The following is a 144179-nucleotide window of genomic DNA, read 5'->3' on the forward strand; positions in this document are numbered from 1 at the left end:
ATGCCTGCTTCTGCTCTTGCTTTCTTTCTTCAGTTCTTCATTTAATAACTATTTCAGTGTTCCAGCAGTAAGCAAGACAGACATGGACCCTGGTTATGTTGTTCCAACTTTTCAGCTGCTTTTAGTATTTTCTCTTTGTTTGAACTGTAGAATTCTCAGGAGTAAAAACGTCCACAGAGCCAGGCAGGTAATGAAAACGGGTAAAGCAGGCCATAGACCTGGTAGAGACTGAGCAAGAAGGTCGAGACGGCTTGTTTGCTAGATGAACTAGAACTCTAGATTTTAAAGTGAACTCTGATTTACTGATTTTTGCAAAGAAGGCTAAACATTTCTTTTATGAATACTCCACATCATATACCTGTACCAATATTCCTAATACATGGGTACCCATGAAACATTTTCTCCAGTTCTCCATGCCTAGTTTCTTTACACTCTCACTTCATTCAATGCTTTATTAATATTTATGCCGCTTAACTTTTTCAGTCAGTGTCCTTTATTTACTCTAATCTTCTATTTCTAGTCAATGCAAGACATAAAGGTAAGGCGGCTCAAGATTAAAAATTGAGATTTTTGGCCGAGTGCAGTGGCTCACGCCTGTAATCCCAGCACTTTGGGAGGCTGAGGTGGGTGGATCACGAGGTCAGGAGTTCGAGACCAGCCTGACCAACATGGTGAAACCCCCTCTCTACTAAAAATAGAAAAATTAGCAGGGCATGGTGGCACGCCCATAATCCCAGCTACTCAGGAGCCTGAGGCAGGAGAATCGCTTCAACCCAGGAGGCGGAGGTTGCAGTGAGCTGAGATTGCACCACTGCACTCCAGCCTGGGCGACAGAGCAAGACTCTGTCTCAAAAAAAAAAAAAAAAAAAAAAAAAAAAAAAAAAAAAAAATTGAGATTTTTGACTGGGTGCGGCGGCTCACGCCTGTAATCCTAACACTTTGGGAGCCCAAGGCGGGTGGATCACCTGAGGTCGGCAGTTCGAGACCAGCTGACCAACGTGGAGAAACTACTAAAATTACAAAATGAGCCGGGCATGGTGACGCATGCCTGTAATCCCAGCTACTTGGGAGGCTGAGGCAGGAGAATCGCTGAACCCGGGAGGTAGTGGTTGCAGTGGGCCGAGATCGCGCCATTGCACTCCAGCCTGGGCATGAGCGAAACTCGGTCTCAAAAAAAAAAAAATTGAAATTTTTGAGTGAAAATGACTTATGTCCATGTTAACATATGACTGAAAACAATTCGGTGCTCCAAAGGCCGACCCTGAGTCTATCTAGCTGTAAAAGATGACTCCTAGTTTGGGCCAGGACGAACAGAATAAAAATACGCTCGTGCTGAAAAGTGAAAAAGTAGCTGTGCTGGGAGGACAGATACAGAAAAAGCCAGCAGCAAAGTTAACTGAGAAACTTCTTTCTCCCACAGCCGTGCAGTAGCTATGACACGCCAAATCCACCCCTCTTTAAGTGACTGGTGCTCTCTTACTAGTGTCGCTACTTTATTACTGAAGGTACCTAATTACTAAATTGCTGTATCCTCAAGACAGCATCCAATCCCTCGTAAATCCCAGCTTTTCTTCATCCCGCCACAGAAACCGCGTCCCATGCAGAACTGATTCCGGCTCTCCTTAGACCCTCCTCAGACTCCTTTGGCGGGAAACTAATCTTACAAAGGAGGCTTCCTCCTCCCTTTTCCAGTGGCATTTCAAGCTTCCTTTGGAGTGTCCTCCCTCCTGATTTACAAATTAACCTGATGTTATCGGAGTACAGGCTTTTTCCCGGTGGTTTCTGGCCTAACAGGAGACAGATTAGTAAGTACCAGGATCTGTAATAGGTCAACTTTCATGATCTCTGCTAAATTCTGAGCTGTTTAGACAGCTGAGCTGTTTTAACAGCTAAAAAGAAAGACAAATGCTTTCTAAAATTGTCCCATCAGCCCATTTACAGGGAGCACCTCCCCGATACCACCCTAAAATCCTTTAAAAAATGGCTTTAGTCATTTTATCTGCTTTGCATTTAAGCGAATTCAGTTTAAGTGGCTTCAGTTCTGAATTCCTGGATTATATCGAAATGTTGCAGATGGCGGTGTGTGGGCTTTGAGCTCGTAAATTTTTTGTGTGGTACTAATTCAAGACGATTGAGAGCACGTTGGGATCATTTTTAAAAGGGTTCTCGGCAGGGTGTGGTGGCTCAAGCCTGTAATCCCAGCACTTTGCGAGGCCGAGGCGGGCGGATCGCTTGAGGTCAGGAGTTCGAGACTAGCCTGGCCAACATGGTGAAACACCGTCTCTACTGAAAATACAAAAATGAGCCGGGCGTGGTGGCGGGCGCCTGTAATCCCAGCTATTCGGGAGGCTGGGGCAGGAGAATCGCTTGAACCCGGGAGGCGGAGGTTGCAGTCAGCTGAGATCGCGCCATTGCACTCCGGCCTGGGGGACAAGAGCAAAACTCCATCTCAAAAAAAAAAAGGGGGGGTTCTCTAGGAGGAAGCCCTGAGTTGTATCCATGTTTTTCCGGGCGTCCCCCGGAGGCACAGGTTGCGGGTGACCTTTTCAAGTGTGGAGGAAAGGGGAGCTGCTTTTGTCTTCAGGAGTGATGCAGGTCTCAACTCAAGCCTGACGGCCCCAAACCTCCCTGCAGTTAGCTGATGGCTCTGCCCGAGTTGCTGAAGAGGGGTCCTCGGGGTCCCGGAGCGGAAGTGGGAGCGCGTGGGGTGGGCCGCCTCGACTGCCTGGGGCTCCAGACTTGTGCTGCGTGAGGCTCCGGAGCTCTGTTCTCGCTCCTGAGCCGCTGTTAGGTTTCCCAAGCGACTGTCTCAACCGCCCGGCCGCCTCCCCCGGGCAGCCAGAGCTGCACGTCTGCCTCTGGCCGAGACCCGCCCCCGAGCCGCGGCGCCCACGCCCAGAGCCCTCCGCCGTCCCCAGCGCAGTGCAGCAGAGCGCGCTCCAGTCCGGGGCCGGGCCGCGCTTTCGCGCACGCGCGGAGAAACCCGCGCCCTCCGAGGGGGGAGGGGACAGAGGGGGCGTCACGGGGGCAGGAGAAAGAGGAGGAGGCCCGCGTCGCCTCCGGCGGGGCTCGCGCTCGCCCCGCGCTCGCCCTCCGCCTCGCCCGAGCACCGGGAGGGTGAAACGCTCTCTCCCGGCATGCAGCGGGAGGAGGGATTTAACACCAAGATGGCGGACGGCCCGGATGAGTACGATACCGAAGCGGGCTGTGTGCCCCTTCTCCACCCAGAGGTGAGGAATGGTGCTGAGTGCATTCCTTGCTCTGCGGCCCTCCAGCCTTTCTTCCCCGGCCTCGCCGAGGGCGGCGGCCGATGTGTGTGGGGTAGTGGGACGTGCCGAAGTTGGGGAGGGTGGGGAGGCGAATCCAGGCCCGAGCGCGGCTGCGAGCGGATAACGGGGGAGGAGATAGCGGGGCGGGCCCGACCGGGGCGGGCTCTGGGACGCAGTCCCTGGCTGTGCCTGGAGGACAGAGGTGGGGATGTTGATGGTTCTGCTATGTCGCCGCGCTGCGTTTGAGGGCAGAGGCGGAGGGGCCTGGTGCTGTTTTTGAACCGCAGCTTAGCCCCTAGTCTTGCTCCAAGCCTCTTGGGGCCAGGTGGAAGCGCGTCTGGTTTTGATTTCTTTTTCCTTCGCCAGGGTGAATGACGGTATCTATTGCTTCCCTTTAGCCCACTGTGAGGGGACAGTTTCATGGTCATAGTGATGTCCTTCCAGATAATGCCATGGGCAGCACCTCAGGCACCTTGTGTCGGGCGTCCTTTTTTGAGCATTTGTCCTTAAGCGATTAAGAAGAGAGGTCAAAACTTTTGGGAATAGACCCACAGTCACATTAGCTTGTCAAAGTACCGTTTTTCTAGGAGCTAGGGGTGAACAGTGCAACACGTTTCCCATCACAACATGAGTGTCCTCTCATGTAAGTAAACAGTGCCCCGCTCCACAGTCAGTCACAGTCTGTGCTTGTTTACCTCCGAGTTTGTAGCTGAGCTAGTGCTAGTTAAGGCTTGGAAGCAGTTCTTGATGCATTCTGACTTTTAATGATCCACAGTGATGTGGGTACGGGGCAGCGGCACAGTTTCCTGAAGAACTCGGGTAGTTTTCATGAGGTTGAAGGATGACAGTCGTGTTGTAGGATGAACAAACATGGAAGTCTCTACCTGGTTACTTTGCAATAGAGTGATTCTGTTTTCTTCCGGATTTGGGTTTGTACCGTACCACTAGTTTTATTAAAAAGTGAATAATGACAACCATACATGTTAACACAACCACCCTCTCATTCGTCACTTTGGTTTATCAAAAACACATGGGACAGTTCCTTCGGAATATATACCTGTGGCAGTCTCAGTAGAAAAGGCTACTCTGGGTTTCTGACAAACAGAACTGTACAGTAAGACTAAACATTTGTTTCACCAAAGTGGTAACATTTTCAGAACTGGCATTGTAGACATTTCTTTTGGTTCACTTAGGCCCTAACATACGTCAAGAAATAGACAAAGTAGTTTTCAGATGTTGCCTTAAAAATTAAGTGATTTCTATTCATCTCTTCCTGTGAAAGTATTTCAAACATTTATGTGTTTATCCAGTTTATGTTTTTGAGACGGGGTTTCTCCCTGTCCCCCAGCCGGGAGTGCACTGACAGGATGACAACTCACTGTAGCGTCTACCTCCAGGGGTCAAGTGATCCTCCCACCTCAGCCTCCCGAGTAGCTGTGATCACAGGCTCGCACCACCATGCCCGGCTGATTTTTTTGTTATTTGTAGAGGAAGAGGTCTCCCTGTGTTGTCTAGGCTAGTCTTGAACTCTTGAACTCAAGTGGTCCTCTCACCTTAGCTATTTAAAGTGCTGGGCTTACAGGTATGAGCCACCATGCCTGGTCTATCTTATGTATTTTAGCATACTGTTCTTAATATACCTTTGCTTTGTAATATAGCACTGTTGTTTGCTACTTCAGGAATAATTTTAACTGGCAACAAATCCAGATTATTTTGGTGTAGTAGAAGGCCAGTGTAGGCTTGAAATTTAGATATCAATCTTCAGGTGGCCATTTGATAGATAGGATATTACTAGAAAGTCAACCTCCTCATTGACAGTGCGAATTGGCATACAGAATATATACCGTTCCTTTTTACCCAAGAAGCACAAGGTCTGATTATTTTAATACTTTGTATGGACCTTAAGTGTGTACTACATGGCTGAGGTCTTTCTGCATTTTCTGTGGTTAGTGTGTGCACCTGGTGCAGACCTGGGGTAGTTCTGCTGCCTCCTAGCAGTGTGTTCTTGGGCCAGCTATTAATAAATCTCTGAGTTCTAGTTTCATCATTTATAATGGATAAAAATCGATAACTATTATAATGGATAATAGTTAATAAGCTGTAGCGAGGATTAACTGAGATAACATATTTTTGTTGTTAAAATAAGCAGTGTTTTCAGTCTCTTTTGGAAAGAAACCCATTCTCTGTCGTGGTAAGTAATGAAATAATAGTACTTTTAACCTCTTTTTGGAGAGAACATAGACTTTGCGTCAGACAGACTTGGATTCTAATTCTGAAATTCAGTAACTAGGTAAATGACCTGAGACAAGTGCTTAATTTCTTTAAGCTTCAGTTGTAATCAGAAAATGGAGATCCTGGCTGGGCATAGAGGCTCACACCTGTAGTCCCAGCACTTTGGGAAGCCGAGGTGGGAGAATCACTTGAGCCCAGGAGTTCAAGACCATCCTGGGCAACATGGCAAAACTCTGTCACTACAGAAAATACAAAAATTAGCTGAGCATGGTGGTACACACCTGTAGTCCCAGCTAATTGGAGGCTGAGGTGGGAGGATCGCTTGAACCTGGAAGGTTGAGGCTGCAGTGAGCCATGATCGAGCAGCTGTACTCCATCCTGGGTGACAGAGCAAGGTTCTGTCTCAAAAACAAAAAAACAAAAAAAAAAAAAAAAAAGAAGAAAAGAAAATGGAGATGCTGCCTAGTTTACTTGGCTGTAAGGGATTAGGTGAGGCTGTATGTTGAGGGTCAAGAACTGGCACATTGTCGGTGCTCAGTTAATGTTAACTTCTTTTTTCTCTACCAGAAGACAGGGAAGTGTTACACATTTATTTTGGTTTTGGTGACTGATTTAAAACTTATGTGGGTTTTAATTTAGTGGAATAGGATCTTGCAGGAACAAATTTCATTTCACTTTTTATCTTCAGATTTAACACTCTGACACAAAAACAGTTTTTCACCTATTTGTTAAGCAGATGAATTATTTGTAAAGAAATGAGCATTGCTTAAATCTCTTATTAGTATGCAAACTGCCCACGGTTAAAACCTTTCTTAGAGGATTATACAATTAGATGAACGCCTTTTTAGAGGTATTTTAGGTAAGATCATCTTAGTTTTTAATGAATTAAATCATCCACTCATTTAATTGGTCATTTAAATGTCTGTTTATCATGTTTGGGTAAGACATTGTGCTGGAGTCTGTGTGAGACTTAAGGATATTTTTGGTATTCAGTGAGAGGCAGTATAGAATACTGGTTAAGAGCCAAAACTGGCCGGGCGTGGTGGCTCACACCTGTAATCCCAGGACTTAGGGAGGCCCAGGCGGGCGGATCACCTGAGGTTGGGAGTTGACCAGCCTGACCAACATGGAGAAAGCCCGTCTCTATTAAAAATACAAAATTAGCCATGTGTGGTGGCATATGCCTGGAATCCCAGTTCCTTGGGAGGCTGAGGCTGGAGAATTGCTTGAACTCGGGAGGTGGAGGTTGCAGTGAGCCGAGATTGCACTCCAGCCTGGGCAACAAGAGCGAAACTCTGTCTTAAAAAAAAAAAAAAAGAGCTAAAGCTATGGTGACAAACTGAAAATGTAACTTCTGCAACTTACTGTTACCATGGTCAAAGTACATTTTTCTCGTTTGTAAAGTTGGGTTAATAGTGCCACCTTTTACAGTTATTGTGAATATTAACTAGGATAATGTTTATAAAGCAGTTACCATAGACCTAGGCATATAGGCTGCCAAGTGAATTGTACCTTCTAAAGGCTCTGGCATATCCTGAATACTGAAAGGGAAGCTGCTGTTACTTTGTTTTCTTTTGAAATAGGTGATTATTTGTTTTATCGAAATGAAAGAAATTAAAGGCTGTTTTGGATAAAGATGAACTGATTATCAAGGGATTAGGGTGCTAGTTCTAGCTCAGTGACCTTGAGCTAGTAGATACTTAACTAGTCTTAGTTTTGTTGCTTTTAAGGTAAAGTAGCTAGACAAGATGACCTCTAAGATTTCCTCAAACTCAAATGTTCTGGTTTTAAGTTGTGATTTTTCAAGATAATCAACTTGAGCATTTGTCTACTAGGTACATAGCATTGTTTAGGTTATATGGGTTAAAATAACATAAAAAGAATAGCATATGTTTTCCAAAAGGTAAATAACTAGTTGGGATGTTGTATGCATGTGAAACACTTAACGATTCAAATAAGTACTGAATTAAGTAATGTAGCTTGTAAGTGGTATCAGATTCCTGTCATTTAGAATGCTTAGAAGAAAGGCTTCGGTAGAGGGACGGAGACCGTATGTTGGTCTACTGGTCCAGCAGACTAGCTATGACCAGCTTCCATTTTACCTACTAGTACATCCTCAGTAAGTCATCTCAGCTCTTTCATAGAATGAGATCACAGTATCCCCTTCTGCCAGAATATCATAGGGGCTATTTCAGAATCATCTGACTCAGAGCTTTGAACTGGATTGCCTAGATTATCTAGGGCTTTCATCTCTTTCTTTCTTCCTTTTTTCTCGATTTCAAAACTTCTGCTGTTGCCTTTTTTCTCATTTTCCTCTCTCTTTTTATGGTAACGTTTTTTATTTCACATTCATTTTATTTCTCATGATTTTTTGTTTGAATATTAAATCGAACCATTGCTGTTATCTACTGTCCTCACAGATTTCATAAAATCTACTTTTTGAAGTTTTTTTTTTCTTTTGTTTGAGATGGAGTTGCGCTCTTGTTGCCCCGGCTGAAGTGCAATGACGTGATGTTGGCTCGCTGCAACCTCCGCCTGCCGGGTTCAAGCAATTCTCCTGCGTCAGCCTCCTGAGTATCTGGGATAACAGGTGCCTGCCACCACACCCGGCTAATTTTTTGTATTTTTAGTAGAGACAGGGTTTCACCATGTTGGCCAGGTGGGTCTGGAACGCCTGACCTCAGGTGAGCCACCTGCCTCGGCCTTCCAAACTGCTGGGGTTACAGGCATGAGCCACCACACCTGGCCATGAAGCTTTTCTTTAATAAAAATGATTTTGCCTTTTTCTATTACTTTTTGCCCTATTATGTGTATATATTATGTGTATATATATGTGTGTGTGTGTGTATATATATGTATATGTATTTGTACACATCTGCTTTCAGAAAGCAGATACAAAATTACTTTGAAAGTTGTTTTTCTTCTGATAGGTTACCTGCAACTCTTTTCCTTCAAAGCACTTCTTTACGAAGTCACTAGGATTTGATGCCTTTTTAAAAAATTCAGCAAAAATGCTACAGATCGTGTAATAATCATCTAGATTTTAAAATAATGTATATTTTAAAATACTTTGTATTAAGCATAGTAACTACTATGCTTAGTATAGTAACCATTGTTAAGCATAGTAACCACTGAGCATTACTATTAAGCTTAGTAATCACTGAGTCAATAGATATAAAATTAAAATGTGATTAATTGATGAAACTTCGTGGATTGTGCTCAAAGCCAAAGTTGAAAATTACTGACGTATAGGACCAAAAAATTGTTCTGGTTTTGAGAAATGCCATCCTGCGTCGGCTTCTTTGTTTTATTTTTCTCATTATTTTTATTTAATTTGGGTGAATCTCAAAAGTATTTATTAAGAGTGGACTGTGGAGTCGATGGATATAAGAGTATATAGGTTAAAAGTGAGCAATGGTGTTAGGATTCAAATCTCAATTCTGCTCCTTACTAGCTTGTGATCCTGGGCACGTTACTGAACTCTGCGTCCCAATTTTCCAAACTAAAATGGGGATATAATAACACCTACTTTATGAGGCTGTTGTGAGGATTAAGTGAGATAATACGTGTGAAGTTCTGTGTTGGGCACTTAGTAAACACAACAAATGTTGGCTGTTAATATTGTAGTAAATAGTAGTATCTCAAATTGATAAACAATTGTAGTATGCATGTATTAGAGTGGCTAAAATAATTAGTATTGGTTGTCTCTGGGGATTGAGGAGAGGATGGGCAGAGGACTTCTTATTATAAGCCCTTTTACCCTATTTGATGTTTTTAAAGGTGTGTGCTTTGCTACAGGGAGTGTTTATTGGGAATCCAAATATGGTCCTGACCCTTCCTAGGTCCCAAAGTAATAAGGTGTACAAAACAACACATTGGAAAGTAATGTAAGATTAACTGTAGACCTTCAGATACCTCAGGATAGATGAGGGAGAGTGTGTCTGTGTGTATTTTTTAAAATTAGAAGTAATTTGTGGTCCTCCTTTCCTCTAGAGAGGGTTGTAAGGGTATGTTAAGGTAGTCAGCATTGAACAGTTAAGGTGTCTTAAAATGCAGTGTGCTGGCCGGGCTCTGTGGCTCATGCCTGTAATTCTGGCACTTTGGGAGGCTGAGACTGGCAGATTACCTGAGGTCGGGAGTTCGAGACCAGCCTGACCAACATGGAGAAACTCCGTCTCTACTAAAAATAAAAAATTAACTGGGTGTAGGGGTGCATGCCTGTAATCCCAGCTACTCGGGAGGCTGAGGCAGGAGAATCGCTTGAACCTGGGAGGCAGAGGTTGCAGTGAGCTGAGATCGTGCCATCCAGCCTGGGCAACAAGAGCAAAACTCCATCTCAAAAAAAAAAAAAAATGCAGTGTACTTTTAACAGAACCCACAACAATTACATAATCCAAAAAGACGTTTCACTGTTAAGGTTATGTAAAATTCTCTTTCAGTGCATTATCTGATTATAGTATTATTTTATGAATAGATTTTATTACAGATGGATAATTTAAGAGTAAAATCAAATATTTTAAATTTGGAATTTGAAAAATAATGATTCAAGACAATATTATATTTGTAAAATCCATAAATAAAATTTGACCCAGTGGAATAATTTGACCTAGGATAAAATATCTTCTTTTAAAATTTTCTTAAAGTAGAGCTACAGGCAGCTAATTTGAAAGTACAGTGAAACTTCAGCCTTCTGTGAATGAGATACTATAAACTTAATATCCTGAGTTACAGAGAGTTAAACAGAATACTTTTTTGTTTTTGTTTCAATTCTTGTTGCAAATTTGCCAAATTATTTTCTAGGGTTAATACATACTAAACATAATAGAATCTTTCTTTGATAAATCAGAACATTATAGTGTCTTAGGATCATCTTTCTGATTATCAGTGATACTGTTAAGGATATGAAGATGAAACATTAACTGTACCTAAGACATTTTTTGTGTATATATGTCAAATGGCTTACATTTTTATCAGTTGTTGTATTCTAGGAAAAATCAAGTGAAAAATTGCTTCTGATTGAGATATTAGTATACCCTACCCTTGTTTAGTTTTTAAGAATAATTTTTGAATTATGAATACTCATTAATTTATGAAGGATTTAATGAAGTTTGAACAAAACTGATGAACAAAATTGGTAGTTACCAAAACTGTCCCTATTCTCGTGGGAAAAAAAAAAAAAAGTTCTTTGAGTTGAAGACAGAAGTTTTTTGTTGTGTAAGGATCCTCTTGTTGCGATGTCAGCAACCTTGTTGAAACGTAGTTGGACAAAAAAGGGAATTTACTGTCTCAGATAACCTAAACTCAGGATGCAGGGATGCAGTTGAAATCAAGGACAACTGGAACCTGAGCTGAGAATGCCACCAAAACTCTCTTATCTCTCCTCCCTGTCTCCCTTTCAGCTTCATTTTCTCCAAATGCAGAGCAGCTGCTGTCTTCCGTGTAGCAAGGACAGAGATGCCAGCAAATTGTAAATGTGAGCCAGGCACTGTCCTAAAAATTTTGCATATATATTCATTCATTTAATCCTCACAGCTTTTTATACCTATTTTACAAATGAGGAAACAGAGGTATATAGAAAGGTTAAGTAGTACTCCAGGTTGTATTGTGTGATAGAGATGATAGAGTTGGATTTTCTAGGCACTAGCTAGCTGTGGTTACAAATGGTCTTATTTGTGTTTTGTTTTTAAATTTTTTGAACAGACTTAATTTTTTTGTTTTAGACAGAGTCTTGCTCTGTTGCCCAGGCTGGAGTGCAATGGCGCAATCTCGGGTCACCACAAGCTCCGCCTCCCGGGTTCGGGCCATTCTCCTGCCCCAACCTCCTGCGTAGCTGGGACTACCGGTGCCCACCACTGTGCCCCTCTAATTTTTTTTTTTTTGTATTTTTTGTAGAGACGGGGTTTCACCGTGTTAGCCAGGATGGTCTCGGTCTCCTAACCTTGTGATCCTCCTGCCTTGGCCTCCCAAAGTACTGGGATTACAGGCGTGAGCCACTGCGCCCGGCTGAACAGACTTAATTTTTTAAGAGCAGTTTTTACGTTGGTAGCCAAATTGGGCAGAAAATACAGAGAGTTCCCATATGCTCCCTGCCTGTACACATGTGTAACCTCCCCCAGTATGGACATTCTGCACCAGTGTGGTACACCTGTTGTGGGAGATGAACCTACATTGATGCATCGTTATCACCCAAAGGCCATAGTTTACATTAGGGCTCACTCTTTATGTTATATAGTCTATGGTTCTTAACACTTGTTTTTTTGAGATGGAGTCTAGCTTCGTCGCCAGGCTGGAGTGCAGTGACACAATCTCAGCTCACTGCAACCTCTGCCTCCCGAGTTCAAGCGATTCTCCTGCCTCAGCCTCCCGAGTAGCTGGGATTACAGGCACGCGCCACCACACCCAGCTAATTTTTGTATTTTTTTTGTTTTTAAGTAGAGATGGGGTTTCACTATGTGTTACCCAGGATGGTCTTGATCTCCTGACCTCGTGATCCGCCTGTCTCATGATCCACCTGTCTCGGCCTCCCAAAGTGCTGGGATTACAGGCGTGCCACTGCGCCCAGCCTTAACACTTGTTTTTGTTTCTTTGGGAGGGGGATGGAGTATTGCTCTTGTTGCCCAGGCTGGAGTGCGATGGCGTGATTCTTGGCTCACTGCAACCTCTGCCTCCTAGGTTCAGTCAGTTCTCCTGCCTCAGCCTCCCGAGTAGCTGGGACTACGGGCACGTGCCACCACACCCAGCTAATTTTTTGTATTTTTAGTAGAGGTGGGATTTCACCGTGTTGACCAGGCTGGTCTCCAACTCCTGACCTCAGGTGATCTGCCTGCCTCGATGTCCCAAAGTGCTGGGCTTACAGGTGTGAGCCACTGCACCCGGCCAGTTCTTAACACTTTAAGAGTAATGTGTGTCTGCCATTATGTTGCCATATAGAATGGTTCCATGGCCTTAAAAATCTGTGTTCTGCCTATTCATATGTCCTTCCCACCTATCCCTGATTTTTTTTTTACTGTCTCCTTAGTTTTGTTTTTTTCCAGAATATCATATAGTTGCAATCATGCAGTATGTACCCTTTTGGATTGGCTTCTTTGGCTTAGTAATATTCATTTAAAGTTCCTCCATGTCTTTTCATGGCTTCATAGTTCGTTTCTTTTTAGTGCTGAATAATATTTCATTTTCTGGATGTATCAGATCCATTCACCCACCGAAGGATGTCTTAATTGCTTCCAAGTTTTGCTCGTTTACTTTTCACAGTAGTTCTGCAAAGTGTATATGTTGAGCTGTTTACAGATTAGGAAACAGACTCAAGAGAGGTGAAGTAGTTTACTCAGGTTCACATCATTAGAAAGTTGTCATAGTTTATATTAGAACCTAAACTCTTACTTCCAAGCCCATAATCCTTATATGTACTTTGCCATATACATGAATAGGTCAAAACACAATTTATTTTTTACTTATTTTTTACAATATAGTAGGAAAACTTTATTAGAGTTAACTATCAGTTCTTCCTTGTTATTAAAGGAACTAGGGGAGGATTCATTTTTAGCAGTTGCTCTAAGGCCACTTCTTTTAGTAACCTTTTTACTTGAAATAATAAAACTACATTTCCGTAAAAGTCCTTCTCTTTGAAATTTTTTTATTCAGTCTATTGTTTTGCTTAGTATAAATTAATAAGGTAAAATATACTTTTGGCTGAGTGATGGCTCGTACCTGTAAATCCCAGCACTTTCGGAGGCGGAGGTGGGAGGATCGCTTGAGCCTAGCAATTCCAGACCAGCCTGGGAAACATAGTGGGATCCCTGTCTCTACAAAAAATAAAAGAATTAGCTGGGTGTGGTGATGCATGCCTGTAGTCCCAGCTACTTAGGAGGCTGAGGCAGGAGGATTGCCTGAACCCAGGAGGTTGAGGCTGCAGTGAGCAGTGATCATGCCACTGCACTTCAGCCGGGATGACAGAGTGAGTCCCTGTCTCAAAAAAAGGAATATGTACACACACACACACGTGGCCCCCCTCCACCCCTAACAGCCTTTGACAGCGGGTGTCTCTTGTTGAAATAACCCTAGGTGTAAATAAGGATGGAGATGAGTAGTCTCAGTATTAAATCTGTGGCAGAGCTGATGAGAGGACAGGTGGTGCTGATTGAATTATAGGTGTCTCAAGTTTAAACATTTTTGAAGAGTCGTACTGTCATTTGTATTATCTGTAAATCTCTTCTAAAGATTTGTTACTGGACCACATTCTCCTACTTAGTACAGCTGTTTTGGAATACATTTCAGGGAGAATAATGTACCTCAAATGCCTCATCCAGCAGTTAGTAACTCTATGATCTTGGGCAAGTTACTTAATCTTCTGGGTACCTCAGTTTTATTATCTGAAAAGTGGGGTTAATAATACCTACTTCTTAGGGTCCTTATGAGATTAAACGAGTTAATATACCTTTTGTAGATTTTAATTTGTATACGTTTTACATTTTAATATCTCTGAAATTGGGATTTGTGACTTATAGTTAATGGTGTCTGTTGCTTTAGCCAAACTGCAATAGTGACTGTCAGTGCCTGTGCATGTGGCATCTTTGTGGTTATTCCTTTTCTTTTTCTTTTCTGAGACGGGATCTTACTGTGGCTGGGACTGCGGGTGTGCACCACCATGCCTGATTAATTTTTTGTATTTTTAGTAGAGACAGGGTTTTGCCATGTTGACCAGGCTAGTCTTGAACTCCTGTGCTCAAGCAATCCACCTGCCTTGGCCTCTCAAAGTGCTGGGACCACCATGCCCGACCTCTTTGTGGTTATTCCTGATAGCACAATTGTATACCTGCTGCCCCCATTTCATTAGCAATCCATTTAAAGAGAATTTTAGAAAGGAGTTTGATTACTGATTGTTTTCTGAAAACTGTTGATAACTTCCAGAAGATCAAGAAAATCATCAAAACTTGTGGAATATGTGTCAGTGGCTTGGAGAAAGAAATCCCAGAGATAATAGTGACATTCTTTTAAGAAATGCTGTATTTCAGTGTTCTTGGTGGCTGGTAAACAATATTGTGATGAATTAACAACTCTAAGTTGTTATAGTATTAACAACTCTAAGTTGAACAGTGATTCCAAAGAGGCTAACCTTGAGCATGAACAAGTTTTAGCAATACAATAACTGATTTGTTTATCTCCTTTTGATATAGCCAAAAGAGTGATGTTTTAAAAATCCAAGTAAGTCTGTAAAATGTTTTTCAATTAGTGTAAATAATCCTTTAATTAGTAGAAGTAAAAATTTGAAGTGATAAAAAAGCATTCAGTTCAGTTGGCAGTATTTTCTTTCTTAGTGGTACATACAGTAATGGTGCATATTATAATCAATATCATTTTTTGATTTTATGAAATTCTGTCTCTAAGTAAAATTTAGAACAATACCTGGCAGATAGAGTTAGCTATTGTTTTATAATCTTTACTTTCTTTCTGCAGTTCCAAGATTTTAAGAGAGCATGTACACTGCTGTTAATCCTGTTTTTAACCCTAGAATTTTACCTCCCTATATTCTTTCACTGAAATTATAAATATTCATTAATCTTTATTTTTAATTCTGTGAATATAATCATGAATAAATTCTAGACAGTGTTTTCTTTAGAAATTTTGCTTTCTCTTTGACCACTCATAATATAAATAGCCAGAATCTTCCATCTGTTTGTGAGAGGTTAATTAGCTTGATTTCAGAAATTCCCATTATTTAAACTTTTTTTCCCTTATTTGTGTCCTTTTTCCATTGAATAATTGATGTAATCAAGTCCCAAAAAAGGGTACAGTTGGAAAAAAAAAGTTCTTGACAAACTAGAATCTAGTCTTCTAGCATTGCAGACCATATATAAACTTAAACTTTCTGAACATTATTATCCTAACATCTGATTCATTCTATACTGTTGAATAATGTATAGATAATGTTAAAGGTATCAGAAATTTAAGTTTCAGCATGGGTTTTTTTAAGCCTTAAAGGTGACACATGATTATTGTAAAAAATTTAAGTAGTACAGAAGGATATATAGTTCAAGGTGAAAGTCCCACAGTTCCCTGTCCCAGCAAGCACAAACTTCTCTCACTCCTCACGGGTAAATATTACTTTTGAGTACACTCAGAATTTTCTGTGCTTATACATTTAAATATATATTTTACATACATGTTCATGTATATTTATTTCCTTGTTTTTATTACATAAATGTTATAAAATCTGTATTTTTCTGAATGCGGTTTGGACATAGCTCTATTTTAGCACATAACGATCTTCCCTGTTATTTGTAGTGTCTGGACCTGCATTGTTCGATGGTGACCACCACTGACATGTGGCAGTTTAAATTTAATTAAAATGAATAAAATTTAAAATTCAGTTTTTCAGTTATACAAGTCACATTTCAAGTGTTTATTAGCTATGTGTGGCTAGTGGCTGTTGTTTTAGGTAGCACAGAATTATAGAACATGTCGATAATCTATATACAGAAAGTTCAATTGGACAGCATTGTTCTGGACAGTTTTTAAAAAAACATGTATGTATTAAAATTTTTTTTACTGTATAACTTTTTATTGAGGCATATTTTGTGATAAATTGTGCACATTTTAAATGTTCAAGTTGATAACTTTTCCTTAACTTTTAATTTTAAGATAATTGTAGATTCACATGCAGTTATAGGAAATAACACGGAGATATCTCATGTACCCTTTACCTTGGTTCTCCCAGTGGTAATACCTTGCAAAATTATAGGACACTGTAGTATAGGATAGGACAGGATAGGATAAGACAGGATAGGAGAGTATATAATAGCACAACCAGGAAAGTAACATTGGTACAGTAAAGATACAGCACATTTCCTTCCCCATAAGGATTCTTGATATTGCCCTTTTATACCCACGTGGTCTTCCTTCTAGCCCCTAGCCTCTCCTTAACTCTTGGCAATCACTAACCTGTTCTCCATTTCCATTAGTTTGTAATTTTAAGAATGTTATATAAGTGGAATCATGTAGTATGTAACCTTATGGGATTGGGTTTTCTCATTCAGCATAATTCTCTGGAGAGTCATCAGGTTGTTGTATCAGTACCTTGTTCCTTTTTGTTACTGAATAGTATCCCACGGTATGGATGTGTTAACCATTCACCCATTGAAGATTATCTGGGTTGTTTCCAGGTTTGGGTTATTAGAAATTAAACTGCTTTAAACATTTGTGTACAAGTATTCACGTAAGCATAAATTTTCCTTCCTCTGGGAGTGCAATTACTGGGTCATATGGTAGTTGTATCTTAATGTTTGTAAGAAACTGACAAGCTGTTTTCCTAAGTAGCTGTACATTTTACATTCCAATCAGCAGTACATGAGTGAGGGTGAGGGAGAGCTGCATCCTCACCAGCATTTGGTATTGTTACTTTGTTATGATTTTTATTGTTGTATTTACTTTCTAATTGGTCTTGGGGTCTCTATTTTGAAAGGGCCACAAGGCAAGTAGCCTCACTCTCTAGGAGAGCCCTCGCAGGGATTGGGGAGATGAGTTAGGTTTGTGCGTGTGTGTCAGGTGAGACACATGAGGAAATGAAACCAGAATGAAATGAGATTTACTCATAGGGCCCAGAGAGGTTAAGCTTAAGGAAGGATGCCGGGAGCTTAGGTTAGGGGGGAGAGAGAGAAAGAGTGAGAGGGAAAGGAGGCTATCAGTGGGGCTCTGCCTTTTTTAAAGTACATGGGCATTATCCTGTAGGCTTTCTTGTGGGGGTTGTGGATTGGCTAGTTTAAAGCAAACACTCGTGAAGGGAGATCTTATTTACATGACTCTGGTGTTGATCATTAGGTTTTCATTGTGGTCAGCAGCTGTGGGGAATATTGAGTTTTTGGTCAGTGAGATGAACAAGTCTATATTGCAGACAATCACACAGGCAAGGGAAGCTTTTTTTTTTTTTTTTTGAGACAGAGTGTTACTCCCACCCAGGGTGGAATAGAGTGGTGCGATCTCTGCTCACTGCAACCTCTGCCTGCCGGGTGGGTTCAAGCGATTCTCCTACTCTCCTGCCTTAGCTTCCCAAGTAGCTGGGACTATAGGCATGCACTACCACACCCAGCTAATTTTTTGTATTTTTTCCTAGAGACAGGGTTTGATGATATGTTGGCCAGGCTGGTCTCATACTCCTGACCTCAGGTGATCTGCCTGCTTCGGCCTCCCAGAGTGCTGGGATTACAGGCGTGAGCCACTGCGCCTGACCGGGAAGTTTTAACTAGGCCAAACATGGTGGGCTATAGCTGGGTTTCAGATAACTCATGTTAGATCTAAAAAATGGATGCTGAGTCAGCAACCATAATAAAGAAATTTTTGACACTTTTTAATTTTAGCCCGGTCTTATAGGTAAGTGATAAGTCATTGTCATGTTAACTTGCATTTCCTTAATGGCAGATGATGTTAAATATTTTTTCATGTGCATATTTGCCATTTGTATATCTTGTTTATCGAAGTGTCTCTTCATGTCTGTATGACTTTGCCAGGGCTCCCATAACAGAATGCTACAAACTGGGTGACTTAAACAATGGAAAATTTTTTTCTCCACAATTTTGGAGGCTAGAAGTCCAAGATCAAGTTTCTTCTGAGGTCTCTCTCCTTAGCTTGCAGATGGCTGCGTTCTCATACTCTTACATGATCTCTTTATGTATCCAAATTTTCTCCTTTTTAAAAAGACAGTAATCACATTGGATTAGGGCCCACCCAATGGCCTCATGTTAATTTAATCACCTCTTTAAAGGCCCTAGCTCCAAATACAGTCTGTTCTGAGGTACAGGGGTTAGAGCTTCAACATATGAGTTTTGGGGGTATACGTTTCAGCCGATAATAGTGTCTTTTGCCTATTTCCTAGTTGATTATTTATTTTACTGTCAAGTTATGAGAGCTGTTTATGTATCTTAGGCACTAGTACTTTGTTGTGATTTGCAATTATTTTCTCCCAGTCTGTAGCTTGTCTTTTCAGCCTTTGTATTAGTCTGTTCTCACACTGCTAATAAAAACATACCCAAGACCAGGTAATTTATAAAGGAAGGAGGTTAAATTGACTCTCAGTTACACATGGCTGGGGAGGCCTCACAATCATGGCAGAAGGCAAGGAGGAGCAAAGTCACGTCTTACATGGTGATAGGCAAAAAAGTGTGTGCAGGGGAACTCACATTTATAAAACTATCAGGTCTTGTGAGATTACTCACTATCTCACTAGAATAGCATGAGAAAGACCCACTTCCATGATTCAATTACGTCCTACCGGTTCTCTCCCATGACAGGTGGGAATTATGGGAACTACAATTCGAGATGAGATTTGGGTGGGGACACAGCCAAACCACATCAGCCTCATAACAGAGTCTTTCTCAGAGCAAGAGTTTTAATTTTGATGAAGTCTATTTGACCAATTTTTCTTTTTATGAATTGTGCTTTTCGTGTCAAGTCTGAGTTTTCTTTGCCTAGCCTGAGATCCCAAAGATTGTCTTCTATTTTTTTAAGTTTATAATTTTGCTTTTAACATTCAAGTTCATGATTAATTTTGAGTTATTTTTTGTATAAAGTGTGAAAATTAAGGTTGAGCTTCTTTTTTCTTTTTTTTGCCTATGGATATCCAGCTGCTCTAGTAACATTTCTTCCATTGAATTGCTTTTACATTGTTGTAAAAAATCAGTTGAGCATATTTGTCGTTTTTATTTCTGGGTCTTCTGTTTCATTGATTTATGTATCTATCCCTCAGCCAATACTACACAGTCTTGATTACTATAGCTATATAATAGGTCTTGAAGTTTAGTAGTTTGCTGCTTCTCACTTTATTCATCTCTTTCAAAATAGTTTTAGCTATTTGTTTTCTTTTACTAACTATGTAAATTTTAGGTTTAACTTGTCTATTGTCTACTTGCTGGGATTCTGATATTAAATTTATATGTCAGTTGGAGAATTGACAGTTTTTACCATGTTAAAATTTCCAGTCCGTCATTATGGCATGCCTCCTTATTTATTTAGATATTCTTTGACTTCTTTTATTGGTGTTTTGTAGTTTCCAGCATAAAAGATACTGTACATGTTTGGTTACACTAATTTCTGTCTCCTCATGCCCACTTAAGGATACCTCTCCAGCAGTTCTCTACACTTAACATCATTAGTTTTGGCTCTACCAGATCATTTCTGTTAGTGATAATTTCTCTCATCTTAGAAAACAAAAGCAAAATAAAAAACTTTATTTTTCTTTGATTCCATGTCACTTCTGGCTACTAGCCCAACTTCTTTGTAGTAAAATTCTTAAAAAGTTTTCTGTACTTGCTGTTCCCAGTTCCTTTTCTCCCATCTTTTCTTAAGTCAACTGCAGTCTAACATGTGCTCCACTTTCAAAGTAATGTGACCTCTGTATTGTTAAATCTAATGATTACTTGCAGTCTTCATTCTTCCTGACTTTTCAATAGCATTGATGTAGTTGATCTCTCTTTGATCAACTTCTTCACTTTTCTTCAGGGAAATACAAATCAAACAAGATAAAATTTGGTAGCCATTGGATCTCCCCAAATTAAGAAGTCTGATAAATCCAAGTATAGTGAAAGAGAACTCACACATTGCTAGTGAGAGCGTAAATTGTTACTACTACCTTGAAAGATAGTTGAAGATACTCATAAGTTCTATTAATACTAATATGTACTTACTCTAGAGAAACTTTCACAGATGAGACCCGTATAAGATTGTTCATTGCAATATGGTTTGTAGTAGCAAAAAGTGTAAGTGACTTGTATTTCATTTATTTATTTGTTTGTTTGTTTGTTGACTCTTTTATTATACTTTAAGTTCTAGGGTACATGTGCACAACGTGCAGGTTTGTTACATACGTATACATGTGCCATGTTGATGTGCTGCACCCATTAACTCGTCATTTACATTAGGTATATCTCCTAATGCTATCCCTCTCCACTCCCCCCACGACTTGTATTTTAATAGGTGCTTTGTTTTGAATGTCTCCCCTAAAACTCATGTTGAAATTTAATTGCCATTGTGATGGTATTAAGATGTGGGACTGCTGAGAGGTGATTAGGCTAAGAGGGCTCTGCCTTCATGAATGGATTAATGTCCTTATCAAGAGAGTGAGTTTGTTATTCGAGAGTGGGTTGTTCTAAAAGCGAGTTTAGTCCTCTCTTGTTTGCTCTCTCATGCTCTCTTGCCCTTGCACCTTCCACCATGGGATGATGCAGCAAGAAGGGCCTTGCCAGATGTGGGCCCCTTCACCTTGGACTGCTCAGCCTTCAGAACTGTAAGAAATACTTTATTTTCTTTACAAATTACCCAGTCCGTAGTATTCTATTATAGCAACACAAAGTGGACTAAGACAGTAGGAGAATATATCTGACTTATTCATGTAATGTAATACCATTTAGCAATGACATTGAATAAAGTAGAGCTACATGTATCAGCACAGATAAATCTCAAAAATGTAATGTTAACTGAAAAATTCTAGGTGTGATAGGATAAGTACTGTATGATGTATTTGTATAACTGAGTGTTAAGTGGGTCTTTTTTTGTCACCTTAGCATTTTTCCTGGAGCCTAAAGCTAAGGATAGTAACTGATAAAGGTTCCCTGCGTTATAAAGAGATGGTGTTGAATTTGTTGGCAAGTGGCCATGATTTGTTCTGGAACTTTAGCACCTCCAGCCTATACAAGATAAAAAAAGAATTTAATGTGAGGAAGGATTCTTTGAAGAGATATCAGCTCAAAATGGAGTGCTGTAGTTTTTATATTATCTTCCCAGTGGGTGAAAAACAATTTCTCTGAGAGATTTGGGGACTTTTCAGGAAGGAAGATGGTCCTTTAGCTGGATGCCTGCTGGGTTGCAGAAAATAGTTAGGCCTCCTCTCTGGAATGTTACCTGAGTAAAGTGTTAGAGAATTCTTGGGAAAAGTGTGATTTGGGTCTCCTGGAATTATGGAAGACCCAGAGACTGGGGCCTGCTGCTGCATTCCTGGAGAAGAATAAATGTAACAGATATATAAAATAGCTTCACAGTGGAGAAGCTGGAAGAGAGGACTTTCGCTATGTGTCTGGTGATGTTGAATCAAGAGCGTTTCCTTTGGGCCAGGCAAACACTTCAGAGGCTGTTCAGTCTAGTGCCATCTTGAAAGAAACTTAACAAAGAAAGTTGCCTCCTCAGCAGACACAACCTCAGGTATGTGCCACTGGAGTAGGAGCTGAGGAAGAGTTTTAAGAATTGTGCTGGAGAATGTTTCGTTTGTACCAGAGAATGTTACAGAGGGAAGTCTTGTCAGAGAAAGTCAGAACTGGACAGTGACTGAAGTGGTAAACAGCAGATTTCATTCAGGAACCTTGCAATAGTGGAAAAGATACCTCAGTATAGAACTGGACTGAATTCCAAATACAGCAAGGACAGGTGGGGATTTATAGTCAACAAGCAGAATGAGGGGTGTTAGCAGATGGAAAATTACCAAGAGAAGACATCAAGGGCAGGGTATTCTTGCTAAAACAACTTAACAGAATTCCCCACCCTCAGTATCTGATGACCTTGGCCTGCCTGGTCAAGCAGGCCAAGGTCATCAGATACTGAGGGTGGGGAATTCTCTCTAATTGACTTAGCAGAATTCTTACAAAAATTGGGATATGCAGGCCCCCAAATGGCAAGGGCCAACATTGAGGCCTAGTTGAGAAGAGGGCTCAGAGGAGCCTGACTAAAGTTTGGTCAAGTAGAAAGTTAGTCCCCACAGGGTGAATTTCAGATCTCTCAAAATGTCCTACAAGAGAGACCCCAAGGTTAGGCGTCTCCCATGATTGAGGGTATTTGATAGCTAAGAGAAAACTACAAAGCTCCAGCCATGTGTGTGAGTCTGTTGTCACACCGCTATAAAGAAATACCCGAGACTGGGTGATTTATAAAGGAAAGATATTTAATTGAGTCACAGTGCCACATGGCTGGGGAGGCCTCAGGAAACTTGCAATCATAGTGGAAGGGGAAGCAGGCATGTCTTATGTGGTGGCAGGAAAGAGGAGAGGGGTACATGAAGGAGGAACTGTCGAACGCTTATGAAACCATCAGATCTCATGAGAACTCATTATCATGAGAACAACATGGTGGAAACTGCCCCCATAATCCAGTCACCTCCCGTCAGGTGCTTCCCTCAATACCTGGGGAATACAATTCAAGATGAGATTTGGATGGGGACACGGAGCCAAACCGTATCACCATGGAATACAGATTTTATCTCTTCTCACTTCTCCACTCTTATTTTCATCCGTTAGTAGGCACAATAATGGTTTCCCAAAGATATCAGGTCCTAATCTCTGGAACCTATAAATGTTACCTTATCAGGAAAAAGAGTTTTTACAGAGATAATTAAGTATCTTGAGATGGAGGGATTATTTTGGTTAGCTGAGCCCTAAATGTAATCACATATATCCATGTAAGAAGGAGGTGGAGGGAGATTTGAACATATACACAGAGGAGAAGGCAATGTAAAAACAGTGGAGAGAGATTTGAAAATGTTGGCCTTAATTATGCCAGTACGCAAGAGGGGTAGAAGAGGCAAGGAACAGATTCTCCCTTAGAGCCTCTGGAGGGAGCAGAGTGTGTGGCCCTGCTGACATTTTGACATTAGCCTAGTGATGATTTTGGACTTCTGATCTCCAGAACTGTAAGATAATGAATTCGTGTTGTTTTAAACCACTAAGTTTGTGGTAATTTATTAGAGCAATACTAAACTAGCACATATACCACCATACAATATATACAGGTTTCAAAAAGTTCATGGAAAATGTGTATTATGAAAAATCTGTATGTGGATTTCAAATTTTTTTTGCAGCAAAATAAACTTTTAACTAACTTGTTGTAACATGTCTAAACCAGATCTAGTTTGAGGCATTAAGAAGGATAAGACATCAGTTTGAAAAGAGCCCTTGTCAGAGCAACATGAATTCTACTAAAATCGAAACAAGAACAAACATCATATTTATGGTGAAGCTCGGGTAGAAGATGGTGAAATCATTGATGCTTTGTGAAAGTTTATGAGGACAATGCCCCAAACAAATCAGCAGTATATAAATGGATAACTTGTTTTAAGAAAGGATAAGATGATGTTGAAGATGAAGCCAGCAGCAGCAGACCATCGACGTCAATTTGTGAGGAAAAAATTCATCTTGTTCATGCCCTAATTGAACAGGGTGGAGGATTAACAGCAGAAACAAGAAGCAACACCAGAGACATCTCAACTGGTTCAGCTTATACGATTCTGACTGAAGAGGTTGAGCCAACTTTCCACAAGATGGGTGCCAAAACCCTTGCATACATACTGGCTGCAGACAAGAGCAGAGTTTTTAATCAAGATCCTGAAGCATTTATTTGAAGAATTGTAACAGGAGATGAACATGTCTTTACCAGTATGATCCTGAAGACAAAGCACAATCAAAGCAGTGGCTACCAGTGGTCTACTCAAAGCAAAAGCAAAAAGTCAGGAGTAAAGGTTGTGGTAACAGAATTTTGGATGCTCAAGGCATTTTGCTTGTTTATTTTCTGGAGTGCCAAAGAATGACAACATCTGCTTCTTATGAGAAGGCTAGCCAAAGCTTTAGCAGAGAAAATGCCTGGGAAAGCTTTACCAGAGAGTCCTTCTCTACTGTGACAATGCTCCTACTAATTTCTGTCATCAAAAAGGACAATTTTGGGAGTTTCAATGAGAAATCATCAGACATCCACCTTATAGTTCTGAATTAGCTCCTTCTAACTTCTTTTTGTTCCCTAATCTTAAAAAATCTTTAAAGGGCACCCATTTTTTTCAGGTAATAATGTGAAAAATATTGCATTGACGTGGTTAAATTCTCAGGACCTTCAGTTTTTTAGGGATAGACTAAATGTCTGATATCATTTACAAAAGTGTTTTGAACTTGATGGGGCTTTATTATGTTGAGAAGTGAAGTTTATATTTTTAATCTTTTGATTCCATTTTTTTCTACAAACTTTTTGAGGTCCCCTCATACGCCTCACCTTACGATGGGACCACATCCCCCTAAACTCATCATAAGTCAGAAATGCATTTAATACTCTGTTAAATCCATCATAAAGTTAAAAATTATAAGTTGAACCATTGTGAGTCCAGATACTTCTCTACTTATGATGGTGGTTATGTCCTGATAAACCCATTGTAAACTTGAAAAAATTATTGTCCACCATCCTTTGTCCTCTGTAATAATTTATTTGCATAGCACAGGGGAACACAAAATAGGTCATTTAACTGCCTGGGACAAAGAAGGCTATGGTGACTCTTGAATTGTTAATTGAATTGTAATTTGTAAAGGTTTGCCTGAGCCTGAGATGGGGTGTGTCTTTTAAGTAGAATAGCTAACATGAGCACAGAGATACTGAGGTTTTTAAAAGTACATGACTTCTTGGAATGACTGGTGTACGTAAATGTGTAGGATGTGTAGAAGGGAACGCTGGGTACTAAAGCTGGAAAAAGCAAATTGGGACCACTTCATGAAGGATTTTGTATGATTGCTGAAATGTACTCTGTTTACCCTATATGTATGATTTTAAGGATTTTAAATAAGGGAGTGATAGGGACAGTAATATGGGTAGACCATTTGTGAGAATATTAATACAGAGGAAGGGATGGATTTGTTTTGAGAAAAGAAGGATTGTGACTTGGTGAATATTTGAAGCTGTGGGATAAAGAATCAAGGGGGAATAAATTTTCTTTTTTTTTTTCTTTTTTGAAGAGCTGGGGTCTTGCTCTGTTGCCCAGGAGTGCAGTGGTGTGATCACAGTTTACTGTAGGCTCAAGTGATCCTCCCATCACAGCCTCCTGAGTCGCTGGGATTACAGGTGCATGCCATCAAGCCCAGCTAATTTTTTTATTTTTATTTTTATTTATTTATTTTTGAGACAGAGTCTTGCTCTGTCATCCAGTCTGTGTTGCAGTGGCACGATCTTGGCTCACTACAACCTCTTCTGGGTTGAAGTGAATCACTTGCCTCAGCCCACTGAGTAGCTGGGATTACAGGCACACCTGCCACCACGCCTGGCTAAATTTTTGTATTTTTAGCTGAGATGTGGTTTTACCATGTTGGTCACATTGGTCTTGAACTCCTAAACTCAAGCAATCCACCCACCATGGCCTCCCAAAGTGCTGGGATTACAGGCGTGAACCACTGTGCCTGGCCTTTTAAATTTTTATTTTTAGAGACAGAGTCTCACTATGTTCCTCAGACTGGTCTCAAACTCCTGGCTCATGTGATCCTTCCTCATCAGCCTCATGAGTTGTGGGGATTATAAGTATGTACCACTGCACCAAGCTGAATGTTTCTGGCTTGGACATTTTGATAGTTAGAAATGCCTTCTAGTAAATAGCACAGGAAAGACAGAAGTATAAATTGTGGAAATGGTGGAAAGGAAAAAAAAATCTTTAGATGATCTATTAAAATTGTATATCTAATTCTGTTACTTCCTTCCTCAAAACTCCCTGATTGGTCTCGGTTGCCTGCTGAACTAGATGCCTAAATGTCTTTGTTTATTCTCAAAGATGGGGTTTTTGCACTTCTCTTCTAAGAGATAGTTTACACTACTTTTTAGGATTTTCAGCTATGTTTCTTTGCCATTCAAATTACATTTTGGTAATTACATTTAAATAATTTACACATGCACTTGATGCAAACATTTAAAAAACCAAAATAAAACAACTTAAATTAAAATACTTAGAAGGTGCTTTTTCCTTGGAATTTTCCAGAGTCATTTTATGTCTGCCCTAGTTTTCTGGGACCTAGTGAAAATGTGGCCACGATTTGAGTGTAGGCTGCTGATAAGAACAGTTGGCTTGTGGTGGAGAAGGGAGGTCAAGGGGAAGAGTAAAGGTCACTTTCATAATATTATCAACTAGGAGATACATAAAAATAATACTAGTCGTAATCTTTACAGGATGAAATTGATAATCTCAAATGAAATATTAAATTGGCCATATTCTATAATGTAAGAGCCTGTTGGCATTTTTATGCCCAATCAAGTGGGCATATTAATCCATATACAGTGTTATGTATTCCCTGGAATATATTTGAATAAGGATGATTGAACAACTTTATAATGAAGAAACACTAAATACATTGAGTATTAAAAATGGAGGAAAAATAATATGGAAATAAGGAAGTATTCTCATTTTACTTTTCCAATATTGCATTTGATGTTTTTGCCAATGGCATCGGCCATGGAGTGAAAACACACACACACACTCTCTCTCTCGCGCGCGCGCATGCAGGAGAGTTGATAGTACTTGTATTCTTACAATATTCAAAGATATCTAAAATCAGAGATGATAGTTTAACATCGTGGCTGCATATAAGATAAATCTGTGAACATTAGTAGTAAAACCGTATACTAGTTATAACCAGCTTCAAAATACAATGAAAATGATTTATATAGATCCATTTCCCAAATTTATATAGATTCATTTATCCATTTAGTTGTTTATCAAACTAAATGACTCTCAGAATCATGTTAGTCTGGATAAGCTATGTTTTGCTGCAGTAACAACCTTAAATTTCAGTGGCTTAGCTGAGCGTGGTGGTGTGCACCTGTAGTACCAGCTACTCAGGAGGCTGAGACAGGAGGATTGCTTGAGCCCAGGAGTTCGAGGCTGTAGTGGGTGATGATCACGTCTGTGCATAGCCACCATACTCTAGCCTGGACAACATGGTGAGACCCTGTCCCTTAAAAAAATGTTAGTAGTTTATGCTACACATACATTGTGGGTTGGATAGTAGCTATTCTATCCAGTGATTATCTCTACTCTCGAGAAGATTGCCAGTCTCCTTGGCAGTTGGAGAGAAAGACTGGGGAATTGCATATTGGCTCTTAAACTTGTTCTCTGAAAGCAATAGACCCTTTTTATTCATATTCCATTGGTTAAGATCACATGGTCCATCACTTGGGCACACTTACCTTTCAAAGGGCCAAGGGTGTACAGTTCGACCTTGTGCCTGAGAAGAGAAATGAAAATATTTCATGAATAGCACTAATAATTGTAGCAGTATTGAAATATAAAAATGAAAACCAAAAAAGCACAAGGAAAAGATTAATACATGTGGCTATAAAGGGTATAATCTCTGAATTATATTGAAAGCATAAATGAACAGTTCTAAACATGGAACAGACGTCTTTAGATCAGTATGAAAAAGATTAATATTTAATCTTATATATATATATAAAAGTCTAATTCAAATATATTAAGCAAATTTCAGGAGTCAAGTACAATAAAATGACCAAAAGATATGAACAGGTAATTCCCAAAAGATGAAATAGGATAGGAAAATATATTTAAAGTTGCATTTGCAAGTCCTTTTTTTTTTTTTTTTTGAGACCGAGTTTCGGTCTTGTTGTCCAGGCTAGAGTGCAGTGGCACAATCTCTGCTCACCGCAACCTCCGCCTCCTGGGTTCAAGTGATTCTCCTGCCTCAGCCTCCTGAGTAGCTGGGATTACAGACATGAGCCACTACGCCCAGCTAATTTTGTATTTTTAGTAGAGATGGTATTTCTCCATGTTGGTCAGGCTGGTCTCAAGCTCCTGACCTCAGGTGATCTGCCCACCTTGGCCTCCCAAAGTGCTGGGATTACAGGCATGAGCCACTGCGCCCAGCAAGTCTTTCTTACTCTATTTAAGTAGTGGAGAATTTAAAAATAATACCCAGTACTAGTGAGTTTATGGAGAAATAGTTAATCATGTATTGCTGTTCAGATTATAATTCTTTTGCAAAACAATTTAGATACCATGTTAAGAACCATAAAAATATTCATACCCTTTAATTTAAGAATCCGTCTCTAGGAGTTTACCCCAGTTAAAATGAAGAAATATTAAATGAGTTAAAGTATTTTTCAGTAGTGAGGAAAAATTCATCCATTTATTCTTTCATTTAAGGAGACCAGTATTATTTGTGCTAGGCTCTGTCCTAAGCACTGGGCATACACAAATGATTAAGATAGGATTCCCACCCTGCATAGCTTAAAGTTTAATGGTGAAGAGAATGTTAGGGGAAGACAGAGAAGAAGAATGCCTAAAATACACAATCTCAGCTCAGTTAGGACATGTAAGAATAACCTAAAAATGTTCAGCAATTGGGAAATGTTTCAGAACATTTTGATACATTGGTATATGCAGTGGTATATATTGGTATATGCAGAGTGACTAACGGTTCAAAGCAGTACTTATAAAAACTATATGTAATGGCATAAAGAAACATAAAAGGGGAGAATATTACGGGTGTGAGTACTATGATTACAGACTATGTAAAAATACATAAACATTTGGGGAAATAAAGATTGTAAAGGAGTGTCGAAAGAAATCTGAAACAAATAAGGTTAGATTAAAAACAATAGTTCCCCCTTAAAACACATAACTTCAGTCTAGTAATGAGAAAAAAAAAAATCAAGGAAATCCAGTTGAGGGTCGTTCTACAAAATACCTGACTAGTTATTCTCAAAACTGTCAAGGTCATCAAAAACAAGGAAAGTCTGAGAGGCGTCACAGCCAAGAGTAACCTAGGGAGCCATGAGAACTGCGTGTAAGGTGGTATCCTGGATGGGATCCTGGAACAAAAGGGACATTAGACAAAAACTAATGAACTCTGCTCGAAGTATGGACTTAGTTAATAATAGTGTATCAATATTGGTTCTTTAAAGGTAATGTATCATACTGTTAGCTGTTGATAATAGGGGAAACAGCGTGGGGAATATGAGAACTACTCTCGACATTGTTTTTGTAAATCTAGAACTCTTATACAAAATGAAGCTTATTTGTAAAGAGATAGGAAGAGGAGAGAAACACATGCATATAGGCATGTGCTTAAGTGTTCGTCAGGCTGGGTGCGGCGGAGCACACCTGTAATCCCATTGGGAGACCGAGGTGGGTGGATCACTTGAGGTCAGGAGTTTGAGACCAGCCTGGCCAACATGGTGAAACCCCGTCTCTACTAAAAATACAAAAATTAGCTGAGCTTGGTGGCACTCATCTGTAGTCCCAGCTACTCTGGAGACTGAGGCAGGAGAGTCAGTTGAACCCAGGAGGTGGAGGTTGCAGCGAGCCAAGATAATACCACTGCACTTCAGCCTGGGTGACAGAGCGAGACTCTATCTATCTCTAAATAAATGAATAAATAAATATTCATCAGATGTCCGTGGAAAGACATTACAATACACTACATACAATACAATACATATATTGTTACACATACATGTATAGATAAGGATTAATGTTAGAAGGAAATGAAGTGAAAACCATTATTTAAGGAAGCTAAGATTGATGAATATTTTCCCAAATGTTTTCCTAAATCAGTTTTGTTCAGTCTTTCGTGAAAGACAGTTCATCACAAAGATAAATACCTTATGTTCTCACCCATACATGAAAGCTAAAGAAGTTAATCTCAGAAGTAGAGAGTAGAATAGTGGTTACTAGAGGCAGGAAAGAGGAGGAGGGGGATAAAGGTTGGTTAATGGATATAAAAGTACAGCTAGTTAGGAGGAATAAGTCCTAGTGTTCTATAGTACTACAGAGTGACTAATTAACAATTTATTGTATATTTTCAAATTTAGAAGCACAGATTTTGAATGTTCCCAACACAAAGAAATGATCAATTTTGAGGTGATGGATATGCTGATTATCCTGTTTTGGTCATTGTACATTGTATACATATTTTGAAATATCACACTGTATCCCATAAATATGTACAATTATTATGTGTCAATTAAAAGTAATAAAAGCCGAGAAAACATGGTGTTTCAGGTAGGTTGTAAGAGTCTGTCTTGAGTATAGTGCCATCTGCTGGTACTGTTAACTAATTACATTTTAGAAGAGTTATTTTACGATTTTGTAGGGGAAACTGGTTTTTCTTGCCATTTGTTGTTCACTTGGTTATGTATTTTTATGCTTACGCCCTCTTTTTATTATAAACAATAAGCATTCCTTTAAAAATCCTTATGATATCCCTATAATTTAGAAGAAATCACTACCTTAGGTTTTCCTATGTTGCCAATTTCCCACCCCCCCCCCATTTCTATGGCTGTAGCAAAATGCCTTTATTTTGCAAATGTAATTTGGGGTGAAATAATTTTCTTAAAAGGAGCTTTATATGTTTGCTTTTGTTTGTTTTATTGTTTGTTTATTTATTTTTTGAGACGGAGTCTCGCTCTGTCGCTCAGGTTGGAGTGCAGTGCAGTGGCGCGATCTCGGCTGACTGCAAGCTCCGTCTCCCGGGTTCACACCATTCTCCTGCCTTAGCCTCCAGAGTAGCTGGGACTACAGGCACGAGCCACCACGCCTGGCTAATTTTTTTGTATTTTTAGTAGAGACGGGGTTTCACCATGTTAGCCAGGATGGTCTCAATCTCTTGACCTCGTGATCCGCCCGCCTCGGCCTCCCAGAGTGCTGGGAGTACCGGCGTGAGCCACCGCGCCTGAGAAAGCCTAGAGATCGAGTCTCGTCATGTTGATTTCTCTTAGCCGCAGTGTTTTATCACAGCTCAGCTTGTCCCAGTGCTTCCCATTCCTGTCTACTATTCCTGTCTATTGTCTGCTACCTATAGTAGCAGATTTTGGAGGTAATTTCTCTTCTTCCAGTTCTCTTCAAAGCCATGGCTATTAAAACAAACAAACAAAAAGCCTATGACTATCAAGTAGATAATGTTAAGAATCTTCCAAGTGGCTATAATTTTTTAAAATATATGAAATCATTGTATGTTCCCCTTAGAACTTGGAGAGTGTCTAATCTAGAAGTTTCAGAACTTTTTTTTTTTTAGAAAGCAGCTAAACCTTTAATTGAATAAATCTTGTATAAAGCTGCATGTCCTGGGGTCGTACATAAGCAAACCCAAACCCAATTCAATGAAAACAGTGACATGAAACTTAAGTCTCTCTAGAGACTTTATCAGTTGGAAATCCTCAACTAACCTCTAACTTAGGACCTTCTACTGAATCATGATCCAATAAGGCAAATGCATAGCTAGTATGGCTAATCAAGTAATTGCTTTGCTTCCAGGTTCAGCCTGTAGAAACCCTGTGCTCATGCTCTGAAGCTGAGCTCTCTGAACCTCTTCTGGTTTAGTGTTGTCAGATTCATGAGTTGTCCTTTGCTCAGATAAACTATGCTAAATTTAATTTGCTTAAAGTTTTTAATACCCAGTATCTAAAAACAAATAACGAAGTGCTTTGTTTAAGATGGGAATGAGGCTGAGTGCAGTGGCTCACGTCTGTAATTCCAGCACTTTGGGAGGCCAAAGTGGCGGATCACATGAGGCCAGGAGTTTGAGACCAGCCTGGCCAACATGGTGAAACCCTGTCTCTACTAAAAATACAAAAATTAGCCAGGCATGGTGGTGTACGCCTGTAGTCTCAGCTACTCAGGAGGCTGAGGCAGGAGAATCGATTGTACCTGGGAGGCGGAGGTTGCAGTGAGCTGACATCATGCCACTGCACTCCAGCCTGGGTGACAGAGTGAAGCTCTGCCTCAAAAGAAGGGAATGAATGTGTGGAGTGTGAAATCTCTGAGCTCTTCCACTCTTACCTTGAGGCACCTTAGAGGAACTTTTTGCTTATTTTATTCATCCCTTTTTACAAAGGAGAGATCTGTACCCTATAGCAGTTAATTGACTTGCTAGGTGTACCCTAGGTAGGGGAGTGGCAGACTTTCAGTTCATTAGCCTCTCAGTCAAGGATTTTTTTTCTGTTATACGAAGCTGCTTCTGATGGAATTACTGTATTCTTAAAAGTTACAATGACCCATATATATATTTTAAAATTAATCTTGCTTTTCTTGGTAGAGATAGCAATTAAACTGCTTCTTGGTTTCCATTAACATTGAGGAAAAAGTACAGGATTTTAAAGAATTGAATTAACTAAATATTTGTATGTTGAAAATATATTTAATATATAATAGCAAATTTTTAACTTAAAATTATTATCTACATTTGTTAGATAAGCTTATTTATATGAACATGTTAAAAATATGTTTTTAAATTAGAACTGTTACTCCTAGGCCTATTGATAGTTGTGGTTATCTTGATAGAGTGTTGTCATTTGTCACATTGACAAGGTACTAGTCCTAGAGATAAACCAGTATCCAGTCTGTTTAAAAGTGAGAAACAAAGTTCTTTATTACAAAATTTGGTAATACAGCAGGTTGGAGATTTTCTTATACACCTTTTCTTTAGTGAGTATAGCTCTGCCGCTCTAGAATTATTCGAGATATGTTTAGTTAAAGGCATCTTTTAAAAAATCAGATACCTTTTACTAAAGAAATAAAAACAACCTTATAGGTGGCACAAAGCAGATACTGATATTGGTTAATTTTAATATGTTACTGGAAAAAAAGTCTAATTTCCAGTAACATTTGTAAGCTCACATTTGGCAATGTCAGTGAAACAAACTGAGAATACAATTTAATCATTATGTACAGTAAGTGAGGTCTCTGGGCATGATAATAAAATTAAAGTTAACTTGAAAACTTTATGATAGTAATTCTCAGAAAGATACTTATTTTTATTCTATTAATATTATTTGTATGTCAAAGCAATGCATTTGTCCATAGTAAAAAAGAATAGCATTTTGCCGTAGCACATTTTCAAATTCAAAGTTGTTTCAAGTTATGTTATTACCTTTTGGATATTATGTTGTCCTCATCTGTGTTTTTACTTATTATTGGAAGGCTCTTGCTTATAATATTTGACTTATTTTTCTTCCCTACTTTGTCTTTCCATTCTGGATTGGAAGTCCTTCAGGATGACAGGCTATATTCTGTATACATGCACAGTGATGCTCTGAGCCATAGTGGAGCCTGGTGCAAAAGGAAGAGTTAGTGATTCTGATGCTGTCTCTGTTTTAAAATGTTGATGTTTGGTTCGTGTGTGTGTGTTGCATTGGTTTTGTTTTAAAAATATTCCATTAAAATGTTGTTGTTTTTGTTGTTGATCTTGATTACTGAGTTTTTTGACACTCTCTTTAACATTGCACATGTCTTACCCTGTCCTTGGTGGGGTCCCGGTGTTCACTGTAGAGAGCTTTATGTATAACAGGCTCTCAATACATGTTTTGTTGGTTATATTATTCCATTCTCCCTGAAAGCTGTGATAAAGTTTTTATTCTTTTTCAGGTATCTTACAGCCATATAGATGTCAAAGTAGAAGGTTAAAAAAATTATTTTCCCTGTGGTTGGAGAGACTAGAATCAGAAAAGAAAATTTAGAAATAAGAAAGTCTTACTGGCTTAGAAGTATTTTTCTTTACTCCACTGAATATAGAGCATAGACAGATTGAAAACTGGAATTCTGTGGATAAATTAAATAGAAAAGATTTAAAGAAATTAAATGGATAGGTCTTATGTATTGGCTTGCTTTGTTAGTTATTCAGAACATTGTATGTACTCAAAATACTAAGCCTACTTAAGCTATTCTATTTTAATGGAGTTTGAGAATAACCTCTTAAAAAATCATCTAGTGAACTATCTGCAGTATATTGTGAATCTTGGCTTAAGAATGATGTATATTTCCTTTCTTCTACTAATGTGGATATATAATTATTCCTGAGGTATTTTAACATTGGCTATAGCATTTTGATAAGGAACTAAGCATTTACTTGCTGAAAGATTATATGCTAAGCAGAATTTGTTTGTGTGAAACTTTTAAATTCCTTTTCATTGAAAATATTCAGATTGATAGTCTTCTAAATTTATGGTTCAAACGAATGAGTTTTAGAACTTCCCACACTATTTGAATGGCTAGAGTAAGCTAAATAGCTTTTTCCTCTAGTAAAATACTCTTAACTTTGTATGATTAAGTATCAGTGGAAGGTGGTTTATCAGAGGCGAGAGAGCATGTAGTGTTCTAAGGATTTCTTTCCAAATATTTTATGATTTTTCCTTTTATTTATATTTACACATATGTTTGTGAAAAATATCAGAAACACAGCAGTTTCAACAGATGTTATTGGAGCTGAACAAACTCGTTTTTCTGTTTTTATATAAAAGAAACAATTGTATTTTTGTGCTATGTTATATTGGGGAAATTGACTGTATATAGCAAATTTTGTATTTTTGATAGAAAATTACAGCATGTAAGCTTTGAATGGATGTAATATTCTTTGAAACTGTCATACATTTTTATGTAAATTAAATCTTACATGTATAGATTTTTATATAAAACCTTTTTAAAAGGATATTGACATTTTTAGGCCTATTCAAGCAGATTTACTTTTATCAGCACTGCTCCGTTCCTTAATCATTTAATGGTAGCTGGGCGCATGAAAGAGTTTTAGGAAAGGTGGTATCTGAGAATAATAGAAAAACAATATCCATAGGTTCCTTCCTTTAGGTCCTTAGAGTTTATTTGAGGAATAGAGTAGTGCATGTGATGAAGGTTTTAAAAGTAGAGTGTTAGAGCTGTGGGTCATACTAGAATAATAGAAAAATTGGTCAGAGAGAATGAGTTGATTTGATGATGAGGTAAGAGAGTTCTATGGAGCTAAAGATTAACCTCAGTTGCTAAGTTGTTACTTGTTTCTGATCTTACAGATTTTTTTTAGCTTGAGAATGTGTAAAATGGGTAGATCTCTTTGAACAAGCTTTTTCCCCAAAGAGCGTAGACTTGGCCACACACACACGGTGGCTCCTACCTGTAATCTCAGCACTTTGGGAGGCTGAGACGGGCGGATCACGAGGTCAGGAGATCCACACCATCCTGGCTAACATGGTGAAACCCTGTCTCAACTAAAAATACAAAAATTTAGCCGGGTGTGGTGGCACACGCCTGTAGTCTCAGCTACTGAGGAGGCTGAGGCAGGAGAATCGCTTGAACCCGGGAGGCGGAGGTTGTAGTGAACTGAGATTGCATTACTGCACTCCAGCCTGGGCGACAGAGTGAGACTCCATCTCAAAAAAAAAAAATAAATAAGTAAATAAAAGAGTATAGACTTTAGAATAAGGTAAACTTAATTATTTCAGTAATTAGCATTTCTCAAACAACAAAAAGCACTACTATAACATATATAAATATTTTCTGTACCTCATTTTTCAATTCTTGCCTGTGTGTGATTTTCTTTTTAACAGGAAATCAAACCCCAAAGCCATTATAACCATGGATATGGTGAACCTCTTGGACGGAAAACTCATATTGATGATTACAGCACATGGGACATAGTCAAGGCTACACAGTAAGGTTTTTGTTGTAGTTGTTTTCTTTGGCATGTATATTTCAAGTGAAATATGAATCTGAATAACAGTCCTATTACCTTGGGAAAAACATCCGTATATCTCAATTAAAAAATTAGTTTATGGGCCGGGTGTGGTGGCTCACACCTGTAATCTCAGCACTCTGGGAGGACAAGGAGGGTGGATCACCTGAGGTCAGGAGTTTGAGACCACCCTGACCAACATGGTGAAACCCCATTTCTACTAAAAATATAAAAATTGGCCGGGCATGGTGGCGGATGCCCTATAATCCCAGCTACTTGGGAGGGTGAGGCAGGAGAATCGCTTGAACTCAGGAGGTAGAGGTTGCAGTGAGCTGAGATTGTGCATTCCAGCCTGGGCAACAAGAGTGAAACTCTGTCTCACAAAAAAAACAAAAAGAAAAGAAAATTTAGTTTATTTCCCATTGGTTAATTGAATGTGTCTGTTTGCTTTTGGTACTTGCTGATCTTTCCAGAAGTATGTTATTAGGCCCTAAGAATATTAAGGTTAGTTATGGTGAATTGGAAAATTTTGTTAGAATTAAAGCACTTTAAATGGAAAACATTAGTGTGCATCCAATATTCTGCCCCCGCAACCAGGTACACAGATTAGAAATAAGACGTAGTTAATGTCATATTTACTTATTTATTTAACCTAGGAAAATATCACAGAGTTTTCTAAAATATCATCAAAATACCGTATTATCAGTCTTTGAGGAAGGGAAAGGAAAAGGATAAATCTGACTTTTTATAATGCAAATTATATGGAAGTTGAAATAACAACAGTTATTTTCATCTGCAAAGAGGAGAAACTAGTTCATAGGTTCTTGAGCTTTAAGAATTGTCTGAAATTGGACAGATGTGGAAGTTCATGCCTATAATCCTAACACTTTGGGAGGCCAGTGTGGGAAGATCACTTGAGATCAGGAGTTTGAGACCAGCTTGGGCAACAGAATGAGACCCTGTCTCTAAAAAAAAAAAAAAAAAAAAAAAAAAAAAAAAAAAAAAATAGGGCATTGTATTAGTCCGTTCTCTCACTCCTATAAAGAAATACTGAGACTGGATAATTTATGAAGAAAAGAGATTTAATTGGCTCATGACTCTGCAGGCTGTACAGGAAGCATAGTGGCTTCTGCTTCTGAGGCGTCTTCAGGAAACTTTACAATCATGGCGGGAGGTGAAGGGGAAGCGGGTACATCTTACATGGCTGGAGCAGGAGGAAGAGAGAGTGGGGAGAGAGTGGGGAGGAGGTATTGCACATTTCCGAACAGCCAGATCTCATGAGAACTCTCACAAGAACAGTACCAAAGGGATGGTGCCAAACCATCCATGAAGGATCCACCCCTGTGATCCAATCACCTCTCACCAGGCCCCATCTCCAACATTGGGGATTACAATTGAACATAAGATTTGGGTGGGGACATAGATCCAAACCATGTCAGGCATGATGGCGTACTCCTGTGGTCCCAGCTACTCAGAAGGCTGAGGTGGGAAGACTGCTTGTGCCTGGGAGTTTGAGGCTACAGTGAGATATGGTCATGCCAGTACACTCCAGCCTGGGCGAAAGAGTGAGACCCCCATCTCAAAAAAAAAAAAACAAAACAAAACAAGCAAAAAAAGAATTGTCTGAAGTTCATTGCATCCCACAGAATTATTAGTCATATTTGCTTAGGGTGTGTATTTTTCTTGGTCTTTCTGATCATCTGCATATTTTCCTCAAGAAGAAACCTTTTTTTTTTTTTTTGAGACGGAGTCTCACTCTGTCGCCCGGGCTGGAGTGCAGTGGCCGGATCTCAGCTCACTGCAAGCTCTGCCTCCCGGGTTTACGCCATTCTCCTGCCTCAGCCTCCCGAGTAGCTGGGACTACAGGCGCCCGCCACCTCGCCCGTCTAGTTTTTTGTATTTTTTAGTAGAGACGGAGTTTCACTCAAGAAGAAATCTTAAACTGGGATCTGTTATGCCAGTAGGTCAACTAAGACAGACAATATTTTTTATTTGTATTGTGAAATTATGAAATAACTCTTTCCTAGTATAAAGACTTGGTGTGCTTTTGGTCTTTAATATTCATTCTGTATAGTGCTGGAAACCTTAACACTACTCAGTGCAAACCAAATCTCAGAATAATGTGACCTTTATTACAACTTGCTAAGAAAGTGTGAATTACTTAACATTCTTACCTGGGCTCTGGGAGGAGCTTCAGACTTCCCTGAATGCCTTGGAATTATGTACAGAATTTTGTGTGTTGGAGCATGTTTCTGGGTAGAGTCCGTGACTTTCATTACATTTTTAAAGAGGTCTGTGATCCCCAAAAAGATTAAAAATGATTGATCTGAACAATTTGATTCTAAGGTGATCTCATCCTTTGCGTGGGTTTTGAGTGCAACAACATAGAGAAATCCAGTGACAGCTGTAAAGATTGTGTTTCTGTTTTCTTTTGTAGGTTTGTTTGTTTTTAGGTTTAAATAGATTATCTTATCTAAATACAGGTTGAGTATCCCTTATTCAAAGTACTTGGTACCAGAAGTGTTTTGGATTTTGGATTTTTTAGGATTTCGGAATATTTGCACATACACAATGAAAAATCTTTGGGGTGGGACTCAAGTCTAAACTTGTTTATTTATTTTTCATATACACATAGCCTGAAGGTGCTTTTATAGAATGTTTTTTATGTTTTATGCACCTGTCACATGAGGTCATCTGTGGTATCATGTGCTCAAAAAGTTAAGGATTTTGGAATATTTCATGTTTTGGATTTTTGAATTAGAGATGCCCAACCTGTGGGTTTTTATTAGAATGACACATGTAATCTTGATTTTTCTACACAGAAAGCAACAACAAAAACTAGACAAACAAAACCCCAAAATTTGTGTCTTTAGAATGTAGTTTATTTTGTTCGTAGTCTTCCCTTTTCCACTTGATATTTGCTTAGAAATTGTTAATTATTTACAGTGGGAGGAAGAGGCACAGTACTACATTTTGATACATAAGTTGAATTCAGTTTTAAAAATATGTGAGTCCAGGCCGGGCACGGTTTCCTTAAGTTCTGTGTTTCCTTACTTGTGTCTACTTGTTGCATCCATTTTTGAGAGTTGGGGTATTAAAGCCTCTAGCTCTTGCTGTGAAACTGTCTGTTTCTCTCTTCAGTTCTGTCAATTTTTGCTTCATATATTTTAATGATGTTATTAGGGTAAATGTTCAATGCTTTTAATTTATAATTGTTGTATCTTCTTGCTGAATGGAACCTTTTATTGATATGTAATGTTTTTGTTTGTCTTTTGTAACCATTCTTGATTTAAAGTTTATTTTCTGATATTAGTGTAGCCACTCTTGCTCTGGTAACTATTTGCATGGAATTTCTTTTTTCATACTTTCATTTCCAACTCATTTGCCTTTGGATCTAAAGTGTGTCTGTTGCAGATAGCATATAGTTGGGTCTGTTTTACCCGTCTATTCTGCCAAACTGTCTTTGGGTTGGAGAGTTTAATCCATTTACATTTAAAGTAATTACTAATAAAGAGGGACTTCTGTCATTTTGCCATTTGTTTTCTTTCTTTTTTTTTTTTTTGAGACAGAGTCTTGCTTTGTCGCCCAGGCTGGCGTGCTGTGGCGCAGTCTTGGCTCACTGCAATCTCCACCTTCTGAGTTCAAGCAATTCTCCTGCCTCAGCCTCCTAAGTAGCTGGAATTACAGGCATGCACCACCATGCCCAGCTAATTTTTGTATTTTTAGTAGAGACGGGGTTTCACCATGTTGATCAGGCTGGTCTCAAACTCCTGACCTTGTGATCCGCCTGCCTCAGCCTCCCAAAGGGCTGGGATTACAGGCGCGAACCTCTGCGCCTGGCCGCCATTTGTTTTCTATATGCCATATAGCTTTTTTCCTTCTCATTTCCTACATTACTGAATGTTTTGTGTTTAGTTCAATTTTTGTAGTGAAATGTTTAAGTTTCTTTCTCATTCCTTTTGTGTATATCCTGTAGTTACTTTTCTTTGCAGATACTATGGATATTACACTTAACATCCTAAAGTTATAACACTCATTTGAATTTATGTTATTGAATTTATACAGATTAATTCCAATAACCTAATAAACTGTGCTCCTTTACAGCCTCATCTATATGCTTTTTAGTTGTTGATGTCACAGAACTACATATGTATACGTTGTATTTCGAAAAGACATAAAGTAATAATTATTTTAAATGCATTGGTCTCTAAAATTATATAGAAACAATATGTAGACACACAGACCAAAATTACAATAATACTAGTGTTTAATAGTTTTTAAATTAATAGTCTCTTAAATCATGTAGAAAACAAAAAAGTAGAGTTACAAATTATTGTTATGTCTTGCTAGGTTTTATAATTGTCCATGTATTGACTTGTATTGAGATCTTTATTTTTTTGTATGGCTTAGAGTTGCTGTCTTAGTGTCCCTTAATTTCACCCAGCAGGTCTCCTTTGATCATTTCTTGCAGGGCAGGTCCAGTGGTAACAGATTCTCTCAGTCATTATTTGGGAATGTCTTAGTTTCTCCCCCACTTTTGAAGGACAGTTTTGCTGAATACAGGACTTTTGATTGGCATTGATTTTCTTTTAGCGCTTTAGATATGTCAGCCTGTTACCTTCTGGCCTCCAAAGTTTCTGATGAGAAATCTGCTGATAATCTTATTGAGGATCCTTGTATGTGACCAGTTGCTTCTCTCTTGTTCCTTTCAAGATTCTCTCTTTGTCTTTGTCTTTCAAAAGTTTGATTATAATATGTTTCAGTGTGGGTGTCTTGGAGTTCCTTTTACATTGACTTCATTGATGTTTATATTCAAATTTAGGAAGTTTTCAGCTATTATTTTTTTGAAGTATTCTCTCTGTCCCTTTCTCTCTGTCTGTCTCTCTTTTTCTGGAACTTCCACAATGTGTGTGGTGTTCTACTTGATGGTGTCCCACAGGTCCCTTAGACTATCTTCACTTTCCTTCGGTCTTTTTTCTTTCAGCTCCTCACACTTGATAGTAATTGCTATTGCTCTGTCTTCATGTTTGCTGACTCTTTCTTCTGTCTTTGAAGACATTTCTGTCTCATTTCTGTCTTTGAATCCATATAATGACTTCAGTTATTGTATGTTTTAGTTCTAGAATTTTTTCTGGTTTCTTTTTAGGTATTTTATCTTTTTATGAATACAGGTTCTACCAGCTTACATTGATTTGACTTTTCAGCTATACAATGGTGCAAAAGTGGTACACATTCAGTAGAAATCACGCTTCAAGTATGACCCATACAGCCATTCTTTTTTTTTTTTTCCACTTTCAGTGCAGTATTCAATAAATTACATGAGGCCAGGCACGGTGGGGCTCACACCTGTAATCCCAGCTCTTGGGAAGGCTGAGGTGGGCAGATGGGTTGAGCCCAGGAGTTCAAGACCAGCCTGAGCAACATAGTGAAACCGCATCTCTACTAAAAATACAAAAAAAGAGCCGAGTGTGGTGGTGCACACCTGTGGTCCCAGCTACTTGGGAGGCTGAAGTGGGAGGATTGCTTGAGCCCTGGGAGTGGAGATTACAGGGAGCCATGATTGCACCACTGCACTCCAGCCTCAGTGACAGAGTGAGACCCTGTCTCAATAAAAAAATTACATGAGATATTTATTATAAAACAGGCTTTGTCTTAGATGATTTTGTTCAAGTGTCATTGTCCTTTCCTGCATTGCAGAGGTCAGATCCCAGAGCTATCCCCTTGCTCTTTATAGGCAATATGAACCACTCGTCTTCCCTCTCTAGGGAAGGGGCAGAGTTCAGTAAGCCTGTGGGAGAATTCTCGACTTATACCCACATCATAAACGTCACTGATGAGGCAATGGTAATTATTCAGCTCTCCATATAGCCTGGGCTGATGTCTGGTGGTATGGTGGGAAAAGGAACCTCTGTAACTTGTTACCTTCCAGTTGGACCGGGACTTGTGCTTTAATCCAATTGGCCATTCCCTTCACCCTGGCATTCCATAAGATACCCAGAAATACAGATGGCCACCAGAACTGGAGAGATTTGAGAAATTCTTTTAAATCCCACTATATGTATGTCGACTTGATAGGAGTCCTTAGGGGTTGCATAATGAATTTAAGGCCCGAAACCAAATAGCTGCTGGGTTTGAATCAGCACTCTTCTGGTGGTCAGCTATAGGTAAGAATGTGAATTGGATTAACTCCATCTATTATAATCAACAGATTCATCAATTATACTTGGGATGCCCTCAAAGGGGTGACTAGCTAGTTAGATACCACCAGCCGAATGGCCTGGAAAAACCGGCTTGCACTAGTCATGATACTAGCAGAAAAAAGAGTATATGTGTGATGCTGGGTGGGAAATGTACTTTTATTCCCAACAATAATGCCCCAGATGGGATCATCACAAAAGCTTTACAAGGTTTAATATCTCTAGCCAACGAGCTGGCAGAGAATGCTGGAATTGATGACCCATTTACAAGTTGGCTAGAAGATTGGTGTGGAAAATGGAAAGGCATGGTAGCTTCAGTCGTTACCTCTCTCAATTGTGACAGAAGTCTTAACAGCAGTGGGATGTTGTGTTATCCTTTGTGTGAGGGGACTAGCATAGAGATTAATTGAAACAGCTATTAATAAATGCCCGTGACTTACCAGCAAAATAACCTGCTACTATTAAAAACCAAATTAGACACTCTCTCCTATGAGGAAGATAGTAAATGACTTCTAGAGTGATTCACGGACCAGAAGGGTTCAAATGAAAATTAAACCAAAAGAATTAAGTAGAAAAGAGAAGGGACTTTGGGAGAAAACATTTTAAATGGTCCATTTTCAAGGCATGATAAATCTGAGCACTGGCCCCCAGCCTGCGAAGTAACAAATTACATGGCTCATGCACCTAGTAGGTCACAATAAGTTAACAGAATGTAGAGGAGGGGTCAGCCCATAAAAGGGAAGAAAGCTTCATTATTGTGAAATCAAAACTTAAGCATGGAAAATGACGGGGTAAGGGGGATAATAGAACTTAGGCAACATCCGGGAGGATTTTAACCCCATAGTACTCGACCAGTGAGGAACTAGGGGAAAGACTTGTGTGCTAGGAGATAAATTGCCTGCTGTAGCTGCCCTGGGTGTGCCTGCCTGCCAGACACCTGTTATTGTAAGACTGCTGTTAAGTCTCGCTTTCGCCGTTCTTCGTGCCTCTTAGGCCATTCTTTGGGTTTGGACGGTTGTGCGTGTTTCTCACACTGGGGCTTGTATAACATCCTTTCTTCTTGATATTCTTCTGAATCATTTATATGCATCTTGTTACTGATTTTTATATATTTAATATTTTTTAATTTGTGTGTATTTTTTACAGTCTGCCTTAAGAGTTTGGTGGGATAAATGGTAATAAAATAATAAAAAAAAAGCTACCGATTGAAATTTTATTTCTGGTGTACTTTTTTCTTCTGTATAGTGAGATTTTACAGTCTTGTAAGTGAGACATTTTAGAACTGTAAAATGGATTAGTAAAAGCTTTTGGAATATTGACATTTTAAAAGTAATATTCTATGTTGAGAAATACATTTTAATTCCTAGTATCAAAATGAGGAATTATTTTTGTCTCAAAATGTTATTTTTAGCTTTACATTTCTTGTTAAATAATAATGCCATGTTTTCTTTCTTTTCTAGATATGGAATATATGAACGCTGTCGAGAATTGGTGGAAGCAGGTTATGATGTACGGCAACCGGACAAAGAAAATGTTACACTCCTCCATTGGGCTGCCATCAATAACAGAATAGATTTAGTCAAGTATGTATTTTCTCTGTTTTTAATTATTAAAACAACTTTTTATGGTTATAAAATTAATGGAAGTAATTGTTGTAAAAACTAATAACTTTCTAAAATTCATGGCTTTTAGAATATAGATTCTGTGTACCTTGTTTTTCTGAAAAAGAAAAATTGCTTTTAACTTATATTGAATGCTTATATTAACCAAGTACTGTACTGAGTACTTTTCCATATGTGTTTTCTTTAGTTCTTAATTCTTAATATAACCCCATATGAAATTTAACAATTGTTACTGTCCTACTGCTGGCGAAACTGAAGCACAGACAGTTTAAATATACTACCCAGTGACCCAAGCTAATAAAGATTGGAGTCAGGACCTGAACTCAGGCAGTCCTAGCTTGGTGTTCACATTCCGAATGTGGATTCCGTGGAGAAAACAGCAAAAGGAAAGAAAGTTGAAATGATAATAGGTAATAATAATCTGATTAAACTGTTCAAAACAGCATAAGTGATGAATACTTGCATAGCAAGTGTAAAATGATTTTTATCTATTACTGTTAATGCTTGTTTTGTATTAATAAGAAGTAGTTAGATCTAAGAGTCAAGATGATAGGAAATCTTAGCAAATCTTGTTTAGTAGTCTTTTGACTCTATGGACACAACATATTTACAGAAAGACATGAATTTTTGTTGTTATTGTTGAGATGGGTGCTTACTCTCTCACTCAGGTTGGAGTGTAGTGGTACAATCTTGGCACACTGCAACCTCACCTCCCATGCTCCAAGCGATCCTCCCACTTCATACTCCCGAGTAGGTTGGACCACAGGCGAACACCACCACGCCCAAGTCATTTTTTTTTTTTTTGAGATGGGGTTTTGTTCTTGCTGCCCAGGCTGGAGTGCAATGGCTTGATCTTGGCTCACCGCAGCCTCTGCATCCCAGGTTCAAGCAATTCTCCTGCCTCAGCCTCCCAAGTAGTTAGGATTATAGGCATGTGCCAATAGTAAATGACTTCTAGAGTGATTCAAGGACCAGAGGGTTGAAATGAAAATGAAATATAGGCATGCACCTGTATAAATATAGGCATGTGCCACCACACCCAGCTAATTATTTTTGGATTTTTAGTAGAGATGGGGTTTCTCCATGTTCGTCAGGCTGGTCTCGAACTCCCACCCTCAGGTGATCCACCCGCCTTGGCCTCCCAAAGTGCTGGGATTACAGGCGTGAGCCACTGTGCCTGGCCCTAATTTTTTGTATTTTTGGTAGATATGGGGTTTTGCCATGTTGCCCAGGCTGGTCTCAAACTCCTGCGCACAGGCAGTTCAACTACCCTGGCCTCCCAAAATGCTGAAATTACAGGCATGAGCTTCCGTGCCCAGATAACACAAGTCTAAAATGAACTAAATGAACTACTTGAGATGTTCAGTTAAGTGCAACACACAGAGTGTAGAGACAAATAGAATATTAATGCCAGGTAAAAGAATTCACCTTGAATTGCTGCATTTTCAGTGCAGTGTCTTGCTGTTCTCTAATTTACTTCTTGAGTGTCAAAGTTTGATGGTAAAGGTGCACTAAACATACCTCTTGGCAAATGCTGAATGGTTGCATGTTAAAATCAACATGGGACTGACACTGAAGTCAGAAATTGCCATCATATAATGAAGTTTAGGGACACAAGAATGAATCTGGACTCGAAGAGTTTGAATTTTAACTAATTCTAAACTTGAGTAGCAACATCTTAAGATTTAACATTATGGTGTACAAAGAGCGTTCGAGCACTGTCAGCTGCATGATTGCTTCCATGTCAGTAAAACACTTATTTGTGATGCTGAGTAACTACTGACTTTCAGTGGGAATATATGCTAGAAAACACAATTTTTCTGCAGTGTATTTATTGACTTTCAACCGTTATTTCTGTTTACAGCCCAGGTACTTACTGCTTTCTTTGGAGGTAACAATTGTGTCTGATTCCTTTGCCTGTCCAGGTTTTGTAATATTCTGGCTTGCTTTTCATCAGTGTCCCCTCTAGAGATGTTTGAGGTTTAAGCTATTTGGGTTTTATCTTTCAAATATTTGTTGGTATCAGTTCATTGATGGTCCCTTCTGAAAACCTAGGATCATTAGTACCCGTCAGAACATTGTTTGATAAAACCTTCTTAATATATTGAGCAAAGAGGCTCAAGATTAAAATTAAGAGTTGTGCAATCTCAGAATTTTATAGTGTTGAGCTAGGGTCTTATAGCTACAAGAAATAACATGTTATATAAATATAATACTGAGAAGTTTACAATGAAAAGTAATAGAAATTGTTCTTTTTTTAGGATGCAGAAAAGTTCCCTCTTGTGGAAAAAAAAATTGTGCTTTAGAATCAGTTTGGAAATTGCTTATTGACGTAGACCTAGTGATGATTTAAATTCTGCCATATATCAGTAAAAATGAATCTCATGAACAGTTGACTATAGAGAAGGGGATGAAATTGCTTTAGAAAAATTCCAGTTATTATTTTTAATAAAATATCATTTCCTATGAGAGTGGTTATTTTGGCTGAGCTTTACTTCTCTTTGGGTTCTAGCCTACCCATTCTCAAAGAACATTTTCAGCATTATATAATGTACCAAGTACCTTAAAAATGGATTCAGGAATAATTAAATGTTTGCATTATTAATAGTTTAATATTCTGGAAATACTTTGTTAGGTTACTTTGAACCATTTTGCATGATAGAGTGGAATTGGGCCCTTCATTGCATAATGCTTTAAAAGCACCAATTAAACAAATATTTATTTGCAGCCACAAATTTCTGAATTAAACACATGAATAATGTGTTGCATGAATAATCACAGGTTAAAAGCTATGTACATTAAGAGTAAATGCATTACTGATCTAGAGCAATAATCACTTAGAACAGTTTAAGAGTATACATATGTCAAGTATTTGATATCATATGCCTTAGAATCATTTATATTCAGGATTTATTCCATTGATTATTCCCAAAGAAAGCATTGTAATGAACAGCTAGATCTTGTTCACTTCAGAAGTTATCAAGATGTTATGACAGCAGGGTGCGGCTGCTCACTCCTGTAATCCCAGCACTTTGGGAGTCCAAAGTAGGAGGATTGTTAGAGTCCAGGAGTTTGAGACCTGCCTGGGCAACATAATGAGATGCTATCTCTCTTTCTCTCTCAAAAAAAAGATATTATGCTGTTAATATTAAGCTTACTAATCTAATTTTAAAGTTGCTATTTCTTTTTCAAGCAACATGGCTTTAAAGGCACAAGAAATAAGGCATAGTAAAGAACCTTTATGTTATATGTATATTGTTTGATTTAATTTACAGTAATCTTAAGGGAGGTTAGGCTTAAAAAGCTGAGCTACCCAAGGTAGACCATGTCTTGCCTATTCTGCAACTATTCTAATTTCAATTTTCTATATGCTACTAGTCAAATCTTTGTAGTTCTTTGAGTACCTTCTTTTTTATGTGATTTTTTTTTTTGGCATTTTTTTTCTTTTTTTTTTTTTATAACTTAAAAGTTATTTTTCTTTTCCTTATTCTGGAACAAAATAAAATGATGTATTTGACATAAAATTCTGCTAAATATGTTTTTTACACAACCACAAAAGATTATTTATTTTCAAAGGTTCAAACTAGCATGATATCTGAAATGGAAAACATATATTTACTTATTTTTCACATAATTTCTTAAAATTGAAAATGAAAGTTATTTAAATTATTATAAATTTTGTCTTATAGATACTATATTTCGAAAGGTGCTATTGTGGATCAACTTGGAGGAGACCTGAATTCAACTCCATTGCACTGGGCCACAAGGTTTAAAGTTGCTTCTGGATTTTTTTCCTTTGGTTCTTTTATTAATATACAAATGAACAACTTTAAAAAAATGATATAGGAGAGCTTATTATGCCATTAGTTAATATCATTTATATGCTAATGTTTTATTGTGAAATATTACCTATAAAGAAGCAAAAGTTTATTGTCCAAAGTTTCCCTGGCCATGGTGATATTAATTCAGTTAGTTATAAGATCGGGTTAAACTTTGGCTTTCTAAATGTAATAGTTTTGCAGCATATATATATTTACAATGAAAGAATTAGCTCATTTCTTGGAATGATTGAGATACTATTAGAATGAACATAATAGAATATAGTAATTATTTACTATATGTTAAATAAGTTATGAGTACCTCCATGCATTTCCAGACTGTTAATCTAGTTAAGACTTTTAAGAACCATAAAATCCTAAATGTGTTTTGACATGTATCTATTTTAAAATAACTTTTCAAAATACATATGTAATCTTCCCACCATACCTTATTTAAAAAAGCTCTTTCCAGAGGATCCTGTTTTAAATAACTTTATATATCTAAGTATTTATTCTTTTATGTTTTAGACAAGGCCATCTATCCATGGTTGTGCAACTAATGAAATATGGTGCAGATCCTTCATTAATTGATGGAGAAGGATGTAGCTGTATTCATCTGGCTGCTCAGTTCGGACATACCTCAATTGTTGCTTATCTCATAGCAAAAGGACAGGTAAAAAAAATCTCGGTATGGATTTTAATCAGATATTCTTCATAGTTTAAATGCCTAATATTATTGGTGTTGCATATGTAACAACCTGTTGATATTTAAATAGCACTTTCTGATGAATGAAGAACATAAATATAGTTAGTTTGATATGGAGATATTTAATGTACCTAACATAAAAGTCAGCATTAAAATCATGAACCAGATAATGATTAAGTTGGGTTTTTTATTTCCAAGAGTGATGGAAATAAAGCTCAGAAATTAAGAGAGAAAATATAAGTATCTATTTTTTCTTTATGTATTTTGAATATATCATCTGAATTCATCTAAACTTTTTTGAACTTATTTATTGGTTATTTTCTATATTAAATATCTTTTGAGAGGGATACATTTTTAAAAATCAGTTTCTGTTGTATAAGATAATGCTGCTGCTTGTCAGAAAAACATCATATTTTAAGTGGTTGTTCCTGATTTTTCTTGAATGTGCAGTGACCATAATCACATTAAATATTACCAGTTTATATAATCATGTTTTTGTAATAAATGTATTTTGTTAAAAGTAATGTCACTCAGTTTTTCTTTCATGTGTTTTTTCTGGTTATATTTGAACATTAGTTTTATAAGTAAGGATCTCATCACAAGAATTACTAAGATAGATGTATTTAATTTGTTGCTATCAACATGTATTTATTGTTAATTTAAAATTATATGCGGATTTAGAATTTGAATACTATTTCTTTTAATGAAGGCTTTATAGTATTCGTTGTTGGCAGTCTTAAGCAGTGGCAGTTGTGTTGTGCGTTATAGTTTAGGAAAAGAGGCATAGACTGATTAAGTTAATTGCTGGAAGGGGAGGGGAGTTATTGTCTATTGCTGTGTTAAAAAACTACTCCCAAAATCTAATGGCTTAAGAACCATACCAACCAATTAATACGTCTCACAATTTTGTGGGCTTGACTGAATGATTTTTCTCCTTGGCTGGTGAAATGACTGGTGGCCAGAGTTGTCTGGGGACTTGACTGAGCTGGAAGATTGACTCACATATCTTGTGACTTGATAGGAATGGCTACAAACTGCTTAACTGGGAGGCTGGGGCAGCAAGACCTTTTTCTTTCTCTATGTGGTGTCAGAACTTCTACTTTTCAATACCAGTCCATGTGGTCTTTCCAGCAGAGAAACTAGACTTCTTACATATTGGCTTAGAGCTCCCAAAAGAACAAAAGTAGAAGCTGTTTTGCCTTTTTAAGTCTTAGGTCTTGAACTGACACAGCAACGGTTTTTCTTTGTTCTGTCAGTTAAAGTGAGTTAACAGGGCCATAATCATGGCGGGAAGGGACCACACAAGGATGTGAATACCAAGAGGCCAGGTTTATGGGAGGCCATCTCTGGAGAGCAACTGCTATAGGAGGTTATTCTTGTTATTCTGCAGTTTTTTCTAGAACAAAGGTTGAAGCAGTAAATGGTGCTGTAGCACACTCACAGGGTCTTTAGTGGCCTTCCATATTGCGGAATAAATCTACACGTTCACTTTTTTCTTTCAGTTTTTAACTGGGAAAGAGAGGTAGTGTACATTTTTGTCTTCATGGTCTTTTTTTTAGCTTAGAGTTTGGATGATTTCATTAATCTGTGTAACCTCTAATATAGTAGATAGGCTATAAAATTCTCAGAGGGCAGGATTTCTACCTGTCACAGTGCTTTTGGTACAAAAAAATGCATGATGATGATAAATGTCTGAGAAATAGTTTTGTTTTCATGAGTAAATTTTTTTTATGCACACAAAGATAATACATGTTTATTATGAAATATTCAAGCATAATAGAATATGACTTAGAAAATGAAATCTCACCTCTCCCCTTGGCCATCTCTCTGAGGTTACTTCCTTTAATAATGTAGTGTATATTTTCTGAGATTTTACTCCATGTACAGATTAAACATCTGTAATCTGAAAATCCAGAATGTTTCGAAATCCAAAACGTTTTGAGTGCCAACATGATGCCACAAGTGGAAAATTCCACCCCTGACACCTTTGTTTTCTGATAGTTCATTGTACACACACCGTTTCATGTACAGTTATTTAAAATATTGAATAAAATTGCCTTCAGGCTGTGTGTATAAGGTGTATATGAAAGATGAATGAATTTCACATTTAGACTTTCGTCCCATTCTCAATATTTTAATATATATATGCAAATATTTCAACATATGAAAAAAAACACATATTCAAACACTTCTGGTACCAAGCATTTTAGATAAAGGATATTCAACATGTATACACTAATATATTGTAAAAGACACTCTTCCAGTGTGCATTGCATCATACTGTAAGGGCCCAAAGTTTTTCTCTGTGCTAGAGCACTGTGCAGTTTAGCCCCTGGATACCTCTTGAGCTCCACTTCTGCCATCTCCCTGTCATCACCGTGCTTTAACTGCACTAGTTTTTTTGCTACTTTTTCAGCAACTCTGACCTGATGTTGTCTGAGGGCCTTTTGCTTGCTGTTTCTTCTGCTGGTATATTCTTTCCTCAGATAGTCACACAGTTTCTCTCTCTCTCTTCAGTCAGATGGTTGCTCAAATTTTATTAGTTCTGATTACGTAGTTCCTAATTATAAGCAGTAATAAAATTAGCATATTTTTATTTCTTCTTCCATTTCTCTTTTACCAACTTTAGTCAATAATATTGTTTTTCTTAATGTTAACTATGTTCTGATAAATTTTTACTACATTTCTATTACTTGATTTTTCAGCTTTAGATAATTTTCTTTGATTCATGGCTACTATAGATGAGGCTCTCAGCATATTTTCATTTCAACCTTTTTCCATTTTCCCATTTTTTTGTTAATTATATCAATTTTACATTGTTAGGGTATATAACATTTTCATTCAGTTTTGTCATTCTATTCTTCACAATTGTTTTGTTTTAGTTATATTGTTAAATATATTTAGTGCTCACTACCAATTCTTTTGGATGATTTTCAGGAGAAAAAGGGGAATGCTAAGTTATGGAGCCCTGTTGATCATGGAATTCCCATAAGCTTTTGATCTGGGCTTGTTAATTCTTCCTAATAGAGAATACCCATACGTCCAGGCTGAACTTGGAAAAGAAGTACCAAGTTTTAAATCCCGACCCAAAGAGAGAAAAGGTTGAATTTCATTTTTCTTTTAGTACTCTAGAGATGTGCCATGATTTTACATTTTTTTATTTATTGATATTTTTAATACTATCAGTTTTTAAAAAGGATATGAAAAGACAACTAAGAAGAAGAAGAAACTTAAACATAAGAATTTACATGCTTGCTTTAATCAGACCTGAAATTTGGTTGAGCTTTCTTCAAACTACGGAAATTAGGAGTAAAAGAAGTCACAATAGTTACCTCTCATATAAGAAATAAGGAAGTTTGTTGTTTCTTCAGAAAACTTTTTTTTTAAGTCACAGGATTATTTTAAAAAATGAACTTGCATATTGGAAATGTTGAGTGAGGTTGCAGAAGATATTCCTGACAACACTATTAAAGTAAATCCAGAAATGGATTTGTAATGGATAAGGCATAACATTCTGTTACAGTATGCATGGTGAGTGACTAAAGCTAATGACATCCAAGGAAGTGCTTTACTTATCTAATGTAGTGGTTCTCAGATTTTTTTTTCTTCAATATGCTTGGATAATATTCACATTTGAGACATATTCCCATCGCTAACAGTGGCTCACAGAGAACTGCTGCATAGAGATAGTGTTTTACATTGTGCTTACTGTAACTGTCTCCTCTCTCTACTGATTGGTAAATTAGGTAATACAACTTGGATTAGAACTGCTTACTTAATATAATTCAGGAATGGGAGATGGGGTAGGGAAGAAGAAACTTAATATTTATTGAATATCCATTATATTCTTGGCTGTTGACTAGATACTTTGCACACATTATTTAATCTTCACAGAAATCTTATGAAGTTATTTGTATTTCACATTTTTTAATGAGGAAGCTAAGACTAAGAATTAAAGTAATTTAGCCTACAATCTCATAGCATGTGATGGAGCTAGGAATTCAAAACCATGTCTTATTCTAAAGCCAAGCCTAGAAAAGTAGATAGATAAGCATGTCTTTTCCTTTAATAAATGGTTTTTGATCATCTACTCTGCTGGACACTGAGAATATAAAGATTGATTTGAGATAATTTTTATTTTCAAAGTACTCCAGGTTAATGAGACAGATGTTTCAGGCATAGAGGATAATCAGTTCAGAATGGAGTGGGTTAGGAAAGGTAGTTTCGGAGCACTGAAACTGATAAGAGTCCCTGGTACATCAGAAAGTCTTGCACAAGGAGAATTAGATAACTAGGAAAGAGTTTTGGTTTAATGGGTGGAAGTTTTAGTTATAATTTGCTAAAGACTAAGCAAGAGTGGGGAAAAGATGGTGCCAGGGAAAGCAAAAAATTGAGTAGAAGAGGAAAAATAGTGGTTTATTACATGGTTTGACTGGGAATAGTATTTATGCATATTTATAATAATACATATCAAGTATTAAATGTTTATATTAACCAGAATTACAATAGATCTCTTGAGAGGAAAGAATAGGAAAGGCGAGTTTTTGTGATGTAGCAGAGAGGAAAGAGAAAAATTCACATTTTTTATACTAAGGAGTTTCACAATAATGCCTGAAACTGAAAAATCAAGAAGTAGCAATTCAAACGTCTTATTTCAAGATGTGGAGGTAAATACCAAAATAATGAGCCAAAAAATGGTGAAAATGGTGGGAAGGCAGGGAGATTGCTTTAGTGTTTTGCTTTTCGCCACAAACTGCAGAATCATTTAACTCTAAAAATGTACATATGTAACAATAAAAACTTTAAGTATATTAAAATGTCACTTCTTTTTATTTTTCGTTTTGAAATGCCTAGGAATAAATAGTTTTGTCATTCTCTCTTACGCATTAGTGTAAACAAGTTTTTCAGAAACTTCAATCACTTAACCTGTCTTTTGTGGTTGAAAGGTCAGAAGAGGTTAAGAATTTTAAATGTGAAACATTGAAAGTCTGATTAAAATATCTTAAAAGGGAATACTGTGAAAGCATGATATATGTTAACTAGAGTATATAGTGACAAGAGTTTTATTTTAAAGTTAAGAAAGAAAAAGTTTCATACATTATCCTTGATTGAGTAGTATTATATTTGCTTCTCCTGTTATATATAGGTTAGATTTTTCCAAGCAGATTTGATTATGAACTTATAATTTAACTGTCTTGACTTTTTTCTTTTTACTTTATCAGGATGTAGATATGATGGATCAGAATGGAATGACGCCTTTAATGTGGGCAGCATATAGAACACATAGGTATGTAATGACTATAAAAAACTTATTCAGGCCATTTCAGCATAATGCAATGTGAAGTAAGAGAGGAAAAAGCAGTTAATACTATACTCACTAATATTTACAATTTTTATTATGACTATAGTATACATAAATTACCATTTTGGATGTTTTGGTGTCTCTGCTCTCTCTCCCTCAGTGATTAGAGCTTCCTTAATCTATTTCTCTTTTAACAATTTCTAAGAAAGGAAGTTCTCTTTTTTAAAAAAGTGATTAATTTTTTCATGTGATTTACATATTGACAAATTTACTGTACTAGTAAGTTGTCTTAGATTACTTTTGGAAGACTCCAAATTTCAATTTAAAAAAATTTTATTCTTTAATTGTATACGTATTAATGACATCCATTTCTAAGTCAAAAATACAAAATGTCAGGACAAGTTGCTTATCCCCTGAAACTATTAATACATTACTTTATATAGTGTTGTACGTACTTAATACTTCATATTAGAATATTGTCTCATTATTGATTGTAAAGTTGTTGAGTAGGTTAAAATAGAAGTGTTCCAAAATGGAATGCTACTGTAAGCATAATCAGTTTAGTATTTGTAATGATTTCTATAATTGAAATTAGGGTTGTTGTTGTTGTTTGTTTGTTTTTTTTTCCTTTTCAGTGTGGATCCAACTAGATTGCTTTTAACATTCAATGTTTCAGTTAACCTTGGTGACAAGTATCACAAAAACACTGCTCTGCATTGGGCAGTACTAGCAGGGAATACCACAGTCATTAGCCTTCTTCTGGAAGCTGGAGCTAATGTTGATGCCCAGAATATCAAGGTAAAAAATATTCTGTATTGATAATACTGTATGAAATGTGGCTACTAATATATGAAGTCTGTAATAAAACAAGTTTTTCATAGACTATCAGAGTTGAAAGAAACTTCTTCAGTAAAAGTTTATAGTTAAACCACATTATGCATAATACATTTTAATAATTCTTTGGCTTGGTTATTTTATTGTCTTATTTTTTAAAAGGTCAAGAGATTTAAATTTGATAAATGCCTTTATGGTGTTTATAGGAGGACCCCCACCCCACCATGGTGGACTAATCCAGGAAAAGTTGCAATATTATTTAAGAGCCAAGCACAATTAACATTTACTCTCGAAACATTTAGAAGTCAGTAAACATTTTATTAATACATGCAATAAGATTCTATTGCTAGTCTCAAATTTTGGTTATTTCTTTTCATTTTTAAAGCTTCAGGATGCACCGTGTCTTTCAGCAACGAACTTGTTCTGTAAAATTACTTTAAACATCATCTTTTAATAATGTGCATTCATAAGTAACTGTACCCATTGACAAAGGTTCTTTAATTTTGGCTATAATTTATAGTATTTTCTGAGTTATGTTTCTTAAATTTCTAAGGGATATGTGCTAATTAAATATGAAGGGGGTTCAAGACACATACTAATCTGAAATGGCCAATCAAAAAGTAGGTTGTCTCCTGCTGGATCAGGGTATCTGTTTATGTTCCAATGAATAGTTTGTTCTTCCTTGATTCAGTTACTGACTAGTTTTATAGAGCATAATTTATTAAGCTTATCAATTTTTAGAGATAGTCTAATTACAAACATTTACTTAAAAGTAAATTAATATTAGAAACTGTAAGATATTGATAAAATCATATGTTTTTTTCTTTCTTTCCTTTTAAAAAAATTTCAAATCTTCTTGTCCCTAACAAAAGTGATCAGAATAGTTCCGTATCTGCCACTAAACATAGGGAAAGAAGAAAGTCAGCATATCATAGTGCCTGATACTCGATGGGCACTCTAGGTATTTATTGACTGAGTAAATGAAGATTTATGTAGTCTTGAGTTTTACCGAAGGTAGTTTTCATGACTGCTAGGATACCTCTCTGCCACTTCAGAAATTATAGAGAAAGAAATGTTTGCTTTTTAAATGTTTTTAAATAGGATGCTCTTAAAAGTTTATAACACTGGAATGAGTAAATTAGCTGACCCCAGGTCTGAAGGTTAAGAAAAGAGAAGTTTGACTAAACATGATCAATATACCTATAAGAAAATTATGTGAGATTACCTCATGTTTTATTACCTGAATTAGAGTGTTACTACTTTTTTTCTCTTTGCTACCAGACAGCCATTCCTGAGGTGATCATGTGCATTTAAAATACATTTAAAGATACTTAGTATTATTGAAAAAACAGGATTAATTTTAGTTTGGCAAATAGTAAGACTCTGTAGACCTTCTGTCAATAGCCATATCAGTATACAGAAATTACAGTAATACCAAAGAATTATGACAGTAAAATGACTACACAGTTCTGGAGTTTGAAACTAGTGTTGTATATTTTTAGAGCTTTTAAAAGTATATTTTCTGTTCATATAAAATTAGGTTAAATTCAGTCACAGTCATTGGGATTTGAGGAATGGTTTTTAAATTCAGTGTCTTTTCAAGCAAATAATGAAGACTTGTACTTCTCATTAGCCATTGCATAAACTTTTAAATTACTCTTAGTAAAATGAATACAGCAAATTTCAACAGAAAGTTAATGGTAAGAGTAGAGATATTTAAAATTATTTAAATGATTTTGAACTTTGTATTTTTAATGTTTTATAGGTTCAGGCACAAGAGTTATTTGGTACCAAGAAACAATGAAATAGAATGTAGCTTCCTTAACTGTTGTAGTTCATGTGGATACTTTCCAGAGTCTACAGTGTCTGTAATTGAGCTAATTATTATACCTTAAAGCTTTTATTTAAATTCAATTTTTTTTTCTAGTTATGTTCTTTTTATTAATGTTTAAACTTTATCTGTCACATGTAATCAAGGTTGGCTGTTGACAAAAAATTTTTTTCATGTAATTCCCTGGTAGCTTCTGGAGTGATGGTACTTCTAAAGAAAATAAATGGAATTTATTGTATTTGCTCAGGGAACATTTATACTTTCAGGAGAAAAATTATCTGTATCTACACTGGTGACAAAGTAGATTTTTGTTTTAAAAGCAATTTGTATATAATTAAAAAGATGAAATGACTATCAAATGCCTTTTTTTAAAATGGGGATCTGCCTCAGAGGCATTCCCAACGTACTTAAGTCATCACCTTCTAATAGAAACCATGTATTTATTCATTTAACAAATTCTTGTTCAATGGTGGGTGGTGGGGAGTCACATTGTTCAAGACAGATAAGGTCCCTGTTCTTTCAGAACATACATTCTGTTGAGGAAACAGCCAATAAGTGAATAATAATAAAAGGCAAATGTGATAGAGGGACTGGGATGGAAGGACCACATCCGGTGAGAGTGATTTGGGAATGCCTCTGAGGAGATGACATTTGCTTTCAGAATTATGTAATGAGAAGGGATCAGTTATACAGAGATACATGGGAAAAAAATTCCCATGTAGAGGAACATGCAAGTGCGAGGTCTTAAACAGGAGTGAGATTGCCATGTTTGAGGTGCAGAAATAAGGACAGTGTGGCCAGAGTACAGTGAGCAAGGTGGTGAAGTCACTTGGAGAGAGGCAGGTGCTATATCATGCAATGCAATGAAATGATGAGGAGCTTTAATTGTGTTCTCAGTCATGGGAAACAGTTGAAAGGATTTATGTAGGCTGATCATATGATCTGCTTTTTGTTTTAAATATTTTTTAAACATTACTTTGGTTGATGTATGGAGAATGCATTGAAGAGTTAGGCAAATAGAAAAGATAGAGATTGGTTAGACTGTTGCAATAAATCAGACAAGTGATAATGTTAGCTTAGCCTAGGATCAGAGGAGTAGAGGTAGAGAGAAATGACTGCATTTGGAGAGGATATTTTAAAGTAGAAATAAGAAGGTAGATTAGGTATAGGGATAAAAGAAACCATCATTGATGACTCAGGTTTTGTTTTGGGTAACTGAGCATCTTGTGATATCACATGTTGAGATTGTGAAGACTGAAGGAGAAGTACTTTTTGTGGTGAAGGTGATAGGAATTGGTTCTGTTTGGTAATATTTAATATGAAGTGGTGTCTTTTAGCTGTGTTAACTATTAAGCTAATTAAGTAAACTTAAATTGCTGCCAGTTTTGAAAAGGAAGCATTTATTTAAGAAAATACCTACAATATTTGTCCAGGAATTTAACCAAATTTATTTATACCTATATATTTTTCCATTTTTAAGTCTTAAGAAAGAATAATAATGGATTATAACAAGAAGATGCAGCCTGCAAATCTGGCTATGGCTTTAATAGCTATAAAAAGTTATATTTTTCAAAGAATATGAAAAATTACACTGTGTTATAATAATTCTATAAGATCCCCTTTCTCTAAAATACCTATTTTCTATATATAAGTTTCTTAGAAATCTTTCTTTACATTAACTAGAGATTCCTTTACATATTAGTTGCTCAGTTCTTTTCATGTATAAACAAATGTTCCTTTATCAAAATAAGATAGAACTTACTTTAAAGACAATTTATACTAAATGATAGGTAACTTTAAAATTGCTGTTTTCATCTTTAGAAGGATCAGAAATAGCTGTATACTCTAGGTTTCTTTTATCTGGAGTCCCCCCAGTGGACTTTGGTTGGGGAAGGTGTGGGTCCATGGACCCCTGAAATTGTTGAAAAACAGTTAACGTGTATCAGCATTCTTCTGGGAAGAAGAAAAGTGGCTGTCATCAGAAAAGACTCAAAAGAATTTAAGAACTAAGCCCATAGATAATAGCTACATGAAATAAATTTAAATCTCTTCTTGTAAAGCAACAACAGGGGAAACAAGTGATTTGGAATACTGAGAATAGGAAACAAAACACAATTATGGCCTACCCAGTAATCCCTTTTGTGGTAGTATCTCGTTTGTGATTAAAAAAATAATAATCCTTAGCATATGTTTTTGGTTATACTGATAAATTTAGATGAATTGAGTTTGGGAGGAACAGTTAATCTCTGAGTGCTGCCCAAGCAGTTATAATCTTTTCTTTCTAAACTTATCAAAGGACATAGTTTTTAGCTTGTACAGAATGTAAAATTACTGAGCTCTGTTCGTTAACGTATCGAAAGACCTCTTTTATAGTTTCTTGAAATGAGGTAAGAAACTGTTTTTAGAAAATAGTTTTGTATTACCTCTTAAATACCTGACCTAGATGGTCTCCAAGGAAATTTTTTTTTAAATTTTGACAATGAAATTCAACCTTACATAGGTGAAATGTTGAGTGATCTTACCCCCAACCATAATGTTTATCTGACCAAAACCTTTGAATAATTTCTTTTATTAACAGTTACATAGTCTATAATTACTCCATGTAAATTCTTGCTGTTGTTGCTATTGTTAGTATTATTTATTATTTTGGCTGAGACATGGAGTGATCAAATAAAAACAGACTTCACTCAGAACCCTGGTTTCAATATACTTCCTTAAATGAATTGAGTGTTTATTTTACCAGCTGAATAAAATAACTATACGAAAATAGTTAGATGACTAGAGGAGTAGTTGAAAGATATTTTAAAGCTCCCTCAATCTTTTTGTCTAGGCAATCCTTAGGTGTCACATGGCCCTCTAGTGGAAGGGATGCTCAGCTGGACCGAGGCAACTGCAGGATATTCCCGGGGAGTTGTTACCCAAGGGATTGCTTTTATTCAGGTAATCTTTATAGTTTGGATTAATTAGTTGGTTCTGACAACTTAGGTGATGGAATTTTGGAATAGGTAAGGCTATATTTTAAAGTAAATATCCCTATTTGTGGAAGACTCCTAGATTAGCCCATTTCTTACTAAATACCATTGATCTTTATGTTAAAGGATTGATTGGGCTTTTTGTTGTTATTGTTGTTTTGTAATAGTTGTTGCTGTTGGTGGCAGTGGTGTGTTTTGTTGTTTATTTTTATTTTTTAATATTAAAAAATAAACCCTATACTTGATAAGTAATCATTCCTCATAAATAAGGCACCCCAAGGCTCTTTATGGCTTTATTCTTTTTGACCTTGTTTTTGGAAATAAAATTTCAGTGTTTTTTACTTTTTAAAAGTAATTTTGAATATTCATCTTTCCATTCTTGAAACTTTGGTAAGCATTTAAAGTTTCATTTTTCTACTGGAAGAAGTAGATAAATAGTGGAAGACATTAAATAGAATGGAAATGTAGGTGTCTGACTGATTTGCAAAAGGAGAAATAAGATTTTAAATTTTAAATTAGTTAAAGGCAAAAAGAAGCATAGACCTAAAATTGGGAATGCTTATTTGTTTCTTACTTTGATACATTTTATTCCTATCAGGTAAATTCCCTGGCATTCTTTTTCTTAGGATTAAAGGGGGATACAAATTCATAACTTGAATTTGTTATTTTTAAAAATCGTTTCTCATTTACTTTGGAAACTTCTGGATGGGTGAATGAATATAAATCAAGAATGCCAGAACAATAGTGATAGAAGTAGAGACTGACTTTTCCTTTTCTTTCCTATTCTCTTCTGAAGACTCTTATCATTGTTGAAATAAAACTGAGAGATTTCTGGCAACTTGATATTGTAGCAAAGTGTTTTGCAGCAATAACTATTACTAATGAAATTTTTAAAGAATGTGAAATAACTGATAAACTTAGTGATAGCCTCTGATCCAGCAGGTACTAAAATACCTACTTTTTGATTTGCTCTCTAATATGTCAAAATGCAGGCAAAAATAAAATCTACAGAATATGATGAGAAAATACATTTTGTGATTATTCTTTGGGAAAGCATAATAAGAAATATATAATGATGCAGGTGTTTTTAGTAATTATTTTACACAATGTCAAAACAATGTTAATAGGGCAGTAAATTAATTTTTACAGAAGTTCTTTAGAGGTAACTAAGATATGCTGCTTTTAAATTTTTAATAGGAATTTCTTCTATTTATATTATCAGGGCGAATCAGCACTTGATTTGGCAAAACAGAGAAAAAATGTGTGGATGATCAACCACTTACAAGAGGCAAGGCAAGCAAAAGGATATGACAATCCGTCCTTCCTTAGAAAGCTGAAAGCTGATAAGGTAAACTCATAACTGAAGATTTTGTTTTTTCTTTCTTTTTTTTTTTTTTTTTTTTTGGAAATGGAGTTTTGCTCTTGTCGCCCAGGCCGGAGTGCAGTGGCGAGATTTTGGCTCACTGCAGCCTCTGCCTCCCGGTTTAAAGTGATTCTCGTGCCTCAGCCTCCTGAGTAGCTGGGGTTATAGGTGCCCATCACCATGCCCAGCTAATTTTTGTATTTTTTTAGTAGAGATGGAGTTTTACCATGTTGGCCATGGTGACTTCAGGTGACTTTACCTGACTTCAGGTGATCCACCCACCTCGGCCTCCCAAAGTGCTGGGAATACAGGTGTGAGCCTCCGCGCCTGGCTGAAAATTTTCAACATATAATTTTTTAAGTAGGATTCATAGGCACACTTACTTAGCATGAGTATTTACAGCCTTTAATTTTGGCATTACTCTATGTAATTTTTAAAATAATATTATACTCGGAATAAATGAAAGTAAATAACAAAGTTTCCAAGAGCTCTTACCTACCTGGTTGGTGACCTTTTGGGGCTGTCTAAGAATTAAGAAGGATTGGTATGTATGAAATTATTTAAATCTCCATCGGCTACTCATGTAAATTTTGGTTCATTATTTCAGCTGGGCTTTTGTAAAGTAATAGATAAAAATAAAGGTTTTTCTAGTGAATGCTCGTTTGTTAGTATGATAATAAATTGTGAAATAGCTTAGTTCTAATACATGTTTTTAAACTACTCACAACTCCGGCTCTTACTTGAGCTTTGCATTCTTTTGTGATATGTTGTATACCTTTTTTCAGAGAGAGAGAACTTATATTCTTGACTTTCCTATGGAAAGCTCATTTTAGATCATCTATATGCCTTCAGTTTTAAATTGTATGACTGTTGGCTCTGTTGCCTAATTATAATAATATGATACTAGAACTTAGAATATTTCCCCCCATAGAGGGGGGTCTAGGTTCTGCACAATCTTATTTCCCACAAAAAAGAAGTTAACTGCCTTAGAGTTTCTTTATTTACCTAAATAACTGTCAAGATGTCTGCTAACTTGTCAGTAATCACAACTTGAGTGGCATTAAGTCTTGAGTACCATCTTTTGTATATCGTGTTTAGGCTGTTCTAGTGGCAGTGTTGATTATTTAAAGTTAATATTGATCTATCTGTTACCAAGGCAAAAAGACAAATTTGGGATAAACAGAAGCACACTTGAAAGCATTGCCTCCTTTATTTATGGGAGTTTGGACTCCCTTAATCAGTTGAGAAGTCCCCTGGTCCGTTACTTAGAAGAATTAGATTCATAGTTTATAAACTTGGCTGTTTTCAGCCCTATGGCTGAGAATAATGAACAATTTTTGCGTGTCATGTTAACTCTTCTATTTATTAGATATGATACAGAAAATGATTTATTTTGTGTTGCTCAGTTTTCTAGGATTTAGAGCTGTTTTGCTCAACAGAGTGAAAAATGGCTGTCTTATTTTAGGCTAGTAATAAAAATATCTTGTGTTACTTTGGAAAATCCCACAATGTTGGTGCTTTCGTTTTGTTGAATGTGAATATTTTGAAGTTTTATTTTACATATATGTGTGTGTGTGTGTATATATATATAGTCATAAATGACTTATAAATATTAGATGTTGCATTAATATGTAAAGTTACTTATAGCATGAGTAAATGATAACATCAGGTTTATGTGTTTGGATATGATTTTTTAAAAAAGAACTTCTTCAGAAGTTTAGTGCAATTTTAACATTGGTGTACCATTGTGGTCAGTTCAGAAATGGAGTTTTTTTCCTGCTGTTTTTCATTAGTAGCTTTAAATATATTCACATTTTTATAAAGGTTACTTTTAAAAACCTATGATGATTGGGAGAGTAATCTTAAAAGGTTGAAGGTAACCATCATATATTTAAAAATTACGATGATTAGGGGACCTGTGAGATTAAGCATCTGTAATTATATAGACTGTTCTTTCTTTTTCCACATCACATTGGAAAAGTTTCAGTCCTTAACATGTTTTGATTTGCTAGCCTATGAAGTGTGTTTTATATTTAAAACTAAAAAAGAAAATAGTGACATCTAGGATTCAATAGTGTTTTATTTTAAAAAGTCATTCCCTTAAGAAAAATAAAAATGTCATTCCGAAAGGGGGAAATATTTTTGGATAGTGCTAGTAGACAGATAAAGAGGGAATCTTTAGCCAGGTGTGGTGGTGCGCCTGTAGTCCCAGCTACTAGGGAGGCTGAGGCAGGAGGATTGGTTGAGCCCGGAAGGTTGAGTCTGCAGTGAACCAAAATCATGCCACTGCACTCCAGCCTGGGTGACCGAGTGAGACCTTCTCTCCAAAAAAAAGAAAGGGGGACAGTCTTTTTAGAAAACGATTTTAAAATATCTTAGATTTTTTTAAGTAGAAGGATTTTAAACAGGCATGTTTATGGTTAAATAAGTCTTCTTAATAAGTTGGAGGGACATCTTTAGTATTTAGAGGGGGTTTGGGAGTAGGAGGGAAGTTGGCTATAAAAGGGCAATATGAGGAATCCTTTTAGTAGTGGAAATAGTCTGTATCTGGACTGTATCAAGGTTAGTTTCCTGGTTGTGATATGCTAGATGTTACCACTGTGGAACAAAGGATATTTAGGATCTATCTGTATTACTTATTACAACTGCGTGTGAATCTATAATTATTCCAAAATAAGAAGTTTAATTTAAAAAGAGGCTTCTGAATCTAGATGGTGTATATACTTGACTATGTGATTCTTTCAGATTTACTATATAGTTGAAAATTTTCCTTATAAAATATAGGAGAAAAGAGATTTCTCACATAGCAGCGCATCACCATTATATTTTTATAGTACCATTTTATGTGCCCGTACGTTCTCTCTCTTCTGAGTAGTAAATCTTCTCTAATGTCTTGATACAAAGTTCATACTTACTAGAAAAAAAATTGGATTAGTTATTTTGCTACAGCATAAAATTAAAGCCTGAAATTGATGTTTAATTATTACTCTAAGTTAAAATTACACATCTAGTTCAGAAAATGAATTACAGTGGCCAAACTGGGGAAGACATGGTCATTTATATGAAAAAAAAAATCCCACTTATTTCAGTGGAAGCTGATAGTATGAAAGGGGTGCTAAAAATGTGTAATGTAACCTTAGCTTTTAGAAAGATAAGTATGCAGTAAGGAAGGCAGTGTTTATACTCTGCTTTGTTAGACCACAGCTGTTTTGTTTTTTGTTTTTTCTTTTTGTGTGACAGAGTTTCATTTTGTTGCCCAGGCTGAAGTGCAGTGGCCTGATCATGGCTCATGGCAGCCTTGACCCTTGACTTCCCTGGGCTCAGGTAATCCTCCCACCTCAGGCTCCCAAGTAGCTGGGACTATAGTACAGGTGCGTGCCGCCATGCCCAGCTAATTTTTGTATTTGTTGTAGAGACATGTTTTTGCCATGTTGCCCAGGCTACCCTACAACTCCTGGGCTCAAGCGATTGTCTCGTCTAGGCCTTCCAAAGTGTTGGGATTAAAGGCATGAGCCACCGTGCCCTGCCTTGAATGTCTTACATAGTTTTGTGACCTAAGGTAACTGAACAGAGACTTGATAACTGGCTATAAGTTTGTGGGGGCTCTTACATGGAAGAGGCAGTAGACTTACTTTGGTTGCTGTAAAGATAAAATTGTGATAGATGTTACGAAGAGTTATGTAGGTTTTATACTTACATGTACGGACTTTCTAACAACCAGACCAGTACAGAAATGAAATGGAAATACCTCTGGAGTGTTGAGCACTCTGCCTTGATCTTTGTTCAGACACACATCTCTTCATTCAGTGGACTCTAGGAGCCTGTGGATTGTTTGCTTTTATTTATCTCATTTTAAGATTTTAATATACTGTTTATCATTTGAAATGTCTACTCTAGGCAAGCATCTTCATGTTTCCTTATGTGATAAAATTCTTATACTTTCAGTCATTCTAGTTGTCCTTGTCTCTCTGGTTATCACTGCACCTGTTAAAAAAGGGGTGGTATTTTTCATGAACTGTTTGCCAGCCGGTGTATGTGTTAAGCAGTTAGTATCGTCTTCTGTATTTGACCATATAGAACCCACTCCTATAACTTCTATTCTTATTTTCCACAATTTTAGCAAAGTTATTTAAAATTGTTTAATGCCTGTCTCCAGAAGACAGACACCAGCACCTTGAATAGTACTGATACATATAGTGTGAAAATTTGAATGAATGAATTTCACCTGCTGTTGCATGCCTTCACAAAGGTAACAATGGTTCAGATTGAGATTACTTGAAACATGCAAAAACTTTCTAATTTTTTGTTTCTATACAGGAATTTCGGCAGAAAGTAATGTTAGGAACTCCTTTCCTAGTTATTTGGCTGGTTGGGTTTATAGCAGACCTAAATATTGATTCTTGGCTCATTAAAGGGCTAATGTATGGTGGTGTTTGGGCTACAGTACAGTTTCTTTCAAAGTAAGTGTATTGTTTTTAACTATATTTTAAACTGTACATGAAATAATATAATTTGTACTCTTGTATAAAATTAATGTTTTGTATGTTGTACGTTTGATCTTAATTTAAAGAATTTAGACATCTATATGTGAAATCTGACATTTCTTTAACATTGTTATGTTAATTTAAATGATTCAAAGGCACTTTAATGATAAAAGTCTAGCATATAATTTTTAACACTAAAACATAGTTTGAGAAATATTTGAAATATTTCAGTAAAAGTAAATTTCAGTCTGTTGGACTCTAAATATACATATTGTTAATTTCTAGGTAATTATAATACTTGAGCTCACCTTTCTGTAGGAATTATATTTTCCTGTAGAAATTAAGGCATAAGCAATAAACAAGGAAGAGGCTTTATTTCTAGTAGTAAGGTAAAGTCTAAGCATGATTATGAAGTAGGCTCAGTTTTTAAGATTATTTTCTCCCTCTTTTTTCTTTAAACATCATGATCATTCCGTTTTCTTTTCTTAGGTCTCATTGCTCTAAAGTTACCTTTCCAACAAACCTAGGCAGGTGTCTGTGATCTGGTATTTCCCATCTAATTTCCAATCCTTTAGTATCTTATTTTCACTTGCATTTCAGAAAAGAATTCTGAAAATAATTCACACAGAGATGATAATGACTAGTATTATAATATGCTGAGTGGCTTAAATGTAGTTAATCTCATTTTAGTATTTCTAGGTGCTCCAAGAGGTATAAATAGGAAGTCACTAAGACTTCCTGCCTATATGGATAGTTGATTCTGTTTATGTTTAATAAAATGTATTAATGTTTAGTTTTCCCCAATTTTAAGTATTAAAAACACAACCCTTCAGTTTCACTAAGCTAGCCAGTTCATTCTACTTGAAAAGATGTGCTCCAACTTTTGCTGGAGTGTATAGGTAAGGAGAAATAATGATGAAACAGAAAAATATGAGGCTTGGTTTGTATTTATTTGTCAAAATTATAATACATCTTTGGTGAAAAATATGCTGGATGATATCTACTGTATATACTAAAGTCAGTTACTGACTTTAAGAGAATAGGAGTGCACTAAAATTCTGAAATTGAAAAGTATATGGAATATAATTTAAATTTGGGGGAATTAAAAGGAACTTCAGAATCTTGCTGAGTCCTTCAGCTGTGAACTAATTTTTATTGATGACTGTGAAAAATTAAGCATCCTGAACTCTGGATTCTGGTGAAACAAATGCCTACTGTACAAAATGTGTGTCATTTTCATTTAAATAAATACTCATTTTTACAATGAAATATAGAGCTCATATTTTATAAAACTTGTGTTTTACAGATCCTTTTTCGATCATTCAATGCATAGTGCATTGCCCCTTGGGATATATTTGGCAACCAAATTCTGGATGTATGTGACGTGGTTCTTCTGGTTTTGGAATGATATCCTTTGGTTATAAAGATCATACCTAAAACAAATTTTGTTATTTGAACAAATGTTTAATAATTTGACATTAGGACTGAACTACTCATTCATAATACATTAAAATAGTGTTCCTAGAAAAATAAGTAAACTAATATAATGTTTTAAAATATTTAATAGGTTGCTTTTGAAAGCTGTCCTTAATAACAGCATATAAATAATAGTAGCTATCATGTATTGGGTGTTTAAAAGACATTTTTTGACTACTCATTTAATCCACATTTCATAAATTAGTATTGTTATCCCCTTTTTCCCCCTTTTTTTCCGTATTTTTTATTTTTATAGATTCAGGGGTTACATGTGAAGGTTTGTTTTATGGATATATTGTGTAATGGAGAAAAGAACAAGCATCCTCATTTAAAAAAATGGGTAAAGGACACAAACAGACATTTCTCCAAGGACATACAAGTGGCCAAACGTGAAAAAATATTAGACATCACCAGTCATCAGAGAAATGCAAATTAAAACTACAATCTCACACCAGTCAGAATAGCTATGTTTAAAAGGTCAGAAAGCAACAAGATGTTGAGGATGCAGAGAAAAAGGAATGCTGTTGGTGGGAATGTAAATGAGTACAACCCCTATGGAAAACAGTATGGTTATTTCTCAGAGAACTAAAGATAGTACTACTGGCTGGGCACTGCGGCTCACGCCTATAATTTCAGCACTTTGGGAGGTCGAGGTGAGTGGATCATGAGGTCAGAAATTCAAAACAAGATCAGCCAATATGGTGAAACCCCATCTCTAGTAAAGATACAAAAATTAGCCAGACGTGGTGGCACGTGCCTGTAGTCCCAGATACTTGGGAGGCTGAAGCAGTACAATTGCTTGAACCCGAGAGGTGGAGGTTGCAGTGAGCTGAGATGCGCCACTGCACTCCAGCCTGGTGACAGAACGAGACTCTGTCTCAAAAAAAAAAAAAAAAAAAAAAACTACCATTCGACTCAGCCATCTCCATTTTATAGTTGAACAAAAGTTAGGCTTAAGGCGTCTTAGTCTCTGATCAAGTTGGGACTGAAACTTGTATTTTTCTAACCAAACATATTTTAAGCCTTTCTACCAAATGGTGATTTTTATGTTTTGGTATCAAACTCTTTTCTCTAAATTTTTTTTAATACCACTACTTACTTTGTTGTGGTAAATAAGAGTTAATCTTCTCTCCTCATCTCTTTTGCCTTCATGAAAAGCATGTATTTTCACACATTTGCTAACTTCAGCAAATTATCAGTGTAGTATACTCCCCTATTTAAAAAAAATTTAAATATTTTTAACCTGTTGCCCAGGTTGGAGTGCAGTGGCACAATCATGGCTCACTGCAGCTTGAACTCTGGGGCTCCAGCAATCCTTCTGCCTCAGCCTCCCAAGTAGCTGGGACTATAGGCATGTACTACCACGACTGGCTAATATACTTTTTAAAACTAATAAAATTGTAAGTGTGCCTGTGTGCCAATAAAGAAAGCAAGCCAATGCCAATTTTTGATATTTTTACATAGAAAAAGTTAAGTCAGTAAGATAGACTGATTTATTGTAATAAAGGAACATGTTTCATAAATGTTGATTAAATATTTTTCAAAACATTACAAAAGTATATGATATGTTTTAAATGGTATGCAGTTTTTGGTGACTTGTAACTGTTCTAAACAACTTTAGTTGTTAATACCTGGTTTTGTTTCACAGCCTTGCATAACATAATGTTGTATTATTTTTATTAAGTCGCCTTGTGTTTTAGTTGAAACACAAAATGTGCTTATTTTATTTTTGAGACCTAAGGCACAGAATTGTAACTACACTTTTAATTCTTATATTTTTACTGCATTATGTAATTACTTTCGGAAAGTGTAGTACTTTTAAATATTTTCTTAGTTTAAGTATCTATTGAAATTCTTCCATATGGCAGTTTTCACTAGCAAATTCTGGCCTTGTATTATACTTTGACTTAAAAATTGTTCCTCAAGGATTTATTAAGCATTAGAATTGCCATATTGGAACACTTAGTATGAGTAAAACAGATCTGTTGGTTTTCATTACCTCATCTATTTTAAACTTACAAAAAGCATTGACCTCTGAAATGACTTTTGTATTCCAGACATATTTTCTAACTTTGTGTTTCCTAAATTGGACATTAAAGTTGATGTTCAAGGAAAAAACTCAGAATCAGATCTCAAAATAATGTTAAACTGTTTCTGTACTCCTGTATGTGTAAGTGGCAAGAAGCAGGAAAATCAGTAACTTACCAAATAATGAAAAATTAATGCTAGAGAGCATTATATAGTAAAATTTCAATTTTTTCCTTTATTCAGAGTTAGTATAAAATAGCTAAAGCTAGGAAAATAGTATAAAATAGCTAAAACTGGGAATTGAAAATAAGAGAGGCAAATTTTGCAGGGAAGACCAGAACAATCAAGTCTATTTAAGCTTACCCTATTTGAATACTTCTGCCTTTAAAATAGATTGATACAGATTTCATTTTGTAAATACACTGAATAAGTTGCATGCAAATTTTTCAAATAAAAATTGCAGTATGAGAATACCAAGTTTTATTCTTATGTGTCTGTAAAGGGAAGATGATAGTAGCACTGTGTCCAAATTCTTGAGAAAATAAACACCTGAAGACATACCTGACATGTAAAAAGTGTTAAATAAATGCATGTTATTTCTGATGACTTCTAAAATCTAAGTTTATATCCAAATTGATTTTAAATATGGATTCACAATTCCTTTTTTTGTTTTGTTTTTTTTTTTGGTCCGTTTTTGTGTTGGTTTTTTTTTTTTTTTTTTTTTTGAGATAGAGTCTCACACTGTCGCCCAGGCTAGAGTGCAATGGCATGATCGTGGCTCACTGCAACCTCTGCCTCCTGGGTTCATATGATTCTCCTGCCTGAGCCTCCCGAGTAGCTGGGATTATATAGCACACCGCCATACCTGGTTAATTTCTTATATTTTTAGTAGGGATGGGGTTTCACTATGTTGGCCAGACTGGTCTCGAACTTCTGACCTTGTGATCCGCCCACCTTGGTCTTCCAAAGTGCTGGGATTACAGGCGTGAGCCACTGTGCCCAGCATGTGGTTTTTTTGAGACATGGTCTCACTCTGTCACTCCCAGACTGGAGTGCAGTGGCACAATCACGGCTCACTGCAGCCTCAACCTCCCAGGCTCAGGTGATCCTCCCACCTCAGCCTCCCAAGTAGCTAGGACTACAGGCATAAGCCACCATGCCTCGCTAATTTTTGTACTTTTGTGGAGACTGAGTTTTGCCATGTTGCCCAGGCTAGTCTCAAACTCCTGGGCTGAAGTGGTTCTCTTGCCTCAGCTTCCCAAAGTGCTGGGATTACAAGTGTGAGCCCATGCCTAGCTCACAGTTTATTTGAACATTTGTGTGTGCGTAAATGATACTCATGGAATATGCGATGAAAGCACAAATTAATTTAAATCCCAGTTATGCAAAGGAAAATGTTATACTTTATGTTATAAAAGAGCTGTATCGCTAGGCCCTCTATGATTTTGGAACTATGTTTTTCTCCCAGTTTTATACTTGTAAAGCCAGTAAGAGAAGCTTAAGAAACCTGTAGGAAGGAAACAGAAAAGAGCACAGAGTAGGTTATAATGGAGGCACAAAGGATATTAGACAGGAAATAGCCACAAGGCTCATAATATATGGTGCTGATTCATGTACCGTAAGATAAAATAGCAGTTGTCCAGGATCACTTCTGATGACCTCAGGCTCCTTTCTGTTGCTTTTAACACTTTTCTTGTGCAACTCATGGCTACATATGTAATTAAAACTGATTTAGACTAGTTTTGAAAAATAGAATGATAGTTGTTTTTGATTATTCACAGTAGTTCTGTGAAGTTGCTGCAAGCCCTGAATTAGAAAATACTGAACCATTGTTCCTAAGAGAAATAACAGAGTTAGGTTCCTATGTGGCTCTGGTCACAACAGTATTGATCATCAGTTGATCACTACATAACCTTGTTTATATGTGTTTCTGTTTTAAAAAGCCTTATTTAATATGTATTGTTGATTCGTTAATATTGAACTTATGGCCAACAGCACTACAGCTCATTCCTGAATGAAGCTTATCTCACATGTATTTTTTCTGTAAAGCACATCACAGCCTCCTTGTGCTTAAGAGCATGATAGCACTTCAGCACTGTGCTTGAAGGCCCTTTTAAACAGCAAGATCAACACAGAAGCACAAAAATATGGCCCTAAATAGACCATGTAAAGGACACTTGTTTATAGTATGAGAACTAAAACAAGAAGACAGAATGTTGCTTTGCTCAGCCTGAGATGAGAATGTACGCATTGGGTGACTCAAATTTTTCACTGTTTTGTTCATGCCTTGTTGAATTCATGGCACTGAAAAAGTGCCACGAATATTGATTTTGGTGTTACAAATCAGTTTTATCAAGGAGGTGTGAGGATCAACTATATAAACTTTATTTTGGTTTCTTACGTAATATGATACCCAGCTTATTAAGTTACTTAAGTGTTTTTATGGTGATAATGAATTTTACATTGATATAAGCTATTTGTTCTAGTAAGTTCTTACTGTTCCATTCTTTGAATAATTATTTCCCCATAAAACACCTTATGTTTATTTGGTGCTTTTTGATTTATAGTTTTTCAGATACATTATTTTACTTGGTTCTCTGAATAATAATTTGAGATTAAAAAAAACTATACAAATCTTAATACTGTTTTCTAACTGATGGAAAGACTGAGGCTCTGAGAAGTTGTTATGTCTTGCTCAAAGTCACATAGGTGGGAAATTGTTAAGAGTTTGGTGTCAGACTCAGCTTTCTGTCCTGATTCAGTGTGTCTTCAAATGTCCTTATATTACACTCTGAATATAATTTTAAGTTCATAAACCTTCCTGGAAAACAGTTTGGCAGCCTCTAGAGTGATCTTTAATAATACTCTTTAATTGGATTGGGCACGGTGGCTCACGCCTGTAATCCCAGCACTTTAGGAGGCCGAGGCGGGCGGATCACAAGGTCAGGAATCGAGACCATCCTGGCTAATATGGTGAAGCCTCGTCTCTACTAAAAATATAAAAATTTAGCCGGGCGTGGTGGCGGCCTGTAGTCCCAGCTACTGGGGAGGCTGAGGCCGGAGAATGGCGTGAACCCGGGAGGCGGAGCTTGCAGTGAGCTGAGATTGCGCCACTGCACTCCAGCCTGGGCGACACAGCGAGACTCCATCTCAAATAAATAATAAATAAAAATATCCTTTAATCTCTTAATCATATGTCAGTAAATAATCAGATGTAAGATCAAAGATTTATTTACAAGGATGTTTCTCTTTGTATTATTTATGGTAGGGGAAAACATGAAAACAACCTGAATAGCCAACCTAAAAAGGGGGAGAGTTTTATCAGTTACGCTGCCTATGGAATGGTATTACATAACCACTAAAATACTTTCCTGCCTTAATGATATGGGCTTATAGTTAAGATATAAGAAGTGAAAAAATACTAAATTATATTTACAGAATGAAGTTTAAAATGCACAAAGAGCTGGAAGTGAATATGTATCATTTTAGCAGTGGTTATCTCTAGGAATTGTACTCGAGTGATTTTATTTGGTTTCTTGCATTTTTACTTATTTTTAAAAAATTTTTCTCTGACTATGCTTCTTGTAATTAAACAACTCTTAAATTCACTGACATAGCCAGTATAGTCAACTGCTTATTGTGTTGACAACACTTGAAATATTGACAAAAGGTTATTAGAAATTTTATGTCTGGAAATAAGTAATTTTTCAATGTGGCTTTAAGTTAATTGAGCTTTAAACTCAAGAAAGATATGAACAGTATGCAGAATCTGGGATGATTACATATATTAAAAAATCAAAAATGTGCAGAATTAATCTCCTATGCATTTCCTCTTAAGCATTTTTTTCTGTAGGTTACTTGTTAGATTTCTCTGTTTTCTGTGTATGTCTCCCAGTTTCCTTTTAATACTCTCTAAGCTTTTTAATGTCTATCTTCAGGTATCCAGTCACCACTTTTCATGAATTCTAACAATATTGCTATATTTTTGTATATCTTTTTTTCCCACAAGAGTTTCTCTGAGGTTATTAAAGATACTCTGTAATTTACATTCTCAGTCATGTGCATTTGACTACTGTAAATGAAGACGGATGTGAGGGGAGGGATCAGTATCTTCTCCCCCATTAGAGAGATCCTTGTTCAGCACACCTTTTCTTCACTCAGTTGCAGTCTCAACCTTGATATTAATCACATTTCCTAGGTACTCTGGTTTATTGATCTATCTGCCTATGTTAACATTGTATAATCTCATTACTGTAGTTTTGCTCTTAAATTGTATCTGAGCAGGGCAATTTTTCCAAGTTTGTTATTTCTCAGGAATATCTTAGCTCTTTTGCTAAGGAAGAGCCTTTTGCTCTTCCATTTAGATTTTTTTAGAATAGCTCTTTGAGTTCCGTGAAAAGCCTTATGCCTTTAAAAAATTTTGACAGTCTTGCTCTGTTGCCCAGGCTGGAGTGCATTGGTGTGATCTCAATTCCCTGCAACCTCCACCTCCTGGGTTCAAGCAGTTCTCCCACTTCAGCCTTCCACTTCAGTAGTTGGAATTACAGGCATACACCACCATGCCTGGCTAATTTTTGTATTTTTAGTAAAAAAGGGGTTTCACCATGTTGGCCAAGCTGGTCTTGAACTCCTGAACTCAAGTGATCCACCTGCTGTGGCCTCCCAAAGTGCTGGGATTACAGGCATGAGCTACCATGTCCAGCCAGCCTTACGCCATTTTGATTGAGATTCTATTTGAGCTGTAGATTAATTTAGAGAAAGTAACTACTTTTGAAACTTAAACCTTTTATGTTTTTTAATGAAGTCATATAATTTCTTATGTAGAAGTTTATATCTCTTGTTAGATTTATTTTTAAAATAATTTAAATTTTTTAAATTATGAATTTATTTTTAATTAAAATTTCTATTTGTGTCTGGTTTATAGAAATGTAGCTGATTAGTTATTGCCAACAACCTTGCTAAAGCCTTTTATTATTTCTAATAATGGGGTATTTTGGATATATGACATGGGATAATCATTATGTATAAAGACTGAATTTTTTCTTTCTACTTTTTATGGCATTTAATTCCTTTAGTGATCTTATTATATTAGCTAGGATCTCAGTACACCGTGGAATAGACACAGAATGAGTATCCTCATTTTGTTCCTGACTTTAAAGGGTATCATCTTTAAAAGATTGACTTTAAAGGGCTAGTATTTTACCATTGAGTGTGATTTTATAAAGTGTTTACTTGGATTTTATAAATAACCTCTCCCTCTACACGCTCCCCCCTTTTTTTTTTACTTTTTGTGAATTGTGTATGTTTTTTTCTTTTATGTTTTTAATATTAAATAATATGTTAATAGATTTTTCTAATGTTGAACCACTTATGCATGCCTGGAGTAAACAAACATGGGCATAATGTCTTTTCTATATGTTGCTGGATTAAATTTGTTACTAGTTTTGCATGTACATTTGTGAATGAAATTGTTTTATAATTTTTTTGTATTTGTTATGTTTTGATATCAACATGATAGTCTCAAAATGGGTGGAGAATTGTTCTTTTTTTATGTTATTTGAAAGGGTTTGGGTTAAATTGAAATTATTAACTACATGTTTATTAGATTTTCAAAAATCATTTTAGCTGGAATTTACTTTATATTTAAGAATTTTGTAATATATATTTGACTGAATTGTATATTTATATATTTTAGTGATTTGTCCATTTGTTTTCAAATGTGCCACATTCTCTCTTTTTTTAAACTCAACTGCTGTACCCCCTCTCTCATTCCTAGCATTAATTAGAGATATTTTTTAGTTACTCTATTTTATTGGATTTCTTAAAGAAACAGCTTTAGGTTTTATTAATCCTTTGTATTTTCACTTTCAGTATGTTTTATTTCCTGTTGTCTGCTTGTTTAGTTTTTTCTTCAGCTTATTAAATTGTTTAGTTTTCATTGATATTTTCTATTAGAAACATTTAAGTTTAGAAAGTAAGTTTATATGCTACCTCAGCTGCATTCCATACAGAAGATTAAGCTTCTTAATTAGGTTGCTCAAGTCACTATATCATTACCAAATTTTTATCTATTTGCAGCGTCATTTATTGAGAGACCTATGGTAAAATTTTCTACTGTGTTGTTGTATTTAGGAGTTTCTCTTTGTGGTTCAGTCAGTTTTTTTGCTTTACGTATTTTGGAGTTTCATTATTAAGAATGTATAAGTTTAGAATTCTTTCTAATGAGTTGAACCTTTTATCAAAGATATAGTGACCCGTGGTAAGAAGCATTAGCAATGACTATTTTAATTAGTATTGCTTTAAATAATTTATGGCCTTGAATTTTAAAAATGTCTCTTGCAAATAGCATATAGCATATAGGGATAAGCAAATCCTGAAGAGTGGACACTAAATTTCTGAACCAGTTTACCTCTAGATTTGTGTTTGTTTATCATCTCTGGTCTCCATGGGGTTTTCTTACTAGCAGCTCAGCAACACATTCAAAATGATTTAGTTTTTTTTTGTTTTTTTGAGACAGAGTTTCACTCTGTTGCCCAGGCTGGAGTGCAGTGGCGTGATCTTGGCTCAGGGCAACCTCTGCCTCCCAGGTTCAGGTGGCTCTTGTGCCTCAGACTTCCAAGTAGCTAGGATTACAGGCATGCGCCACCAAGCCTGGCTAATTTTTGTTTTTATAGTAGAGATGGGGTCTACAAAAACTAAAAAAATTAGCCGGGTGTGGTGGTGCATGCCTGTAGTCCCGGCTACTCAGGAGGCTGAGGCAGTAGGACCCTTTCAGCCTAGGAGTTTGAGACTGCAGTAAGGTCTCATTATGCCACTGCACTCTGGCCTGGGTAACAGAGTGAGACCTTGTCTCTATTAAAAAACTTTTTACTCAAGAACACATTTGTTACCATTGAGATTAAAAAACAACTGGTATGTTTCAGAGGATGTTAATCATTGTCCCTCAGATTTTCTTAATATACAGTATGTCTTTTCAGGGTGCAGTATTTAAAATGGAGGTTATATTTGTATATTCTATATGTAATTTATAAAAATGAAGGTTTTCTTTCCTTTTATCTGAAATTTTCTGTTAGGATCTCTGAATTCTTTTCTATTTGATGTATTTACTACTACTGGGATAAAGCTATCCATGTGTTCAATTAATGTTTGTCATCTGTGTTCATACTTTTGTCTCTAATCTTTATTATTATCATTATTATTATTTTTTGAGACGGAGGTCTCACTGTATTGGCCAGGCTGGTCTTAAAGTGCTGGGCTTAAGTGATCTTCTGGGTTCAGCCTCCTGAGTAGCTGGAATTATAGGTGCATGCCACCATGTCCAGTTTTTGTCTCTAATTATTGTTTTGAGTTTTCTTTTTTTCCCTCATTTACTGATTGTCAGACTTTTTATCCTCCTTGTGTTCATCTTTATAAATTTTTAGTTCATATATTGTGTAATGGTTTCATTTGATCTGGTTTTTTTTTTCTAGAATCACCCTTTTCATCTGGTTCTAATTGTTTTATGATCTTATGTTTAAGCTTTTATAGGATTTATATTTTAATTTAATTATGAAGCATCTTTGGTTAATTTGCCTTTGTCCTTAATTTGGGTTTGTCCAAATTTGCTGCTGCTTTCCATACTGGGTTATTTGCTTTGTGAATACTGTGCACATTCTTTCTGATTTATTATTTTTGTTTTGTTTTCAAGTACTCTAGCATAGTTTTTAATGCCATTTCTTTTCATCTTTCATCTTGCTTGTGATTGACCTGGGCAAATATATTCAGACTTTTATGTTTTCTCTGATAATATTGTAGAGCAATCTTTGAAGTTTTTCCTGACCTGTTTGGTACAGGGATATTGAAAGAGAGCTCAGTTGTAAATTCTTGCTCGGAAACTTGTGTTTAGCTGTCTTAAGATCTTGCTGAAAGTTTTTACTGAGGTTTTATTCTGTGCAGGCTTAGAGATAGAATGATGTTGGAATCATCCCCCACCAGCCATCCCCTCAATTTTGTTAAGTCACCTTATTAATGACAAGCCTTGGTTTTTCTTGATACTTAGTGGAAGCCATGCAGTAGTATTCAGGGACTTATGTTCCTGAAGGGGTTTTCCTGACTTGTTCAAATTATCTACTCACCATTTCAATTATTTTTCTCCAATTGAGTGGGACTGAGGAGTGGAGTATGTATTAGTCAGTTCAAGCTGCCGTAATGATACACTAAAGACGGGGTGGTTTAACAACAGAAATTTGTTTTCTCACAGTTCTGGAGGCTGGTAGTTTGAGATCAGGGTGCCAGCATGTTTGGGTTCTGATGAGGGTGATCTTCCTATCCTGCAGATGATGACTTTCTTGCTGTGTTCTCACATGGTGAGGAGAAAGAGTAAGAAATCTCTCATTCTACCTTATATAAGGAAGGCCACAATCCTATTGGATTAGGCTCTCACCCTTATGACTTAATTTAAGCTTAATTGCCTCCTAAAGACCACATCTCCAGATGCAGTCAGATTGCAGGTGTTAGGGATTCAACATATGCATTGTGAGGAAACACAATTTAGTCCATAGCAAAGGGCCAGGGTGAAATGGATGAGAATTCTCATCTATAGTTTTTCATCCTATTAGTACAGTAGAGCAGGGTTAGAAGCTACCTCAGGCAACCTGCCTTACCAGAATCATCACCTTTTTGTGGCCTTCAGTTTTGAACTTGTGATACAATGTGGTCTGTCCTCTTTCCGAAGTTGTTGCCATTATTTTGGGGGGCACTTGGTTTGTTTGATTTACTATTTTAAATTCATTTTGCTGAGTATTATGGTAAATAAGTTTAGTGTATGAATTTCTATTTTTGAAAGAAAGCCTCGTTAGATAAATTTGTTTAAAAATAAAATGAGAGCTGCATTTCATAGCAGACATCAAGAAAACATCCAACTAGATTAAAGAATTAAATGTACAAAATGATTCTATAAACATTTAAGTGAAAGCATTGATGGTAAATACTTATCTTTAATTGGAGGGCCGTTTAAACATAAAAGCAAAAATATAAATTAAAATAATAAAACAGCATGTATTTGCCTCTTAAATTGGCAGCATTTTTTGATTACTGCCAATGCAAATGTACTAATCAGTCATGTGTTGTTAGTGGAGTTATAAATTGGTATATCTTGCTGGAAAAGAGTATAAAAGTGTCTATATATTTATATCTCAAGCCTTAAAAATGCTCATACCTAAATATATTGTTTTCATAATATTTATTGGCATAGAAAATTGTGTTGAGCACTTTGGCGAGGCCGAATAGCATAGGTCATTACAAGTCTGAGTGTTAATACTTGCTCTACCTCTAACTCACTGTAATCTTGGACAATGTAGCTTCTGCTTCAGTTGTATCATCTGTAAAGTGGGGATAATAGCAGGATTTATCATAGGGTTCTTGTGCTGCTTAAATGGCACATAGTTGGTGATTAATATGTTATATTGTTAATAATTAGATACATTATGATACCAGTCATAATTAAAAATGCAGAATACCAAAATTAAAAGAAGTTTAATTCTGGGTTGTAGAGTTCTTGTTTCTGTCTTTCTGCTTTTTTTAGTGCTTTCTCATTTTCTCTAATAATAAAATTAATACTGAAAACAGCCATATATTTGTAGAGTGTGCCTATTTCTGTTAATTTTTTTTTCTGTTAATTTTTTTTTCCTCCCCGAGACTGAGTTTCACTCTGTTGCCCAGGCTGTGCAGTGGCATGATCTTGGCTCACTGCAACCTCTGCCTCCCGGGTTCAAGCACTTCTCCTGCCTCAGCCCCCTCAGTAGCTGGGATTACAGGCATGCACCACCATGCCTGGCTAATTTTTGTATTTTTAGTAGAGACAGGGTTTTGCCATGTTGGCTAGGCTGGTCTCGAACTCCTGACCTCAGGTGATCCGCCCACGTAGGCCTCCCAAAGTGCTGGGATTACGGGTGTGAGCCACCACGCCCAGCCTATTTCAGTTAAATTTTTAAAATTAGCTTATCTAATCTATTGCTAAAGCTAAATTCAGTCTGCCATTTGAAGATACCTAATTTATTTATCATTAAAGAGCAAGGAAAGACATTTTTAAAGTTCATTCAGTATTGAATTCCTTAATATACCTTTCAAATATATAGTCATATATTGAACTGACCCCCTGCCAATTTAATCCAGGTCCTGAGAGTTTGACCTATTTGTTTACATGTTATGTTAGCACCTTTTCAAAACTTGTGATAAATAAAAGTGCTGCCCCTGAGTAATGTCAGGCCTCAGCATTCTACACACTATTCTCCAGAATAAACAGCTGAAAGTTTGACTTCTTATTTACTCTCCGCTGGCTATACCGGTATATTTTGTGGAATAAGATTGGAAAAAGTTGGGGGAAAAGAGAGGACTGGAGAAAAAAGGAAAAGATAAATCACTTCTGAATATGCCAGTTGATAATAACTAATCTTTTCTTTCGTCTTTTGTTTCTCCTGTACGCCAAGTGGCTATCGAGTGTTTTGGTATTTTCCAAACAAATGTAGAATGATTTCCTTCAAGAAGCTGTTCCTTTTCTATCTGTGCTTCATGAGGAATGTAAACAGTGGGCACACATGATAATGTCAAAAAATCTTGTGAAATTCTTATATGATACTTGTATCTACATAAAATCTTACAAATGGTATTTGAGTGTACCTGGTGTTTTGTGTCTCAGAAATGTATTGCTGTAGCAACATTGCTTTATTTTTATAGTGTTATTTAAATTGTTTTTTGATAATTTACTTACGTTTCTAAATGCCTAATGTATTTTTTATGTTTTTATGAGATAGAAAAAATGTGAACATATAAACTGTTGCATAGAAACTATTTCTGTTTTAAGCAAGCTTATATTTTTTCTGAAATTAATTTCAGTGTGTTCAAAAAAAGGCAAAAGTGAGAATTTTTTTTTTTAACTTTCCTATAGTTAAAAGCAATCTTTTAAATATATGAGTATGATATCTGTAGTATTTGGTAGATGCATAAAGATTGCAATGCATATACATAAAGTATATGTTAATAACTGAACATGAGAAATGCCTTCATTTTGTCAAAAAATTAGTCATTTAAAATTTTCGTTGAATTTTTAATATATTCACTAACTTAAAGTGTCAGATAAGTCTACATGATTTAAAATTTATAAAGAAGTATTATTTTTATATGTAGTTATAAACATACAAAACAGCTTGTATTTTTTTTGACTGGTAGGTGTTTTGTAAACTTTTATAGATTTTAAGTTTATATATAATAGTAATTCATTTATCATTGCTTCTTTAAATTCCTTAACCTTAGGCACATCTCAACTTTTTATTTATCCATCTTCCATTCCTTGCCAATAGTGTTGCACTTTTCTACAATTTTGGAAAATCTTGGAAATCAGATCCAGGGATTATTAAAGCAACAGAAGAGCAAAAGAAAAAGGTAGCAAAATACCAACTAAGTCACTTGTGTTTAACTGCCAAATTATTAGTATTTATAGCAGACATTAGAGTACAGAGGAAGTAACTATCTTTTAGAATATAAAGAAGTTTTAAGCTAAATTGAGATTATGTATCTTTTATTTGGTGCTCATCCTTGGTGCTGTTGTGATGCCTGTCCATAACACTTCCATGACATTTTATAATTTCATGTTTCCCTCCCTTACAAGACTGCTGTGATTGCTTTGAGGGGTGAATACAGTGTCTTAAACATCTCTGTAAATCTCCAGGAAATAATTTGCATTCAGTAGATGTTTGCTGAATGACTATGTCAACTAGAAGGTTAATAAATTGGTTGATAGTGCAGATACACTGTCCCAATAGCTAAAATATTTATATATACCATCCAGGGCATCCCTTTCTTATAATGCAGGTTATTAGAAAACCAATTTTATAATCTAACAATGTTGTATATTTACAGAACTGGACTAGAAGCATTTTAGATTATTTTAAGAGCTGTTTAATTTAGTCTCTAAAAAATTTTTTTTGATGAGTTATTCCAGTCCACGATAGACTAACACAATGGCAGATTCTTTTAGTCTAATCCCCTTTTTTCTGGGCAGCATAGAGATTGCTACCCTGTATTCTTACAGCAATGAAATAGCAGTAAATAAACAAAAGATTTTATTTCTCTTTTTGAACTGAAAACATCAGTAAATTAAAGATGAAAATCATGTTTATTGATTCATAGTGATGGCAAAAGAGTTGGTGAGCATTGTTCAGTTTTAAATTAAATATTATTTTTTTAATTCACAGACAATAGTTGAACTTGCAGAGACAGGAAGTCTGGACCTCAGTATATTCTGCAGTACCTGTTTGGTAGTATTTTCTTCTTTGTTCTTCCGTCCCTTCTCTTCCTCCTGACAGTGGCATAGCATAGCGGGTATGGGGTGTGGGGAAAAGGAAGAATTTCTTTCACTGAACACATTCCCTATCGTTAAAGGATGTCTCCTTCCCAAGGCGCTTATTCACTGATGATAGGCCTTGATTGCACTTTTGATTCAGAGGTGCCATTTATTTGTATTCATTCTCTTTCTCTTTTCTTGCTTAAAATGTTACTCAGTAAATTAAAAACTAAGAAAATATTTCAGATCAAAGGTTTATAATGATTCCCTAATAGATTGCTTTCTTTACTACCTAAGAAAATTTATACTTCTATTTAAAAGCCACATGGGAATATCCATTAGATAACTGTTAAGACAACATGGCCTCTAAACAAGTTCAATTGAGTAGGTGGTTTTTTATTTTTTATTTTATTTTTGGTATCAGAATGTTTATGTAACTTTGAACACTGTTTTATCATAGATTTTTAAAGTGGTCATCCTCACCCAGGTCATAGGCAAAGATATGTATGAAATTACTAGTATATATTAATGAGTCAGGTATAGTACTATTGGATTGTTTATTATTATAGACATCAATTTTCTGTAGGATAATACTTTTTTTTTTTTTGAGACAGAGTCTCACTCTGTCACCCAGGCTGGAGTGCAGTTGCATGATCTTGGCTCACTGCAACCTCTGCCTCCCGGGTTCAAGTGATTCTCCTGCCTTAGCCTCCTGTGTAACTGGGATTACAGGCACGTGCCACCATGCCCGGCTAATTTTTGTATTTTTAGAAGAGACAGGGGTTTCACCACATTGGTCAGGCTGGTCTTGAACTCCTGACCTTGTAATCCGCCCGCCTCGGCCTCCCAAAGTGTTGGGATTACAGGTGTGAGCCATTCGGTAGGATAATACTCTTATGTTTTAATTATTTTTCGCTTAGTTTTTATTATTAGTATTTGTGAAAAATAGATATACTGCCACAGTGCTTAAATCATGGTTTTCTACATGGAAATTGAAATATTCCAAAGTCATACATAAAACTAACTGCCCTTTTACACTTATACACTGCAAGTGAGCTCATGTCTTAACGTCTGATTAATAATAAAGTCATTGACTTCATTTAGGATTATGGAATGAATTTTTGAAACAGTTCTAATTCTGCAAATTCTTAATTACACTTAATATTCTTTGACCAGTTATGATTTTGAATATTCAAAATATATACAGCTTCACGTTTGGTAGCAACTTTAGGATACCAACTAGATTCTTTTGTATATTCAGACATTCTGAAAACAGTTTTTGTTTCTATGTTTTATAATGGATTGATACTCTTTTTCTTAATATTTAGAATAAGATTGATACTCTTTTTCTTAATATTTAGAATGTTTTAATATACTGCTTTTCTGTGGAAATACACTGTTCCACAAAGTATGCAGTGCTGATGTACTTGCCATATGGCAAACAAATTATATAGTCACTCAATACAGATAGCAGTTTCATTGTCAAATACACATTTGATGGCAAGAATAAGACTAATTTTGTCATCATAGCATAAATGTTTTATTATGTATTATAAGCCACATACTTCTTGTTGGAAAGAACATTTCCTATTATAAAATCTTGCAAATCAGCAGAGGTAGTTGTCATTATATGGGTATGCTTCACTTTGGTAAGTAGACAGGTCCCTAAGGCTTGTAGATCAGAGCTTTCTTAAAAATGAATTATGTGGTGATTGCACTTCGGCACTCCAGCCTGGGCCACAGAGTGAGACCCTGTCTCAAAAAAAAAAAAAGAAAAAAAAAAAGGATTACTTTGTAAGTGATCCCAGGAACCTCGAGACCAAGTCACGCCTTAGCCAGTTAGTCTGTTTTTCAGATTTTTGACTAGTGTTGCTGCTGAGGGTTGGAAGTGGGGATAAAAGTTGTTTGAATATCCTGCTGCCTTCTAAGTAGATTTAATCTCACAAGTGTGGTGAAGAGTAACTTACCCTTTTCTTTATTCCAGAGATAATTTTAGTAGATGTAAGAACTGTGTGTTCACTGTGCCTTTTCCTTTGTACCTCAAAATAGTGTGTAACCTTATGCAAACTAATGGAGAAATGGCAGTGCTTTTGTTGAAACACTGAAGTGTATTTATAAATTTTTTTCTGGCAAGAGTTAATAACTCCAGCTCTTTTATCATATATCTAGCATTAGGACTGCCAACCCTTTGAAGATCACCAATGAGTTTTTGTATTCACTTGGTCGATTTAGAGTAATGTAGGTTTTAAAAACCATTTCAAAATGCTTGAAAAACAAGACATCATAAGCATGAATTCTTTATTGCCAGTCAATAACTGAATAATGAATTTTATGTGTTTTTTTTTTTTTTTTTTTTTTTTTTGCAAGAAATGGTGACTTCTTAAACATGTTCTGCATTCTTAGATATGGTCATACATTTCAGCAGGAGAAATGCTGTACCTTAATCTGAGATCTCAGAAGGCACGTTACTGAAGAGAAGTAGATGTATATATGTTGGTTTTTGCTGGACTTGTTAATTTGGGAAAGACAAATATTTTATTGATGATTTTGAATTTTAAGAGCTTTTTAAATTCACTTTTAGCCTGACCTTCCTAGTAAGGAATAATTTTATTTTATTGAAAAACAACCAACATCATAACCATTAATCATAATGGGACATCATTTAGAAGACTGGAGATTGATGTGTTTTTATTACTCAGAAATTTGAGGGATGTGAATTAAACATAGCATCATTCATCACATCAAATTGGTGTGTAATTCTTAGTTTTTGTAAATTGATGGTTCAGTTCCATTCTTGAGAACATATTTTTTAGAGTAGCCTCATTCTTTTATTCTTTGTTTTTGTAGTTGAAATTTTATTAAACAAAACAATACTGATTTTTGGTTTTATTCATTTGGAAACCTTGATATAATCTTGTTTGAAATATATAGTTTTATTTTTTTTATAATTATATTTTGAGAAAATAAATATTCAGCTTTTCTCTCTTAGTACAATGCCTTTCATAATCCTTTAACATGCCTATTAACAGATACGGAAACCAGTGAGGTCCAAACATTGTGGTGTATGCAACCGCTGTATAGCAAAATTTGATCATCATTGCCCATGGGTGGGTAACTGTGTAGGTAAGTTATATTAGTAATTTCTTATATATCATTCATTTAAGTTACTTTAGGTAATGAATAAAGTATAATATTAAAGTAGGCAGTAGAAAGTTTATTACTCTACCCTTCATTTCCCCAGTTATCTTCTGGTTGACAACACAGCAACTCAGTTGAGAGAGGGAGGGAAAAAATTACAAAATCAGTGCCTGATATCTTTTCTCTGTCAGTTCTATCTGGTGCCTACTCTTGATAAGGAGACAAAAATTTTTTTTTCTAGTTAAACTAGAGAGATGAAGGTAGTAATATTTGAAATGATATTATGTGCAGAGGCAAAGAGGAATGACAGATAAGAACTGTACACACCTTACTGTTCAAGAATGGTGTAGTCTAAGGAGATAAACTACATGGTTTGAGAGATGCCCGGGAGATTTTATGAGGTGACAGAAAAGAAACATTACAAAGATTGTGTACCTCTGTTGAGGAGAAACCTTTGAAAAATTGGATTGTAAAGTTTATAAAAGAAAAGGTAAAATAGGGCTATTTTAAACCTCACAAAGAATAGGATTAGAGGTCAGAATTGTGATTTATTTAGTTCTTTGGGACTTGAACACCATTGTCATCATTATATCTTTGTGTGTAGTTGTAAACATTCTTACTGTAAGATTTTTATTAAAACATTTTTCCAGAAAACCACTTTATAAAATAATGAATGTATGTGTGATTATCATCACAATTGTAGCACACCTTTCATGGCATACCCCTCAAAGGTGCATTACCCGTTGTTTTTTCTTAGCTGAAAAACCTTGCTTCTGTGTCGTTCTTCAGGTGCAGGCAACCATAGATATTTTATGGGCTACCTATTCTTCTTGCTTTTTATGATCTGCTGGATGATTTATGGTTGTATTTCTTGTGAGTACAATTCTTTTTTTGTCTTTTTAAAACAAATTTCTGCATACTCAGATTATACTTACCATACTAACAAATTGACTAACAAATGACAAAAGTTGTTTAAATAAAATTATGGTTTGGATACCTTATGAAGCACAAAAGGGAAAAAAGATACAGCTCTATCAATTATGTCCAGTACACAGTATAAGCAAACAGTTAGCAATTAACCACCTTTTAATACTTGTGTCCTCTGGAAAACATGTGGTTTAATAGGCTTTGAGAAGCTTCTGGGTAAAATGCATCAACATTTTCCACATCATGTGCTTGCTTTACTATAGTAGCTTATAGATTAAGTGATTGTCCTAGTTCTCTTTCTCACCAAGCAGTTGGGAAAATATACTTAAAATTAAATTTGCAGAGAACTTGAAATATTTTGAAAAGTAGGTATAATTATTGCCTATTAGAGAGTATTAGTAAATATCAAAAGTTACCTTTTTAATAAGAAGTTGTTATTCCATTGTGGGTTTCATACCTTAAAGGAAATGATAGATTTTTATCGCATTGGGAATGCAATCTGGAAAGAGGATACATCACTTACGATGCCTCAGGGCTTGGTGTTGCTTAGCATAATGATGTATTAGATCCTGGTTTAAATACAAGTCTTGGAAGGATGATTTTCTAGTCTTCCTGCCCCACAGATATTAAAAATAATCAGTGTTACTGCCCTCATGAACCAAGGGAGGTTACCACCTCAGTTAAAGATTAATAGGAAGATTTGGTCAAAGAACTTGACCTCATTTCTGGCCCAGCACACCTTAGAGAACACTTTCTTGTCAACAACAGCAGTACTTTATAGCAGCTCTCAAAGAGCAGGAGATCTTGCATTAGAAAAAGCCTACCTTGACCGGGCGTGGTGGCTCATTGCCTATAATCCCAGCACTTTGGGAGGCCTAGGCGGGTGGGCCAGTTGAGGCCAGGAGTTTGAGACCAGCCTGGGCAACATAGGGAGAGAGACCCCGTCTCTACAAGAAATACAAAAATTAGCCGGGTGTGATAGTGCATGCCTGTAATCCCAGCTACTCAGGTGGCAGAAGTGGGAGGATTGCTTGGGCCCAGGAGGTCGAGGTTGCAGTGAGCCTTGATTGAGCCACTGCACTCCAGCCTGGGTGACAGAGTGAGACCTTGTCTCAAAAAAAACGCCCATGTCACCATCCTGTTAATGTTATATGCCCTCCTTCAAAAAAATCTCTTTCATATCTCCTCTTTTTGTAAAGAAAATGTTTTTTTAAGTATTGTGTGATGCAATACCAATCAAATAAAATTGTTTATTCTGAAGATACAGTGATTTTTTTTTTAAGATTGGCTACTGCTTTTCCATTTCTGTCTTTATGTTTTTTTGCTGAGATATAATAGGGTTATTTAAGAGTGTAAAAACATTTGCTATTGAATGTCATCAGTTAAATCTAGACCGTTTGACTATGTTTTCTAAATGGTGCCAGCACAAATGCCTGTATGAGGTGCTTGGATGATAAGATTGAGTAAATACAAGTACTTCTGTTCTGGCTTTAGACTGGGGACTCCACTGTGAGACCACTTATACCAAGGATGGATTTTGGACGTATATTACCCAGATTGCCACGTGTTCACCTTGGATGTTTTGGATGTTCCTGAACAGTGTTTTCCACTTCATGTGGGTGGCTGTATTACTCATGTGTCAGATGTACCAGGTATGTGCAAAGGCATTCTTTTTAGTGCACTAATTGAAGACTTTTCCATCCTTGCATAAAAGATAATAATATATTATCTTCCTAACCACTCCTGCTCTTCAAGGATTAATTTTATTTTTCAATTTAGTTTTCCTTTCTACCTCACTCTTGTGTTTTTAATGGTATTTTTACTCACAAATACTAATATTCAAAAGCTTTTTTTTTTTAAAAAAGGAATTTTTAAAAGCTCATTCTTAGAGAGGCTGATATGGAAGTTGTCTGTGCATGAATAGTGTCTATCCATGCACAGTATCAAGTAACCTATCTTTAAATATTTTTCACATTTAACTGGCTACTTTTCACAGTCAAATGATACCATGTAAACTAGCTTTGATGATTTTCTGATGGAAAACCAAAAACAGACTTTGTTGTTTTTATCTTTATCCTAGTTGTCTTCAAATTAATTTTTTTTACATTAAGTATTTAGAAAGAATAATGGTTTGCAGCCTGGCACGGTGGCTCACACCTGTAATCCCAGCACTTTGGGAAGCCGAGGTGGGCGGATCACTTGAGCCCAGGAGTTTGAGATCAGCCTGGGCAACATGGTGAAACCCTATCTCTTATTTTTTTTAAAAAAAAAAAAAAAAAAAAAAAAAAGGGAGACTTAGCCGCACATGGTGCCTGCGCCTGTAGGGGTTGGGGGCAGGGTGGTGGGGGTGGGATCACTTGAGCCCACCCAGGAGGCGTAGCTTGCAGTGAGCTCAGAATTTGCCATTGCACTTCACCCTGGGTGACAGGGGAAGGCCCTGTGTCAAAAAAAAAAAAAAAAAAAGAAAAATGAATAATGGTTTGCTTTTTCTTTCCTCTTAGATATCATGTTTGGGTATTACTACAAATGAAAGAATGAATGCCAGAAGATATAAGCACTTTAAAGTCACAACAACGTCTATTGAAAGCCCATTCAAGTACGTACATATTTATAAATTTAATATTTTCCCTGGTCATAAACATTTTCTTACCAGACTCTTAGTGATATGTAAAATAGCTTTTAAGCCTTTTTAAGATTTTTGTAGAAATAGCATCAGTTCACCATAACACCAAAACAGAATTCATCACATTAACTATATATAATAAAGTTGTGATATCTCCTTATATATTTTTTTCTTTTTAATTTTAAATTTGTATTCAGTCTGGTGCTTAGAAATAGTAGGGTCCTAAGTATACGAAATGTTTACAACTTTGAGTTTTACTGAAGTTATTACCAACTCTTTAGCTTTTGTGGTGCTGTTGATTATGGCATACTTCTGGAAAGCAAGCAGACCTTTAAATAAAAACAGAGTTAGTTGGGTAGTTTTGAGAATTCTCCCATAGGTACAAAAATTATATAAGGCATAAAACTGTCTGCTTTTCTTTTCTTTTTTTTTTTAAGACAGAGTCTTGCTCTGTCACCCAGGCTGGAATGCAGTAGCGCGATCTCGGCTCACTGCAACCTCCACCTCCTAGGTTTAAGCAGTTCTCTGCCTCAGCCTCCCGAGTAGCTGGGATTACAGGAGTGCACCATGCCCAGCTAGTTTTTGTGTTTTTAGTAGAGATGGGGTTTCATCATCTTGGCCAGGTTGGTCCTGAACTACTGACCTCGTGATCCACCTGCATCAGCTTCCCAAAGTGCTGGGATTACCAACATGAGCCACTGGTGCACACCCGGCCAAAACTGACTGCTTTTCTAAAGGTGTTACTGGAGTACTAACATTTCGTGAACTTATCCTTGGCATTTCTTTTTTAAGTTGTTATCCTTAAGTTCACTGCCAAATTCATGCTATTTATAGTTATTTTGTCTTTTTTTTTTTTTTTTTTCTGTTTTAGAAGTAGTTTGTCTCTTGCCAAAGAGCCACTACTTAAAGGTTTTTATCAAAAATTGCATTTGGAGCCAGGCATGTTAGGGCATGCCTGTAGTCCCAGCTACTTGGGAGGCTGAGGTGAGAGGATTGCTTGAGCCCAGAGTTCGAGGCCCGGCCGGGCAACATAGTAAGACCTCATCTCTAAAAATAAAAATAAAAATAAAAATGCATGTAACACAGGAAATATATGCACATTTGAATAAGTTTAAAATATAATTGTGTCTTTAAATTAGCAAAAGAAAAAATCGTTGGCAGAGCAGTGGAGAAACATGAAGGCATATATATTTTATAGTTAAAAATTGGTTCCTTCTTGCAAGTAACCTGAGTTTTTAAGTTTAGAAAAAAATCTATTTAACACGAAAATTATATTGAATTCATGTATTAAATCATTTGTACTGACTGCTGTGTTTTCTTTTTGGGGTGCCATTTTTAGCCACGGATGTGTAAGGAATATTATAGACTTCTTTGAATTTCGATGCTGTGGCCTCTTTCGTCCTGTTATCGTGGACTGGACCAGGCAGTATACAATAGAATATGACCAAATATCGGGATCTGGGTACCAGCTGGTGTAGCAACATCTTTATCCTATGAAGCATATTGCTGAGTGGTGCCTGAAAATTGTGTCTGTCCGTGTCTCTCTCTCACTCGAATCCACATCCTTTGAACAAGAGCATGCTATGTGTAGGGCTAACGGTGAATTTTACAGTCTTTTTTTCAACACTTTTATTAACAAAAGTAAACATGGACAGAACACACTGCCATTTCTGGGAAGAGTAAAGATGATAAAAATAATTTTAATGGTTCTTAATGTGGAAATTCACAACATACTCAACTTTTGGGTTTTGTTCTCACAGTATTTTTCACAAAAAAGGTAAACTTACTCTGTTGACAGACATGGTGTACTGATCAGAAATGTTCAGTTTTAACTAAAACTAAATTTCTGTTATTTGGCTAAATGTTATGATGCAGTCTAGTAGGAGTATTGCATCTAATTCCAGGAGCATTGTTTTAAGTTGACTAGTATTATGTACATTTTAGAATGTACACATAAATACTGTGATGAATATCATGTGATTGGGATCTACTGTGATGTTGTCTTCAAAGGAAGGAGAAAATAATGTTCACAATAAAATGTGCTAACAATGTTTTGTTCCTATCAGCTGTTGCAAATGCTGATATATTTCTAGTTCAGTGAAATAATCTGTAGTAACCTTGCTCTGAGGTTTTACGGTCTGATAATGAAACACTTGCATGAGTATAGTAAGTCATGTTATTTTGTTCAAATTTAAAAGCCCTACTAAGTGCATGATACACCACATAGAATGTATACTAGCAGATACTATCCAGTGGAGCATAAATTAGAATTTAATTTGATGTTCAAAAACAGTTCCATTTTTAACAGTTAACGTGGTATTTTCAAGAAAAGGCAGAATAATGCAAAATTCTCAGTAATAGTGATACATGGATATACTTCTTTTTAAAACCTCAGCTACAAAATAATTGTAGACAAAATAATGGCATTTAACTAAAGATGGAGCATGATCTGTGTACATAGCACATGTGAATATAAGAAAAGCTGATGGTATATTCTGGTTTTAATAAAATGACCTATCAGAAAGTAGAATTTCATCCCCAAGAGTATTTCACTTACCCAATATTGAGTAAGTTCTGAAACAGTTTTAGAAAAGATTTTCTTTTTGTTAAATGTGATGCACTGATCAGTTTTTGTCACAGCATTTTCATACCCTCATGGTGGACTACTAGTCACTGCTTCCATAAATTTTGTTTACAGGGTGAGATTTGGTTTAGTCATCTTAAGTGCTGTAGCAAACTGTGGTTCGAGCAACCTGTGGGAAATCTGTGAGAGGGAATGGGGTGGGAGAGGGTGGGGGAATGGTGGTCAGACTAAGAACAGATCCTAGACCAGTGTAAAGAATGTGTATCTGTATATAAATAATTTATCAAATAGTTTTCTCTTTGTGTCGGTATGTGTTAGTGTTTTTAAAGCTGCTCATTTCATTTTATCCAACCAAAAAGAAAAGGGAGATAACTAATGAGCTTCTAGTGATGTTCAAAATTGCTGTTAATAGGCATTATACCCTGCAAGTTCACTGCATGTCTGATGCTTGGTAAAACTAGTCTTCCCTGTAAAATGCAGATTCCAGGTATTAAAGCAATCTAGTGGTATACCCGCCCCTTGCCTTAGTAAGAGGAGCAGTGAAATGTATATAGTTGATGTTCAGTATTTCCAAGTACCATTTTTATATAGTAGCTTATTTAACCATAAGTCACACATCAAAAAAAGATTACCCTTAGTGTATGTGTTTTAATATTAGAAAACTGGCATATGTACTTTATTTTTGAAAAGGGAAGAGATGGGTGTGGGGTGGCAATAGCATTGTGCCATTTTGTCATAGAATGTAAAAATTGGTTAACTTTACAAATGTCAGCTAGTTTTGACTACTAATTGGGGGAAATTTTAGATAATTTTTAAATTCAAAGTTATTTATAAAATGCTAGAATTTGTTTTAATTTTTTGTATTTTGAGCCACTTCACATGAAGACTCAGTTGCATTTTTATCGAATACATTTTTATCAACAGTTAAAGACTATGGTGGTTTTTTCAGAGTTTGGCTAAGAATGTTGTTACCATCTTCTTTGTTTGTGGTACAATATTCTTTTCAGTGCAAAAGAGATGTCATTCAGTTAAACAGACAAAAAAAAAAAACCCCTCTAGATGTGTAATTACATGGAAAATACTAGCAATGTGAATGCTTTTGTAGTAACCATCTTGTAGTACCTGTGAAATCTATAACTCAAATGGTCAGATGATCAGGAGCCAGCTATGAAGCAGTATACCATCTCTTTAATTATTTTGTAGGTCCTGTGTGTGGAACCAACTATAAACCCAGTTCTAAAGTGGTGTATGATGGTGAACCTTTGGGAATAGTTCTTATCAACTTAATTGGATACTTTTAGCAAATAGCAACTTAATTCTCAGCACTGAACATGAATTACTTCTTTGGAGTTTTTTTCATTCATATTTTTATTGTTTCCAGGAATTTATTTGATATTAATGGGCATAAAACAGCATCACTGTACTTAAGCTATGGATGTTTTTATTTTATATTTTCTTTATTTATAACTGTGCCAAGTATTATTTTGCTACTTACCGTGTTATTCTGTGGAAAGAAAAACCTGTAAAGTGTTTAATAAATTAGCCCTCCTTACATAAATTAAATGTCAAAATTTTGTAAAATATTAATCAGAATAAATACTGACTCTTAAGTGTGTGCTTGTTTATGATTTCACTCAATTTGCTTCAGGAAATTGATGAAATGTGATAGTGGTACCTATGATATGAAAAGATTATACATTAATATCCTGGTTAACTAGGAGTCAAGTGGCATAAGAACTTGGAAACGTAAAAGATAGTGTTAGTAGTCTAAAAAAAAAAAAAATTCCAATCCTGTGTGTATGCATGTGTGTGTGTATTTTTTTTTAAATAAAGAATAATTTTTTTAAGAATTTTGAATTCCATGGAGTTAATTAGGATCCTCAGGGACTGTATGAATCTCCAAGTTTTAAATACGTCTAAATATACTAAAGAAAATACTGCAAAATGCACGATATAAAGAAAAATATTGCAGAATGAAACGAACCAAACGTTGATCTCAGTTACTTGAGAAGGTATACGTGGCAGAGAGAACTTCTCTATTTGGGACTTTAAAACGCAAAAATTATTAAGGAACCATTTCCTGTTGTTCCAGTGGTTGTTAATGGTTTGAGAACCCAGTGGTATTAAACAGGAATATTTTCAAGTTGGACTAATATATCCGTAATTTTATGAGATTGAAAAAAATGCCCCACGAGCTGTCTGGAGTTCAAGGAACAATATCTTGAACAACTGTATAAAGTAAAGCAAGCCACTAGTTTTCATTCCACCCAAGTGTTTTCCTCCTCATTGTCTACTTTTTCTCTCCTAGTCCTTGCTAGATTGATAGATCATACCTGATATGGATGTCTGAGTCTAGGAGTTTTTAGACATAATTGGAAACAAGTGGTATATACCAGGACAGAAAATCTTAACATCTTGTCAGAAAGTAAAGTGCTTATCAGAGTTTTCTATTAAATATATTTATGTGACAAAATAGAAAAGCTATAATTCCAAGTAGATTGAGCATTCAGAATGTTCCTTGGTCTGTGTCAGCTAAGTCAGAAACTCAAGGAAACCAGACATGCCTCTTAGAAAACTCTTTTGCCTTTGAATTGGATACGAATGTTTTACTCAGATCAATTTTGCTAAAACTGTTACTCATTTACTAGGACTGACAAATATTTTTGATAGATGGCAATGTTTTTAGATTGTATCCATTCAAAGCATCAGAAAGTCTCATTGTTGCTGCTGCTTGGATCTGTAGGTTTACAGTTTTCATCAAAATTTGGAAATTTTTCAGTTACTCTTTCTTCAATTATTTTTCCTCCCCTCCTTTCAGGAAACTCTAATTTCATATATGTTAGGCCACTTGAGATTGTCTTCCAACTCACTGATGGATCCTTCATTGGCTTTTAATATTCTTTTTCTCAGTGTTTTTTTTTTAGATAGTTTCTGTCTTTAAGTTACTGGTTTTGTTTTGTTTTGTTTTTTGCAATGTGTAGTCAATATCATTCAGTTTATTTTCATCTCACATTTTGTTTTCACCTACAATGTTTGATTTGGACCTTTTAAAATACCTTCAGTGTCTTAACTTTTTGAAAACATGTAGGTCTAATAACTTTTCATATCCTTACCTGCTAATGTTTACATTTGTCAGTTCTGAGTTGGTTTTGATATTTTTTGCCCTCATTCTTGCATGCCTGATAATTTTTGTTTGGATGCCAAACACTATGAATTGGGTGCCTGATATTTTTGTGTTTCTATAAACTCTTGAGCTTTATTCAGGATACAGTTAAGTTACTTGGAAAATCTGATCCTTTGAGGTCTTGCTTTTAAGATGTTAGGCAAGACCAAAGCATTGCTCTTACTGAGGTAAGAGCCTTCTCTGTACTCTATCCAAAACCCCAGGGAGTCATGTTTCCCAGTCTTGTTAGTGGAACAGGCACTATTCCCATTCCATGTGAGCACCAGACAATGTTTGCTCCACACCTTTTGGATGGCTCTTTCCCTGGCCTTAGGTAGTCACCTAACATGCATGTTCTATCAGAATTCAGCTGAAGACTTGCACGGTGGGGTGGTGGTCTGTATAATCCTAAAGTTTGCTCTATCTAATCCTCTCCAGTCCTGCAAACTCTAGCCACCTGGGTCTCCCTGGACCCAGCTCTGTCTTAACTTAGGGTGGCTTCTAGCTCCACCTGTGTTCTTCCTTGTACTTCAGCCTGGAAACTCAAAGCAGTAAGCTTTGGTAGTTGCTGGGACTGATCTCATTTTTTTTGCCCCCATGAATGGCCTTTGTTGCCTATAATGTGCAGTGTCTTGAACATTTTTTCATGTAATTTGTCTTGTTTACAGTGAGAAGATAAATCTGGTCCCTGTTATTACATTTTGGCTTTAAGTGGAAGTCTGAATTAAAATTTAAAAATTTTTAATTTCTAATACAAAATATTGATAGAGACAACTGTCATAGCAAAAGCTCTTTGGAGTTCTCAATAATTTAAGAATATTAAGGGGTCCTGAGATCAAACTGTTTGGAAACCACAGGTTCAGAACATTTCCCAAGATGTTAATGGTTCCATGGACAACTAATTCAGTGTAAGGCTCTCTTCAAATTAAAAGACTTCAACCATAGGCTCTCAAGGCCTTCAGTAGCTAGTGTGCAGTGTCAGCCTACAGATCTGTCTCATTTCTGTAACACTCCCTAAACTTACTTGATCGAGAAGACTTTTTTGGCACTAGAGTTGCCAGCAGTCCTCCTTAAATATACCAAACCAACATAAGGGGTAGTTTTTAAAATATGTATTTTGTGACATGCAGCACTTTAATATTGCATTCGGATTACTTTGGGGCTGCTGACATCCAAATGACCAAGTGATTCCTCCCAAAACAGTCTGGCCCAAAGCCAAATTCCTTTTTCCACTCCTGGAACCACTGGAAACTAATCTCACAGTGGAGTAGCTGTTTTGCCATGGCTCCCAATTTAATCAAGAATGATTTAAAATATGAATGGATATCTTATTTTACCAGACAGAAATCTCAAATTACCAGTCACCTGGAAACTTCATTTACATTGTTTTTCCTCTTGAATATCTACTAGCAACTCCAGTAGAGTTTGGGAAACATGGTAGGAATGCTAACAAACTACCCCAAAATTTGGTGATCTAAAACATTTTTGTTTGTAGATCTGCAATTTGGTCAGGGCTTAACAGAGACTAAAATAATCTGAAGGCTGCTTCACTCACATGCCTGGTGGCTGACATGACTGTTGAATGAGATCTCAGCTGAAGCTATGGCAGTAATATGCCTACATGTGGTTTCCCCATGTAGTCAGGGCTTCCTCAAGAACATGGCTGAATTCCAAAAGTAAGCATCCTAAGAGGAAGAGGCAGGCAAAAGCTGTATTGTCTTTTCTAACCTAGCCTTAGCCAAAACACTAAGAATGAGTCACTAAGGTGGGCCTTTATTCAAAGAAAGGGCAATTAGACTGTCATTTGATGGGAACGTAAATAATTTGTGGACATGTTCTACCACATACAGAATCAGAAGTTAATAACTCCTCTCCTTCAGCCTCTTTTATTGCCAATTAACTATTTCCCATCCTGCTTAACTACCTCTCCTGCCCCACTGTGATGGAGCTGGTATGCCTCATAAAACACCTGAAGTTGCTCAAGGCTATGATGTGAAATAAGCACCCAGTACACCGTCCACCAACTTCCTCCCACTTTGTTTCTGCTTTTTTTTTTTTTTTTAATGTCATACATACCACATCCCCCTTAGCTTTTCAAAAAAGCAATATATTGGCCGTGCATGCCCGTAATCCCAGCACTTTGGGAAGCTTAGGTGGGCAGATCACTTGAGGCCAAGAGTTCAAGACCAGCCTGGACGACATGATGAAACCCCATCTCTACTAAAAAAATAAAAATTAGCTGGGTGTAGTGGCATACCTGTAGTTCCTGCTGCTCAGGAGACTAAGGCACAAGAATCGCTGGAACCCAGGAAGTGGAGGTTGCAGTGAGCTGAGATCACACCACTGCACTCCAACCTGGGCAAAAGAGCGAGACTCACAGTGTAGTATGTTAAAATGAACCTCGGAAAAGATTAAGATGTGTTCACGGCTGGTTCAATTTTACTAACACACTAACGCAGCACAGATACACATTACACCTATTACACACCCTGCTCCTGGGGGTGAGGGAGTTGGATTGAATCTCTAGTAAAGAACTAAACTTTCTGGGGGAATAATGAAGCCATACCTTATAAAGTCTAATGCTCCTCTTCTACCGAAGCCAGCTGAATGTGCCCAGACAATGCAACATTCTTTGCTACTTATACAGAATCAAAATGTGTGAAACACCCCCGTTTCCAGGATTTAGTAGGTCACCATCTATTAGATCACAGTGGAGAGTCTTTAAAAAGGATCATACTAAGTCTCAGATTCTATAGTTGCCCGTAGGTTGCACTGAATTTTAGGTATAGATTAATCAAAAGAACTTAAGAGTACAGCGGGGAGGAAAAGGAGGAGATGCTGCACTGCTGAACACCAGCTTTGAGGAGCTGAAATGGCGATGCCTGTTGCCTAGCAACCTTTACTCTTAAGGCGCACTTGCCTGCTTGAGAGAGAGATCCTTTTCAACAGTTGTAATGCAAACATTAATGAGTCAACTGGGTAATGGGTTAACAAAGGTAGGGACCCAAATGATTTTCCACTAACTGAAATCAGAGCCTCTCCTCCAAAAGATTAATTAAAAGACAATGAACACCCAAATCAAGCTGAAGTTTTATTTAAAATGTAAAAGAAATGTTCCCCCAAAATGCTGGTGAATAAAGCAAAAGGATACGATACAGTGCTCTCTTCCTACAAGTTAGCCAGCCTATCCAAGTACAGGGCAATATACAGTACTTAATGCTGGTAGAATTTCACAGTAGTTTAGTGTTAAAGATTATCTGTGCCTAGGTTATGAAGAGATTCTCAGTGTGTGATGTTTAGTTCAGGGTTTACACCTTACTGGGCATGAACAAGAGCCCCTGCTCCTTGGCCATAGCCAAATCCCTTGGGCCCAAAGTTCTTTGCATAGCATCCTACAAAGGAAAAGGGAGGAAGGATAGTTAGTGCAAGTCCATTAAGCTTTGCTAACACTGCTGAAGACCCACTCAATAAACCCCCATAAATAAAACAAACTGCTTTGTAAAAGGGCTCAACTTATTTACGATATTAAATAGGTCATGTACTAAATATATTAAAGCTATAAAGACAAGTCCACACATTCTGGCTCCACAGTGTTCAGCGTGGTCTTGCTAAGTTGCAAGCATGAGTCAGGCCAGGTAAGGTATGTATTTGTCTATTTTCTTCCATATACTTAACGCTTTGCTCAAGAGATGAAGGCAAAAGATGGCTATTTGTAGTGTTTTTATCTAGGGGGAGTTTTAGATGATCAGGAACTTAAGATTATCTGTGGTTCTCTGTCATCTATAAGCATCTTGGGATATTTTATTTTCAAATAGTGGTACCCCTTTCTCTCTCTCTTTTTTTTTTTAATACCAGTGACATTTCATTAAATAAGAACCAGGGTGGGATATTCATATGGACAGCAGTAACTGAAATTAATTTTACCTTTACAATAGATTTCACCTTCTTTTTCAGTCAGAGTTGTTGATTCAAGACTCTTCCCACACTTTGCACATCGGAAACAGTTTTTGTGCCAGGGCTGGAAGAGATGAACGTGTCAGCAGGTTTGAGAGGTCTGTTTCCTACAGTTCAATTAGATGTGTAGCAAGAAGTGGCTCAGCAGGATCACCCCACAGCCAGCTCCTGACTTCTGTGGTTCAGCTCCAGTGAGAAGGCTGAAACCAGACCTCAGTGTCTGCACTCCTGATCACCCACAGAAAGGCTGTTTCCCTGAGAGCAGCCTCAGTCCTAAGCACAAGCCCAGTCTGCTCCTTTAAACAGACCATCTTCTATCTGGCCAAGAACAGCGCAGCTCAAAGAGGTTAGCTGGTAACTTTTCCAAATGCATACACTGAATTCGCATCAGGTGTCCTGACTCAGACTCCTGCTTTTTTTCACTATATTGAATAACCTGGAGATTCCCTTAGAGTCTGGCCTTTTAAAGTTTAACCTTCAGGAGTGCCCCCTATGAAAACAACTTCTTTCAAACATAAAAGTGACTTGTCAAGTAAGGGAATCACTTCAAAAAAGTTAGTAATTCTGATGGAAGTGCATTTAAAGAAAAGTTTCATATAGGACACTGATTTATAAGACATCACCCAAGCAAGAAATGTGGAAGGGTTAGGGGGAGAAAGGGAGCAGAGAGGATTCATTTGCTGTTATTAATTCGAAATAGCACTTTACCTTTCCAGCTCCAATTATCTTCTCGGCAGCATATACAGAATCCCCGCATCTGGAACACTTCTCAGCACCTCCATATTTCTGAGCAAATTTAGAAGTGTTTGGATTTGTTGTAGGCCTGTGAGGCTGAACACTTGTGGAAAGAGGGAAAGAAAGTAGGCAAGAGTTTCCACAGGGCCCTTTTAAGTACACAAGGCAGGAACAATGGAACTCTGGGACTTAACTGCTATATTGCCTCAAAGCTGGAGGCCTTCGCAGCCCAGGACAGGGGAGGAAATGAAGAAGAAATGACTCAGGTGCCAGCCAGAGTTACTGCTTGAACCTATCTATGGGCTCATTTATTATTACAAAAACCAGACAGGGACTCAGACTTAAAGATCTGTCCGAGTCTAAACAGAATTCATTTAATCCTCAGTGTTGGCCTCTCAACTAAGCAGTTATGTTATGGTTTATTAAAACTTACCAGAGCATATATTTTTACTCCAGAATATCACTGGAATCATAGCTAACTTTTTACTTCACATGAGTTGGAAAAATCACTGTTAAGCAGTTTAAAAATTCCACAAATAGGTAAGTTGACTTTGGTCTATAACTAAGAAAGTTAAGCATGTTTTATAGATTACTTAGTCTCCCAGTATATCTTGAATAAAGGAAAGTGTGAACAGCCAACTTTCTTCATGGAAAAATATTTTGGAAATCTTTATTATTACTATGCCATTTGTTTATCTTTCATTGTTCTCTGATAAGGGTGGTAGTTCTGTCACTATTTACAGATCACTGAGTGAACCATATTTCTTGCTATCAGTAGGAACTGTTTCCATGCAGTAAGGTGTACCTAGTAGGTGCAGAACACCCTCAGGCTTTGAGAAGACTTTTTTTTTTCTTTTTTTTTTTTTTCTTTTTTTTGAGACGGAGTCACGCACTCGCCCAGGCTGGAGTGCAGTGGTGCGATCTCGGTTCACTGCAAGCTCCACCTCGCAGGTTCACGCCATTCTCCTGCCTCAGCCTCCCGAGTAGCTGGGACTACAGGCGCCTGCCATCACGCCTGGCTAATTTTTTTTGTATTTTGTGGTGGAGGCGGGGTTTCACCGTGTTAGCCAGGATGGGAGAAGACTTTTTTTTTTTTTAAGCCCTTTTAGAACCTTATAAATTAGCTGAGCAGATAAAATGACAGCACTCCACAACTGCTAATTTTTCCTACTGGAAAAACAATGTCTTCCTAGCACTTTGGGGGGCCAATGTAGAAGGATAACTTGAACTCAGGAGTTTGAGGCCAGCCTGGGCAACATAGCAAGACCCTGTCTATATTAAATAAAAAATAATAATAATAAATAAAGGAGGGTTCACTGGTCTTTGTGCTTTAAATTTTAAAAGGTTTTCAATAAAACCTTTAGAGCACAAAAATAGATGTAATAAGATGGAAAAGGGGAGCACAGCAGGTAAAACAAATCTTAACAAAGATAAAAAGGTAAGCTGGGCATCATGGCCCAGAAACTCTGAGGGTGGAAGAAGCTCAAAGAACACAGAGGTGAGCCTCAATGTAGTACATACCGCAGTTGGAAGAGAACAGATTTTGGAACCAAATGGACATTGGTTCAAATCCTGGCTCTCTCATTTATTTGTGTGACCTGACTCTTAGTGTCATCATCTATAAAACGGACAAAGTATCTACACCTCAGAGTTACTCTGAGGATTATACAGAATGAAGATAAATGTTCAACAGACAACAGGGACTCAATACATGGTAATCATTATTTTAGCCAAGCCAAGCACCATGTTTCATTCAGGTCATAAGGTTTGGAGTTAGACTAGGTTAAGTTCCAGGCTCTACAATTAACTAACAGTGTGACTTTGGGCAAAGTTTTTACTTGATTTTTCTTGTCTTCATTTGCTCTGAAGAAAGAGAGGATGCCCTCTGCTGTAGGACTGTTGTGAGGATTACAAGAGTTAACATATGCTAATGCTGCACAGTGACTGGCACGGTTTATGGTCTTGTCCAAGGGCCATTTTGTTGGACTATTACACTAATTTTGGACTTTTCAATATAAAATGGATGTGAAAATGTTAAGTTCAAAAAGTAGAATCAATGGGTTAAAAATAGGAATTAAGAGGAAATTCCAGATTGGGCACGGTGGCTCATCCCTGTAATCCTAGAACTTTGGGAAGCCGAGGTAAGTGGATCACTTGAGGCCAGGAGTTCGAGACCAGCCTGGCCAATATGGTGAAACCCAACCTCTACAAAAAATACAAAAATTAGTCAGGCGTGGTGGTGCACACCTGTAATCCCAGCTACTCAGGAGGCTGAGACAAGAGAATCACTTGAACCTGGGAGGCAGAGGTTGCAGTGAGCTGAGATTGCGCCAGTACACGCCAGCTTGGGTGACAGAGTGAGACTCTGTCACAAAAAAGAAAAAGAAAAAAAAAAGTGTGTGTGGGGGGAATTCTAAACAAGGAAGTTATTTAACCTGAATATGAAATACTAAGTGAACTTTAACAAATTTAGCACCTTGATATGTTGGCACCAAAGCCTTTAAAGTTTAATACTACTCTCTCAAAGAATCAAAAACAAGAAATAATTTCCATTTTTAAGTTAGAGAAAAATGATTTCTTGATGAAAAATGTTTACATAGAAGGAGGGACTGACGAATTCGCATTGACTGCTTACACTGCACATGAGAAACGCCTCTCATGATTCACACAGCACCTTTCTCTACCATTTAATTTCATGACATCCGGTCTCCAAGGTGCTGCGAAATAGAAGTAAATATAAATCACTTGCTTTTCAGAACAGGACTCCTTGATACAGCTTGGAATGCTATAAAGCCAGGAACAGAAATCACTGGAATTATTAATGAGAACTTTGTTAGGTCCAAAACTCAATATTTTGAACTTAAAGAATAGTCACTAGTTTACATGAGAAAATCAGAGTCCCATTTTATTTACTTAGTTTCAACTAAAAATCTGGAGACTCCCAGGTTCCTGTTCAGCAAGCGGCACTAACTGTCGCAACTCATTTCTGAAGGTAACCAACAGTCTCCCAACTCACCTCTCTGGCTTGATGCCCAGCCTCTCGCCACGGTCCATGTTAAGCGTGCCAGCGCCCTGGCCGTAACCGTAGCCTTTTGGCCCATATTTCTTTCCGTAGCAGGATTTGCAGTAGATCTCTTCATCGTGAATTGCCACAGTTGTACTATCTAAATTTTTCCTGCAAACCACTGCAGGGGAAAAAGTTAGACTTTACACATGTTCCAAAGACGCCTTTTTCCTTAGAACAATGGTGGCACACACATGGCCCACAAATGGTAAAGGCTGAGGCTCCCTCACATTCCTGGTTTATCCTGTGGCTTCCCAAAAGCCATGAGACAGCATCTGGACTGGCCAGCTACATTTGAGGATTATTTACATTCCTCCACCGATATGACAGTTGCTTCAGAAATGTATCAAGAATATAACATCCAGAAGCCTCAAGCTTTATTTATTTTTAGTTTGTTTCATTTATTTTGTATTCCCTTTCCTATGGTGCCGATCAAACTTTTACTATGATTTCCCTTTCTGGGAGATGATATTAAGGGAGCAAAGTGTCAGAGGTGGCTATAAATTACTTAAACAAAAGGAATAAAACACCACCTTGCTCCCAACCCTCAACACTCTTAATCTTTTCAGCCTTGTCTTACCAAGTCCTGTTAAATCACAACCTAACAAAGAACAGAAGGGTAGCTCAGTGCCTTGGGGGACTTGCCTCTGTATCCTTTCCTCCCCAGTAGACACCCCCGGGATAAAAATAGTTTTAAATCCTGAATTCTAGTTTTCATCATTAGTCTAGACTGGGAAGAAGTATCACCCTTTCCTCTCCCCAGCAGCTTCTCCAGCAGTGATGAGCCTGTCTGAAAATCGTCAAGTGCTTTAAAGTCTGCATTTGTTTTCCCTTCTGTCCCAAAGGAGAATGCATTCTTTCTTGATGGATCTCTTGCCACAGGACATTTCCACGTGTCTGACTTCATAAAACTGCCAAATGTCATCATGTTTCATCCAGACATTATTTCACTTTCTAAAACTTCAATTAAGCTTGACAAAAAAGTAAATTGTGAGGAAACTCACTGGTAGCACAATCTGGCAGCTGGAAATCAAAGATCAGAATTTCTCCCCCTTATTTAAAAGACAATTGTATGATGATGCGGAGTAGAATGATGGTTACCAAAGGCTCAGAAGGGTACGGTGTCGGGAGGGAAGTGGGGAGAGTTAGTGGGTATACAAATATAGTGAATAAGATCTAGTATTTGATAGCACAACAAGATGATTACAGTCAACAATCATTCATTGTACGTTTAAAAATAAGAGAGTATAACTGGAATGTTGGTAACAAAAAAATAATGCTTGAGGTGATGGATACCTCATTTAAGATGATGTGATTAACATACATTGTATGCCTGTAGCAAAGCACCTCATGTACCCCATAAATATATATACCTGCTATGTACCCATAAAAATTAAAAGTAAGAAAAATAAAAGGGGGGGGTTGAATAAAAGGAAGGAGGACAAGGCCGGGCGCAGTGGCTGACGCCTATAATCCCAGCACTTTGGGAGGCTGAGGCGGGCGGATCACGAGGTCAGGAGATTGAGACCATCCTGGCTAAGACAGTGAAACCCCATCTCTACTAAAAAGAAAAAATTAGCAGGGCGTGGTGGCGGGCGCCGGTAGTCCCAGCTACTCGGCAGGCTGAGGCAGGAGAATGGCATGAACCCGGGAGGCGGAGCTTACAGTGACCCAAGATCGCGCCACTGCACTCCAGCCTGGGCGACAGAGCGAGATTCCATTTAAAAAAAAACAAAAACAAAAACAAAAAACTAAAAACAACAACAACAACAACAACAACAAGGAGGACAAAAGGAAGGACAGCAAAGAGGAAGGGAGGGAAGGAGGACTAGCTGGCTGGTTTAAAATAGAGTTAAATTTTGAAAGTTCTATTATCTTAGACTAAAGTCTTCTATGGTAGAATGAAATGACATCTACTCTGGAATCTAACTGTTGAGGCTCAAGTGCTGAAATACACATACCTAAAGATAACTATATCTTAAACCATATTTAAGCTAACACTGCTGAAGGACAACTACCCTTCACAGACAGAATAAATGTAAATAAATGTAAAAACTGTTTTGAAAAACCTGTATGAACCAAAACAAGTGTAAGTATATGAAAATGTTACTATATAACCACCCCTTTCTTCCCCAGTCCTCATCCCTGTTCTCTGCAGTAAAATTCTCATAGGTCTGCAAACTACTCTGAATTATTTCCTTAAAAGGCTTTAGTCAGCAGAGACAAATATTAGAAAGGATTGGTAGAAATGACCAGTAAAGAACTTGACATTTAGTAAAACAAATGTCAACAGCATACATGTATGTGTTGTTTTATTATGGTGTAGACATTGTGGCTTAACCTAGACACATGAAACTGAGAGCAATTTCTGAAGTATTTGCATTCTGTTTCCATACTTTCTTAGTTACAAGCCTGCTGAAAAATAGATTCCTTTTTAAAAAAAGTAACTTCTAAAAGAAATGGTTAAACCAAGTCTTCTGAGGAACAGTAGCATAATTATTATGGAGGCATACATAGGGAACATTCCTATGTAGTATTCTTATACATAGGAATGTATTTTTTTTTTTGTACATTTTTTTTTTTTTTGTAACTGCAACTTTCTGTTGTCTGCAAAGCAGTTATGCGATTAAAGAGGTCCAGATACCTTGAATGCTGGCTCCAATGAGGGACAAGGACTATTCAAATTTGAGAAAAGAAGTCTTTTCCTGAAGATTATTTCTCAACGTAACCAATTTTTAACCTATGGTTTTCTGCAGGAATTTTCCCTGTACAATACTATTGATAAGGCGAACATCTGCCCGTATGGGTGGGTTTATCTGACATAATCATTCACGGAAGAAAATTCTGTCATTAAATCAGAAGATGATTAATGATGTGCTTTCTTAAGTTGCTACTCTACAGTTTTAAAACTGAAGACTTTGTTGTCATTAAAGGGAACCCGAGAAAGAGAAAGCTGGGCTGGATGATGAGCAATTCATCTACTCAAAAATGGGAGCTAAGCGCTTGCAATGTGCCAGAAACTGTGCTAGGTGCCAGACCACATAAGCGACACACAGCTCTCAGTGAGGTGGGGGAGGCAGATGTGTTAACAAAGTAAAGGCCAAAACAGAGGCCAAGAGCTGTGGGGACACAAAGGGAGGCGGTGTGTCTTGGGCCACCCCTCCAGTCTTCGCTGCTAGCCTTGCATTTACAACATCTAAGACGACTGGTAAAAACCATTCGTGCTTTCAAAATGATCTTTGTTTGCAAAACCACAACTTTTCCTTAAATAGGCATATTGAAGCTTTGTACATACAGATTCCGTCAGAGGTGGAGCACGGGGAGCTACTTACTGCAGAGAAAGCAGCAGCGGTGGAAGCTCCTGCCATCACACTGCACCTCTTCTGCGTGGTACACGGTCCTCCCGCAGGCCCCACACTTGTTTCCACCTCCCCAGACAGGCATTCTGAAGGAATAAAGGCTTCATTAGAATGTCCCTGTGCTGGTCGCACGGCTCCCTAGAGGGCTGTTTAAGCCCAGGGACAGCTGCAGATTTTTGTTTCTTTATGAACCTCTCTAACCACATCTTTCAAAGACCCGCGTTCCTCCAAAATAACCTCGTCTCCTCTCCCAAATCACAACTCTTACATTAGGAAACTGGCTTGTCGTGCACAAGATTTTTTTTTTTTTTTTTCCTGCCAGACAAAGGACCTGCATTCAATACAACAGTACAGGTCACCAGGAACAAAACAAACTATGCCATTAGACTCCACAGGAGTCAAGAAAGAAGCGTGGGGAGGGGAAAGGCAAGCTTTGTCCCCCTCCCTAACATGCCCATTTTTAATAAACATTTTTTTAAAACTCAGCTGAAGATCTTACCCTTGGGTGGGGGTCTTAATTACATGTTTATAATGCATTGTGACAACACTAAATTCTTAACATTTAATATATATAAGCTATGACACGCTTTCTAGGGAAGAAAGTGTGTTGCCCTGCAAGAACAAGTTTTACATTTGTTTGCTGAAATTACATGATTGTAGTGTAAATAGCTGTGTCTGTGACTCATACAACTGCATGCACGGAGTCTTTGCTGTAACCACAACAAACGCCCATCCAGATGGCTCTGGCTTAAGTTTCTATGCTTCACTAACCCCAAGGCCCACTAGTCCAGCCAACAGTTGGGTTTTCCTCTTTGACAAGTCAGTCAGGCCATACAGAATGTGCCACAAGTTCCCTTCCTACCAATTGAACTGTTTGCTGAGCACGCAGGAATGGCCTCTGAACAGTATGGCCTGCTGTAAAGGGCAAGCTGGAAGTACAGATCCTAGGCTGTCTTGCTGTCATGTAAGGCCAACATTTTCTCATCTCCCTTCTCAACAAATCGGTCTGCCTCGACCACTTTAAAATGCCTGGTTCTGGCCGGGCATGGTGGCTCATGCCTGTAATCCCAACATTTTGGGAGGCCAAGGTGGGTGGATCACCTGAGGTCAGGAGTTTGAGACCAGCCTGACCAACACAGTGAAACCATGTCTCTACTAAATTAAAAAAAAAAAAAAAAAAAAATTAGCCAGGTGTGGTAGCAGATGCCCGCAATCCCAGCTACTTGGGAGGCTGAGGCAGGAGAACTGCTCGAACCAGGAAGCGGAGGTTGCACTAAGCCAAGATTGCACCACTGCACTCCAGCCTGGGTGACAGAGCGAGACTCTGACAAAAAAAAAAAAAAAAAAAAAAAAAAAAAAAAAGCCTGGTTCTGAATGGCCAGCTTCCTCAGATGCCTTAACCAATATAGAAAGTTGTCCTGCTAAGAAGGCATGTTATGTCTGCCCTGCCTTGAGTGGTATCTAAAAACACAAGCAATTAATTCCCCTTTCCCCGTCATCCTTTCCGGGCTTCCTTCTGTAGAGTGGCATTTGCAGCCCTTGCCTGTTAAGTCTCCTTAGATAGGTTGCTTGCCTCTCTAGGAAACAGGTGGCTAATAAGGCCGAGGCCTCTTACTAATCTAAACCTGGCTAGAAAGAGAAGGGAAACAGAGTGCTGCTAAGTAGAAAAGACTTAAGAGTCTCTAATCGTTAAACTCAAAAGGGATGTGGGGAATTCTCATCCTTCCCCATTAAGGTGATCCAGAACCTGACAATTTCCTGAACACAAAGATGAGGCCTTTCCAAAAGAAAGATTAATGGAGCTGATCACTGCGGTGGGCAACTTTCCAGCACTCAGTATTCTCTTGCCTCTCTTCTGGTGATACCTTCCCTAGACTGTCTTCTGGAAAAGCAGCCATCTCATCTCTTTCTTAGACCATGTGGTTTAGAGAAGTGCTTATTAAAATGTGGTCTCCTGGAGATGGATGGGCCACTCTTCTTGTCACCAATTTGAGATAAAATTCAGGTAAGCATTTAGAAACTTTTATGCCACAAGAACTAAGAGAAGATCAGTGAACTCATCTTGTTGAACAGAGCCATCGGTCTGTACTTGGAAATTAAAAATAACAGTCCTTTACTGATATGGTTTGGTTGTGTCCCCACCCAAATCTCATCTGGAATTGTAGCTCCCATAATTCCCATGTGTTGTGGGAGGGACCTGGTGGGAGGTAACTGAATCCTGGGGGGTGGGTCTTTTGTGTGCTGGTCTCATGGTAGTGAATAAGTCTCACAAGATCTGATGGTTTTATAAAGGGGAGTTGCCCTGCACGCGCTCTCTTGCCTGCTGCCATGTGAGATATGACTTTGATCCTCATTCACCTTCTGCCATAATTGTGAGGTCTCCCCAACTATGTGGAACTGTGAGTCAATTAAACTACTTTCCTTTATAAATTACCCAGTCTCAGGTATGTCTTTATTAGCAGCGTGACAACAGACTAACACATTTACCATAGATGGTTTGAAAAGCACTGGTTTTAGATGGTATTGATTCTACCCCTATCTTCATCTGTTTCGTGTTGCTGTAACAGGATACCAGAGACTAGGTAATTTATAAAGAATAGACTGAGAATATAAAGATTTGAAGGCTGGGAAGTCCAAGATCAAGGTACGGCAGGTTTAGTGTCTGCTAAGGGCCCCATCTGTGCTGCAGAATGGTGCCTCCAATGCAGCATCCTTTGGGGGCCAGGAACACTGTACCTTACATGGCAGAAGAACAGAAGAGGGTGAACCCGCTCCCACCAGGCCTTTTTATGGTGGTACTAATCCTTTGAAGAGAGTGGATCCCTCAGGACCTAAACATCTCCCATTAGGCCCAACTCCCAATGTTGTTGCATTGGGAATTGTTTTAACATGATTCTCAGAGGGGACAAAAACACTCAAACCATAGCAATCCCCAACCCCAGGGCTGGGCATGTGACTCGGTCACGGCCAATCAACTGTGCCTTACCTTATCCTACATGCCTCAGTTATGAGCCAGTAAATTCCCTTCTTAAGTCATTTGGAATTGGAGCTCCTGTTCCTTAAAACAACACACACACACCACACATACACACAGACACACACACATGCCCCTGACTGCTATGGCTTGTTATCACTAAACTGTAAGTCTGAATTTGCAAAAAGCCAACTTCTCTTAACCAGACAGGAACAAAGTCATTCCAAGGGTCCATAAATGTTACCAGGCTTACCATGAAGGCATCCACATAGGATCAGTATCTTGCAACAATAGGACATGTTTACAAGCTTTCCTTTTTAGTTGCATAAATCTTTTCTTCTCCTCCCTGGAGACAGGCACTCCATTGTTTAAATCCAGACTGAAACGTAAGCCTGGCTGTAAAACCTAAGACATAAAGCCTTGGCTCCAACAGCCTGCACTGACCTGTGTTTGTAGTACAGTTAGTGACACTGACTTTGCCCACTGCCTCCAAAGTTACCTGTATTCTGAATGCTCATGGATGCAGCAGCCATCTGCTGGAAGTTCCCTCATGATTCCTGCAGAACCAAAGGCCAGAATCCAGGCCTACAGGTAATGACACTACAATTACTTACACTGGATCCTAAGTATCAACTAGTTCTTAACATACTTTGTTGTTGTCAAGGCATTTCTATTATTGAAGCATTTCTCATATTAGAAAGTGAACTGTTAATACCAACTTGGTATTTTTCATTTTCACACATATTTACTTTGGAGCAATCACCAGTAAGGAGCCAGATTGCTATCACAACTCAGGTTAGACTATGCTGTCTTTGAATAACACTTAAAAACACATTAAAAGGAAAACGCAACTAATAACCTTGTTATGCTCTTCCATACCATTGAAGAACAGCCTGGATTTTTAAGATAGAAGGAATATCTTCCCTTTCTTTATGTAATTCAGGGTTTCTTTAAACTTACTTATTCTAAGTTAACTGCACCAGCCAAATGTGAATGTGTCAGCTTTTCAGGAGATACTTACCCAAGTTCCACAGCATTCAACTTACTGTGCAATAAGTTTCTGGTCCCTTGAGGGTGGGGACCACATCTCTGTATTCTCCACACCATCTACCAGAGTATGTGCATATATCAAAATATTACAGTTCTATCCCGTTTAAGGACTTTCCTAAGGATTTCTAAATAACCTTTTCTGTGACAGAGGGAAATGATGTAACATAAAGAGCATCCTCAGAAAGTTTCAGTTGGATTTACTTTTTTTTTTTTTTTAAGATGGATAGGGAGCCAGGCGTGGTGGCTCATGCCTGTAATCCCAACGCTTTGGAAGGCTGAGGCAGGAGGACTGCTTGAGCCCAGGAGCTCAAGACCAGTCTGGGTAACATAGGGAGACCCTATATTACCTATATTTAAAACAAATTTAAAAAGAAATTAGCCAGGCGTGGTGGCACACACCTCTGGTCCCAGCTTCTTGAGAGGCTGAAGGGGGAGGATTGCTTATGCCAGGCATGTCAAGACTACAGTGAGCTATGATCGCACCCCTGCACTCCAGCCTGGGCAACAGAGCAAGATGACCCTGTCTCCAAAAAAAAAAAAAGTGGATGGGGATAGTTGAATATTCCTTATATTGTTCTCTACTTTGTATGCCTGAAATATTTCATAATGGAAAGGACGAGGGAGAGTAAGTAGACTGACTGGTTTAAGCACACCTGAGTTAATGCCACCGTTATCACAGCTGCGCAACCTCGGGCTTCATTTCCTCAAGCTAAAAATGGGGACGGGGGGCTCTCTCCACCCACAGAAATATTGTGAAGGCAAGATAAGGTAAGCCAATGCCTTGGCAGGAATCCAGTAGCTGTCAGCTTGAAGACAAAGGGGACATCTCACTCTATCCGGCCTGCTATCAGTACTCTGGTAGGAAAACCCACCAACCAGCACCTAGTACATAGCTGCAGAGCAACAAACGAGGTAAGGAAAAAACTGAGCTGATTGGTCACTATCAACCTTCCTTTTTGGGGACATTAAAATGCACTCCAAAGTAAAGCAACAGTTCCCACATATGGTGGTGACTAAGAAACAAAGTTCAAATTTACACTTTTAGCTTGAACCTCTACTGGACATTTCCTGAATTTGGCTGGAAGAAGTGTGATGATCTTCCATTTCGGTCACTCTTGGCATTGCTGTGCATATAAAAAAAAAAAAAAGCAAGTCTTCATTTTTCTTACAAGCCTTTGGCCACACTACTCCACTACAGCTGTCATTAATCACAGCAAACTAGATTTGCACTAAGCAAATCTGGGCTGCATGCCTTTCCCAAATCCTATGCATTCATTTCCAGAATGGTAAGAGCAAAAATAAAATTTACATCTGATAAAATAGGGCAAATTCTGTTTCTCAGTCTTCTTCCTTGTTTTTCAGTGTCTGAAAGAGTTCCAGCACTATGACTGACCCACTGTATTAGATGTTACAATGTGATTTATATCTGAACACCTATGTGCAATTTCTCCTTGCTGCCTCTCCTTAGCCTAGGATACCACCCAAAATTCATAAGACTCACCCATGGGGAAAAACTGATATAGTCGAAGTCTGAGTCGTCTTATGGTACAGTTACTTCATTCTCTAGACAACTGTGGTAGGAGTTATTAAGAAATTACTTTAGGCAGATGGAGAGGAAAAGGGGTCCTTGGGAAGCTTTCCTTGTTTAAAGCATCTCTGGAAAAGTTTCTTGTAAAGCCCTGGCTCCTAGAGCCAGGCCGGCAACCTTTGATATGCAAATGCGGGCCATGTGGGTCATGCAAATGCCCTACCTGTGCCTGGTCACATGGCAGCCCCCCACATATCCCCACGTGTGTGGAACATCATGGCGCCCTGTATTTGCATATTAAAAAGCTAGGGTGTGAGGGCCAGCTTTTTCTTGGACTACGTGAATGATATGCCTGGTCAAACCAATCCCCTAAGCCCTGTGTAAATCAGACATCCTCTCCTCCAGCCTCTGCAAATATACCTGGCTGGTATCCGTGGCAGGTGGGAACCTCCTCTTTGGGCTTTGGAGCCGCCCTCCCTCTGTCTCTGTACTGGGGAGCTTCTTCCTTCTGTCTTCTCCCTTCTTGCTTATTAAACTCTCCGCTCCTTAAAACCACTCCATGTGTGTCCATGTCGTTTTATCTAAACCGGCGGGAGGACCAAGAACCCTTGTGTTCCTGCACTCATGAGAGCCATATCATAACTGAGAGCTGACTACCTGGGCCATTCTCATACCATTAGTGCTGCATTTACTGTCTTACTTTAGAACGGGGATGACTTGAATCTATGAAATTCAAATCTATATGTTACCATTTAAAGTTTAAGTTATCTGCTCTGAAATTAAAAGTTTGGATTGAATCAGTCTATATTGTATATTTACCCAGATTCTCAATGCCTCCAGAAGTTTTGACATTTTATTACTACATGTAAGGCCTTATTATTACACTAGAACCTGACTGTAATCCAATTTCCCCTAAAGGAGAATTTATTATAAAATATAGTCTCATCTTGAGCCACATCCAGGGGGAGTTACTTGTTAAAGAATGTAAGTTAGTAGCACTGTCCCTGGTTACAATGACTTTTTAGCAAGGCCAGGATTTGACAGCTGTAGTTAATCGGAAATTAAGCTTTCAGTTGATGCCTGTTCTACAAATTTTTTCTTCTGTTACCCCAACTACCCACTTAGTCTACTTTTCTTATGGAAGTGAATACCACTGAACCAAGGATGAACTCTTCATGTCTTAGTGATCAGCTCCATACTCCATCTGGCTCCTCCTACTGAAGCCAAATCCTCAACCTGGCCTTTAAGTCAGTTTAGCATAAGGGCAAAGTAAGAACACATGTTTGGAGTCCAGGAAGTGTCATTTCTCTCATCCGTAAACTTAGGGCAACAGTACCTTTTTTAGAGAGTTAAGAACAGTACCATCTTTATAGAGTTATAGATGAGATAATGCTTGCATAGTCGGGACTCAAATGATAGTATCAATATTTAGCAATGTTCTAACCTTTGTTATCAATACTCATCTTGCCCTACCATCTCACATGTCTATTCCTTCCTTATCCCCCAACCCTCCCCATCAAGGCAACTGTCTTACCTCCTTTCCATCCAGCTAACTTCATTTCTGTGTCTCAAGTAATTTTTCTAGGGTAGAGGCAGCTTATAAGCACTGTAAAATGCTTTACTGTTTATGAAGCTCTCATATAAATGTATTAATTCAACAATATTTCATAAGCCATGTACTGGGCTAGGGGCTGAGGATAAATGGGTCATAAGGAAAGGCCCGTTTTGTACAGAGTTCTACTTTGGTGGTAAAAACATGTGGACAAATAATAGCAATACAATAAATGACACAGAGGCATGCAAAAAGGGCTTCCACACCGTTTACTTTCACAGGCATGACGAAACAGTCATCTTGCAGATCCACTGATAGTGGATTCCTGAAACTACGTTGAGAAAGATTCTGAAATTCAGTCCAGGTTCTACAATCAAGAGAACTGTGATTAATTATTTTTGCCATGGAAACTGCAATACACATGCCACCTTTCAGACATGCCAGATATAAAAGAAACAGTGCGGAGCTTAGAATCAGATAGACACAAGCTGGTTGAAAAAGCCAGTTATCAGCTCTGTGATCTTGGCAAAAATTCCTTAACCTCTGAGTCTTAACTTCCTCAGAGGTAACCTGGAAATGGATGAGAACTATCTTATAGGTGGTTGTAAAGATTTAATGAGATAAAGTTTGTAAAGTACCTGGCAAAGAGCCTGTACTCCACAAACGGGCGGGCTTCCTTTTCCTTTAGGAACACTCGGGGCCTGAATATACCAAGTTCAGTCAGTTAGGTCAAGGGTCCCAACCCCCAGGCCACAGACCCATAGCTGTGTTTTGTGTTCAGGCTACTTGCTACTTGTCTGTGGCCTGCTAGGAATCAGGCTGCACAGCAGGAGGTGAGTGGAGGGTGAGCCAGTGTTACCGCCTGAGCTCTGCTTCCTGTCAGATCGGCGGAAGCATTAGATTATCATAGGAGCGGGAACGCTATTGTGAATTGTGCAGGTGAGGTATCTAGGTTGCCCACTCCTTATGAGAATCTAATGCCTGATGATCTGAGGTGAAACAGTTTCCCATCCGTGAAAAAATCATCCTCCACAAAACTGGTCCCTGGTGCCAAAATGATGGGGACTGATGAGTTGGGTGACTTGCTGAGGTCACCGATCTCCAAAGAAACAAATCAGGCTCATGTTTTGATTGCAGAACCACAAGCTTTCCTCAAAAGTACCATATCTGACAGGTACAGAACATTAAGGGTTGAGACTATTCAAATGACCTGAGAATTCTCAATCCTTGAGTTACCAAATTACACACACAAATTACACACCTTCCTCTCCACCCAACTAGCAGTAAGTGATCTCTGTGCACCACTCTCACACCCAAACTGCTACTTTCAACCAACAAGCTTTCTATTACCCCTCTCTGCTAACCCCACTGAAGGAAAACTCTCTTCTAATCTAGTGAAAACTCCTGTGTGTACCTCAGCCTCACCATTCTTACTACTTTTGAATTCTGCTACCTCTCATGTCTTCAACTTAGAGTGCAGCAAAATTCGACACAGATTTGAATCACTATCTGCCAAATCCCATATTGTAATTAAAATGCAACTATGCTATAAGCTCAGTAACCCTGATCCCCAGCATCTGTGATAGCAATTCACAATCTGTGCAAAACTACAAGTTATTTAATTATTCAAACAATATTTGCATGATTTTTTCATGGAATCAGACCTAGATATATATATGCTGAGACTATTGTTTATTTGCCAAATGATCACAGGTTGTTCATTTGATCTGCTAGTTTTCTCATTTTAAAAATGGAGACAATGCTTATTTATATAAGGCAGTTTCGAGATTAAACAATATATGCAAAACACCTAGAATAGTGTCTGCCACATGACAGGTAATAATAATTACAAATACTTCTATAAAGCTTAATATATGCTTTACTTATATTTTATATTACCTCATTTAATCCTCGTAACAACTAACGTAAGACTAACACTATTCCCATTTTATGAGTGGGGAAACTGAGGCATCAAGCTATTAAATGACTCATAACTATGAAACCAAAATAAAACGACCAATTCAACTTAAAAATGAATACCAATAAAATTCCAATTCAAAAGTATTTCACTGATGTTTTGCTAAACTAAACCACTGGTAGCAATACGGATATAGTACTGACCTCCATGGCTATGGCACAGGTTCTTCTTTAAGCTGAGTAGTTCCTATACTGCTGTGTGTTGGATGAGGATTCATTTCTCTGTGCTTATTTTCTTTTGGAAGTACTGTGAAACCACCATGAAGCCCTCTTTCCGATAGTGAACTGGGAAGTCATTTGGCCCTAATGAATTACATGGTGTCTGTTCTTATTAGTCAAAGACAATTAATAGTACTGTTGGCACAATGAGATTGTAAACAAAAAAGGAACCTGATATCCTTTCCAGATCATTCACAATATATTTCTATTAGTTCTTCCTCTGTGACTTACAACAATAAAATTTTTAACAAACAGAAACTGTGCCTGTGGTAAAAAGGAATTTGAGGAGAAAAAATATATAAAAAAGAAACTGTGCCCAGCTTCTCCACCATCCAGACTGAGAAACATTCCCTTAAGTCAGGATTCTTAACCCAGAGTCCACAATTCTTTTTAATTCTGGGGGCTGAGCAATTTGGTACCACATACTTTATGTTATGACATTTTGAGAAGGGGTCTGGAGGCCTCACAGGAGTGCCATGATATAAAAACAGTTAGAAACCCCACCTAGGTAATCAAAGACCCAGAGGTGTCTGGGGATCCCCACCCAACAGAACCCAAGGGATGCCATGCTGGCAGTCAGGGTAAGGTGCCTTGAGGAAACCTGTGAAAATCTGCATAAAGAAAGCTGGCCTCCAGGCAATGTCTAGGAAACACTATTCAGGTGTGAGCCAGCTCTCTCCTGAAACAGACTTTCACTGATAGCCTTTTCCCACACACATTCAACCAAGTGCACAACTTTGTCTAGTTACAAGGAACCACTCCCAGGCTGGGCTGAGCTTTGTACAAGTATCAACAGGCCTTATGACAACCCTGCAAGGCATGTGCCACTACACCCATTTTACACGATGAAGTATTGAGGCCAAAGAGTAAAGTTAATTTGCCCAAGGGCATCAAACCAATGGGTACTGGAGTTGAAGTGTGAATTTGGTCCTGCCTGGCTTCGTTCCTGCCCCTTTCAGCCATGCCTCCTCTCCCACAGTGGGCTCCCTTTTGGGGTTCATTTGATTCACCTCACTTTTGACAAAGAAGAAAAATTAGAGACCCGGATCCCTATTGCAATTTAGTGTCAGAGTTGCCTCTGGAGTCAAGCTTCTAAAACTCCTGATTTTGCAATTTCATCAGGACAGGCCTCCAGCAAGTACTGCTTTCAGCACAGTACTTAGCATATACCAGTATCAATCAATATTTGTTAAATACATTTGGAGAAATGCATTAAAAATGTATGATACAAACTTTAGATCAAATCTGCAAACAAATATCTATTGTATGAGTCAAATTATATTTTTGTTTCCTATAATCACAACCTTATTCTTTCCTTCCTTCTTTCATTCAATTGTCCAAGGCACCCAAGGAAGCACTGTGAGTTTCAAAGACTTATGAGATGCAGGTCTGGTCTTAAAGGTAACACAGCACCAAAAGAGCAAAGAAAACTACAATGCAGGGGAGAAAAAACCCAGAGAAATACTGACAAAGTATCAGTGACAATGGACGAGAGCGATGACCCCAGGAGTATTGGGGGAGACCATTCAGCACTTCACAACATCCTTTGTAGGCTGGCATGCTGTTCTGAAATTATGTTAGATTCTCTCTTTCAAAATCTATCACCCAACTCTTTCTTGAAAAACGGGAGTCAAAATACAGCTAACTTTGTGGCTGTCCTATTTGAATTCTTGGCATTTTATAAGTAGAGTTTTAAAACAGGTTAATTGGAAAAGTCAAGAACTAAATACGACGATTTTCACTGCCCGGTTTAAAAAATTACTAACCGCCCCCGCTAAAAAAAAAAAAAAAAAAAAAAAAAAAAAAAAAAATCTGTATCGAAAAGCATTTATAAAGGGAAAATGTGCTTGGTTTAAAGACTGCAAATAAAAGAAGTTAAACATTTTGGGTAGCCATTTAAATAAACATCGTTTAACAAATGTCCCGGTTTAGAAGGGGGAAAGGGATCCGCCGGTTTAGAAAGCCCGCCCCCCGCCCCCAGGGGGTGCCTACGTGGAGCTCCTGAATCTGGCTCTGGAGAACCCAGAATGTGATTCTCAGGACCTGTCGCATAATTTCACAATCAAGCATTCTTGCATTCTTCTTTGTACCTGAATCGTAGAAAGTTCTGGAAAAAGCTAGGAGTGAGCGACTGACATTTCCCTGCTGTTCTTTCGACATAGAGTGGTTCGGTGCTTGGTGGGCAGGCACCACCAAACAATGGGGCCGCTAGGAGCCGGGTACGGCGGCAGGAGCAGTACCCTGGGCTCGCGGGGGATGTAGAAGCCCCATTCCACCCCTAGGGGACCGAACCCGGTAAGGTCGCCCTTGGTCTCACCACACTCCGGGCAGAGGGGGCCCTAAGACTCGGACCCCCACCCCAGAGAGAACCTGCCGCTGGACGAGGGGACCCACGGCTGCCAAGAGGCGGATTAGCAGAAACGCGAAACTCACGACCCGCCTCTCCCCCAGAGAAACCAGCATGGAGAAACTAAAGGTCACGTAAGATTATTTACCTGCCCCGCGGGCCTGGGATCCCAGCGCACGGCCTGGGCGGCCTCGGGGACAAGGGCAGGTGTGTTTGAAGGATAAGAGAGAGAAAATCTGGGGCGCAGGGGTGAGGAGGCTGGCAGGGGCACAAATGTGGACCGGGATGGGGATGTCGGAGACCGGGGCGCGCCGACCGGCGACAGCAGGACCCCGGGAGGCGGTGGAAACCCCCTGCGACTCCCGCCCTGGGGTTGGCAGCGCCGCGGAACCGCCCCACCGCCCCTACTCACTTGAGTCGGAGGCGGGAGCACGTACCGCAGGCGGAGCTAGCGAGGCTGAGCTGGAGGTAGCGTCCACGGAGTCCCAGATCCAAGGCGAAGCGCGCGCCAGTGCCTTTTAAAGAGCGCCCGATGGGCGAGGCCTGTGTCCGCCCCGCCTTCCTCCCGGCTCCGCCCCGCCCCGCCCGCCGGATTCCCGGAGCCGCTTGCCGGGCTGGGGCTTGTAGCGGGCTGGCTGCCCTCGGCCCGGCTCCGGGCTAGCCACCAGTAGACAAAAGGCAGGAGGCCCGCCTCTTCCTGCAGCTTCCCGCCCGCCCGGCATCTTCCCACGTCCCGGGACCGCTCCCTCCCAAAGGGACCCGGCAGTTCCAAAAGCCACTGGGACTTGGAGAGGGACTTCCTTCCCCTCCAGGGAGGCCCGGCGGCGGGACGGTCCCGCCGGGAAGTGGCCCTCGCCGCCCTGCGTCGGACCTCTCCACCGCGAGCGCCGATCCCCGTCTTCGCGGACACAGACGGGGCGGGAGGCTCCAGCAGTAAAAAGTCAGCCAAACGGGGCTTTCCGCCACCTCCCCCCTTGTCCTTGTCAGTAGACTCAACGTGATTAACTTCCCTAGTTAACGCATATTCTCTCGTCCGATTTCCAGCTTCTGGGAACCCACAACTTTCTTATTCTTAAAGAGCAAAATTCCTCATGTAGACTAAATAAATGACGTTACGAAAACGCCCCATTCCCAAAGTGTTTCGCTCTTCCCCTCCACCAGGGCACAGCACGCGATGCTGAGGGGGAAGAAACCTAAACCCAGGCAGAAACCCCGGGCGCCACAGGGCCCTGCGTTTCTATGTGTTGATGTCAGAAAAGCAAAAGGATACCGTGACATCCGAAGGGACCTAATGCCTAAGCTACAGTATGATTTATTGTTTTAGATGAAAAGGAAAATAAACAATGCAATCTCTATCTGGTTCATATTCTAGGCCTCCTCATGACCTCTCCTGCCAGAAGCAATGATCCCAGAGAATTGATACTTGCGGAGTGGGGAGTTCAAAAAAGGCAGTGAACAAAACTCCCTCATGCCATAAATGCTTTTTCCTCCTCTGGTCCAGAGTTTCTCATCCTCCACACCATTGACATCTTGGGCTGGATAATTCTTTATTGTAGGGGGCTGTCCTGTGCATTGTAGGAGGCTTCCACGCACTAGATGCCAGTTGCACCATGCCCCCGACGTTGTGACAATCGAAAAGTCTCCGGACATTGCCAAATGCCCTCTTGGGGAGATGGCAGGGAGCACATATCCGCATAACAACGTACAGAACCGACTTATAATATTATTGTTTTATTTTATATGCTGGGGCCAATCCAGGATAAACTCATTATAGCTGCCTTGTTCTGTGTCCACCAAGTACTGTTCAAAAACACATAGTGGTGATTGACATCTCCTGATACTGTGGCAGGAGTCTGGAAAGCATTCTTGCCTGCTGTGAGCTTTTCTAAATATGGACGATCCTTATTTCCATGATATCAGCTAGTGTAAGTGACTTAACTTATGGGCCAACAGGAAAATTCAGTCCCTCGGATTCTACATTTGCTTTAGCTCAGCTGCTTACAGTATTTATTTTTTCTTGCGCAAGTTTGCCTACTGCTTCTACTGAATGAAACTGTATCAGTGAGTCTCACTGCAGCACTGGATTTTAGCAAGCCACTGCCCTTTCTCTCCTACCCTGAGTTCTTCTCAATGCCTCTTTGTGGAAGGGGACTCCCAGACCTGAGCTGTTTCTGTCAAGCTCATGCTGTCCCGAATTTCCAGAGCCATATCTTATTTGAAATTGGGCTTGTTGGCCGGGTGTGGTGGCTCATGCCTTTAATCCCAGCTACTTAGAAGCTGAGGCAGGAGAATCACTTGAACCTGGGAGGTGGAGGTTTCAGTGAGTAGCAATCGTGCCAGTGCACTCCAGCCCGGGTGACACAGGGAGACTCCGTCTCAAAAAAACAAAGCAAAACAGAAAAAGAAATGGGGCTTGTTTTTGATCTAAAAGTATTTCTGCTATCTGTCCCTGTATGTATTTGCCTCCGTATATTTCACAGTGAGTCTGCAGATGATATACAACATGTGATTTTGAACAAATCTGTATTTGTATTTATCAACATTTAAAAAATATTTATTTCTCTTTTCTTTAAACATCTATTTAAACTGTTGACTCTTTTAGTTACGAACATCAAGAAATTATTTAAGAGTTTTTAGACGGAGTGTTGCAAAAGAAAGAGTATGGGCTTTGGAATCAAACACACATGATTTCAACATACAGCTCTGCCACCTATCAGTTTTGTAAGCTTGGGCTAAGTACCTGACCTCTGTGCATCTGTTTCTTTATCTGTAAAAAGATAATTCTACACACTTTGTAGTGTTGTTACGAGGATTAAATCGGATGATGTATGTAAAATGCCAAACATAGCACCTGGCACATGGTAAATACTGAATAATTGATGGTTGTTATGTTAAGCAAAGATATCTTGATGTCCTTATTGCCTCTCAAGAAAGAAATAGAAATTGTGCTTTACTAAGTACTCATGTTGCCTTCTTGAGGGCTTGATATTAAGAAGGTATGAAGTGTTTTCCAAAACAATCAAGAATCTTCAGTAGGAAGCATCTGCGTGCCTGCAGAAGGCTAGTGGGAGAATTGTGTTCTCATGGAGAAGGATGAACCCTTAAGTCCACATGGTCTTAGTCTGTTTGACCCCTCGACTTTGTAATAGGCAGAATTGAAGGTTAAAAGTGTCCAGCAGGCTGTTTCTTTTTCCCACTCAAAATGTGTATGATATTTGTAACAACTCCATTCTCTGGAATTCATCAACCAATTTCAAATCAAAGCCCTCTCTCAAGGTCACTGTCCTAAGGCAAGTTGAACCAAGGTTGTTGCCTTTTGTCATGACCTTCTGCTTCAAACGTAGATTTAAAAAATATTTTTATTATTTTTATTTCATGCCCCCCCCTTTTTTTTTAACAAAACTCTGAATCAGATGAATGTGAATTTAAACACAAAGCCTCTTTATTTTAGGGCAAGGCTTTCTTCCTAGAAGGCAAGAAGGCTATAGTGAAGAGGAATATTTTATTAAAATGATTTTAGTATGAAATAAAGGAAAAAATTTGAACTTTGCTAATGTACACATTTAATAACACAAAAAGAAGCAGTTTTTCTACCTTATTTCTTAGCTAAGATTTAGCAGCAGTGGTGGGAATTAAAAATTACTCATACTTAACCCTAATACTCTGTGATGTATTATCTGACAGAGAAAAGAATAATATAAGTTATATATGCTTTAAAAGCTGACATAAATGTCCCTGAGTCGTGTAGTAGGTATTTGTGATTGCCTCTCTAGCATCCATTCCTCTCTGTGTGGTTTCAGGCACGTGAGTTCACGGTCCTGGTTCAGGGTGGAGCACTGGATCCAGTCAAGGCATTCGAGGCCCCAGCTTGGGGACGGTAAGCATGTGACCTAAGCCCATCCAATTAGAGTGAATCTCAGAACTCTGCTGGGGTGTGGAGTCAGAGCCAAGCTAGCCTATTCTGGAATGTGCTGTGTGCATGGAGGAGGCCTTAGAGTGGTTACAGTCATTTTTGCTAGCAACCTGGTCAAGGATGATTTGACACAGAGAGGAGGACAGAGAAAATAGAGCTCTGAACAAGTATTCACCATGTTTACTTACCTGCAGGGCTTTTTCATTATGGGAACCAACGAGTTCCCATTGCTGTTTAATCCATTTTGAGATGGATTTTCTGTTACTTGCAGTTAGGACTCCCAACAGATTGTGGTGGCTTAAAATCATGTCCGTGGATTCTTTGTTACTCCTCCCTTCAACAGGTAGACTTTAATTCATGCCCTTACCCTTGGGTGTGGGCTAGATTTAGTGCCTTGCTTCTAGAAAATAGAATAAAGTGCATGATTTTGAGACTAAGTCAAAAAACACTTTGTGACAACTTTCTCCTCCTTCTTCCCCCACCCTTTTCTCTTATCCATTCTCCCCAATCTCCAGTATCTTGCGAACGTGTGTGTGTGTGTGTGTGTGTGTCTTATCACTGCTATGGGGAAAGCCAGCTGCCATGTCAGGAGGACACTCAAGCAGTTAAGAACAGTGGCCTGTGGCCAACAGTCCCAGAGGAGCTGAAGCCTTCTGCCAACAAAAATATGAGTGAGCTTGGAAGGAGATATTACAGTATAATACTGTCAAGCTTTGAAATGACTCCAACCCTGGCTGACACTTTGACTGCAACCTTGTGAGAGATCCGGAGACTCTCACTGTGGTTTATCAGAGAGTTCGTAATTGCCAAACCCCCAATTACCATTTTTCAGTCCTTACCCTACTTGACCTCTTGGTAATTGGACAACATTGAGTAAACATATGATTGTGTGTACATGCACAGAATGAAATATTTTAGAAGGATGACACTTCTGAAATTTCTCACAAATGTTAACTTCTGTCTCTAGCTACTGTTCTGATGAGAAATGGGAAGAAATTTTCAAAGCTACCACCACTAGAAAGCTTAGTTTCTCCCCTAAAAAACTGTAATGTGAGCAACAGAGGATGCATTAAACAATGTTTTTTATTATCTCACTTGTGATGAGATATACCATTTTACAAATATATATATGTGTTTACTTTCTAACTTTTACATGGATTCTAAAATTCTTGCTAAAGATTATACAAAAATAAATGTAGGCTGGGCGTGGTGGCTCACACCTGTAATCCCAGCACTTTGGGGGGCTGAGGCAGGTAGATCACATGAGGTCAGGAGTTTGAGAGCAGCTTGGCCAACATGATGAAAACCCATCTCTACTAAAAATACAAAAATTAGCCGGGCCTGGTGGTTCGCACCTGTAGTTCCAGCTATTCAAGAGGCTGAGGCGGGAGAATTGCTTGAACCAGAGAGGCAGAAGTTGTGGTGAGCCGAGATCCCGCCACTGCACTCCAGTCTGGGTGACAGGGCAAGACTCCATCTCAAAATGAATGAATGAATACTCATCCATCATTTATTCATCTATCCCTTTATTCAGGATTTAAAAATTAAGTGTATATTTTATCTTAAATATAGTTAATGACGTTTCCGTATATATATCTCGATCATTGAGCAAGCTCCAGAGAAAACCTCATAAAAATTTCCACTTAAAACAGTGTGTGTGTGTGTGTGTGTGTGTGTGTGTATTTCTCTAGGAAATGATGTCAAGAACAAGATTCTGGAAACAATACATAATGCTATAATTGATTGGCAATTAATCATTATGGCATATGCCTGCCAGGATTTTTGTGTAATCCTCACATATGGGATTAAAAATCATTCATAAAATAAACCTTTTCTTGTAAAAGAAAATACAAACTGTCACATCTGTAGCTCTCACCTCATGAGAAAAATGTTAAGCTATGGGAAAAAGGTTAATGCCTTTAAAAAAAAAAAGGAAAACCTTGTATAAATCCTGTATTTATATGTTTTTAAGGAGTGCTGGCTTAGATTTTACTTTAAACAGTTTTTACTTACACTGTTTCAAGAAGATTGTGGGAACCTAATTCCCATTCCTAATTCTTAAATGATGTTATATGTTTAAAGACTCAAGCTATTACTTTGGGAGGCTGAGGCGGGCAGGTCACTTGAGGCCAGAAGTTCTACACCAGCCTGGCCAGCATGACGAAACCTTGTCTCTACTAAAAACACAAAAATTAGCCAGGTGTGGTGGTGCACACCTGTCGTCCTAGCTACATAGTCCCAGCTACTCAGGAGGCTGATGCATGAGAATTGTTTGAATCCGGAAGGCGGAGGTTGCAGTGAGCCAAGATTAAGCCGCTGCATTCCAGCCTGGGCAATGGAGTGAGACTCTGTCTCAAAAAAACGAACAAACAAACACTCAAGCTGCTGATTTATTTGTCCGTGTGTTCACTTCAATTATAAGAGTTCAGAGTGCTAATGCAGAACCAAACTCCACTGACCTGCTAATGTCTGGGTATGAGCTCAAATATATATACCGTGTGTGTGGTGTGTGTGTATGTGTGCACACATATATACGTACAGACACATACATCTACGTGTATGTACAAACATACACATACATGGACTTGCAAAATGATCTGTATCCTCTGTGAAAGGGTATTGGGTTATCATGGAGTGATCATCCATCCAAATTCAGCTGAAAAACCATAAATGAGAAAGGGTCAAAGTACACGCCATTGGCTGTTCTTCAAGCCAACGTGTGTTTCAACCAAATAGCAATGACTATTGACTGAATGTTCCTTGTATGTCAAACATTGTAGGAATATTGTTTTCTTGTCCTTGTAAGGTGATTATCTTTCTTTCCATTTTACATGTGAGGGAAGTGAAACTCATGGAAATTGAATAACTTGTCCAAGGCCACATAGCTAGTAAGTGGCAGAATTGGGATTCAAATCCAGTCTAGATCCAAACCTCACACTCTTTCCACTGAAGAATGTGGCCTTTTAGCAATGATCCTTTCCTGTTATACTAGAAGAATGAAGAAAGTACCTTTGCTTAAAGACTCTAAAGACTGCTAGCTCCTTGGGAGCAAGTCTTTGGGCAAACTGAACATAAATCTTTCCAATCTGAGGAGACCTCCACAGCATAGCTGACTGAGATGAAGTCTAAGACAAGTGAGAGTACCATGCAGAATCCAAGCCGGTCTTCAACCAGGGGAGCAGGGCTGGGGATGGGGCCTCTGCTGAGAGGAGGTAGGGGTGCGGCATGAGGTGGATGCCAAGAGGACGCAAACACGTTTAAAGGGCATCACATTGAGATGATCCTCTTGGGGCTAACGCCTGCCAGATGATGGATGAGCATGTTACATTATGCTAACACAAAAATGCCAAAGTCTAACTTAGAGCACAGCCAGGCTACCATTTTGTCCCACCTCCTTTTTGGGACATAACGTTGGTATAAATTCCTTATACAGAGTGGGAATGGGGAGACGTACTTGTGGTCTTGCCTCAGGTGAGTTATGTAACTTCTTTGAGCTTAATTTTCGTAAGTCTGGCTGATGACTCAGGTCCCATTCAGCTGTAGGATTCTATGATTCCACTAGTAGCAATTGTATGACATTACAGTCACATATTTTTTGACAAGGAAAGTGTTCACATGTATCCATCAGGGTTCTTAATGGAAGAAAACAGACAGTACAAGAGGAGCAAGGAGACAAATGATGCTATAGAGTCAGGATCAGTGCCTGACCCCAGAGTGGCACAGCTGATGCCTATACTTGCCTCTTCACATCTATTATGATGTTAAGGGCCTGAGAGTAGACTTTCTACTTCAGCTACTAGATCTGCAATCCTTGACCATGCCAGCCCCTTGTGCTGCTCATTTGCCTTCCAAATCTGGCTCAGGATATCTTCCATTAGGGCTTGGTGGAAACTATGTCATGTGTGGAACTCAAGTTGCAAGAGAGTCTTAGAAATGTTTGCCTGTCTAGCCTCTGGAGTACAGGAAGCCATGTTTAAAGAGTGAGTGGGTGTTAAGTGACCCTGTGTATAGTGTCTGCAGCATCATGTTTCATTGCTGTGCAAACAGGCAGGGATCAGGTCAGGAGTGGTGGCTCACACCTGTAATCCCAGCACTTTGGGAGGCCAAGGTTGGGTGGATCACCTGAGGTCAGGAGTTCGAGACCAGCCTGGCCAATATGGTGAAACCCCATCTCTACTAAAAACACAAAAATAACCTGGGCATGATGGCACACACCTGTAATCCCAGCTGCTTGGGAGGCTGAGGCTGGAGAATCGCTTGAACCCAGGAGATGGTGGTTGCAGTGAGCTGAGATCACACCACTGTACTGCAGCCTGGGGGATAGAGTGAGACTCAGTATCAGAAAAGGATCATATGTATACCATGAGCCTACTTTTCTATCTATAAAAATATGCTCTATAAAAAAGTCTGAAAAGTATACACTAAAATTTTAGGAGTGCTTTGATCAGGATTGTTGTGTTTTTATCTTCTTTTTGGTTCTCTGTATTGACCAGCGTTTCTGCCATGAATGAGTATTACTTGTATAATTTCTTAAGAGTGATGCTTATTGGCCTTGATTTTACCTGACATAAAGGTAGTATCCCTGCCTTTTGTGTCTTGCAGATGTCTGTCTTCAGGGTACAGACCACAGAATTAGACCTTGAAAATAACTTTAAAGGGTATGTAAACCATATTCCAATTCAGATCATGTTATCAAACTTCTAGACATTTGAATCAGTTTCTTCATGGAGACTCAGACAATATAATAATGTCAGGGGATTATCTGAAGTCTTTTTTCTCCTTGGAGTCTTTTCACCCTCTCATCTCATGTCTCTCATTGCTCATATTAAAACAATGATAATTTTCTTATGAAGTCCACAGCGGCATTAGCCAGTTTTATTAATAAGCAAAGATAAATTTGAATTACAGATTATTTGCATGAAGATCACACAATCTTATACACAGGAATAGTGAAACAGATTGAAAGATAAAGCTGGAAACGGATGTGAGAACTAGACCCTAGCGGTCTTTGAATACTAAGTTAAGGGATATTGAAACAATTAAAATCTCGTCCACTCAGATTCCCTCAGTGGGTGCTGATGTTTTTCAAATAGAAAATGCTAAAATATATTCAACCTATTGCTTCACCTTGAAGTCTCATTTTGAACTTGGATCAGTAGCATATGAGGTTTTGAAATCAATATATGATTCATAAAACTTGCCTTAAATCGTTTGATTTATTTAATGCCACATAGAATGCTGTGAACTATTTATTTCAGTGTTGGATTTCTACAGTCTTTCTTCTAAAAATTCTCAATTTGATTAAACCTAGTCTTTTGCAAGCACCTGCTATGTGCAAGGTACATTGTTAGGCTTTGAGGAATACAGCAATCAAAGGTTTCTGCTCTCAAACAGTATACAGTTTAGTTAGGAGAGCCAAGACATTCACAAAACCCAGCAACACAGAGGACAATGTGGGACATAATATGGGAACAAAGGAGCTCAGATGGGCAGATGATCTTTATAGTAGGATGCAAGAGCAGGCAGTTTGGTTTGGGAAATTAGGGAGGGAGGGGGATGGGAAGAGTAAGAGAAGGTGGCCAATAGGGGGTGTGTTGTTGGCCAGTCACCAGTGTGGCTGCCTGGAGCTTCATCCCCTGAGGAACCTGGGAAATAATATGGAGACACACTTAGAGTTATTCTACCCAAGGAGCAAAGGGGCTGAGGTCTGTATTTACCAACTTCCATCAGTCTTGGATCAAGGGTTTTTCTGGAGGGAATTACTTGTCAGTGCTTTTGGTCTGTCAAGCAAATGAGCAGACGGGTCTCTCCCAGGTGTGGAGGAAGCTCTCAGTCAAAGTGTTGAAGGTAAATTTGGAGACGTAAGGGTAGGACTTACCAGCATATGCTACAGACAGAGGTTGATTCTAAGGACAGAGGGATGTGGAAGTCTTGATAATTCAGGGAGGATGTGGTACTTCAACTGAGCCTTAAAGAGATATGGCATCAACAGATATTGGCAGGGAAAAGCCATTCCAAATACAGGGAGCAAAGACCCAGAGAAGCCAAATTCAGAATACTATCCATAACCGATATAGTTGGTATAGCACTATCTTGTCTCTTTCTCCCACTTAATATTATTTATTTCTATTTTCATTGCTGCCTAGTATTTCATGGTGTTAATGACTCTTAGCTTAGCCACTCCACTATGTTTAAACATGTGGGTTGTTTTCAAATTCATTATTAAAAATGTTCATTTAATCAAAATATATGTATTCCACAACTACAAAGGTGAGCCAGATAGATTAAATACCTGCCCTTATGGAGCTGGCATTTTAGGTGGGAACACTAGTAAAACCTATGCCTGGCAGATCAGTCAGGCTGCAGTAGTTCACAGTGGTTCACCCTTGGGAGAGCAGGCAGGTGAATCAGGGAGCTGGCTGTGAGCTCCTCAAAGGCAGGGAATTGGCTTCTTTATACTGAAAACCTCTTTAACTATCACACCACCTGGCATACAGTAGATTCTGGGTAAAATCTGTTAATTGTGGGAAGAAAAATCCCTAAACAGGGTGTGAAAGGGTTAATAGGAGAACTCGAGTTTGGAGTCTTGTAAGAGAACCATTGTGATTCACAGCACTTTTTTCCTTTATAATTTTCTGTGTGTCCTAAGGCATAAAATTTATGTCTCAGACATTTTCTTTTGTGAAGTCTTTAGCTCAGGAGAAAATGTTTCCTGTGGCTAAGGACACATTTTCCTTCCTTGTTAGCATCATAGTATGTAAAGAAAGCTCTTCTTTAAATTCTGGAAGCAAACTATACCACATGTACGTTTTCACCACCTGTGACTTCAGAGAAGCACCTGCCCAGGCTTCTGGCTTTTCTCTTGAATTATGTATCAGTCAGCAGTTGCATATGTAATGTTTTATCTTGCTAAATTTTATCTCTTACTAAAAGAGTTCATGAATCACTTCTTATTGTTTTCATATAGGCTACAGGATGACCGTATTCACATTTAGATCCAATCCTCTGACAAATCTAGGAGGCTACCTTTAAAATTTACCCCCAAATGTCTATTTTCTTGGTAAGACTTACTTTTTAAGATCTCTCCCCCACCTCCTCTTCTTCTTTTTCTTCTTATTTTAGTGTATTTCCCTCACCAGAACCAACAGCTAACATTTTTTTTTTCAGGCTTATTTTCAGGAATTAAATAAATTTATATTACTATAAAAACTCCTGCATGATGAGCAGCAAATGAGGATTTGGAGCGTGTGTTGTGGGTGGTGGGCGGGGCTTATGCTTCATCAGTGGAGCGACTCACTCCCCAGGTGTGCCCCCTTGCTCCTGCAGAATCACAAATTACTACAGCAATGGAGCAGCTGCTCATAAATAGCTAACACTGAAAATAGCAAACTTGCAAATGCTAAGGGTCTGCTTTAGTCTTTCCCAAACTGGCTTCGGAGGAGCATTAGAGTCCCTCGAATCGATAATATGTGTTTTGCAAAATAAAAGGTTCTGTTGTAAAATAAGTTCGAGAAACACTTCAAATTGTATCTTTCTCTTGGAAAGTTCATAAAACCCAACATTACAGCTTCTGAATCCTACTGAACTACACAAACCTTTCGCAAAACACCTAGCATTACTAACAACACATAGAGTACTAATGTTCTACAGAATATCGTTTAGGAAAGATTTTTTTTTTTGAAACAGGGTCTTGCTTTGTCACCCAGGTTGGAGTGCAGCTGCATGATTACAGCTCAGTGCAGTCTCAACTTCCCGGGCTCAGGTGATTCTTCCACCTCAGCCTCCCGAGTAGCTTGGTACCACAGGTGGTTAAATTTTGTAGCAATGGGGTTTCGCCATGTTGCCTAGACTGGTCTCAAACTCCTGGGCTCAAGTAATCTTCCCACCTTGGCCTCCCAAAGTGCTGGGATTACAGGCATGAGCCACTGCACCCAGCCATTTGGGAAAGATTGATCCACATGATTTCTATGGAGCTGATTTCCTGTATTAACCAGATAAGAGGGTATGAACAGCTTTTTAGTTCCTGTTCTACATGTCTGCCAATGGATTCAAACAACAATATGTAAGTACTTATGACTGTGTTTCTATGACTAACAGGTTTTCTCTTGACTATGAATGTGGTTCACACTCTATGATTGATTAATAGATGAACATCATATGAGATATTGTTAGTTGACTAGTTTAACACAGTGGTTCTGAAAGTGTGGTCCTGTACCAGAAACTTCTGAATCACCTGAGAACTTGTTAGAAATTCAAGTTCTCAGCCTGGGCAACATAGCAAGACCCTGTCTATAGAAATAAAAAATCAGCCATACATGGTGGCAAGTGGCTGTAGTCCCAGCTACGCTGGAGGGTGAGATGGGAAGATTGCTTGAGCTCCTGAGTTTGAGGCTGCAGTAAGCTCTGATTGTGCCACTGCACTCGAGCCTGGGTGACAGAGACCAACCCTATCTCAAAAAATTGCAAATTCTCAGGCCCCACACTCATTAATTAGAAACTCTAGGGAGATGGGCATGTAGCAATCTGCATTTTTTTTTTTTTTTTTTGAGACGGAGTCTTGCTCTGTAGGGCAGGCTGGAGTGCAGTGGCTTGATCTCAGCTCACTGCAAGCTCTGCCTCCCGGGTTCACGCCATTCTCCTGGCTCAGCCTCCTGAGCAGCTGGAACTACAGGCGCCTGCCACCACGCCCGGCTAATTTTTTGTATTTTCAGTGGAGACGGTTTCACCGTGTTAGCCAGGATGGTCTCGATCTCCTGACCTTGTGATTCGCCCACCTCGGCCTCCCAAAGTGCTGGGATTACAGGCGTGAGCCACTGCGCCTGGCCGCAATCTGCATTTTAACAAGCCCGCTGGTTAATTCTAATGCATGCTAAAGTTTGAGAACACCAGTTTAACACAGCCTAAGATGTCTGCTTTCTGCTTAGAAGGGATAACAGGGACCAGATTTACCCTCCTACCTGAAATGACTGAAAAGCTAGACAAAATATATGAAACAGTGAGTGGTTCTCAGATATTGAACATGAGGCAGCACAGGACTGTCATCCCTGAGAAACAGTAAATAAGTGATTACTGTGAATTGGCCAACTTACTACCTGGGGAGAGGGAAGCCAGGAAGTTCCTGGCCATCTCTGAGTTAAGGAGATGGATTAAGAATTCAAGGAGGCCAAGGTGGCTAGAATTTGCAGGGCAGAGTGCCAGACAAGAGAGCCACAGAGAAATAAAAATCCAGAGAGCTGCAGAGGGTCCCCTCACGTTTTTAACTGAGTACTAATCAGGGCATGACTTTTAGGAAACTAGCTGAGGCTGGAGAAAGACCCACCCAAAATGGATCAGAGGAAATAATCTCTACAACGCACACAGGGCTGGGGATAGTTTTAGTTCCCACTAGCCAGAGAGGATGAACCTTCTAGTTCACAGAACAAAGGTAGAGAACTCATCAGGTAGAATACGCAGAGGGTATTATTGCCTCAGTAGAGGAGCAAAGTTAAGGGCTTCCCCTATCCTGAATAGTGAAGCTTAAAATTTTGAAAGAATCACACTATCTCTAACCTAACTGCATCCCAGAACAAAGCTCAAGAATATTTATAGAAAAATGCATAATGACTGGTATCTAATAAAAATGTACCTGGCATACAAAGAAACAGGAAAATACAATCCACTATGAGGGGAAAAATTGATAAATAGAAAGAGATCCAGAAATGATACAGTTAATAGAATAAGTAAACAAGGACCTTAAAACTTATAGCTATATTTCACAGAAGTTCATATGATAAAGAAATCCTTGTGTATGTCAAGCAGATACACGGGATATATATATTTTTAAAGACCCAAATTGAACTTCTAGAGATAAAAATACAAGGTCTGAGATGAAAAATGCAATCTATTAAGATATACAAAATAAAATATTAAATGACTTAAAGACATAGCAACACAAACTATCTGAAATGAAACACAGAGGGAAAAACATGGAAAAAAATGAATAGAGTATTAGCTGTGGGAAAATTTTTTTTTTTTTTTTTGAGATGGAGTTTTGCTCTTGTCACTGAGGCTGGAGAGCAATGGCATGATCTTGGCTTATTGCAACTTCCGCCTCCCGGGTTCAAGTCATTCTCCTGCCTCAGCCTCCCAAGTAGTTGGGATTATAGGCATGCGCCACCATGCCTAGCTAATTTTTGTATTTTTAATAGAGATGGCGTTTCACCATGTCGGCCAGGCTGGTCTCAAACTCCTGATCTCAGGTGGTCTGCCCACCTCAGCCTCCCAAAGTGCTGAGATTACAGGCTTGTCTCGAATTCCTGACCTCAGGTGATCTGTACACCTCGCCCTCCCTAAATGCTGGGATTACAGGCCTGAGCCATTACACCCAGCAGCTGTGGGATAATTTTAAGTGACCTAATACATGTACTTAACGTCCCTAAAAATGGAGAGCAGAAATGATATTTGAAGAAATAATAACCAAAAAAGTTCCAAATTGCATGAAAACTATAAATCTACAAATCCAAGAAATTCAATAGACTCCAAGAACAAGAAACATAAAAACTACACCAAGAAACAGCATAATCATATTGCTTAACCCCTTTCCCATTTAGAAAAAGAAAGTGCAGCTTGCTGCCAGCACTCATTTAATGTTACATAAACACACTCTTGAAGGCTGAAGCAAATCTCACTGATTTTCAGTGTGAAAATAAAATACAAAAACTGTTCATGAAGCTATTTCTAAACAGAACTAGTATCAGAATCATCCAAATCATCAGAATTGTCTATTTCAGAAAAATCGGATTCATCAAATGAATCTTTGACCAATGACTGTTCAAGAACAATGTTAACATCACACGTAGGAATGCTGCGTTTTCTAGGATTTGACATTTTCAGTGATTGAGAATTACTATATTTTGTAAATGGGAGTATCATGACTAAAAACAGAATGCTATAAATAGAATGATGTCTTTTGTTTCCAAAGTTGATATACTAGAGTGATGCAAAAATAATAATAAAAGTGAGATTTGCCTGGCAAAATTATCTTGGGTAAATGCTGCGGCTGCAAGCACTGCCAGTAAGTGTTCTCAGCAGAAACAGGAAAAGGTTAAAGCCAGTGATAATGAGAAAATCTTAAAAGCAGTCAGAGGGAAAATGCCACAGAGGAAAAATACCAAAATGATAAGATTGACAGCAGAATTCTTGTGGGAAACAATGCAAGCCATCAGACAGTGGAGCAATGTCTTTAAAGTGCTGAAAGAAAAAAATCTGTCAACTTAGAACTCAAAAACCAGGCTGGGTGTGGTGGGTCATGTCTGTAATCCCAGCACTTTGGGAGGCTGAGGCAGGTGGATCATGAGGTCAGGAGTTCGAGACCAGCCTGGCCAAGATGGTGAAACTCTGTCTTTACTAAAAATATAAAAATTAGCTGGGCATGGTGGCATGTGCCTGTAGTCCCAGCTACTTGGGAGGCTGAGGCAAGAGAATCATTGGAACCCGGGAGGTGGAGGTTGCAGTGAGCCAAGATTGTGCCACTTCACTCCAGCCCTGGGCAAGACAGCGAGACTCCATCTCAAAGAAAAAAAAGAATTCAAAAACCAGTAAAAATATCTGTCAGTAATGAAGATAAAATAAAGTTTCTCTCAGACATATGAAAGCTGAAAAAAATCATCACAGTTGACTTGAACCAAAAGAAATGTTATAAAGAAATCCTTCAGGCAAAAGCAAAATGATACTAAAAAGGAATCTGTATCTGCAAAAGGAGCAAGGAGGAGGCAGAGCAAGATAGCTGAATAAGCTCGCTGGTGATCATCCCCCTGCAGGAACACCACTGTGAACAACTATCCACACAAGAAAGCACCTTCATAGGATGCAAAACATTCAAGGCATGCTATCTTGTGCCTTGAGTGAGTGATCACACTACCTGGTTTGAACATAATATCAAAGAAAGAGGTATTGGCTGGGTGCAGTGGCCCATACCTGTAATCCCAGCACTTTGGGAGGCCGAGGTGGGTGGATCACCTGAGGTCAGGAGTTCGAGGCCAGCCTGGCCAACATGGTGGAACCCCATCTCTACTAAAAACACAAAAATTAGCTGGACCTGGCGGTGCATGCCTGTAATCCCAGCTACTTGGGAGGCTGAGGCAGGAGAATCACTTGAACCCAGGAGACAGAGGCTGCAGTGAGCCAACTACATTCCAAGCCTGGTAACAGAGTGACACTCTGTCTCAAAAAAAAAAAAAAAAAAAAGAGGCACTGAAGAGGGTGGGAAGGCCAACCTTTCACTACCTGTGTCACTCGTCCCCCAACTCTAGGCAGTGCAGCATGGAGAGAGAGTCTGTGTGCTTATGGGAGGGAGAGCAAAGAGAGTGTGGAACTTGGCATCGGAACTCAGTGCTCCCTATCATAACAGAACATAGAACAGGGCAGAATTCTTTCAGTGCCCACAGAGGGAGCATTTAGACTAGCCCTGGACCAGTGGAGAATTCCTGTCCCAGTAGGAGGAACTCAAGTCTCAGCTGCCTTTACTGCTGGCTAACAAAAGAGGCCTGGGACCCGGAGTAAATGCGAGTGGCAGTCAGGCCACAAGGACTGCAGTCTTAGGGCAATCCCTGGTACTGCACTGGTCTGGGAGGCAGGGGACCTGAGGTACAATCCTGTGCAACACTAGCTGTGGTAACCAGGGGAGCGCCTGTGTTGCCCCTTCCCCAATTCCAGGCAGTGTCGCTCTGGGAGAGATTCCTATCACTTGGGGCAAAGAGAGATGAGAGTACAGAGAACTGTGTCTTGCAACTTGGGTACCAATTCAGCCACAGTAAAATAAAGAATCAACCACATTTCTGAAGCCCTGGATTCTGGGTCTTTGCTCCTGGCCAGTGTTTCTAGACCCACCCTGGGCCAGAAGGGAATCCACTGCCCTGATGGGATGGACCCAATCCTGGCAGAATTCGCCACCTGCTGACTAAAGTCATCTTGGGCATTGAATAAACATCAGTGGCAGCCAGGCAGTAGTGGCTGTAGGCCTTGAGTGAGCCCCACTGCTGTGCTAGTCCACAATGCTTTAAGCGTGATCCTGCACAGTGCCAGCTATGGTGGCCATGGGAGTGTCCATGTCACTCCTCTCCCAGCTCCAGGCAGCCCAGCATGGAGAGAGACTCCTTCTAACTGGGAAAAAGAGAGGGAGGACAGCAAGAAACTGCCTGGTAACTTGGAAAATTTTCCTTTATCTCACCCAAATCCACCAAGGCAGTGTATCTGGGAGTCTGCAAGAGTTGCACACAGCATTCCTGGGCTTAAGGTGCTCCTAGTGTTGAAACAGCTGCAGGGACTGCAGGCTTAGGTCCAACACTCAATCCCCTTCGAATTTCTGGAAAGCCCTCTCAAGGAGAATGAGTACAAGGAAGCCCAGACTATGAAGATTGGAATAAATACCTAACTCTTTAATGCTGAAACATCAACCAACATCTACAAGCACCGAGAATATCCATGAAAATATGACCTCACCAAACACAGTAAACAAGACACAAATGAGCAATCCTGGAGTGGGGGAGACACATGACCTTTCAGGCAGAGAATTCAAAATAGCTGTCATAGCTGGGCACAGTGGCTCACACCTGTAATCCCAGTACTTTGGGAGGCCAAGGTAGGTGGATCGCTAAGGTCAGGAGTTGAAGACTAGCCTGGCCAACATGGCAAAACCCTTTCTATACTAAAAATACAAAAATTAGCCAGGTGTGTTGGTGCTTGCCCGTAATTCCAGTCACTCGGGAGACTGAGGCAGGAGAATCACTTGAACTCGGGAGGTGGAGATTGCAGTGAGCTGAGATCATGCCACTGTACTTCAGGATGGGTGATAGAGTGAATGAAACTGTCCAAAAAAAATAGCTGCCTTGCGTTAGCCCAGTGAACTTCGAGATAACAGAGAAGGAATTCAGAATTCAATCAGAGAAATTTAAAAGAGACTGAAATAATAAAGCAACATCAAGCAGAAATTCTGAAGCTAAAAAATTCAATTGACAAACTGAAAATGTACCAGTCTCTTAATAGTAGAACTGATCAAGCAGAAGAAAGAATTAGTGAGATGAAAAACAGGCTACATGAAAATACTTGAGGAGAAAACAGAATAAAGCACACCTTCAAGATCTAGAAAATAGCCTCAAAAGGGCAAATCTAAGGGCAAATCTAAAACCTCTCTACATCTAAAGAGGGTATACAGAGCTAGATCTGGGTAGAAAGTTTATTCAAAAGGAATGAAAAGCCATACACATAAAAAAAGAAAAAAATAATATTTTTAAATTAAAATCTGTTTAAAAGATAATTGACTTTAAAAATTTTCTATTTTATTTTATTTTTTTGGATATAGGGTCTTGCTCTGTAACCCAGACTGGAGTACAGTGGCATGGTCACAGCTCATCACAGCCTCGAACTCCTGGGTTCAAGCAATCCTCTTATCTCAGCCTCCCAAGTAGCTACTACTAGAGGCATGCACCATCACGCCCAGCTAATTTTTGTACTTTTTGTAGAGACAGGGTCTCACTAACTAGCTCAGGCTGGACTCAAACTCCTGGACTCAAGCAATCTTCCTGCCCTGGCCTCCCAAAGTGTTGGGATTACAGGTATGAGCCACCATGCCCAACATGATTGACTGTTTAACAACAACAACAAAAAATTAACAATATATACAATGTATTGGAGAGTTTCTAATGTATATAAAAGTAAAATGGATGACAATAGTAGTACAAAGGCCTGAAAGTGGGAACAGGGAGTGTATTGTTGTAAGGTTTTTATACTGTATGTGAAGTGGTATATTATTACTTGAAGATTAATTGTATTAGGTTAAGTATGTATACTATAAACCCTAAAGCAGCCCCTAAAACAAAACAAATAGTAATAGCTAACTATAAACCATCAAAGGAAAGAATATTGAATCATAAAAATAATCCAAAAGAGGGCAGAAAATATGAAAAGGGAAACAAAGAACAGAAGAGTCAAATAGAAAATAAACAGCAAGAAGGTAGATTTAAATGCAACCATACCAATAAACCCTTAGTCAGTGCTCTCAGGCAAATAAACAAGTTAACTTTGATCTCCTATCTGCATTACATTTCTGTCAGAAAGTTGTACAGTGAAAGATTAGAAACTTGAACTAATCATGGTTATAACAGCAAAATGATCTTGGCAGGGATTCCTTTTCTGACTTAAGCAGATCACAGAATGACGTCTAGCAAGTTCAGCCAAGAGACACTGTGCTGAAGGCACTTTTCATTTCTTTCTTCGCAGAGCACTTACATAACTCAGATTGCCATAGCGCAACAACAATCCAGGCACAGAGTGCTGGAAAGAGATTTCTACAGTAACAACCCCCTTTCTCACCAGGCAGAGGCTTAGGAACAGTATTAAAGGGACTTTCTTTTATCCTTGTGAGACAAAAAAACCTCTGGAGACCTTTTGGGTCGAACTCTAGTCGTTGGTATCTGCTCCTTAAGTCCTGCTTGAGGATTACCTGGGCCCACTCGCTACCTCATCTCGTGTCACGCTACCTCACTCAAAACACACAGCTGCCTTCCTTCAGGATCAGGGTCCTGTCTGATAATGTCTTCTTTCTGGAATAGTTTCTCATCTGCCAATCTTGTTCATTTAGTTAATTCCTTTTCATCCTTTAGATCTTAATTCAAAAGTCTAGGCCGGGCATGGTGGCTCATGCGTGTAATCCCAGCACTTTGGGAGGCCAAGGCAGGCAGATCACCTGAGGTCAGGAGTTCCAGACCATCCAGGTCAACATGGTGAAACCCTGCCTCTACTAAAAATACAAAAAATTTAGCCAGGTGTGGTGGCGTGTGCCTGTAATCCCAGCTACTTGGGAGGCTGAGACAGGAGAATCGCATGAACCTGGGAGGCAGAGGTTTCAGTGAGCCAAGATGGTGCCACTGCACTCCAGCCTGGGCAACAAGAATGAAACTCTGTCTCAAAAAAAAAAAAAAAATAGATAAAATAAAATAAATAAAATAAAATCTGCCCCTGCTCCTCCCAGCCCACTCCCATTCCAGATTCTTATCACATTTTGAAATTATAGACCATGGGATATAATTGCATGGCAGATGGAAGCAAAGACATTATAAGTGTATTTATCACCTCCTCAGATTAAAATAGTCTAATTTATTTATTATTTATTTATTTTTGCCATTGGGCCCTCCTGCCCCCATATTTTAAGGGAATTTCTGAACTTATTATGCAGGTTGGGGAAACTAGTGGAGGAAAATCTTAAGAAACAGTTAAGCCTAAGGGAGCCACATGGATCTGGAAAGTACTAGGGATGAGGGAAAAGCTGACGCAGACAAAAGTTGTTGAGGCACAATAAATGAAAATGTCAGGGATGTGAGCTAAGGTTGGAGTTTTGGTAAAGGATGAATAATAAAGTATGCAAAGAGGCACTGGGACAATTAAGGGATGACAAAGACATTAAGACTGAGTGAAGAGGGCCAAGGGAATATCAAGATGTGTGTCTGTAGGTTACAAATCAAATCCCCTTTGGCAGTCTTTTGAGAGGCACAATTAAAGTTAGAAACTGCTCTAGTGGATACAAAGTTTTAGTGGCTTTAAACAAAAAACAATTATTCCTCATTTACACAAAATTATTAATGAGTTTGCCTTTCTCACTCAGGGTCCTTGAGTTTACTCTCTAGAACATTGCTGATTATGGTAGAAAAAAACCAAGAACCTGCTTGACCTTGTCCTACAAGTTACTTTAACCCATAACCATAGATGCATTGCTCGCTATATTTGTCTCCAGGTATAGGAAGGCACAAAGAAATTGGACCGCAGAGGAGTTGTGGAGGACAGTGGCTAGTTGCTTTGACTGCTAAAGTCCATTTCCTTTCCTTTTGTAAGGCATCCCAATTTCTTCTGGGGACTGAACATCCAGCCCTCCCAATTCACAAACTTCTCCTGGAATTGGTTCCCCTCCAGCTCTAAGGAAAAGCATGTGACTTAGGCCTGGCCTATCAGAGTACCACATTCCCCTGGCCAGGATTAGTTCAGGACCGTGCATGTGATCTACTTCAGACTAACGAGAGTCACACTAGGAATATTTGTTGGAAGGAGTGAAACACTGTTCTTTTATCACTGGATTTGAACATGAAGATGAAACCAAAATGCAGATGAGCAGGGCTGAAAGGAGAGGCACCAGGTCCGGGTGACACTGTTGGAGCCCCTACAGCAATGGGTGCTGCAACCAGCCCTTGAGCCAATGAATACTCACCACCCCCCTTCTTTTTTGGCTTATGCGAATGTGAGTTGGGGTTTTAGCTGCTTAGAATGGAAAGAGTTCTAAATTCTATAGCATTCAACTTATATCTGTGTTTCATATGATTAAGACCTAACTCCATGATTTGCCTTCATGAGGACAAGGATTATTCTTTTTGTTGTTGTTGTTCTCTACTGTATCCCTGGATAAACACATTGTCTTGTGGCTGGTTATTGTCTGTTTCCTTGCTGAACTTTATACTCTCTGCAGGCCAGAAAAATTTTGTCTTACTAATCTTGAGTTCCCACACTAATGCACAAGACTTAAAATAAGAATGAAAAAATACAGGGAAAAAAAAAATCAAATCAGAGCAAGGAATTACAGTGCCCATTACGAAAATGCCAATTAACTTGGTTTTTATACATCGATTTCCCAGATGCATATATTGAATGCCTATAAAGTAAAACCTTGTTTCTTATGATAGATTTAGAAAACTGGAAGTGAATCAGACATTTATAACTACTGTTATTTTCTTCTTCATTATTTTATATTATCAAAAGAGATAACTTTTTACGAGTAGACTTTTGCGCTCCTTTGATCGAAGACAGCCTAAGGCTATGTGTATAAGACTTACAGTAATGGTTAACATATCATTATACAGTTTATACATTTGCAGTACCTGAAGAAAAACAATTGAAACATTATGGTATTTACAATGTCAGAAGTTAAGACAGAAATTCAAGCTACATGTTATGTTTCTAGGTTATTTAGAATTCTAACTTATTAAAGCCATGAAAGTAAATATCCAGTAAAAGCCCTAAAAAACCCACAGGTAATTCTAATCCCCACTCACGGATCTATGCAAGCAAGGAGTTTATTCTGAGACCAGGAAAAAAAACTTTTTCATCATTTCCTTTTCCTGTTCAGGAAAAAAAAAATGATTGTACATAGTTTAACAAAGAAAGTAGAATCTTCTCCTTTCTACTTTGGTGAATTCCCTCAACCATCTTTAGTAGTGGGGAGAGAAAGCTGTGATTTCAGGAAACTGTGGTTTGCCAGGCTACCTTTTTGCTGTCACGGCAGTGATGGTGGGCAGGCCCCTGATAGGAGGGAAAGCCTTCCTCTTTTCCAGCAAGACTAAATCAAAACCGCATCAAAACCCAAGAAACAAAGCCAAACAAAGAGGGAACAAAACAGGACTTCCCTTTGCTAGCTCCTGACGTAGTTCTCTCTTGTCTGTTCCACCTGTTTTTTCCCTCCTAAGTGAAGTGACCCAGTAAGTTAACCAAGTTGAGTATGTCATGCATAGGAATCTCAGATGTCTTAGGCTGATTTTATCAATGAATTAATGCATGATGTTGTTGGAAACTGTGGTACTCAATTCCCATTACAATGAACTCTAGAGAGAATATAAACAATTTTAAAACAAGAAACAGTTTTAATAGACATGGTTAGAAACAGGCCGGAAGGAAACAACATTCATTGACTTTGTGTTAACAAGGAGAAAGGATTAAACTCAGAAGGAAATTCTTTGTTTTTTATGCTAACTTCTAGAGCGATGATTTGAGAATTTGTACAACATAAAAGGAAGTGTTTCTTTGACAGCAGGACAAAAGAAATATGTGGCTTTTAGCTACCATCCAGCTTAACTCTTCCCTCTACAGGAAACAATTATAAACCTGTGGAGTAATTCTTTTTTCAGAAAAGAGACATGGACAAGTATTTACTCTGCAACACCAGAGTGCATTGTGGTCAGATAGTCAGAGGTGTTCAAACCAGAGTGACCCCATCTTAAATAGGTGCTGGGTAAAATGAAGCTCAGACCTGCTGAATTGTATTCCTAGGAGATTAGGCATTCTTAGTCACAGGATGAGATAGGAGGTCTGCAGGACTGGTATCAAAGGATACACATCATAAAGACCCTGCTGAGGCCGGGTGCAGTGGCTCACACCTGTAATCCCAGCACTTTGGGAGGCCAAGGCGGGTGGACCACTTGAGGTCAGGAGTTTGAGATCAGCCTGACCAACATGGTGGAACGCTGTCTCTACTAAAAATACAAAAATTAGCCAGGCGTGGTGGCACACACCTGTAATCCCAGCTACTCGGGAGACTGAGGTGCTAGAATCACTTGAACCTGGGAGGCAGAGGTTCCATTGAGCTGAGATCGTGTCATTGCACTCCAGCCCAGGCAACAAGAACGAAACTCTGTCTCAAAATAACAACAAAAACCTGCTGATAAAACAGGATCCAGTACAGAAGCCGGCCAAAACCCACCAAAGTGACCAAGTGGTCATCCTCATTGCTCATTATATGCTAAATACAATAGATTAGCATGCTAGATGGCACTTCCGTCGGTGCCATGACAGTTTACAAATGCCATGACAACTTCCAGAAGTTACCCTATATAGTCTAAAAAGGCGAGGAACCCTCAGTTCAAGGAAACTAATGAATAATCCCTCAGCTCTGCTAAACTCATGAGCTGTTTAACATATGATGAAGAAATAACCATAAAAATAGCCAACCTGCAGTCCTCAGTGTTGCTCTGCCTATGGAGTAGCCATTCGTTTCTTTACTTTCTTAATGAATTTACTTGCACCTTACGCTGTGGACTCGCTCGAAATTCTTTCTTGCATGAGATCCACGAACCCTCTCGGGGTCTGGATCAAGACCTCTTTCTGGTAACAAGATCAATAGCACACTGAAGTTGTGGATATTCTGCTATAATATTAAATATATAAAATCCTTCTTCATAATGGTGTTTACTATAATAATATTTTATTTGTAATATTAAAAATGTTACAGGATCAATCATTTTTACATTATTTTATATGTATCCTAGATAGCTAGTGATAGGGTTTGGCTATGTCCTCACCCAAATCTCATCTTGAATTCCCATGTGTTGTGGGAGGGACCCAGTGGGAGGTAATTGAATCATAGGGTCAGGGCTTTCCCATGCTGTTCCTGTGATAGTGAGTAAGTCTCATGAGATCTGATGGTTTTATAAAGGGAAGTTTCCTTACACAAGCTCTCTTCTCTTGTCTGCCGCCATGGGTGATGTGCCTTTTGCCTTCTGCCATGATTGTGAGGCCTCCCCAGCCATGTGGAACTGTGAGCCCATTAAACCTCTTTCTTCTGTGAATTGTCCAGTCTCAGGTATGTCTTTATCAGCAGCATGAAAACAGACTAATACAGCTAGTATAGTGTGTGTACTTGGTATTTGTTTGTACCAGATGTATCATAGGTCTTCATTAACTGTTGAATAAAAGAAGGTTGATTTATTTTAGCAAGCCTGTATTAAACAGTTCCTCTAAATTCGTATGTGTTTTTTTTTTTTTTTTGGTAAGACTAAATGATAATTTAATGTGTTTATCTCTTCCCAACAATGTACCTAGAGATCCTACAGATGTCTAGAACCCATTTGGCAGCTTTTTTTTTGTTTTGAGACAGAGTCTCTCTCTGTTGCCCAGGCTGGAGTGCAGTGGCATGATCTCGGCTCACTGCAAGCTCCACCTCCCGAGTTCACACCATTCTCCTGCCTCAGCCTCCCGAGTAGCTGAGACTACAGTTGCCCACCGCCACGCCTGGCTAATTTTTGTATTCTTAGTAGAGATGGGGTTTCACTGCATTAGCCAGGATGGTCTCGATCTCCTGACCTCATGATGTACCCGCCTCGGCCTCCCAAAGTCCCAGGATTGCAGGCGTGAGCCACCGCGCCCCTCACCTTATACTCTTGGAAACCTTGGATGCCAAAAGTAGGTAATAATGCTTCCCATGCTTCATATATAGGAAAGATAGATTCTCTCTGTGACACTTTCCCAGGGTGAGTTTTCCAAATTAAAGAGAAAAAAGCCTGATTAAGCTTTTATCATCAACTGATAATTCTCTACATTAATCCGTGGGATAAAGATTAGAATTAGAATACTTGGCTATTCAATTGTCAGTTCTTTTTTACTAAACAGAAACTTTGAGATGTGTTATTTTAGGGAGGCTTGATAGTGACAGAACTTTTCTTTTAAACTTACAGTGGCCCTGAAATTTGCTACCTCTGACTTTAACCGTACATATTAAAGGTGTAAGAAGATAGAGATACGTGACAGATTCCATTTCCCAAGGATGATCACACACTGTATCCCACCCCATACACTCTTACAGGGTGATGTTGATACTCCTATCAAGCGGATAGGATTTATATTTCTTTTCCTTGATCTAAGAGGCTTGTGACCATGATAGAAGTGTCCCTACATGACTTCTGGGGCTAAGTCAGAAAAGGTGATATAGCTTCTGTCTAGTGCTTTTGGACACTCGATCTCAAAACCCAACCACCATGTTGTGAGGAAGCTCAGCCACATAGCTGGATGTGGGTGTACCAGACTGCTACGTTGATTGAGATCCTAGATGATAGCCAGAATCAACAGGACCTGTGGGTGAAGAAGCCTTCAAGATGACTCTAGCACCAGAAATTGTCAAACTGCGTGGGAAAAAAATCCAAGAGAGAATTATCCTGCTGAACCGAGTAAACCTCCAGAATTGTGAATTAGTAATAAAAATGATTGTTGTTGTGAGCCCCTGAGGTTTAGGGGGATGCTTTATGCAGCAATAAATAACTGGTATTAAAGCAAACTAAATGTGGCTGGTGAAGGACCCCGTATTTCTTTTCCTTTTCTTTTCCTTTTTTTTGAGACTGAGTTTCCCTCTTGTTGCTCAGGCTGGAGTGCAGTGGTGTGATCTCGGCTCACTGCAACCTCCACCTCTCTGGTTCAAGCGATATTCCTGCCTCAGCCGCCCGAGTAGCTGGGATTACAGGTGTGTGCCACCATGCCCAGCTAATTTTTGTATATTTAGTATAGACGGGTTTTCACCATGTTGGTCAGGCTGGTCTCGAATTCCTGACCTCAGGTGATCCACCCACTTTGGCCTCCCAAAGTGCTGGGATTATAGGCGTGAGCCACTGTGCCTGGCCAGGACTCCATACTTTTATGTTTGAGTCCTCGTGGATGAATGGGCAACCTAACAAGACTGAAAACCTAGCTTAGGGGTATGCGTCTATAACAATAGCTGAGTCTTGCCAATTCCAGCAGCATACTTCAACCACTCATATGCTGCTGAGTGTTCAAACTGTGTTCAAATAAGGCAAATGCCAACCTGTAGCCAATCCAGCTGTTTCTGTACTTCACTTTTGATTTCTATACATTACTTTTTTTGTCTATAAATTTGTTCTGACCACGAAGCACCCCTGGAGTCTCTGTAAATCTGCCGTGATTCTGGGGGCTGCCTGATTTGTGAGTCGTTCATTACTCAAACTCCTTTAAATTTAATTCAGCTAAAGTTTTTCTTTTAACACTGGGATAAGATAGAACGAAGTTCTATTTAATTACCTGAGTAGGCTTTGTGGTCTAAAGAAATTCAGAGACAGTACTCTCGACTTTTTTGAGAGAAGATTTTCTTCTGATCACATAGCAACAAACTATGGAAAGGAAGTCAGGCTGGACTGTTAATTATGTAGCAGTCAGTACTCATCTCTCAGTTCAGTCGAGATTACTGGGAAAACCACAACAGCCTGACAAAATTAGGGGGATACTTCCAAAACCTAGGACATAGAAAAAGCCAATTACAAACTATAGATATGCAAAATATGGTATAATTTTTGGTTTTGAAAATGTTCCTGTTGGTACATAATTGAGCTCACCGAGGGCATAGATTTTTTTGTTTGTTTATTCTCTTTTATTCATATTGTACTCTCAAGGCCTGGGATAGTGCCTGGCACAGGGCTCAATAAAATATGTCAAATGAATAAATGAATGTAAACGCATTTGTCAGAATAAGCACCCAAATTTATTTCTGGCAGATAGGATTATGTGTGAGGTTTTTTTTTCCTATCTTTTTTGTTTTTTCTAATTTCTCTACCATGATCATAGATTACTTATATAAAATACTTGTGAAAGGTCATAGAGTTTTATTTTAGAGTAAAAAAGCTTTAAAATACCTAAACATACACATCTATCCAAATCTATTTCTGAGCAAAATATCCTTTTAGGAAGGATAAAGGTGCACAGTAACAGATCTCAAGAGAAGGGTTTGTGTTATATGGGCAGGGTCAGACATACATGAATATTTTTTTGGCCACCAAATGACTTCTCTACAGGCGATCATTGAAACACACATTTCTGTCAATGGTTGAAGCATTTCACTTATTTTATTTTCTTATTCTAATCTCTGTATTTAGCCTAGCTGGGATTCCTTTGATCTGCCAATTTAAAAAATCACATCATCACCTTATTCCAAAAAATGCCCCTGAGAGAAAGCCTCTTGCCTCCACAATTGTTCAAATTTAGGATGGAAAACAGATATTAGTTTGCATGCCAATTTGATTAATTGTACTCACTGGTGATTCTTAGCATATTCTATGGAGGAATCTGAGGTTACAGTTATACCTGGTGGATTTGCAATGTCTGCCATGAATTAAGTAGAGAGGAGAAGAGGCATGGTTGCCTTGTGAGTGCATGATTTAGTGAGTGACTATTACCTTAGTTTTTTGTGTATTAGATGTTACTTCTTTATAAACTATTGATCCTATTTAGCTTCTCAGGGATCCCCAAAGATGTCCACATCCTAATCCCTAGAATTGGGTAACAGTGAGTCTTCACTGACCTGAGAGATTAGATGATCACTGATATGTAATTGGCAGCCAAGTTTGACTTCTCTTTCCATTGTTGTTATTATGTAAATATATCACATGGCAAAGGAGAATTAAGATGGAATAAGTTTGCCAATCAGCTAAGGTAGGGAGAGAAGCCTGGATTACCTGCATGTCCCTTACCAGAAAAGGGATCTCATCCCAGACCACAAGAGTGAGTTCTTGGATCTCACATAGGAAAGAATTCAGAGTGAGTCTCAGAATATAGTAAAGTTAAAATAGTTTCTTAGAAACTACTCTATTACAGAGTAGGGCTTGCTGAGAAACCGAGAGGAGGAATGTCCCTACCTCCGACATAAGGCTTGCTGACATGGGATATTAAGGCTAAGAATAGTGTACTTTATTACAAAGGGTTGTGTTCAGCTTATGACAGATTCTCTTGTTGACAGATTCAGCTTATTACTATTCTCTTGTGTAATTATTACTTTTAGCAAGAATTCATGAGGATATTATTACCTTTAGAAGGAAATCTATTTTTAAACAAGAATGCCT

The 144179-nt window shown here is 38.2% G+C and overlaps 2 protein-coding genes across 6 annotated transcripts; one reads left to right on the top strand and one right to left on the bottom strand.

The window, feature by feature from the left end:
- Positions 1–2897: 2897 nt before the first annotated feature.
- Positions 2898–91547, top strand: ZDHHC17 (zinc finger DHHC-type palmitoyltransferase 17). 3 transcript variants are annotated; one of them, XM_015152293.3, is made up of 17 exons: positions 2898–3230; positions 35592–35695; positions 43374–43496; positions 47225–47302; positions 47882–48041; positions 53282–53346; positions 53997–54159; positions 60221–60346; positions 64679–64821; positions 66152–66252; positions 79643–79767; positions 80580–80642; positions 83698–83791; positions 84596–84679; positions 86228–86385; positions 87235–87329; positions 88696–91547. In XM_015152293.3, exons 1-17 carry the CDS (start codon positions 3138–3140, stop codon positions 88832–88834), a joined length of 1914 nt encoding a protein of 637 aa, XP_015007779.1. In that variant the 5' UTR covers positions 2898–3137; the 3' UTR covers positions 88835–91547.
- Positions 91548–96181: 4634 nt separating this feature from the next.
- Positions 96182–116355, bottom strand: CSRP2 (cysteine and glycine rich protein 2). 3 transcript variants are annotated; one of them, XM_077954744.1, is made up of 7 exons: positions 116275–116355; positions 104189–104301; positions 100809–100977; positions 100428–100577; positions 97766–97895; positions 97028–97121; positions 96182–96495 (listed from the first exon to the last, which is right to left on the bottom strand). In XM_077954744.1, exons 2-7 carry the CDS (start codon positions 104298–104300, stop codon positions 96419–96421), a joined length of 732 nt encoding a protein of 243 aa, XP_077810870.1. In that variant the 5' UTR covers position 104301; positions 116275–116355; the 3' UTR covers positions 96182–96418. The 3 variants fall into 3 exon arrangements, with proteins under 3 accessions (XP_077810870.1, XP_015007828.1, XP_015007827.1); XM_015152342.3 differs by lacking the exon at positions 100428–100577 and having other exon boundaries at positions 116300–116355; XM_015152341.3 differs by lacking the exon at positions 100428–100577.
- Between the last annotated feature and the right edge of the window lie 27824 nt (positions 116356–144179).

This window comes from Macaca mulatta, chromosome 11 (assembly GCF_049350105.2).
Source record: "Macaca mulatta isolate MMU2019108-1 chromosome 11, T2T-MMU8v2.0, whole genome shotgun sequence".
Lineage (NCBI taxonomy): Eukaryota > Metazoa > Chordata > Mammalia > Primates > Cercopithecidae > Macaca > Macaca mulatta.

Excerpts from the sequence above, each read along its gene's own strand:
- ZDHHC17 (XM_015152293.3), top strand. The coding sequence starts at position 3,138 with ATGCAGCGGGAGGAGGGATTTAACACCAAGATGGCGGACGGCCCGGAT. Across the intron at positions 35,696-43,373 it reads GACATAGTCAAGGCTACACA|ATATGGAATATATGAACGCT; the intron begins GTAAGGTTTTTG and ends TTTCTTTTCTAG. Across the intron at positions 64,822-66,151 it reads ACAGTACAGTTTCTTTCAAA|ATCCTTTTTCGATCATTCAA; the intron begins GTAAGTGTATTG and ends TGTGTTTTACAG.
- CSRP2 (XM_077954744.1), bottom strand. The coding sequence starts at position 104,300 with ATGCCTGTCTGGGGAGGTGGAAACAAGTGTGGGGCCTGCGGGAGGACC. Across the intron at positions 100,578-100,808 it reads CTGGGCATCAAGCCAGAGAG|CATTCCAAGCTGTATCAAGG; the intron begins GTGAGTTGGGAG and ends CTGGCTTTATAG. Across the intron at positions 97,896-100,427 it reads AGGCGTTTCTCATGTGCAGT|TGTTCAGCCTCACAGGCCTA; the intron begins GTAAGCAGTCAA and ends TCTTTCCACAAG.